The sequence below is a fragment of the Amia ocellicauda genome, chromosome 5 (assembly GCF_036373705.1).
Source record: "Amia ocellicauda isolate fAmiCal2 chromosome 5, fAmiCal2.hap1, whole genome shotgun sequence".
Classification (NCBI taxonomy): domain Eukaryota; kingdom Metazoa; phylum Chordata; class Actinopteri; order Amiiformes; family Amiidae; genus Amia; species Amia ocellicauda.
In genome coordinates this window covers 2295434-2412500 of record NC_089854.1, presented here as the reverse complement: position 1 = coordinate 2412500, position 117067 = coordinate 2295434, and the positions used below count along the sequence as shown (strand labels likewise).

Here is a 117067-nt window from a genome sequence, read left to right as displayed (position 1 = left end):
TTTAGGCCCCTTAGTGCCAGTTGGGCATCGTTTAAATGCCACGGCCTACCTGAGCATTGTTTCTGACCATGTCCATCCCTTTATGACCACCATGTACCCATCCTCTGATGGCTACTTCCAGCAGGATAATGCACCATGTCACAAAGGTCGAATCATTTCAAATTGGTTTCTTGAACATGACAATGAGTTCACTGTACTAAACTGGCCCCCACAGTCACCAGATCTCAACCCAATAGAGCATCTTTGGGATGTGGTGGAACGGGAGCTTCGTGCCCTGGATGTGCATCCCACAAATCTCCATCAACTGCAAGATGCTATCCTATCAATATGGGCCAACATTTCTAAAGAATGCTTTCAGCACCTTGTTGAATCAATGTCACGTAGAATTAAGGCAGTTCTGAAGGCGAAAGGGGGTCAAACACAGTATTAGTATGGTGTTCCTAATAATCCTTTAGGTGAGTGTATATATATATAAATTTTTATTTACAGATGAACTCCACTGTATAAATCATCTATTCTTCTTCTTTGTGAACACGACCCACCACTGATAAATATTTACTCCCCTTCCACACTATCAGACCGTATTTGGCCAAGTTTGCGTGCTCTGCCTCTGTCAGTCTCCCGTCTGTTTTCCTCTTGCTGTGTTTCTGATGGACCCACACCAGAGCAGAGGAATATTCCCAGTTGGCAGCAGGAGGGCAATCACACGACACACAAGCGCTGTCAGTCGGCCAGTTACTTGATTAAATCAATTCTGATTTCATGTTGTAACATAATTAAATATGGAAACGTCCAAGGGGGTGAATACTTTTGAGAGCCACCGTAACCCCTAGATTTCCATTGTATTCCTGATAATTCCCATATATTCCTGTTAATTCACATATATTCCTATTAATTCCCATGGAAAATTTCCACCTTTGAATATTCCCAAAATTGTACAACCCTATTTGTTAAATCTAAGAAAACTGAAGTAGGTCAACGGATACTCGATTAAGTCAAAAGTTATGTCTATCTTGGACAATAAATCAGCGCAGATGGAGATATTAGGAGAGAAATCAAAAGAAGAGTGAAACTGGGATGGAGTGCATTTAGAAGAAACTGAACGCTGTTTAAAGGAAATCTACCCACTTGCCTCAAGAGAAAACTATTTGATCAATGCAGGCGACCAGCGCTCACTTATGGATGTGAAACCTGGTCACTTAATGCAAACGTGTTATAGGAACTGCAGACCATGCAACGGAGCAAGATAAGATGCTGCTCTTGTTATTCTGCTCAGAATAACAAGACGAGAGAGAAAAATAAATGAACGGATCTGAGAACCAGAATATGTGACATCATTGAAAGAGTGAAAATGCTGAAATGGGCCGGACACACTGCGAGAAGAACAGATGACGACTGAACGCCTCTGCTGAGTCACTGGCCTGAGACACATACCTCAGCCACATAAGGAAGCGCGGAGACACGGAGGCAGAGGCAGGTTCACTCGGAGGTGGCTGTCTCTCTAAAGTGCCTTTAAATGCAAGAGCCCCGATCTCTGGTCCTCGTCTTTGCATCATGACACGTCCCAGCAAGAGGAAAGACAGGAGCTCAAGTGTAAACCTTGCATATTTTCACACAAACCAGAGATCCCCCTCTCTCTCTACACAGATGTGTGTGTGTCTGTGTGTTGCATTATATCGGCCCATTTGTGCTGGTGACTTGCATAACTTGCAGTTTACTGTGGTTCACGTTTTCTTGCCCTGTATATGAACGCCACTCTAGTTTTGGGCACTGCGTTACAGATTTTCTGCCCAGTGTTTTGGTAGTGCTATGTAAGATTAAGTACATTAACCTATGAGTCAATATTCAGGGGTATGAACTGAATACAGGAGTGCAGCGCAGTTTCTCTCTCTCTCTCTCTCTCTCGCTTAAGGACGAACGCTCCCTGATAAGAGCCTCCCTCCTGTATAGTTACCAGATGAACCTGGAGCTGCAGGATAAGGCCAGTTTAACTTCCTGAAGCCTGTGGTACCTCATATTTGTTCACCAATTAAAATACATACATCAACAGTTCAGTGTGTGTGTGTGTGTGTGTGTGTGTGTGTGTGTTGTACAATTTTTTCTTGAGCCCTTAGTCTATTCAAGCCCTGTCAGTCCCATTATGTTGCAGAAGAACATCTTGCTTTCATGACAGGATTTACAGTATGCAATACTTCTCTCTCTGTCTCTCTCGCTCTCTCTCTCTCTCTCTCTCTCTCTCTCTCTCTCTCTCTCCCTCTCTCCCCTTCATCTGTGGCCCCCGGTTTTGGCTGTGCGCAGCCGGCTCCCCAGCTACAGCATTCTGCGGCTGTGTTTGCCGCGCAGCCTTCCTCCTCCTCCTCAGAGGCGGATTGTGAATAGAATCCAAATCAGCTTTCAAAACGCACACTGTCCGCTTCTGTGCTCCGGTATTGATCACAAACACGCACACACGCCCACACACACATGTCCACCCACAGAATGCCTGCCAGCAGATTTCTCCTGCGCCGCGACTCTTTCAGCTGGCGATGGACGGGCGCATTGCACTCGGCTGCGCTCGTCTGCTGCAGGATCCAGGTGGAAGCATCCCGAATAAAGCACGATGAACTTCTTCCTCCTCTTTTAATCACTGTGGTAATCATTTATGTCACACCCTGTTTAATTCTCCCTTAAGAGCACGCCACTTGAACGCACTGCCTCGAAATACTGCACACCTGCAGTGATGCACATTTTACCATAAAATAAGAAGTCTGACTAGAATTCACAATCTCTGACAGAAGATAAGCTTCTCTTCTGTCCTCAAAAGAAAAACACAAAAACTATTTACCAGCCTAGCAATAAATGAGTTTAGAAGGAAGGGTGTAAGGTTAAATAATTTATAGGCAACCAGCCATATTTAATTTTCTTAATGCATTATGTCGTAAAAGAAGCAATACGTCAAGATAAGAGACCCAAATCAGGACACGTCCCCTCGCTGTCCTCTACCCAGAACCCCCCCGACACACAAATGCAATTAACATACGTCTCTCAATGCACTCCCGTTGGGATTTGATCAACAAATACCTCCTTTGATAAACTAATCACCTTAAATGTATCAGTATCTTAAAAACAAGCCAGATGAATCCATCACAGTTAGCAGCATTGCAGACGGGATGTTGACAGAGAGTCCGGGGTCTCGGGTGGTTTTTACAATGGTGAAACAGCCCTCGATTCGCCTCAGTCATTTAAAAGATATGTTTTAAAGGCAATCTTCAAGTGACAGGATCATTAGTGGTGAATTACAGCAGGTTCCCATCCCTCTCTCTGCTGCAGCACGTTGTGTGACACCTCCCAGAATGAAACCGCATAATGACAGGCACCAATGCCTCTGTCCTCACTGCTTTCTTTCTTAGGTACACACGCATATATATATATATATATATATATACACTCACCTAAAGGATTATTAGGAACACCTGTTCAATTTCTCATTAGAGAACCCTGCCACGTAGAATTAAGGCAGTTCTGAAGGCGAAAGTGGGTCAAACACAGTATTAGTATGGTGTTCCTAATAATCCTTTAGGTGAGTGTATATATATATATATATATATATATATATATATATATATATATATATATAATCTAGAACCCAAAAACTCATCCTAGTGGGGAGTGGTTTTGTTGATCTATGGGATTAAAAAACAAAAACTGTTGCTTGTCCTTCCTAAACGAATTAACAGCCTGTCTGTCTCTAGATGTAGTTGAAATACAGCTTTTTTAATTGTGATTTGTTTGTAGTTGTTTGAGGAGGGTTCTATTGAACCATATCATGGCTAATTTCACTCAGTAGCACTGCAGTGTGTGTGTGTCTGTGTGTGTGTGAGAGTGTCAGTGTGTGTGTGTGTGTGGGGGGGGTGTCAGTGTGTGTGTGAATGTGTGAGTGTGAGTGTGTGTGTGAGTGTCAGAGTGTGTGTGAGTGTGTGTGTGTCAGTGTGTGTGTGTGTGTATGTGTCAGTGTGAGTGTGAGTGAGTGTGTGTGAGTGTGTGTGAGTGTGTGTGTGAGTGTCAGAGTGTGTGTGAGTGTGTGTGTGTGTGTGTATGTGTCAGTGTGTGTCAGTGTGAGTGTGTGTGAGTGTGTGTGTATGTGAGTGTGTGTGTGTGTGTGAGTGTGTGTGTGTGTGTGTGTGTGAGAGTGTGTCAGTGTGTGTGTGTGAGTGTGTGTGTGTGTGTGTGTATGTGTCAGTGTGTGTCAGTGTGAGTGTGAGTGAGTGTGTGTGTGTGTGTGTGTGTGTGAGTGTGTGTGAGTGTGTGTGAGTGTGTGTGTGAGTGTCAGAGTGTGTGTGAGTGTGTGTGTGTGTGTGTGTATGTGTCAGTGTGTGTCAGTGTGAGTGTGTGTGTGTGTGAGTGTGTGTGTGTGTGTGTGTGTGTGTGTGTGAGAGTGTGTCAGTGTGTGTGTGTGTGAGTGTGTGTGTGTATGTGTCAGTGTGTGTGTCAGTGTGAGTGTGTGTGTGAGTGTGTATGTGAGTGTGTGTGTGAGTGTGTGTGTTTGTCAGTGTGTGTGTGTGTGAGTATCAGTGTGTGTGTGTGTGTGTGTGTGTGTATCAGTGTGAGTGTGTGTGTGTGAGTGTCAGTGTGTGTGTGTGAGTGTGTGTGTGTGTGTGTGTGTGAGTGTGTGTGAGTATCAGTGTGGGTGTGTGAGTGTGTGTGTGTGAGTGTGTGAGTGTCAGTGTGTGTGTGTGTGTGTGTGTGTGTGTGTGTGAGTGTGTGTGAGTATCAGTGTGGGTGTGTGAGTGTGTGTGTGTGAGTGTGTGAGTATCAGTGTGTGTGTGTGAGTGTGTGTGTGTGTGTTTGTGTGTGTGAGTATCAGTGTGTGTGTGTGAGTGTGTATGAGTATCAGTGTGTGTGTGTGTGTGTGAGTATCAGTGTGTGTGTGTTTGTGTGTGTGAGTATCAGTGTTTGTGTGTGTGTGTGAGTGTGTGTGTGTGTGAGTGTGTGTGAGTATCAGTGTGTGTGTGTGTGTGTGTGAGTATCAGTGTGTGTGTGTGTGTGTGTGTGTGAGTGTGTGTGTGAGTATCAGTGTGTGTGTGTGTGTGTGTGTGTGAGTGTGTGTGTGAGTATCAGTGTGTGTGTGAGTTTCAGTGTGTGTGTGTGTGAGTGTGTGTGTGTCGCTCAGTGTGCATGTCTCTCAGTGTAAGATGAAGGGGCGTCTGCAATGTAATTTCCAGCAGCAGCTCGGCTCGGTTGTTTGATGGCTCTGGGCTCTCGTTCGCTGACAGAAGATGGATGTAGTTTACTGTTCCTTTCAATGCCCCCCCCACCTTCCCCTCCTACTCCACCTCGCCTGGATTATTCTGCCCCCCCCACTCTGACCGCGAGGGGAGGGTAGCCCCCCGGAAAGTCCCAGAACCGGTCGATGGCCGCGCCGGCAGGGCTGTCTTCCAAGGTCACCTTCATGCCAACGAATGAGCTGCGAGACGGAGAGGCAGCTGAGACGCCCCGGCGCTGCGTTAGGTGATAGAGAGCCGCTTCCCCTCTCCTGCGCCGTGGCAGCCCGCGCTGCCCGCACCCCCCCACACACACTCTGTAATGGACTAATTAGCCGCAGTCATTCGTTTTCCAAGCACTCAAGACATGAGATCGCCACAGCAGACCTGCGGAGGGCATTTCTGTGGTGTTTCTCGAGCTTTTACCAGGCATTATGTTTGATATATACATTTTATTTCCTGCACTTTGGGTCACACTTTACCACACCTCTCCGTGTTTAACCCGTGCACCTAATTGCACATTTTACTGGGCTTTTACCGTGGTGCAGAAGGTACAGCGAATACTAAGTTCAGACCTTCGAGGTCATGGAGACATGATAAATGGGGGGGATTGCTTAATGCTTACAAGCAGGGATAGTGTGATGACTGGAGTGTCTTCAGTGATTCATTGAAAGGTTCTAAGGGCAACGTGTTTAAACGTTAATGATGAAACACCTGGGGACGAGGAGAAGGGATACATTGTCATATCTTTAGATAAATGTATCTATTTAAAAAGAGGTTGGAATGCTGTTACAAAACTACAACACTTGCACTGCTTTGAAACATTTCTTACATAAACCGTACATTATCCTGGATAAGGGCGTCTGCCAAGACATCAATAATGATTGTCAACACGATACCACATTCAATACATAGCTGCGCCGGGAGTGTGAACACGAAAAACACACACACGGGAAAAAGCAAGGCGCTCCCGGACCCTCTCCGTAATTCAGCTGAAGGAAAGTGCCAGAGACGGACATGCACAGTGCTTTATAACACCGGTAACGCTGTGACGGCAGAACTCGCGACACACTTCCACTTCCCACTCCCATGCTGACGGGGGCCATTTCCACAGTCGACGATAAAGGCGGCAACACCTGGAAGCGCAGGGTGACGGCGGCGTTTCTCCACACCGCCGGTGTCTGTCGAGCCTCTGAGGACGGGATTCAGGTTCCCGTTACTATTATCATCTAGAATCGAACTTCCTGGATTGTCAAGATCTTACTCAATCATTGTTTGCTTGTTTTGTATTGTTTTCTGACCGAGGTCATGGCGGCACAAAGAGGAGCTGGGGGGCGGGATGAGTGCCGGCTCTGACACCGGCACTGATCTGCTGGTCGTTATTGGTTTTTAACTGACAGTTAACCGGCCCTGCCATCCGTCACGCGGCGGCGATGCCGAGTGGACGGGGTCAGTGATTTACTCTGTCCTCTTGCTGACCCCTGCTGTGCGATCAGGCAGTCCACATGGTGTAACACCCATACCACTAATTAACGCAGCAGGACAGTTAACCCTTGCAGGGTCGGTCCCCCAGCCCACACCACACATACAGCTGCTGAGAATGAGTGCTGCTCAGTGTGCGACACCACACCTGGACAACACAATTTATGGGTGCCAAAAACAAAGGCTTACCAGTTAGGGAATTTGAAACTGCTCACACACGCACACGCACACGCACACACTCACACACAGACACACACGCACACACACACACAGACACACACAGACACACACACACACACACACACACCCATCAGCCTCGACTCCTTCGTTCTCCAGCGACACACTGTCCGCCTACCTACACTAATGCAGGAACCAAACAGCCCTTGCTGATTCGTCGAGTCACAGGATGCAGAGGCACAATCAGTCTCTAATACCACTGATTGTGACGGCAGCTTTGCGTTACAGGGAGGGAGGCCAGCACATAAACACAAAGATAAAGACGAGTACAGCTGGTTAAACCTTCCGTGGGTCGAACACTCGTGTCACAGGAGTCCACCCCTGGTTTATGCCTTTTGATTTTCAACTTCAATCAGTGACAGATTGCATCCGTTATTAATTAATTAATGAGTTTTGCATGATGTCAGCTGGAAGAGTCTCTCTCTTCCTGGGGAGATCGGTGGGGAAAGCTCGCCCTCGTGTGGCCACTGTATTTTTGCACTTTGTTTTGCACTTATGTTGTATGTCGCCCTGGATAAGGGCGTCTGCCAAGAAATAAAAATAATAATAATAATAAAAGTGCAGGTCGGCTCATAAGACCCCCGTGACTCAGCCGGTCAGTTTAATTCAGTTATTAAGATAATGTGTTTGTGTCAGGAAGCTCTCATTCACAGACAGGTGGCATTTCTCCCTCATAAAGAATAATATGAACAGCTTTTGCATATTCCTGACCTCACACCACTACCAGTATTAATACACCAACACTGCCAATACTAACTAATAATAAGAATGACAATTTCTATTTGAAAGACATTTAATTTGATTTTAAAAGCACAGAGAGAACCTTAATTAGGTCTAACGAATGATCCTGATCAGCTATTATATCAATCCAGTTGATATAATCCAATCCAATTGAGGGATACAAGCAAAATAAAAACTGGCTAAGAAATCGGGCCAGAATATAAAACAGCTGTGAACAAAATCCCCCTCTAATGCAGCACGGTGTCGATGTGTCACAGGTGCTGGGGATGTGTGCTGTTGTCTGTAAGGTGGATGATGGGAATCTGCCCCACCTGTTGCCCCGCTCAGCGCGTCCTGCCCGTGGGGAGCCGAGGCAGGCAGCCGTAGGCGCCGGGGAAGTGGCTGAGGTTGATGGGGTTCCCATCGAGGCGGATGTCCTCCAGGGCCCGGCGGATGTAGCTGGGGTCGTGTTGATTGCAGAAGGTGTTCTCGGACAGGCTCTGGATGTTGTTATTCTGCGTGAGGGGACAGACAGACAGACAGACAGACAGACAGACAGAGGGATCAAACCTTTCTCTCTCTTGCTCTCAGAAGTTTAGATTCAAAATCTCAGACAAAAGAATCAGTTGGCCGTTTTGCCAAAGCACTTAAAAACACAATTACGTGAGAGATAAAACACATTAGATGACTGGTAACAACAACAACAGCGCAGTGTCTCCTCTCTGCCTTAAATCATAGTCGTTAAATACCTTATGCAAATCCAATTATGCTTCTTCTCAGTGTGCTAAATTGGTGCGTAGGTTCGGCTACCAAATAAAAACCAAGTAATTCTCCAACGCTGTGTTACACTGAGGCATTAGAGCTCAACAGGAGCAAAAATACTGTCACCATCTCTTCTTCCTTCTCTACTCACTTCTACATAAGCAACCCTAGCTGTTGTTATAATAATAATAATAATAATAATAATAATAATAATAATAATAATAATAATAATCTTCCTTTCAACTTACATAAGACACAGTACTTTGAAGCCCCTGAATTTTAATTGAGAGGAAAGCTATATAGAAATTGTTAAATATTTATATATTTTATAAGTTAAATACTGGTTCAGTGCTCATGACTTATCAACCAGTTCCATTCATAGCTTCACACACACACACACACATGCACGTACTCTCTCACACACTCTCACATGCACACGCGCACACTCTCTCACACACAGACACACAAACGCATACACACACACACAGACACACAGATACACACACACACACACACGCATACACACAGACACACAGATACACACACACACACACACGCATACACACAGACACACAGACAGACACACACACAGTCACACAGACACACACACACACACACACACACACACACACAGATACACACACACACGCACACAGAGACACACACACACACACACAGACACACACACACACGCACACACACACACACACAGACAGACAGACACACACACACACACACACACACACACACACACACAGATACACACACACAGACACACACACACACACACACACAGACACACACACACACACGCACACACACAGACACACAGACACACACACACACACACACACACACAGATACACACACACAGACACACACACACACACAGATACACACACACACACACACACACAGATACACACACACACTCACACACACACAGACACACACACACTCACACACACACACTCACACACACACAGATACACACACACAGACACACACACACACACACACACACACACACACACACACACACATTCTCTCTCACAGTCTCACACATATTGACCCAGACACACACACACACATATTAGAGAAGTTAAACACATTAAACAGCTGTCTAGTCCCTCGTCCTATTTTTAACTAGCTGCGTGTCATCTGAGCGGCTGCTTAATAATGACTTTGGCTTCGCCTCCAGAAAGTAAAGGCAGAGTCATCTTCCCGGTAATGAGTTACTTATCGCTAATGAAGCCGTGGGGTGGGCGTCTGTGCCGCGTCTGAGCAGCTGAATCACCGGAGGCTTGGAGCAGCGGAGGTGAGGGATGCGCCGGGAGACAGGGGGCGGACAGACACTAAGATCATGTCTTACTAATTTATTAGAATTTTTTGAACACGCAACTGCAGCTGTAGATCACATGAAAACATATGATATGATATACTTAGATTCTCAAAAAGCTTCTGATAAGGTTCCACACCAAAGACTGATCCTCGAATTGGAAGCTGTAGGCATTCAGGGTAATGTAAGTAGATGGATTATGAACTGGTTGATGTCTAGGAAACAGAGGGAGTCGATTAGAGGAGTCGCTTCTAACTGGAGTGAGGTTGTTAGTGGAGATCCACAGGGATCAGTACTAGGGCCTTTGCTTTTTCTAATCTATATTAATGATCTGGACTCTGGGATAGTTAGCAAACTTGTCAAATTTACAGATGATACTAAAATAGGTGGCTCAGCAGATACAATCTCGGGAGCACAGGCTATTCAAAGGGACTTAGATAATATTCAGTTGTGGGCGACACCTGTGGACAAGTGCAAGGTAATACACGCAGGTAACAAAAATGTCCACTATAATTACACTATGGGAGGAACAGATCTAGATGAAGTAACGCATGAGAAAGACCTAGGAGTCTATGTGGACTCCTCACTTTCTCCATCCAAACAATGTGGGGAAGCAATAAAAAAGACAAACACAATGTTAGGGTATATTGTCAAAAGTGTAGAATTGAGAACAAGGGCAGTGATGTTCAGACTGTACAATGCACTAGTTAGAGCTCATCTGGATACTGTGGACAGTTCTGGGCTCCACACTTCAAGAAAGATATCGCTGCTCTAGAGGCAGTTCAGAGGAGAGCAACCAGACTTATTCCAGGTCTGAAGGGAATGTCCTACTGAGAGACTGAGGAACTGAACCTTTTCACCCTGGAACAGAGGAGACTACGTGGGGACTTGATTCAAGTCTTCAAAATCATGAAAGGCATCGACCACATCAAACCAGAGGAGCTTTTCCAGATCAGCAGGGACACACGCACCCGGGGACACAAATGGAAATTGGGCTTCAAGGCATTCAAGATGGAAAACAGGAGACACTTCTTCACATAGAGAGGCGTCACAATCTGAACAAACTCCCCAGCGATGTGGCTGAAGAGACAATTTGGGAACATTCAAAAACAGACTGGATAGGATCCTTGATCACTTAGTTATTAATGGACACCAAACGAACACGATGGGGTGAATGGGCTCCTCTCGATTGGACACTTACTTATGTTCTTATGTTATTATAATGTCTCCCAGATTTGGAGATCAGAACAGGAAGTGGGGATCGGAGACCAACGGCGGGTTTTCACAGATTTGGTGCTCGGGATCCATGTTCTAGCCGAGCTCATTACCTCATTTCCTTAATTAGGCTTTTCTTTTTTATTATTATTATTCTTGCCTCTCAAACCTCTGGGAATATCCTCATAACGTGTCATTTGAGACATGAGATTCATTTATCATTATCATAATTTCCTTTTTTATTGACAAAGAGTCAATTATTAGTTAAATGAATTAAAACTGCCAACAGCGGTGGCGAACAATAGAGTCTGTACCTGCAGGTTGAGGACGCGCAGGCTGTCGGGCAGGGGAGCAGGGACGAAGTCCAGGTAGTTGTGGGACAGGTACAGGAACTCCAGGCGGATCATATCCTGTGGAGCACAAGAAGGGTGAGACTGGGTCGGCCTCACAGCAGTCCTGCCAGGCCAGACCAGGAGAGCAGTCCAGCTCAGGCCTCGGGACAGCGAATCAGACAGGGCTAGGACATGAAGATTTGATTTGTATTTATTCTTCCCACCAACATTTAATTTCACCTGCTTATTTTATTTTTCTTTCAGTATTAACAACACTATCTGGACTTCGTGCCGGTCCTGCGTAGCCTGTTGTTTTAGGGATGGAGGCAGGACTGTGGGCCCCAGGATTTTAGCTGCGCTGCATTTCTAGACGAACACTATAAAATGGACGTACAGGGCCCCTCTCCCCCCTTACCTTAAAAGCCTCCGGGCGCATGCCGGTGCTGATGAGCCGGTTGTGCCGCACGTCGATGCGCCTCAGCGTGGGAGGCAGCTCGGGCAGGCGCCACAGCCGGTTCTCGGGCAGCAGCAGTTCCTCCAGGGTGGGCAGCGTCCGCAGGGCGTCCTCACCCATCTCCGCGATCTGGTTCCCCGTCAGGTCGATGTGTTTCAGCTTCTCTGCAGAAACGGTCGGTCAGAGAAAACAAAATATGACATTATGAATCTGCCTCTATTGTTTTTACATTCTTCTCTCAGTGTTATCTCCCTGCTAGACTGTCCCCCTCCCGCCCCCCCCCAGCTCGATGACACCCTCTGCGTCGTACTCAGGTGGGCGAAATCAGTGTCCCGGACGCCTGTGATCTTATTGAAGCGGCCGTAGAAGTAGGTGGTATCCTTGGGCAGCGGGGGCACGTCCTCGAGGTCCGCGTCGTCGCAGTACACAGAGGTGCCGATGCACACACAAAGCAGGCAGGTGGGCAGGCCTGTGGGCGAGAGAGAGAGAGAGTATCGCTCAGCTAGTGTAGTCGACTACGCCCTCACTGACATGGACCCCTCCTTCATTAGTGCATTCACGGTCATGTAGCAAACCTTCCTGTGAGACCACAACTAAATCACGGTGTTCCTGAAAAGAAGAAGTCAGGCCAGCAACACACAGACACAGCCCAGTAAGCTGTACAACCTTAATCAAACATGCAGATGGGCTCCAAACAGCACAGAGGAATTTAACAAAGCAATCAGTTCTACAGAAATAACCAACATCATCCACACTTTCCTCAGCTCACAGTGCCAGCCTGACGTGACAGGACTAAATCTGCCCATTAATGATATAAATTAAATATTTCAAATCGCAGCCACAAGTACTAGTACAAGTACTGTAATGTAAGTATTGTGTCGTATGTTCTGCAGCATCATCAACACCCAGATACTGGCCTTCCTCACCACACAGTGGCAGAGTCAGAGTCAGAGTCAGATTGGCTTCCTAACAAATCACCGCACTACAGATCATATTTACACCCTGCACACCCTCATAGACAAACACGTCCACCAAAAAAGTAAATGCAAAATCTTTGCCTGTTTCACTGATTTCACCTAAAAGGCATTCGATTCCATTTGGCACGAGGGACTTTATTACAGAATTCTTCAACGTGGTGTAGGGGGTAAAGTCTATGATATTATAAAATCAATGTACACAGAAAACAAATGTGCAGTAAAAATTGGCAACAAAAGAAATTAGTTCTTCACTCAGCGGTGTGGGGTGCGGCAGGGCTGCAGTCTGAGTCAACAGAGTCAACATCTACATCAACGAGTTGGCAACAGTGTTGGAGCGGTCTGATGTTCCTGGCCTCACCCTAAATGACACAGAAGTCAAGTTCCTGCTCTATGCAGATGACCTGGACCTGCTGTCACCCACAGAACAGGGACTTCAGCAAAACCTGGCCCTGCTAAAGCAGTACTGTCAGTCCTGGGCCTTGGCAGTAAACTTGAAGAAGACAAAGATCATGATCTTCCAAAAAAAGGCCAGACCTCAGGGAAACAGATACCACTTCACGCTAGGCAACACTACCCTAGAACACACCTCACACTACACTTACCTGGGCCTGACTATTTGTGTGTCAGGGGGCTTTAACCTGGCAGTGAAGGCACTCAAAGACAAAGCAAGAAGAGCTTTCTACGCCATCAGAAGAAGATTCTATAACAATAATATTCCTCAAACTAACTGACAGTGTGATCCAGCCCATTGCGCTGTACGGTAGTGAGGTATGGGGTCCACTCAGTCAACAGGACTACACTAGGTGGGACAAACACCCAATCGATACCCTGCATGCTGAACTCTATGAACACATATTGCAGGTGCACAGGAACACACCCTGAGTCAGCTGGCCCTGAAGCTCACAGCACTGACCCCCGCTAACACTGCGAAGAGAGACCAGCATCAGGTCAGCACTGCGTACCTGCCCCCAATCAGTCAACCAAATTATAAAGATAACCAAAAACCTCCTCTCTGGATCATTCGAACAATGAAACTAAACTCCAAAGTCAACTGGATTGCTATAGGGCCCTAAACAGAGAGTCCAGCCTGGCAGTCTCTTCACTGTCAGAGATGCGAAGCAGAGACGGATCCTGACCAAGAACAGGCTCAGTGACCACAGCCTGGTCAAAGAGACGGGTCAGAACAGGCAGAGCTGTGGTCACTGAGACAGGAGAGGTGGACACAGAGAGGAGCGGCGCTGTGGTCACTGAGAGACAGGAGAGGTGGACACAGAGATGCACTTCCTCCTCCATTGCAATAAATATGCCCAAATAAGGGACACATTCTTTAATAAAATAATAAATGCCCACCCAACCTTTGAAAAAATGTATAAAAAAGAAAAACTGTCGGTCCTCCTGGGGGAGGGACACACGCCCCTCTGGCTGCCCAATATGTCACCGGAAGTGTAAATACTCATTTGTAATGTATGTCCTTGTATTTCTCTGTTTGAAAAACAAAACAAAAATTAATCTGTAAATAGAAAATCTATTTTCTTTTTTTTTCTAGGTATAAAATATAATTTATATTTTATTTTTCTGTACTTTAATACATTTCCAATACAAGATACAAGGTATTGTGATTTATAATTATATATATTTTTTATTATTTTCCATACACGTATGTATGTTCAATTGCTTTGGCAACACAAATTTGTTTGTCATGCCAATAAAGCACCTTAAAGTGAAATTGAATTGAATTGAGAGAGAGACAGAGAGAGAGAGAGATGCACAGAGAGACTCAGCAGTGAGGCATGTGGGATTAACGTCACCGGTCCACTGAATCACGACTAGGGTTAGTTAGGGTTATTCCCAGCCCAGAGAAAGATGCCCAGAGAGAACAGTAACCCCTGCCAGAGCCCAGGATAAAAAAACAACCTGAAAACAACTGTGAAAAGCCTCCCGTATTGCACATTAAAACCACTGTCAGTAAGACAATGGTGACACTGTTTTGTAGGAGTTTCACTGTTGATGTTGGCGCTGGTGGCCTGACTTGGCAATCTTAACGTTAGTAAAAAGAACAGGCTGGGCAGGGTGGTGAAGGGGTGCAACAGGCACAGCTCTCAGAGATATTAATTGATGTTATTATTCTTGTACAGAATGTGTATGTTGTGTGTCCCTGTTTTAGTGGTGTTCTGTTGTATTGTTGATCCCTGCCTGTAGAACATTTCCCAGTTGGGACATTAAAGTGATTGATTGATTGATTGATTGGACCAGAGTTTTGTTTACTGTCTTCCTGGAGTTCTTGTGTACCCAGCTGACTACGGGCATTAAAACTATATTCCAGCTTCAAGGCTCCAGTCGCAACCGTTCTCCATCTTCTCAGAGAGCCTGCCGCTGGGGCGTTCACTCACCCATGCCAGTCTGGGGCCCAAACAGCCCCGGGCCGCCGAAGTCCAGTCTTGTGGGCACCTGGGTGGGACGTGGGCGGAGTGGAACTTCCTCCTCCAGAGCTGGGGGCGGGGTCTTGTGCGGCGTCGTTTTCCGATTGGCTAGCGGAGCGGTAGAAGGTGGGGCCACGGTTCCCACTTCGATCTGCATCCAAGAGCGAGTCAGAATGATCTCAGAGACAAAACCGTGCATCAACAACTAACCCTTTCTACTCCTCTCTCTAGACGTGGTTTAAAGAGCTAAAATGCAGAAACGGCCACTCGTTTGATCGTTCCCCACCCTCCCCCCGGCCCCCAGCAATCATTGTCCCGGTCCCCTCTCACCTTGGACTCAAGGTCATCGTATGTGTACAGGAGGTGAATGGTCTCCCAGTCCGTCTCCTCGGTCAGATCGTAGTTTTCCAGGTTTAGGCTGTCGAGCCCCACGTTGCCCGGGGGTGCACAGAGACAGCCCCCCAGCAGGGACAGGGTCAGGGGGAGGTATCGGAGGATTGACGTCATCCTGGAGGTGGATTGGGGACTGTTAGAGGGTTTTTATAGATGAATAACAATAGTTGTCAAATGATGATTCCGTTGTATTAGTATTTACACTCAAGGTTGTAATGCTGCGGAGTTGGCAGTGTCTCCCAGCTCAGGGGTATTTAACATCGTAGTCACTTGGTAGTTAGTGCGTATTGTTTTGTGTCTCTTTGGGATATTTCAAACTAAACTATTCTTCTGAAATATGACACATGGACACTGGTAGCAGACTCAGAATTAAAACACTACTCTTCTACTATTCTGGAAGGGGCTGAAATAGTCTGAATCGATTGATCCGCACCATGTGGGAAGACACGAGGGAAATGATGCACCAGGTGAGGGTCACTCGACCAGGTTTTTAGGAGGAATTAGTCTCCCTCACCAGGTGAATGTAAAATCAGGCACTTGGAGGAGTTTCAGAGTCGGGCAGAAGCGAGGAGAACGTAGGATGGTTTGTGTTTGCTTAACCTGCCCTGACATCTGCTTCCCTCACTGCTGGAAATGACTAAACAGAGCATGACTTTCGCTGGCAAACACAGATTCAGAGCGCTCTCTGTGGCTCAGTTGAATATGCAAATCAAAAAACAGAAAACAGGAAGAAAAAAAAATAAAAAACTCTGCATTGCATCCTTGCAGAGTCTCTGAACTCGGTCATTACTACCAGAATCTCTACACTACAATAATGTCTGTAAATCCACAGTGCTTTCTCTTTGTGATTGTTGTGTTAAGATTTTAGTTTTCATCATTACTCTCTTAACAAATGGTGTTCAGACCCTGCAGTATTAAAACAGGGTTGTAAAAACCTACACCAGGTCATATTTCTCAGCTTTGGCCGTCAGTATTTACAGGGTTCAGTCAGTTTCCAATGCTACCCGATTATCACAGCAATTTCATATCAAAGGATGTCTGAGCACGAATCGCACAGCATTAGAAGTGTATCGGTTTATGTGACGGCAGAGGCATCACAGCAGAAGAAAGCACAACAGCAGCAATCTGAACACTTGTCAAAGCAGCGGTTTCCTTTAAGGTAAATTGTATTCAAATTATTTGTGGTGCATAACAAACAGAGAAATGTTATTTTAAAATAGAACAAACGACTGTTTAGTTTTCTCTTTTCTCCTAAAAGGCATATGTACTCATCTCTTGGATAAAATGTCCTATAACACGCTGGATGAACTCACATTTGTTAAGTACAAAAGACACACACACATATGAAACATGTAAAGCCAAGCGGAGGCCAGCAAAGCAGTAAAGCTCCCTAAAGAATAGAAATAAAAGTTAAAGGAACGCAGAAAATCTAGCCAAAGGAATAATAATTAATAAGAAACCAGGACCAAAAGACAGAGACACACAAAAGAGCCGTGAATGAAGTCTTGAAAGAATTACAGTCATTTTCAATTCTCTGCAGGAAGACCGGGCCCACAAGTTTTAGACCGAGAACGAGTCCACCAGGGCCCGGCGCACTGTAATCCCGTTAAAAGAAGAAGTTGGGGAGACAAAAGCTTTGATTAAACATTAATGAGCAGCAATTTGACTCGTTACAAGAATAGCAAAGATACAGAAGCCTTTTGTGATGTACATATATATTATTCATCGAAGGCACAAGAGCATACCTCGGTCTTTCTGCGTCCGAGTCCGAGTCTCTCTCTCTCTTGTTCTGTCTGATCTGTAGTTCTGCAAGTCTCCGGGGAATGTGTGCAATGGACCCCCGTGGCAGTTTTAGCATGAATGACAAAGGTTGGGGGAAGGTGAGGCCACTTGAGGTTATTTACTCAGCTGTCAGTAATCTGTGCCTCCCCCTGGTTAACCCTGTACTGCCCCGTGTCAGTCACCTTTGGCCTCTGCAAGTCTGGCTCCTCAGATTGTCTAGTCAGAACTTTGTGTTGGGGTTGAAGTGGGATAATAAATAAATACACAAATTCATGCATACATATTATTCCAGTCTAATAAAGACTGCAGTCACCAATGGATTACCAGGCATCTGCACCTTTTTAAATATGAGGTAAAGTAAAACAAAGCTGCACACACATTTAATACACACATACAGAAACAAGTGAGTAAACAAACAGGTGAAGAAGTGCACCCTGGGAAACACCAAGTTACTGGAAAACAAACAAACAAGAGGACTGAGAGAAAGGAACCACTTTTCATGGCAGTATTACAGTATTGCAGTTTCCTCATTGCCTACACCAGCTGAACCACAGGAGAATAAGCTCAAATAAATAAATTAAATACACAATAACATAGATAAGAATAAATAAACAAAGTGAGTTTCAATGGCCCAGGTGAGGCCTCCGAGCCAGGCATGCCTGACCTTGATCCAGACAAGTCTCATTCCATTTCCACTTAATTTCAAGCAGAATAATCGCACAGATAAATGCATTTCGGTGGCCTCCCCGTTCACCGCACAGCCATCTGTTCGAAAGCCCCTTCAATCTTGGAGCAATTACTCAACGGGCATTCCAGTCTGGCCCGAGGCCTGGCTCTCGGCTCCACAAGTGTCTTTTCTCTTTCCTCCGGTCCTTTTCAGTGTGATTTCATATTGCGGTGGCAGGAGACATTCGCCTGCGATGATTCAGAACCACTAGCTACTTTTAAAAATTTCGATCTGCATGTATTTCATTAATACATGAATGAATATTAATCAGAGTCTGAGGCTAAAGGAGAAGAGTACATCTGGGAGACTTCTCGGGAACGGTCGCCACATTTTTAAGAGTCAAGGTGCCGAGCTCAGCTGGAAAAAGGCTCTTCAGGGGTGGTGGATTCATGGCGTCTTTCAAACGGGAGTGTGACGGGGAGAGGGGACAATGGGCCACGTGAGCGATACTGTGCAAAATTTACTTCTTCAAAAACGAGCACGCTCTCAAAATACACACGATTACAGAGCCGTCATCTTCCTGCGAGATGCAATTCCCTCTGTAATCAACGTGACATCCAGCTCCCAGCAGCAGTCTCGAATGGCACTCGACAGCTCGACAGACAAATGGAAAAGACTTCGTTCTGTACGTAAAGAACAGAAATTGACACGGGTACATTCGACAGGAGTGCATATACATTCACAGGAAATGCACCAGGGGTATGCTTTCCATACACACACTTGAATAGATGGGTCTGCATGCATTATACACTCACCTAAAGGATTATTAGGAACACCTGTTCAATTTCTCATTAATGCAATTATCTAACCAACCAATCACATGGCAGTTGCTTCAATGCATTTAGGGGTGTGGTCCTGGTCAAGACAATCTCCTGAACTCCAAACTGAATGTCTGAATGGGAAAGAAAGGTGATTTAAGCAATTTTGAGCGTGGCATGGTTGTTGGTGCCAGACGGGCCGGTCTGAGTATTTCACAATCTGCTCAGTTACTGGGATTTTCACGCACAACCATTTCTAGGGTTTACAAAGAATGGTGTGAAAAGGGAAAAACATCCAGTATGCGGCAGTCCTGTGGGCGAAAATGCCTTGTTGATGCTAGAGGTCAGAGGAGAATGCGCCGACTGATTCAAGCTGATAGAAGAGCAACTTTGACTGAAATAACCACTCGTTACAACCGAGGTATGCAGCAAAGCATTTGTGAAGCCACAACACGTACAACCTTGAGGCGGATGGGCTACAACAGCAGAAGACCCAACCGGGTACCACTCATCTCCACTACAAATAGTATAGTAATAGTAGTAATAGTATTAGTATGGTGTTCCTAATAATCCTTTAGGTGAGTGTATATTCTTCACAGCCTCTGACAATGTGTGACAGCTTTAGATGCATATCCAGGCAAACTGCACTGACAATCTTCCCGAGATCTGCACCGTTCAACACAAGGTCATCAGTTCAATAAAGTTTGCACAGCTGGTCATACTTAACATTTTTTTTTGGCAGGGTTTTAAATAATTTAGCAAACACTGATTGGCACCATCGACAGCTGTCACGGTCATCTCCCCGAGGCACAGAGCTGCCCCCCACCTCACGAACCTGCTTCAACAGTTCTTCAGCCGTGTTGTGCAGATTGTGCCATTTCAAATGGCACCTGGATAAAGCACCCCCGAGGGTATGACAGATGCCCCACTACGCACATGACACAGAAGCAATGCCTGCATCACAAATGCTCCCGCAGCCCAGTGATGGGCCGTAGTGCACCTTGTTCCCTCAGCACTTGGCAGCAGTGTGCGTTTCCCATGCCCGCTGGCACACAGCGAGGGCTGTGTGTCCGCAGGGTGTGCGCTGCTGCACCAGAGTGACGCAGTGGCCCCGCCAGGGGTGTCACCATGGGAGTCACGGCTGAGTCCTGCAGGGCCGAAATCTGTGGGAAACCAGCTCCTGGGGCACTGGCAAGGCCTGCAGGTCACCAGAGAGCCCACTGAGTGCCACTTGCTGCATGCCAAAAAAAAGCTCTTAAAACTGTCCCGCCAGCACTGAGGTTCCTGGAAAGGGTGGAGAGGAGCTGGAATGGGGAAGGAGTGCGGGCATCACTCACTGGAGGTTATGGACCGCCTTTTGCACCCCTTTTCTCATTAATGTTTCTGAGCACATATTTCTGTTCCCTAGTCAAATGTGAAGCAGCGTGGAACTTATTTGTTTTCTAAAAGACGTTTCTAAAATCAGGGCTTTGTCAGTTGCCTTCTGTGGTATAAAACAGGCACAACCTTAGGACGTCTGCTGAAACACGGTTCAGAACGATGACTTTCCTCTCAAAAGGATAGTAATCAGAACCCACTGAACCCACGCGGTGTTTGCGCTGTGTAGTTAAACAGACACATTCCTCTCAGTATGGGCTCCCAGCGTTGTCCTCTCCGCTGTGCCCAGATGAGTGCCGTTGGCCTTCTTAGCGCTACCAGGCAGTGGGAACAGCCTGAGAGCCAGCGCCCGACCCCTGTCCCCACTCCCCCCTCTGCCCCGACTCCCTCCTGACGTGATCGTTAGCATCTTTTCGTCGTCGGTGCGAGGCAGGGCTGAGTACACAACTACGACCTCCCGACTGACCCCTGAGGAAGCTGTGGGAACTGAATTTGACTCACAGGAGAGAGAGAGATGAGTGAGAGAGAGAGAGAGAGAGAGAGAGAGAGGAGGGCAGACAAATGAGATTGATTAGAGAGGTTTTCATCTCCACATAGCAGTGGAAGTTAGGAAATTAAGGAAATTAGGGAATTAAGCCATCTCTAATAAGAATGACCATGACTGAGAAACACTGGACAGCAGCTGAGCCCCAGAACTACACATAGTTGTATTGCCTGTGTCTGTCTGTCTGTCTGTGCTGGTGTCGTTGGATGCAATTCCTGGACCCGAACACAACAACGCGCATCTCAGGTGACCCCCTCCCTTGGCGATGAACCCAGGAGAGCTCTGCGTTGCTTGTGAAAAACCCACATGGAGCCCGGCTCTGCTGTGAGAACCAGATCGCAAGACCCCCAAGGTGCCCTATAATAAACGGAGCGAGGCCAAGTGGAAAGACCCCAGAGAGCCATCCGTCTCCAGAGGTCCTAGCTTGTCACGGCTGTTTGCCACTGCAAGTCACTGCTTGGGTAGAGCAACTCGGCTCTCCACTCGAACCCAGTCCAGACTCCCTCCCAAAGGCACTCATGGGTCCCTCTCATCGGTGTGCATCCCAAGACTATGTAAATACTACAGCAGCTTGCCACAGTACCTTGCTGAGAGGATGGTTTTACAATTAAAGTGTTCACTGCAAAGCACTTAGTTTGTTACGTTACACACAGTATCAACCCATAGAACCAGCTGTTTTGGTAGGTCTGTTGAAGCAGAAAAAACTGTTTACTGAACTGTTTACAGTATTCCTAACTATAGTTTTCATTCAAGATAAACTACAGGTGGTAAGAGCTCAGGTTTTACAAGTTTAATACATTTATTACAACTTTTCATGAAGGATAAAAATTAAACCGACCATTGGTACATTTGCTCTACAGTGTGTGGACTACAGTAATATACTGCAGTATTGTTGCAGAGAGTATAGTTTTAATTTCACATTCTCCATCTGGGGCAAATGAAAGCACCTTCTGAATAGATGCACTTACCGTTTCTGTGCTACCAGGACTAGAAGATGTTATGAGCCCAACTCATCAATTTATTTTAGATTTTCTCTCTCTGTATATCTTATTATCTCTCACGCAGTCTCGATATTAAACTACTTTTGAGAACAACACATCTGCATTTTCGGGGCAGATTTTGGATTGTTCGGTTTTGCCATCCCTTCGATTTCTCAATTTGGCGTGTGTAGATGTGGCATGCCCTGACAGATTAGCCTCCTTTTTTGCTGTGCAGAGAAACAATAAAAAAGAGATTTAAAATCTACACAGTAGAGAACAGAGTATCAAAGACTGTAGATAAAGGCTTTCGTACGGAAAACAAATTATTGCATTTTTTATCCTGTTTCCAACTGGCATGCGTTTATCGTTTTGGAACTTTAAAGCCGAGCATTCGGATTTCTAGACTAACCAGTGCCTGGAATCATTAAAATTCAAAAGCAGACGTGAAACAAACACCAAGTACAATAGAAAATATTGTATAACAGAAAGAGCTCTTAGATGAAGCAGTCCGAGGCAGAATTCCCTATAAATACATATTATATATTATATACATGTCATAGAGTGCCTCTATGAGTACCTGCAATTTAGCTTGTGCTCCCGATTCTTTGAAAGGTACTAGAGATAAGGTGTTTGTTTATAAAAGGACATATTTACTATGGGTGATATATGGGGTTCTTTGTTAGTTATTAACCATCATATCTATACATGTGGAGCCCAAGATTTTGGTGGCGTTTGTGAAGATGTCGAGGATGATGAAGTGCCAAGCTACAGCTCATGAAGACCTCCACCATGACCCTGGTCTTCGAGTTCTTGTTCGACTCGGCGGAGAAGAGAGGGAAAGAAAAGTCAATTTTATAGAAAGATGGGATGAATTAGTCCCTGTACTGTAGCTTTTTCAGTTTGTTTTCCAGAAAAATCCCCAATTCACAGTGTTCAGTGAGGACCAGCGCCCCAGTCTGAGAGAGCGCAGTCTGGAGAGCTCTCTCTCTCTCTCTCTCTCTGTCTGTGTGTCGCTGCTTTCTGTCTCTGCGCTTCCCCAGGGGTCGGAGGTCAACAGGCTCTGTGACCACTCCACATGGGGAGGGGCCGGGCACTGTAAAGGGGTTTGCCTGGCAAAACATTTCTACGAAAGACATTTAGGGAGAAAACAGCAAAGGCTTGTGGGTCAGGGCTGAGCCAGGCGGTATAAAAGGAGAAGCGGGCGCTCAGTGCATCAGAGGCACAGAACCGGGCTGACGGTGGCAGAGAGGCTGTAAAGGGAATCAGAGAGACTTCCTGTAGCACAACTGCCCCCCCGCCGCGGGCATCGCCGCTACTACAATGCGCTGCTGGGCCGCTCTCCTGCTGATGGTCGCTTGTAGCCAGGCCTTGAGAAGGTAACTCTCTGTGTTGTATTTCCTTCATGCATGTCTGGGTTGAGATGTTACATTGAGACGGACTGGGACAAAGCAGGGAGAAAAAGTCATGGAATGTTTTTCTGTTTTTCTCTATAATATGGAAACCACTGGCCAGATTCAACCAAACGTTGACCCACCTGCTAACAGGGAAACAAAATGAGTCAGTAGTAACTTCTTCTACTTATAAACAGCACTGTAAACAAATGCAGGTTTGTGGGTGGGTCCAGTTTGATTTATCACACTAGATTATTCTTTGATTGTACATGAAGTAATTAATCAATTAATTTATAACATTATGATCCAATTAAACTTGCAGTCCATCCTTTGGCTGTGTGTTGTCTGCCTGCGTACAACAGTCTATGATGTTGAGGGGGTCACAGTTATTACAAAGTTCATTTTATCAATTAATTCATTAATCAATTACTTCATGTACTTTTTTGCCATTTGGAAAGAAAACAAACATGAATTTTGCTACTTGGTGTCGCAGTGACAGACTAAATCAAAACTGACTCTCACACTACTGCTCTGCTCCGTCTCACCCCCTCCCGTCAGAATCGCCCTGCGGAAGATGCCCTCCGTCCGAGAGACCCTGCGCGAGATGGGCGTCACCCCAGCCCAGGTCCTCGCAGAGATGGCACAGACACAGGGGGGAGACCCGCAGCCGAGCAACGGCACGGCACCCACACCCCTCACCAACTACCTTGACGTAAGACACCGGGATCGCCCTTGACTGAGCACTCGGGATCGAAGCCCGGGGTTTTAGAGACCTGGTGGTTCAGTATCTCAGAGCAAGGACAGCAATGTAGAGGGAGTTACTGACCATTGTTTTGTACGTCTCCTGATGATGAACACAGAGATGAGTGGCTCATGTCTTGCCGGCCTCAGAGCACTGTTCTTCACATCCAGGACTCCGGGGCCACAAAGCAGCAGGTTCACAATTCCCATTACTTCCTTTAACTAGGAAAGGGGACACATGTATCGTTCCGTTCAGTGTATAATTAGTCCAATTAACCAAGTAAAAGTTGAGGTGGAATGAGTGGGAAAACAACAACACCACGTCAAAAAAGCTGTGATGCCTTTATTATTTTTCCTTAATCCTTAATCCTTATGATCGCATGTCTCTGCTTCGGTAAAAAACCGCTCCTCACCCATCTCTCCCTCCTCATCGCAGACTCAGTATTTCGGAGAGATCAGCATCGGCTCCCCCCCCCAGATGTTTAACGTCGTGTTTGACACTGGGTCGGCCAACCTGTGGGTGCCTTCGTACAGCTGCTCTCCGCTCTACACTGCCTGCTGTAAGTGCCAGAATCGCCGAAACACACACCGACTGAGGCCGAGACTCAGTCCAAAGGTTGCCCCCCCGAGAAAGGCAAATTACAACTCTGTGCCCGACTGCAGAGTAATAAACACTAAGGGTACTAAGGGTTCACAGGGGGATCAGATTTTTGATTTGGTCTAGGCTTACATGAGCTACACTGTACTGTTATGTGCAGTCAGTAAGAGAAAACACAGGCAGAAGGTCTTGTTTCTCCACCAGAGGGCAGCATCGTTTAACACGCACGCCTCATTGCAAGAGGGTTTTCCCCAGAACTGAACATCCAGATTTGCTAGGCATCAATCAGACCCCTAATTCAAACCTATCTTTATTAAGACTCACCCTGTAGTGAAATATATTCACGCCACTAATTTACTGCATCATATTGTAATCTAATGACGTTCGTTAAACCTCTCCACCACATAACTGTTGCACGATATTCATTTCTAGATTTTCTTGGACGTTTATTTTACAGTGGTTTCAGTCAAATCAACAGATCGATCCTGATAATAATAATAATAATAATAATAATAATAATAATAATAATAATAATAATAATAATAATAATAATACAAAGATCTGGCTAGAATCTTGAGTACTGAGTTGACTATGCTCCTCTGGTTTGATGTGGTCAATGCCTTTCATGATTTTGAAGACTTGAATCAAGTCCCCACGCAGTCTCCCCTTTTCACCCTGGAACAGAGGAGACTACATGGGGACTTGATCCAAGTCTTCAAAATCATGAAAGGCATCGACCACATCAAACCAAAGGAGCTTTTCCAGATCAGCAGGGACACACGCACCCGGGGACACAAATGGAAATTGGGCTTCAAGGCATTCAGGACAGAAAACAGGAGACACTTCTTCACACAGAGAGGCGTCACAATCTGAACAAACTCCCAGCGATGTGGCTGAAGAGACAATTTGGGAACATTCAAAAACAGACTGAATAGGATCCTTGGATCACTTAGTTATTAATGGACACTAAACAAGCACGATGGGGCGAATGGGCTCCTCTCGATTGGACACTTTCTTATGTTCTCATGTTCTTATCTGATAGTAATTGCAAAATCTTCCGTGTCCTGTCCCAAGTCTCCCACAACAGGTACGACTCATCCAAGTCTCGGACGCACATCGAGAACGGGACTGGCTTCTCCATCCAGTACGGCTCGGGGAACGTCCGGGGCTTCCTGAGCGAGGATGTGGTTGTGGTGAGCGCAGTCGGTTTGTGGTGCTTCATCCCCCACCAGTCCACATCCATCCATTCATTCACTCAACACACAAAAGCCTCTACTGTGCGACTTGCATCTTCAGCTTTGTGCTTCATCATCACTGCACACAATGTCCTGTGAATAATTCTAGTTTTCGCTAAAAATATTATATTTCCATGGTTTTCCTTCCATTGTATCTGGAAACGATTACAGTGGGACAACACTGGTGGTATGAAGGCCCTCGTGAGTCACATGATGCCTACAAAACAGGTTGTGAGCATGAAAAATAAGTGGTTTAATGACCCACATTATAGCGCCAGTTTTCCGGATCTCTGTGGAGGAGCAGTTCTGGATTTTGTCACATTGTGCCGTATTGATTGGGATGACAGTCTGATGTTCAAATGTTTACAAGAAATTGTTTGTTCCTCCCTTGACGCAGCCTGGGAGTAATCAGTGACTGGCCGCAGCAAGACCTGCACCGCCACGGTTTCCCACACACACTGACAAACTGCATTAAAGCTTTAAACAATCCAGACAAGACAGGAAATACAGTATTTCACTCTGTACTAGTGTATACATATATTTTTGTGTTAGGTGCCTGTATTGGGAACTGTGTCAATGTATGGAACAAAAACTAATTTGCTGCTAAAAGATCAAATGGTTGGTGTAAGTCCTGAACCACTGCAGAGATCTGTGACATCAGGGTCAAGAAACCAGCCTGTCACTCCAAAACTTGCAGATGACGCAGCAAAGGACGACAATCACAAGGCTCTTTAACTCACAGGTGGGTGGCATCCCGGTGGTCCAGGTGTTTGCGGAGGTGACCGCTCTCCCTGCCCTGCCCTTCATCTTCGCCAAATTCGACGGGGTGCTGGGGATGGGCTACCCCAACGTGGCCATCGATGGCATCACCCCGGTGTTCGACCGCATCATGTCTCAGCACATTCTCAAAGAGGAGGTCTTCTCGGTGTACTACAGCAGGTGGGATCAGCTCAGTAAATGTAACACTAATAGGCCCGAAAGGAAACCTTAGATTTTATTAGGATGTCAATTAAATTGCCATGAACTGGAGGACAACTGTTGTTTTTAATTCAAGGGAGACTTCAGGCCAGAGGAGTTTATGTGGAAGTAGGGGTCCACTTATTCGTTTGTTAGTTTGTTTTAATGTGGATGACTGGGTGTAACCTGTACGCATGTCTTGTAGGGACCCTCAGCACAAGCCTGGTGGAGAGATTGTTTTAGGAGGGACTGACCCGGAATATTACACGGGCAGCTTCAACTACCTGGGCACCAGGGAGACCGGGAAGTGGGAGGTGCAGATGAAGGGGTGAGCAATGCGACATTACTCTGTCCCTCTGTGGTGGACTGGCACCCGAATGTTTTCTCACACATCATCAGTCTTCACCTTCGTCTCCTAGAGATTTCAATCACTACCATACCTTCTTCTTTCCTCTTCTACTCTCTCTCAGGGTGTCAGTGGGGGCAGAGATGCTCTTCTGCAAAGATGGCTGCACAACAGTGATTGACACGGGCGCCTCCTACATCACAGGCCCTGCCTCCTCTGTGTCAATCTTAATGAAGGCCATCGGAGCTACACAGCTGGCCGAGGGCGAGGTAGGCCGAGTGGGTGCGGCTTCCTTGTTGCAAGTCATTTTATTTACGTCACCTGGCCTGAATTTAAGAACTTGCAATACTTACAACAGAACAAAAAAGTAACACCAGACCTATCTTTTAAAATAGTGTGTCTGTGTGCATCAGGGTGCTATGCTTAGTCATGAGGAAACTGACAACTGTCAAAAGCAAGGAAAAAACGAAAAGAAAAAAAGACAAAATACGTTAATAGTGGATCAGCCCTGAGGCACAGAAATACAAAGAACCTCCTTAATAAAACAAGTTCAGAAACTGCGCTAGTTGTTAATCTTCAATGATTGCCAGGGGACGCCTGCTTCATCTTGTCAGAGGCAGCGGTGCGCGTTAATTAAAATACATTTCTCTCTCTTACATCTCACACCCCAAACAGATCTCCCTTCATCACAACCATTAGAGCTGATCGCCAATTAAGCAGATAACATCTATAATAACAAGTCGTGGAACTTTTAAACGTCTGGGCTGAGTGTTACTTTTCACACCAGGAGTGGAAACAGCCATGTGAGGGATACATCCCTGCTCCAGGTGTGAGAACAGTGAGATGGTATAAAGTGTTGTGCTGTAATGTACTGCAACAGGGCGGATATTACTCCTCCTTACTGCAGTGAGAAATATGTTTCCAATATCTCCATCTACAAACCATGAACAATACAGGCTGTGACAAGCAGAGATTTGTTTTTAAAAGAAAGAGAAAAACAACTATTTCTTTTCTGTCTTCAAAAACAGAAAAGCAGATCAGAGATCCCTGCCAATTCCTGTTTTCTGGTGTTGTGACCTCCATGTTTTCATCCTGAAACATTACTTTCTCTTTGTTGCGTTAGCCAAAAGATACTAGCTAGTGTGGGTCACACAAGGATGAGCACTAAGCAGAAACATGTGTCAAGATAACGGCATAAAAAAAAAACACACATGGGCAGACATATACACAACACACACACTGTCAGTCAAGAACATATTCTGTACACTTCAGAAGCTACATTTGTGCTGATGCAACATACATCTGTATCAAACTCGATACAAGTTCTGTGTTGTGTATTTCTCTATGTTTGGTCACGGAGGTATTGGCCCCGTTCCCGTATTCATCAATCTCTACGCCGCCCAAGGAACTGGGGAACGGATGCCGCCGGTCTGCCATGAGACGCAGTTCGCCCTTCATGGCTTTCGCTTTAATCCAAGCTGTCGTTTCACTCGCCCGGCGTCATCTGCTCTGGGCCCATCTGGATTTGTTCAAATTTGTCATAACTTAATTAGAATCCTTTAAATAATTTTTAGCATAGACCGTTAAAAAACATTTTTGAAACATGTACAGGGTTATAATTGAGCAATGCTGTTACTCTTTATTGATGATATTCCCTAAAACCTCCCAGTAGCCCCAGAGCTGGAATCGGGCTAATTTTAGCCGCAGAATTAATTCACTTTAAGAGGTCATGGTGGAACAAAAACAAGGGAAATCTTATTGCTCACGTTTGCATCTTTCCTGAGGAAATTCATTAGTAAAGGGAAACAAAAGCTCCAAAATAAGAAAGCAGTGACAGATTATGATAGATTTGGAGAAAGGACATAAGGCTTTAAATGGCACACAAAAAAGCAGGCAATCTCTAGGCCTTAAAAACAGTGTTTCTGATGTCTAATCTGTTTTCCTCTGCTCTCCTGCAGTACACGGTCACTTGTAACCTGGTGAAATCTTTGCCCAGCATTTCCTTCCACTTGGGGGATCACGAGTACACAATGACTGGCGAAGATTACATTCACTGGGTATGTAGTTCAGATAGTTCTCCTGCTCATTCACAGACAATGCACCACTTCATGCATGCAATACAGTGTCATCCTCGTTGCGGTTGAAGTTCACCGTTTTAGAGACCAAAGAAAACACTCTGAAGACACAAATAAATAAACTGACAACAAATATGTTCCTTGGAACAGCCTGCTAGATCAGGGAGGTTCACGGGAAGGCTGCCAGCAGGAAAACTGCATATGCGTGTTTGTGTGTGATACGCTCTCCCTCTTTCCATCCACAGCAGTCGCAGTTTGGGGAGGACGTGTGCACGGTGACCTTTTTGGGGCTGGATGTGCCGCCGCCAACTGGACCCGTCTGGATCCTGGGGGCCAACTTCATTGCCCGCTACTACACAGAATTTGACCGGAGGAATAACCGGATAGGATTCGCACGGGCGGTCTGAGGCCAGCGAGGCTCGCTAACGTCCCTCCCAAAATGAGATGGCACTGCTAATTGAAATATGTATGTATGTATGTATGTGTGTGTGTGCGCGTGTGTGTGCGTGTGTGTGTGTGTGTGTGTGTGTGTGTGTATAATTGGATTCAGGTAGATTCATTGAGTTACCTGCCTTCTATTTAAAAACAGCTGTATGTGCAGGGGGTGTGTTTAAATGCAGTGCCGCTTGCTTCCATAATAGCGTCTTTACGCTGCACACAACCCCTTTAAAAATGAATTTCCTGGCTCTCCAGAGGTCATTGCCAATTTATCTTGGGAGGGCCGTAACTCCACCTCTTCCACTTCCCGATTCCCCCCCTTTATTCTCACTAGAACACTCGGCCAAATCGCCTGAGGTTTCTTCTGTATTCTCAGCCTATTTCTGGCATGTCATATCGAATCATAAAGAACAAAGTGGGTATTTAAATGTACAGAGGGTGTGCTGCAGAGTCCAAGTCATATTCATAGAAAATAAATAAATAAATAAAATAAACACAAACCCCAGATAGAAAGAACATTTTTCCTCTTTTTTTCCTCTCTCTTTTCAACTTGGCATGGCATTCCCTGTGGTTATACATACTGAAAGTTATTATTTAATACTTTACTATAAAAACCAGTCTAAATCCAAGCTGTAACGGTATTACGGCACATTAGTGCTGAAGCAGAGATCTTAATAGGGGGCTTCTGTTGGACGCAGGAACATTAACCTCGGATTCCTTAAGGAGCCCCAGCTCGTTATCTCTCTACTAAACTTTATTACACAGCGACTGCAGATATCGCTGTATCTGATCGGCACATTCACTCATTCCAGCTCTGGCTATTATTGAATCAGACAATTTATACCAGGACTCTTTTCTTGACATTCAATTCACAATTTATGCCTGTTTGTTTATTTGTGGATATGTTAAATTGTATAATTTCAACCAACACTGTTGTTGTTATTAGTAGTAGTAGTAGTTAAAAATTACATTGTTTCATTAATTTATTCCTATTGTACTGCTTTAGTGCTAAAATGACTATCATTTATTAAAAATAAATTGAAGATGATCTATTAAACCTGTTAAAGTATGGCTGATGGTCACATGGGTAAGCCAGTAGAAGTCTAGACAGTTCTAGATGCTGATTGGACGATTAATTACCCAGACACCTCCACTGCTGCTCACAGTGTACATTTGTGTGCTGGATCCCAGAGGGGGCTAATAAAACACTGAACAGATGTCCTGCTTGTGGTTCAGTCATCTTTATTCATCTTTGTCACCTCCCTCTCATCCTTAACTTTTTCGTTTGCTTTTCACCTCTCACTTTCCTTTAACTCTACTCTGCCGTCGATTACTTATTATTTTCCCAGCACACATCATTCTTGCAATATAGAGCCTGGTATTTTTAACTTCTAACTGCACGTGATAATCAGAAAGAACGAATAAAAACTGCATTCATTTAAAAAAATACATATTTGCCATCGAGTCAGCGCATTGTAGGGCATATTCAATATAGACATTCATGACTTAACATCTTAAGACGAATGTGTGGCTCGAATCATAGACAAAAGTCCCGTGGATTCAACAGACAAGATAATGGGAAAGATGTGGTGTAACCAAAGGGAGGTCGAGCTGACTGGTATGCATTCCTGAAAGGTACAGCTGGAGGCAGCGTGGAGGTGAATCTGTACTACATTAGTTGCTCTGAAGAGGGCTGTCACTTCCTGGCAAGATGCCCCAGTCGCCTGCAGGGGGCCAGAAAAGCCTATCATTTGCCCAAATTGCTCTTTGTTACTTTTCTCATAAACTCCAGAGATGATGAGTGATTTGCAGACACCTTCAGAGGCAAACAGTAGAGAGAGCAATCAGACACGAATGCTAAATCTCCCCCCAACAAGACAGGCCTGTCCTCTGTCTTTGATCACATTTAACAAGCCCCCTCTACCCCTCGAAAAACTGAGGTGTGATGTTTTGTTTAAGGTTTATTTTTCTCCCCATCCTTCACAACTACAGAAAAACAATTATGGAACAAATCAATTTTATCCCAAGCTTCAAATCTCAGATCTCTCTGAATCTATTTTAATGCATATTTCTTTTGCACAATCATTAGCACTGTAAACTGTGCCCCCCCCCCGTCATGCAAAGCTACTGTCCTGTGATGACTCTGTGGAGAGGTCTGTACTCTGCACCTCCATTTGCCGAACACTATTATATCACCTTCTACAACTGCTGAACTATATTTTCACAGCCTATTTTTTTTATGAGAGCCTATTGTTTATACAAGCAAAGGAAGGTTTTACAACAATGGCAATTACAGCTATGCTTTACTTTTTAACTGACCTTGGCATATTATATGAATGGTGCAATGTCAGGTGTTTGCCTCACATGGAAAAAAGGAATTCCAAGATTTGCACTGTGTCTCTTTCGTTTACACACACACACAAAGACACATACAGATGTCTCCACACCTCTCCTCGTTCAACCACTTTAATTTATTTATGACACCTTTTGATCTGTTTAAATGCGTTCTGCGCCCCATGGGCCAGCGGCATGGTAATCACTGCAGGAGCTGAGGATTGATTACAAAGGGAGGAGACGATTTACGACCTCGCATTCTGCATAACCTGCAATGAAGCTGTCATGCAGACTGGCAGGTCTGAAGTGGAACAATCCCATTTCACTGCCAAGAGCGCACCGCTCAGAAGCCGAGAGCCTGGCAGAGAGATTCACGCCGACTGTGGAGAATGTGCCGAGGGCTCAGTTTCTCTGTTCTCCCCTAGATGGCAATGCACTCTAGTCACTAACGTGGGGTGGCTGATGGCAGGAGATCAGGCGTACCTGATTGGGATTTTCCTGTGGCACTGTGTTCAAAAGCCTCTCTGTTTGAGACGCTGGCTCAATGACCTCCACTGAAGGTGTACTACTACTACAAGTGTTGATGAAAAGCAGGTCGGCAGTACCCACAGGTCACTTTCTTTTGCTTTCTCTTCCCCACCCTAGATCAATGTCAGACGATACGGAGAGAAAGCCTGCTGTTTTAAAGTGGCATCAGACTCATGAGACAAATCAGCCTTCTGAGTCTGGTAAAAGGCCAGATATTTGGGGCCTATATTTGAGATGCACTTTTTCCCCACCTTTGTCGTGCTGCTGGTAGTAAACGACCCCCCCCACCACCAGGCATTGAGCAGTGTACAGAATGAGCTCGAGGACTGTGTTAGTCGTGCCATAGCAGGTTTGCTTGTCATTTGTCTGGATTTCACGTATGTGACAGCGGTTTCATTCTGGCCTGTGCTGAATGAAGAAGTATTTTCTTTTTAGTTTCTCTAAAACATTCTAAAATACAATTTCTTCCCAGATGAGACTCAAGTGTCTGTGTCCTTCCTTCAATCAGAGCCGTGTGGCCACCAAACCAGTGTGTGTGAGCGGTCATGCATGTTAAGCCTGTCCATGCAAACACACACACACCGCTTTGACTCTGTAAGCGGTCAGCTGCATGTGTTCTGCTGGGAAACCCAAGAGGGAACACTTTCATAGGTGACTTTCCTGATCTGAAACACATGTAACTGAATGAGCCTTCAGGCAGAATAGATATTGAAAGCGTGATCAAATACACCTGCCTCTGTCAGTTTCCCTACTTTGTGGTTTAATTAAGAAATTAACAGACATGGAATAAATTCAATCTTACAGATGTCCTGACTGGCTAATATCATTCTGCTACGGATTATACTCTTGGTCTTCTGAACCAGTTTCATGAAACGTATTTCCCAATAGAGGTGTTTCTGTGCAGTGATGCGGAATTTGTAAGAACCCAAGCAGATGTGTATTTAATAGAATTCACATATATATTATTCACACAAGGAGGATTTATCTTGCAAATTATAATTAAAGAGTACAGAGCAATATACCTCTTGCATTTGGTGTTTTCAATCATGGGTAAGATGCTTTACAAACTTATGGCTTGTAAAAAGACTTACAAAAAGCTTATAGTTACCTATTGGAAAACATTTAAACATTACCTGTAATATGGAGTTAAACTTTGGAGCATTTACAATACATTAATGCAACTGTCTAGAGAACACCTTTATCCAAGGCAATTTAATTGGCTTAAGTACAATCAGTAAGCGACTGTTCTACTGATACACAATCTTACAATCACTATGAACACTAATCTACACATGGCCGTGAACACAATTAGGTTATAAGAGCAGACTGGGATGGCCTACACAGAGGAGGCCAGTTACAAAATTGAAAACGACAAAGCAAAGCAGACGCACACACAAAGATGCTTCAGACAAACTCGGAATTTAATGTTTGTCGATTTATCTCAAGAGGTCCACTAAAGGGAAGTTAACCTTTTTTTATATCTGCAACGAAGCAAGTGCCAGGGAGATTTGGTCGAGGTAATTGAAATCTTAAAGAGTCTCGACATAGATCCTTGTCTTTGACCTAATCAAAGGCCCAGACTGCTTTTCATGTCCTATAATGTGATGCACGGAATACATGCTGGTACATATGGTAGAGTGAAGCAAAACTTAATGTACAATGATAGCTATTCACAGTACACTGCAGCCCCAATGTAATTAACTAAAATCTACCCCAACCCCAATGACAGGTCCATCAGCCCTACTCAACACCAACATGTGGTGCTACACCCAATCTACCACTCCATCCAGCTTAGTTAATGCAAACCAAACACAAACAATACCGGAAAGGAGGTCAAAGTTTACTGGGAAATGTAACCAGAATCCTAGCTAGCCAAGCCCAAATAATAACCCTGCTTATAATCCTAAGTATAAGTATCCAAAGGTGCTTATGGAAACAATTTTATACACAATCTAAGAAACATCCTAAACTCATGTCAAGTTCACAGTAAGACTTGTTTATCTATCAATTTAATTTTGCCCTTGTTCGTTTTAGTTTCCACAAGCTATGAACATATAAAATAAACTATAAATGGAAATACACAACTTCACACAAGAATAGCCTACTTGCCATAAAAGTGATGAATGTTGGGTCTACAAAATACAGTGTTGTATGAAGATTACAGTTCATCTGTGGGTGCAGCAACATGTGGTGAAACACAAGATCCTCTGTACTCTGTGTCCCACCCCTTGCACTTGCTCTTGAAGAGACTACACCATATCCATAATTCATGCCCGGGGTGTTTTCAATTCTAGCGTTGCAAAGTGAACACTTGCTCGGAGAATCCAAATTAAACCGTTGATTAAAACAGTGTCAGGAGTATTTAGAGCCCAGACCTCTGAGGGGTTAAAAAGTCATGGCAGACACTGGAATCCTTTAGGTTCATAGGTACAGTAAGGCTTTATTAATCCAGCTCTCAATCTTCATTCTAGTAATTACATGAAGACCAGCTCCCACAATAAGCCCTCTGGCACTCACTTAGCTTATGGAGGTAAACCACAACCAGCTTTGATAAGGTCATGGGAATGTAGTTAAAATCATAGAGATGCCTCAAGCATGAGAAACACCATATTTACATGGCCATGGAAGCTTACATTTCATATCGTAAAGCAATTAAAATGATACCATCTGCTGTTCATAAACGTCGAATCGGTTAACAAAGCCTAGAAACGGATTTTAATTTAGTTCCGCACAGCAGCATCAACACTGCCAGGCTCAAGCGTGGTCAAAATAAAACATTGTAACATTACATATGTGTAGTGTGTGTGGGTCGAGGACTGGCACTGGTGCGCTTCCGAACATACCACACGGCTCCACCCAAGTAAGGCATTAATTGCGTCACCGTAACGAGGTCAGGGGCACAGTCCACTCCGTGACACTCCCCCCCTCTAAACTCCTCCTCCTTTTTTCGTAACATTCCCGGCAACTAACCGGCAGAGCGGGGGGTGGGGGGTTCTGACGGTGTTTTCTCCAGTAAGAGTGGGGGGGTTGTCCTGATGCTGTTTTCTCCGGTAAAAGGCCGGGGGGGGGGGGTGCTGTTTTCTCCGGTAAGAGGGCGAGGGGGGGCGGTGCAGACGCTGTTATCTCCGGTAAGAGTGGGGTGGGAGTCTGACGGTGTTTTCTCCAGTAAGAGCGGGGGGGTTGTCCTGGCACTGTTTTCTCCGGTAAGAGCTGGGGAGTGGGGGGTGCTGATGGTGTTTTCTCCGGTAAGAGCAGGGGGTGCTGACAGTGCAACAAAATGCACTATATAATTTTATGCGGGTCAATTTATCAATGCAACTAACCGGGACTTTTGTAATTTCTGCAGTGTAAAAGATCTAATTGGAATCGCATTTTTTGTTTTATTATCTTCCTTGAATGATTAAGTAACTAATCAAAATTCCTTTTTACTGTTTGGTGGGTGCTGAAGCCCTTGAGCCCCAGCGTAGTCGGTGCCAATGCACAACATAACACTGCTTCAACTGGAACTCTCAGCACTATTTTCAAACGCCGTTCTCCCTGGCTGCTCTTCAGTCATTCTGCTCTTCCGTTTTCATGCTGCTTTGTACTCTCTGGACTGTTTTGTGGCACTCACTCACAAGTTCTGGATGTGTGACCTTAAGTACCCTGCTAAGTTTTTGTTACAAAAATAGGGAATTTCACTTTAGAAAAGTAGATAAGTATTTACTAGTTGCCACAGAGAGAGACAGGAGAGTACAGGTGAGAGGTAGCCATCTTGTTGTTTGACTAGTGTCAGACAGTCTTAGCATTGCTCATTTTGTCAAGTTTGCCTTAATTGATGTTAGCATTGTCTGTAGTTTGCCTAAATTGAAGTCAATTCAGTTCAGCTGCTGAGTTGGTGAAAGTAAACAGGTTGTAGAAGGGAGATTTTGTCTAGGACTAGCAGGAATTCTGTTGCAGGAGGAGCCAGGTGTGGCCTGTTAGGTGTGAATTGGGGGTAGGTAGACAAAAGCTACTTAAAGCAGCTGTTGAGAAAGAGCTGTGCTGTTTCTCGCTGACAAAAGTTAGGACGTTGACTAGCAGCAGGAACCAAGAGACGTGTAAAAAAACAAAAAACAACAAAAAAACAAAAAAAACAAGTAACATTTAGAAGCATGTGACCACTACAGTGTCAGATTTGCAGAATGATTGCCTTCCTGGATGAACTCATCCAAGAAGGCTTCATTTGTGAACGTTGTCGGCACAAAGCCGAGGGTTAAGTTTCAATCAGTAAGAATTTTAAAATCTTGTCAGACCCTGTTTTACCTCACCAACAGGATGAAATCAGGGTCTGACATGATTTTAAAATTCTCACTGATTGAAACTTAACCCTCAGCCGGGAGAAATGAAAACATCGATCTGCTCGCTTAACATGCATTAAAAGCATGACTTAATGGTGGGTAGAATGAATCTGCAGTCAACTGCTTTGTGGGCGGGGGCAGCTTAGACTAAACCCAGACCAGAGGTACAGCTGCGGTTTCGGCTCCAGCAGCAATCCAAATTACTTGACTGGGCCAATTAGCTGTTTACAGTACACAATACACATGATCTTGGTTTAAGGACTCTGGACCGGTGAATTTAACAATCATCTTGGCTGATTGTAGTCAGCTTTTCATCTTCATTTACGAGTTTGTCAACAAGCATTTTCGTCATCGATTTCGTCAACAGAATTAACAATGACCTAGACCACTGACTTTGGATTTTGAAAGGCCATCCTGGTCAAAACTGAAATGAAATAAGCTTGTGATGTGCACCACTGCAAATGGTACGACTAATCTGCAATGAATCGTGCTTTACAGTAGTGCCTTGTTCTCAAGTACATAAGAAATGCACATTGCCCATTAAACACACGCTGTTCGAGTCTAGGTTTGATACAGAGCAGTGCTGCATTTTACATTTATTTGCTCCTAAATGGTAATGGATTTATTATCAGATTAAGCTTTGACCACATATCATGTTATGGCTGAATTAGTCTGGGTAACAGATGTTTCTTTTAATTTTTGTTATTTTGCCAAGATGCCTTTGAAAACACACAGGGTCACGTGTGCTGATTTAGTGCACTTTTCTGGACTTAGGCGTTGTGGATTTGGGACTTCATTTTTTCTTTTTTAAATCACAACACAGCGTTGTTTGTAGGCCCTAGCTGTTAGCCATGGGGTAGCTTTTGCTTAGACACAAAGAAAACGTCTCATTTCATGTTTAAAGATGTTTCTCTTCCTACTGCTGCCACTACTACAAATATGTATCAATGTTTTGGGTGAGAATAAGAATTTGCCCACAACCTCAAAAGAGAGGAAATGTTTTTTAATTCCCAACCGTCAATATTTAAGATTTCCAATATCACACACGTATATCACTTGGGTTTGTATGTAACAGTGCAATTTAACTGACTTCCACACAAAACCTTTAAGCCCTCACTTGACGCTGTCCTGCACAAACAACTGGAGGACTATTTTTCCTGGATGAGATTCCTCAGCACTAAATTCCACTGGCGTGTGGAAAAGTCCCCTGTTGACGCAGCACTTTTTCAGAGCATAAGACCGGTTATAAACTGAAGAGCCAATCTGTACCTCTAGCCAAATCCATCTAATTCAGTATAAGCCCAATATCCCTTCCTAATATTTAGTTAAATAATGGTTTAATTAGCTGATTTCTGAAGGCACAAAAGGGGCTCAGATGATCAGTGGCTTAGGATCAAATTTGTGCCTTACTAAACTAACTTGTTTTTTTTACCAATTACAAGTTTAATTGCGTGCAGGTCTTGAGCTTTATAGGTTTAATATATCATCTCAAATGTCTAAACTAATGATTTATGGATATTTGACCCATTAGTACATTATAAAATAAAATAAAACGCAATGCAGACCTACATGCCTACAGGGCAGGGATTTGAGATTTTTGTGATTTCTAGTCCTTATAATGCAGATCAGGATTTATAGCCATTTATGGACTGATATTATGTAAAATAATAATATAGACAAGAAAAGGAAGGTCTTTTTAGAAGATAAAGGAAAGCTACTAAAGCATGTTGCACATAAAAAAACACATACTGTACATGGGGTTAAATGTCAGATCATGAGAACAGATCAGTAATAAAAGCTTACTCCAGTGTGTTCATCTCAAGGCATTGTGGGGAAAAAGAAAAACTAAACATTTAAAACTAAACCAAAACATACAATATTCTTCTTTTCTAGGGAAAATAGTGGACAGGAAAATAAAAAGTGGCATTTAGCCGTCTCAGATTTGACTGGAACTTATTATAGAAAAATCTTGAGAAGTATTTTTCCATTATTTTGGTTCCTGTATAAATGAGTCACACATCATAACCCGGCAACTTCAAGGAAGTGGATATCCTTTACAAAATGAGCTCTGATTTTGGGTCTGCTCAGTTTAAACCGCTTGAATTGAAGCACTTTAAAGCAACAGTACAACAATTTATTTAAAAGATCTCGAATTGTATAGAACCTATTCCGACAAGGGACTCGAACAGGGATGGTGTGATTGGATTAATTTAAAGGCACGAGCGAACAGTCTCTCGACACTATAAACTCCAGTTTTTACTTGCAGTGGTCGAGAATGAATAAAAAAAATCTAAAACACCTGCAGAGGAATTCTACAAAGGACGTGTACCCACACTTTACAATCTGTTAGAGTTGCCAGATGTGCGACTGCCTGGGAAAATGAACAGCAGGGCCTGCACTTTCCTTTCGTTTCATTTGCCTCTTCTGGGGGAACCAGCAGGCATGTGCTCTCTAACTCTTTCGTTGGTGAGTGTGCAGCAATTGAAAATTGTCCGGGGCCAAGTGCCAATCGTGATGGTTTGCCTACAATTTTATGCACCAGTGTTTTGAAGCACTCTTAAGCTAAACCGTCATTACTCTAGTGCCATCTTCCTCGGTTCCCCTTTGTGCATCACAATTAAACTGCGGCAATTACAGTGCATACTTTAAACACAGAGAGAGAGAGAGAGAGAGAGAGAGAGAGAGAGAGAGGAGAAAGTGACCTGGAAAGCTGTGCGTTTGCATTGATAATGTAGCTGCTTACCCACATAATATACATTGAAGGATTTTTACCATGTTAATTTATTTATTAAACTTTCTTCATTTGTCTCCCGCCCCCCTCAATCATATCAGATATGTGGAACAAAATACATCTTTCCTCAGATGAACTAAGTCAAGAATATATGCATGCCAGAGCTTATAAAACCATGGGGGAAATCAGGTGACATTAAGGACAGACAGATGTCCTAGCAGACCACTCAAAATGAAATGGAAGTTCAGTGATTTCCACAATGTCAAAATTATACAGACACAGAGGAGAGTGAAGAAACGGGACCTACTTGGGTTTCCCGAGGAAAGAGCGGAGTAAATATACGAGAAGAAGAGTTCATGTGAGTCTCAGACCAATGAAAAACTATGCAAGACCCCTGTAAATGACAAACGTTAACAAAAAATAAATAAAAAAGGAAAAACAATGCAATCATGAGTCTGTACTCCCCTCTGGGGCAGCGGCCATTTACAAGTTTCTTCCATTTGGTTGAAACGGCTGCTTTCACAATTATTGTTTGAACTCCAAAGAAAAAAGAAAAGACCACCCCCTATAAAAGTCTTTATTGTTTAATTAAGTGGAAGGGGGAGGGGGTGGGCAACAATCTGAAGACACTTCAGATTTGATAAAGCAATAAAAAACAAATCAATAAATAATGATAATTGAAACAATGCCTCAGGTTCTGTTTCCCACTTGATGCGATCCTTGTTTTCTGTCGTTTCTTCCCCAAATGAGAAGCACATTTGTATTATGTTGGCAAACAGACTTAAACACAAAGGAAATTATAATTTAAAATGGAAATTGCATTTAACTTCTTTGTAGGGTGAAGTAGAATATCCCATGAGACTTACTTATAGTTACATTTTATATTAAATCACTTTTTAAATGTTGGAATGAATGTATAAGGTCCAAATTAAAGCCCAATTACAGGACTGTACATTAGAAGTGTGGTGTCAGGACCATATATTAATCACATCAACATTTTAAACCCCTAAGCGCACAAAACTATAAACAATGAGATTTTAGCTACAGGTTTATTGCCATCATTGAGATAAGGCCCTGTGAAGTCAAGGGAAAAGAATGGGGCCAAACCTGGAGCGGGACTCTTGGGAAGTCACAGAACCGATGTTGTGCTCCAAGAGAGAAAGATGTACAGACTGAGTAAGAGAAATAATGTCTTTCTTAGGCCTCCACTGAATGACACAACTCCTGCTGTAACGAAAGGCAAAAATACAAGCTACCAAAGACTAACGAGTCCATGCTGGTGTCTGCACTGTTGAACCTCGAACAGGAGTATTTTTATAGTCAAGGCTGCTGATTTTACTGTGGCAGGACCCTGGATTTATAACCTACGCTGTGGGTTACCCCGAACATGGGGGCAAAGGCACTTCAATTACAAATGCACCAGATTTTATAGGTTATTAAAATTGTTATTACATCTGAAAATGCAAAAGTGCATAAAAAGTTATAAAACAAATTAACAATCTTCCAAACCACAGATATAAATTGGCACAAACCGTGCTTAAGTTCTGTTATGCTTAATTTGGCTGTAGGCTGATATACAAGTACAGCAACATACACACCAATATGGGAGGCCAGGTAAAGACATGTTGATACATGCACATGGTTTTCATTGTTGCATTTCACAAACGTGACTTTCTTCAAAGAGCGAGAGTGAACTGCAAGTCTTGCCATCATGGATAGGGGCAACACACAGATGAATTCAATTTACAGAGGATTTAATCAAACCCACCATGCACTGCAATCACGTTTGAAGCTTTTTGTGATTTGAAACACAAACGCACACGCATTGTATTTCAAAACATGCAAATATCCCAATAGATTCAAGATTGCATTGGCATTTAAAGTCTGGACTACACAATCTCATATAGTCAGACAGTAGGCAGCATGGCTATATCACTGTACTGTAGATCTTAGTGCTTTAATGGAGAGGGGTGAGGACAGGGCAGGTGACTGCATCATTCTCACTCCATCGTTAAGATGAATAACGAGAGAGAGAAAGATCCCTGCTACCCCAGATTGTGCAGTATAATGATGGCAAACGTTTTCCATGTCACTTAGCATTATTTTTTTAATTTCTTGGCAGATGCCCTTATCCAGGATGAATGCAAATTAAATGAGTGTGTTTACAGATGGTATATTTATTCATTTAGCTTCCTACAAGTAATGGGATAGAAAGAACATTTAAGCTGCAGGGGTAATGGTGGATTAAGATTAATTTCACCCGAGCAGACGCAGGTAATCACACTGTACCTGTGCTTTGATTCTTTCACAAGCGGGATCTGAAACCAAACCACATCTGGACCCAATCAGAGTTATCTGCAAACCAGATTGGCTTACAAGTCTGCTTATTTAACCTCGTGATTAACCTCAGGTTACAATATCTTGGAACTGCCAAGCCATCGAAATGCACGGTAGCGCTGCATTCATTTTAAATGCAGACAAGCTTTTTATTTTGGTATCTTTTAAGTGACTTGGGCAGAAGACCAAGGCAAAAAAAATGTGTTTTACGCAATACAAATCACATATTTTATCAACATTTAAACGAGCCATGGAGTGGATAGCTATAGTTTTAACTATAGTTTAATGATGCAATTAAACTTTCCACATGAAGCTAGAAATCCAATCTACACTGAAAAAAAATAATTGTGGGTCAAGTAAATTATACATATTTAGTATTCTTAAATATTACTTAAAACATTGTTTCTGCTGCTCTTACTAAAACCACTTAAGTAAGGCAAACTTAAATTGTGACAGATCAGAATTACTTAAAATATTTAAGTATGAAAAGTAAGTAAAATTAATAATGATAATAAATAAGTAATTTGTAATTAATTTATTTTAGTTTGCCCAACCAAATTAAAGTACATGGGCATTCTTGGTTTGATACCCAGACTCCACAGCATTCATGAACGCTGGATCCACGAAGGTGTGTTGAAAGGCAAGATGTTTTTTGCACCCTTTTGTCCGTAATAAAACATCTATTGATAATTGTATTTGTGAGATACAGTGAGAATTGTGAGCGCAGAGGAATTCTTCAGATAACCATAATTTCAGGGTTTATCCTGGTGAATCAGTTGTTCCCTCATTTTGTCCCACTTCGCTGATCATTCAACACAAACTCTTGCAGCTGATCTTCAATATCTGGCGTCAGTTACTGCCTAATTAATACCTACTTAATAACTTAACAAAAACAGACTAATAAAAGTGATGCTTACTTAGGTGTAGTCAACTAGTACAGGCAACTTAAAATAACTGCAAGTTACAAATATTTTAAAAACAAATGCGTGTAACAACTTTTTAAAAGTATTTTCAGCTAGAATTGTTTTTCAGTGTTGGTGACTATGAGGACCATACGAGAGAAAACGTTCAGACGCGGATCCTCTCCCGCCTGAAGGCCACGAGGTTCACTCCTGCAGAGTGGGAGACGCGTGCCAGACGCCGTGCCTCACTCATGCAAGCATCGCATCGCTCGGGGACTGCTCACGTCAGCCCGCGAGCACAGGAAATTAAAACCACAGTTAATCCTGGATTGCATGAACATTACGATCGGTTCTCTCGGTTGAACTGCACGGAGCAACCTTTAAACAAGACAATCGGCACATGATCAAAGGAGCGAATCTGAATTGGACCACTTGAGTCTGGGCACATGTGCCATTTAAAAACAACTTCAGTAGTAATGTGTGTGTCTCTTCTATTTACGTTTGAAATGTCTTGCTGTCTCTCTGTTCTTTTGAAGAACCTCAAGTCTTTTGGTATGAGAATATTAATAGGAGTAGTAATAGTATTTGAAATAAAAAAAATATTCATGTTACGGTTAATATTCACTTTTGCATCCACTATATGAATGTCTTGGGGCTCTAATGCAGGGTGGCCTCCTAACTCTAAGGGGGTAAATTTGATGTTCAAGCAGATTCAGGAAATTTCTTGGGAAATATAATTACTTCCTCCAAAAAAGAGACAAGGGGATGATGGAATAATCTTGGTCCATATTACATAGAGGGCAAATGGTCTGACATGTACTTCACAGCCTCTAATCATGTGAAAATATGTCCCTTTGTTCAATTAGGAATCCAAGCATGACACAAAACCTATGGAGAGGCAGATGGCACTTGCTATCCAGAGGCAAATCTAATGAAAAGAGCCTATTTTGTTTTTCAATAGATACTTAAATTTGCATGTAACGGTTAACCTAAAGCAGCTTCAAGTATCACACAGAGAGTGAAGAAATGTTGCCAGAGAGTAAGAGTCGGGTTGGAACAAAAGACAGCTTCATGATCCAGAGCAAAATGTCCCAAATCCTTTAGATACAAACAAAAACAAAAATCAAACAAAGGACATTTTCTATGCGTAGAAAGGATTGCAATGACTCACGCAGTAAACGTCAGTAATTTAGCACGATTTCTTTGGGAACGGTGCTGGAATAGAACACCGATTCACAGGGAAATATACAAGAACTGATACACGATTCAGGCGCTGGGACGATGAGGTGTAAAGTGGTAACTAATGTTTCCATCACACTGCTGACGGTTACATTCATTTCATGAAAACAAATAAAGAAAAAAAAAACCTATTTAGCTGTCAACAAAGCAAAACAGCAGCAAGCTGTAGGGTGACACTACGTAACTATTTCTGTTTGCCCAAACACAAGTGAAGAATCATTCAAAGCTTCGCAACCTCCACGTCACTTTATTCTTTTGCACCCCACGTTGTCACAAAAATGCTACATTGTATGCATGTTTTACTGTATCGACTTATTGCACTGATGTGTAAATCAAACTAAATCGCAGTCAAAGTCAACGCCATGAGTTGAATCTCATATCAAGAAGCACATCAGAAGTAATTCTCCATCACCCACACACATTGGACCACTGATGTGTGACAGTACCCTCGATCCAGACAGTGTTGCATAGTTTTAATGATCAAAAACAAACTACAAATCTGAGCAAATCTCTGCATCATACTGCCAATAGTTGTTTTTTAATATATTGCACGCTATGTGCTGCAAAAGGACTGCATATCTTGTTATCTCCTGCCAAGGATTCCATTGAGGATTACTCTGTGCAAAAGTGCATCAAATTAAAAATAATTAATTTACAGGAGGCAGTACAGCTCAGAGGCATGTTGGAGTGCCTCCAGAAAGACTGGGATCTTGTTTACAACTGGCTCTAACAAGGTGCGACTACTTCCACTTAATGAGGTCAAAAACTCAAGTGTGTTTCCATTTCTGCTATAATGTATATTCCCTGATGCCTTTCTACATTGTTAGAGCCAGCTTACGATGATAAGTGCAGAAGAAAATATACAGTTAATACAAGTCCTACATCCTAGATTTACGAAGATTTGTCATTGTTAAGAGCTCAGGGGAAGGGACGTAGGGGCAATCGATGTAAACAACACGAGTACTGGCAAATCCATCCCTCAATCTCTCAATCCCTCCAATTCAAACCTCAAACACTCAATGATCTCGTACAGTTTCATTAAATGTCCAGCATTGCCTTTAACTGGGAATTTCATTAAGATTTCTCATGTAGAATTAATAACTAATGTAGTGATGATTTAATTGAGACGGTTGGATGCATTTCCATACTATTGCATTTGTTTAGCATCTTAACATTACTTAAATGAATGTGTCTGGTTGTTTGCTGTTAAAGCTGCCCATTGTTAATCTCTATCATCACTGTAATTCCATAGAGAGGACCTGAGGGCAAGACATGTGTGTTACAACTAACAAGAGACAGTTGTTGTCACTACATTAAACAAAATAAAGACCCCTTTTTATGACCACACTGCTTCAAAGATAGAAAATATAAATATTCGAGTTGGGGACCGTGAAGGGAGCGACTTGAGTTATTTTGAGATGACCTTGGGGATATTCAATCAAAAGACCAAAGCCAAGCAGTATAGTGATGTAACAATCCCTATCTGTTGAATAAGTACTCTCTCTCTCTCTCTCTCTCTCATTTCCCTTGTACTTCACCACTCGGAAAGAAAACGCAATACGAAATCTTTGAAGTCGTCTCATTTGTTGCAGTTCGGCAACATTAATATCTGTGCCAGATTTTTTCCCCTCTGTTGAAATTGTTCTAAATTTACTCATGAGGCAATTATAATTTACAATTTACAAAGTACAAGTCAAGTACAGTCAACACTGGGGTTCAGACAACGTTCAGCAATGGGTTAGGTGCAGGGTTGAGCTGAGGTTAGAGTAGGTGGTCAAAATTAAAGTCCACTTCCTTTAAGGTGGAGCTGGAGATCTGAATCAGTTTGCCAAGAGAGGGTGCGTTGGCTTCAGGTTATTGTCGGGTCATCGATGGATTGCGTGTCCGAGCCCCAAAATGACCCTTTCTTTCTTTAACTGGAACCTTAAATTAACTCTCAGCTCCAAGCCTAAAACATAACCCTTTACCAAGTCTATTTCCATCTCATCACTATACCTCACAATTACCTGAAACCCATTAAAAATGTAATCCACTTACTATGCATGTTCAGCCTGATTTCGAACTCTGACCATAAACCTGAACTCTATCTTTACCACTATATTTCAGTTGAAGGTTTTGATGAGGGTTCCGCTTTAAATCCTGAAGCCTAACTCTATCACGACATAAATGTAATGCTAAGACCAGCTGCATAATTAATTAAATCAATTAAAGCTCACTAAACACTAGTATCGCACAAGTGTAATATCTCACTCTAAAACAAGCAATTCCTTATCAGTTCCTAGCCAAGGACACGCTGACCTTTCTAAAGGGCTTCATAGTGTGATATATATGAGTAATATATATAATGAATACATTCAGTAAAGTCATGTGACAGGATACATACGGAGCTACATGGAAACCGAGGTCATAGCCTCCTTTAAACCAATCAAATCAATCTGTACCTTCACCAAATGATACATCACAAGGTCCACTATAAACATGCATAATCGACAGGTGAATGTTTTATTTATAAAAAGACTATCAAACACACATTTTAGTTATTTGGGGGGAAAAAAATAAGAAAATAAATGAAGTTACTGAAAGGCAGGAGGGTCATCCAAAAACTAATGAGTTTTCAGAGCCAGAGAAGGCACTTATTTTAATAAAAATCCCAGATGGAAATGTTTTAGGGTAAACATTTGTGTATGAGAAAAAAACAACGCTGTGTAGCCAACCACGTTTGAGTTTGGCAGTCACTGGCTCTTTAGTCTGTTGCAGATGAGGTTGATCTTTTACCTGCTTTGCAAACACATGTCTGACTGCATGCAAGTCCTGAAGTATCCAGCGCCCGTTTCCCACCTGATAGTGAATTGATTGATCCATTAAAAAAACACATTCCTAATTAGTATTAACGCCCTCATTATTCTGCCCAGGGTTTCTACTAGAGCTGGTGATTTTGTGTGAGGGGTTTGAGAGGCTGTACACATCACAGTTATGCTTCACTTATTCCTCTGAGGGGGGAGAATTATAAGCAAAGTTTCATTTAAATAAACAACTGTGTGGTTTCCGATAATTCACCAGGGAGGAACTGTTGGCTCACTGTGATTCTGTGCAGTGTTGCCTCATCATTAACCAAAACTAACTACAACTCTTTAATCAACAAAAATAGTATTGAATGGGGCCTCAGAGCATTTTTGATTGAGGGGTTTTACAAAAGCATCTGAAATATAGGACACTGCCTGATTTGGTGTTTAATGCAAGGAAAGTTTACACATGTATGTGTAGTTTGGACATCCCTTAAACAGATTATGCAGATGTTGGTCTGACCTGTGCATAATGTCTTGCAACTTCCCATCATCTTTTACACTTTCACAATACAATAGTCTGTATATGAGAGAGTTGATCTGATGTCTGCCAGTTAAACAGTTAAGCAGTATGGTGTCACTTACAAATTATCTTTTGCCCTTTTAAGACTTTGAACTGCCTATCCGAGTCCTGATGAAATTGACCCTGGTTTCCAAATATAAAAGAAACAACAACAACCTTGTTCTCATTTCCATTTTGTTCTTTTATCAACTGATAATGAATTGAGTGAAGGAAACCAGGCTCACATTGTAACTGACCTGCCTTCAGAGGGCTTGGCTATTAATACAGATTAATATACAGACGGGTGACAAATTAAAGGAAAAACCTGAATAAATGAGTGGAGGAACATAACGACTACAGATGCCACCAAACAGGTGTACTGCATGATACAATTAAGCAATTAACATCCTGTCATGCTCTGTGGCATGTGTAAAAATGCTGAGCAGGCTCAGTTGACCTTGACTTTGGATCAAGATGGCGAGAGGAAAGGAACTAAGTGACTTTGACAGAGCTGTCATTATTGTGACATGAATGGCAGGAGCTTCAGTCATAAAGACGCTCAACTGGCTTGTGTTCTGGACAGGTGGGCGAGTGCATGTGTGGGACACCAAGAGAACAGGACAGGCCTGACTGCTGGACCCTACAGTGAGGGGGTCTGGAGGGTCTGTTATGCTGTGGGGGGCATTTTCCTGGCATGGTTTGGGTCCACTTGTCCCCTTAGAGGGAAGGGTCACTGCAAATCATGACAAAGTTACTCTGAGTGATCAACTTTATCCTATGGTGACACATTTCTATCCTGATGGGAGTGGTCTCTACCAGGATGACAATGCCCCATCCACAGGCAAGGGAAGTCACTGAATGGTGTGATGAGTATGAAAATGATGTGACTAGAATCTGTGCCAAGAGCATTGAAGCTGTTCTTGGGCTCGTGGTACCCAACACCTTTTTCCTTTAATTTGTCACCCGTCTGTATATCTAATGAATACATTCAGAAAAGTCATGTTCCGGGATTCATTCTGTTCAATAACAGCATAGTTAACACGAGTTTGTGTCTTAGCTCACAGAGCCGGGGAACACAGCTGAACTCGGTAACGATCACAGTGGAGATGAGTTCGGGAACTGGACACTTTTCATTACAAGGAACGAAAATAGGAACGGACGAAAAGACTGTGGCTTGCTTTGGATTAAGGAAGAAAGAAAGCCAAAAATGAACCTGGCATTTATTTGCATCCTCATTCATCACTGCCATACTAATTGTTTTAAGAGTTTCTTGCACAAATAGTTTTCAGGCAGCTGTCAACACCAGCTAAAGTCTGTGTCGTGTCACCTGAGGGATGCCTCGCCTCAGAAAGGTAACTGTTTAGGATTCCTGCCCAGGCCGTTGCTCAGTCTGATCAGAGGCCCAGAGTAACAGTCCGCGATGAGAAACAGACGCACTAATCACACACAGGTTATGCACGGAAACAAAAGACAGCATCAGACCACAAGTTTCACTATCCAACCGCACATGAGCTTCCAATTTGTCAAGCACATTTACACCTGAGGTGAAACGCATAGTTAAGATCAGAGAGTCAGAGGGAAAAAGTTAAATATAAATTAATTAATTAAGTCAAATGAATGCATGTATAAATGTATACCAGAGCCTCCAAAGGTATTCAGACCCTGGAAGAAGTGTAATAAAAATCGTGATCTCGTGCTCTCTTTTGGTTGCAAGTTGATGTGCGCTTATATCTCAATGCTTCCCAGTGGGCATGATGTTCTTGACAAAGTTAGGTTCCTGTTTAGGGTAAACTAATATTAATAAAATGATCCATAGATGGATATCCATTCAGTTCATTCCTCGTTTTTTGTCTGGCCCGATAAACAAGATCCCTATTGAGTCAGCTACATTCTTTCTTTTTCATGAATTAAAGACTCTTCTGGTTTTGCCCCCAGACTAGCAAAATAACCGTGAAGCTCGATTTTACAAGCACTTTGAAGCATTGAGGGAGTTCGGCTCTGCCCTGCGCCTGCTTTCCATTCCCCCGAGAAGTTTTTTTTTCCTTTTTTTTTCATACATTTTTCTTTCCAGCTTCCAATGCTGGAATAAACTCAGGCAGATTCACAATGTGGGGATTTAAGGTTGATAGTTGAAACCCGATAGCAGAGGAATCAGCACATCATTCATTCTAGTTACTCATGTCCATGGGTGGAAACTAACAAATTACAACTACTCTCGTTCCTGTAATTTAGTAGCTTTTTCGTGTACTTGTACTTTTTTGAGTATTTTTCAAATCTGGTAATTGTACTTTTACTTAAGTATGTTTTGAGTGAAGTATTGTACTTCACTACTTTTAAAAAGGCATTCGTTACAGAGTACAAATTGTATAGGCTGTCATAGAAAAAAAAAATGTGGATGACAGACCAATAGACCAATAAATGAAGGAGTAATATATTACATGTCCAGCATCCCGCCCACAACACTCAACAGGCCAATCACATTGCGTGTCGTGATGTTACAGTTGGTCAGTCAATTTAAGATTTGAAATCAGTCATCCAGTCCAGCAGCATTAACGCAAGTTAACTAGCTGTCTAGCCACGAGTATTAATAAGTAGGGGTGTGAAATAAGACATTAGAAATTTTAAAAACGAGAGGAGGCCATTCGACCCATCGTTATTATTATTATTTATTATTTTTATTTCTTGGCAGACGCCCTTATCCAGGGCGGCATCGTGTTCATTTGGTGTCCATTAATGACTAAGTGATCAAGGATCCTATCCAGTCTGTTTTTGAATGTTCCCAAATTGTCTCTTCAGCCTCATCGCTGGGGAGTTTGTTCAGATTGTGACGCCTCTCTGTGTGAAGAAGTGTCTCCTGTTTTCTGTCTTGAATGCCTTGAAGCCCAATTTCCATTTGTGTCCCCGGGTGCGTGTGTCCCTGCTGATCTGGAAAAGCTCCTCTGGTTTGATGTGGTCGATGCCCTTCATGATTTTGAAGACTTGGATCAAGTCCCCACGTAGTCTCCTCTGTTCCAGGGTGAAAAGGTTCAGTTCCTCAGTCTCTCAGTAGGACATTCCCTTCAGACCTGGAATAAGTCTGGTTGCTCTCCTCTGAACTGCCTCTAGAGCAGCGATATCTTTCTTGAAGTGTGGAGCCCAGAACTGTCCACAGTATCCAGATGAGCTCTAACTAGTGCATTGTACAGTACTAGTGCATTGTGACAAGTTTGTTAACTATCCCAGAGTCCAGATCATTAATATAGATTAGAAAAAGCAAAGGCCCTAGTACTGATCCCTGTGGAACTCCACTAACAACCTCACTCCAGTTAGAAGCGACTCCTCTAATCGACACCCTCTGTTTCCTATACATTAATATTAAAATGGAATAAAAATAGGAATGACTTATTGAATGTAAATTACTGTGTAGAAATGGATTAACAATATGATTTTCTGAAGTATGCAAAGCAAATAATTAATAGTTAATTATCATAATACTGTCCATGTCTTTATTGCAGTTAATTGCTTATTAATATTTCTATACAGACACTTTATTAAGGGTAATTTACAATTGTTTCAAGATATCGCATTATTTTACATACAGTTGCCCATTTACACAGTTTATTTTTTCAGATAAGGTTGAACTTGCAGTGTACATAAATGTGGATGACAGAATATATATATATATATATATATATATATATATATATATATATATATATGCAGTCAAACCTATTTGTGCTGTTTTCAGTGTGTTTTCAATATTCCAGGTCTGTCATTCCATAGAAAACAGCTGTCATTCCATGTCATTCGACTTTTATATTTTATATGAGGTTATTTTAAGGAAAGCGTATTCAGGATTTTAGGATTACAGTGTGGGATCTGGAGATATAGACCATCCTTCTGTTTTGCCCATTGTAGTCTATGGGCATTCCGTTTTGTCATTCATTTTAAATCGGTCCCAAATACGACCTCCAGTCCTGACCAGTGATGTTCCCCACAATAAACTAACAATAAACATTTCTTTGTGTTCTGGGCAAGTTGGTATTGTGATTTTATTTGTATTTTTTTTTTTTAATATCAGCTACAGCCATTTAGAAAGAATAATAAAAATAATGACAAACTTTTAAATCAATAGAACCGTTACTCTGTTGTTACACATCTCTGCACTCTGGCCATGAGTGAGTAAAAAAGAAATAAATACATACATACACTCACCTAAAGGATTATTAGGAACACCTGTTCAATTTCTCATTAATGCAATTATCTAACCAACCAATCACATGGCAGTTGCTTCAATGCATTTAGGGGTGTGGTCCTGGTCAAGACAATCTCCTGAACTCCAAACTGAATGTCTGAATGGGAAAGAAAGGTGATTGAAGCAATTTTGAGCGTGGCATGGTTGTTGGTGCCAGACGGGCCGGTCTGAGTATTTCACAATGTGCTCAGTTACTGGGATTTTCACGCACAACCATTTCTAGGGTTTACAAAGAATGGTGTGAAAAGGGAAAAACATCCAGTATGCGGCAGTCCTGTGGGCGAAAATGCCTTGTTGATGCTAGAGGTCAGAGGAGAATGGGCCGACTGATTCACGCTGATAGAAGAGCAACTTTGACTGAAATAACCACTCGTTACAACCGAGGTATGCAGCAAAGCATTTGTGAAGCCACAACACGTACAACCTTGAGGCGGATGGGCTACAACAGCAGAAGACCCCACCGGGTACCACTCATCTCCACTACAAATAGGAAAAAGAGGCTACAATTTGCACAAGCTCACCAAAATTGGACAGTTGAAGACTGGAAAAATGTTGCCTGGTCTGATGAGTCTCGATTTCTGTTGAGTCATTCACATGGTAGAGTCAGAATTTGGCGTAAACAGAATGAGAACATGGATCCATCATGCCTTGTTACCTCTGTGCAGGCTGGTGGTGGTGGTGTAATGGTGTGGGGGATGTTTTCTTGGCACACTTTAGGCCCCTTAGTGCCAATTGGGCATCGTTTAAATGCCACGGCCTACCTGAGCATTGTTTCTGACCATGTCCATCCCTTTATGACCACCATGTACCCATCCTCTGATGGCTACTTCCAGCAGGATAATGCACCATGTCACAAAGGTCGAATCATTTCAAATTGGTTTCTTGAACGTGACAATGAGTTCACTGTACTAAACTGGCCCCCACAGTCACCAGATCTCAACCCAATAGAGCATCTTTGGGATGTGGTGGAATGGGAGCTTCGTGCCCTGGATGTGCATCCCACAAATCTCCATCAACTGCAAGATGCTATCCTATCAATATGGTCCAACATTTCTAAAGAATGCTTTCAGCACCTTGTTGAATCAATGGCACGTAGAATTACGGCAGTTCTGAAGGTGAAAGGGGGTCAAACACAGTATTAGTATGGTGTTCCTAATAATCCTTTAGGTGAGTGTATATATAGTGTTAGTGTTTGCTTGGAGATCATGTGACAATGTTTTGTTCAAAGTTACTATCTAATTTGTACTTTTTACTAGTTTTTATAGCAGTACTTTTATTTCTACTTGAGTAAAATTTCATCAAAGTAACAGTACTTCTACTTGAGTAGGATTGTTCAGTACTCTTTCCACCCCTGCTAATGTCACAGTGTGACCCAGGAACAGGCCTGGCTGGGAGGAAACCACAAATGTATGAATGAGATTCTTTCTAGAAAACCAAAAATGAAGGATTACAAAAACTGTAATCTTCGGTCCACATAATGTGCTGTTTTACAGTGGTGATCTTATTATAGGAACTGGATCTTGCCAATTCCTTGATTACAACAGGGAACAAAATGTGATATTACATGAGCAATTAACCAGTAATCTACCATCCTTCTCTCTTCATTTGGTTTCTTTCACGTCACATTTAGGAAACTACGATGTGTAGCGTTTTTTCCTCTTTTTTTTCAGCTGTCCTGGCGATGTAACTGTTGCCACGATATGATACATGATAACTGCAAAAATTGCTTTTCAGCTTTCCACAGCACTACTTTGCCCATACTCCACCTTTTTTCGAAATCTATCCCTGTCTCCTTTGTACTTCCAGGAACACAAATATTAAATTTGCTTGACCAGTAACCTTACAGGAAGAAGAGACAATGCAGGAGGACCGGATAAATGGGAAACCACAGATAAAACGCTTGTAAATCTTGCTTTCCCATGTATTCCTTTTGTTTATTTACTCGTTTACAGGCTTCTCTGATCATGAGATCCATTTGCAAGCTCTAAATGATCTCGCCTAACCTAACTGACACAACTAGATTACCAGGCATTCTCTGAATGATTGTTTCTTACGTGAAAGCAATTAAAAAAATACATTATTACATCAATTACAGAGCTGAGAGCTCCAGTGCAATTAAAATACCAGCGGCAGTGTGAAAGTCTCCCGTTTTAACATTTGTACATTAGCCTCCTTATAGTCCTTGTCAGTCTAGTTGCACTTAATTGATTGTCTGATTGAACGGTCTGCTTAAACTTCAAAACACACGCGTGATGGAGAGAATTACTATTAATTACCGTGCCAGACTACGACTGAATAGCCACTAATAACCAATCACGTAAGGCCGACAGAGTGGCCCTTTCTGGCGTGTAACCTTTCTTAATGCACGCTGATGACTGAAAGAAGAGGAGAGCACATGCGATATTGTCTCCATAGCTGGGAGGCAGTGAGACTATAAGGTAGGAGCAGTGAGGTAGGCACTGCCTAGCACGGGACAGAGTTTCTCTTTCAGTTTTCTCAATATAACTATACAACCCTGCTCTTTGTGACGGCTCCAAGCTGGATGCCTGGATGAAACAACCTCCTCACCAACCAAAGGACAAAGGCTTGAGTTGATCAGTCACACAATCAACCCAGTGCAATCCCTCGCCCCTCTGATCAAAGCTTCACAGTGTTTGTCTGTAAAACACTAAACTATTTTCAAAACATAAAAAACAAACAAAAATAGGTGCATTTGGAACTACAACCATACATAAAAAGAAGCCACAGGCAATAGCATTAAAGTCAATTAAAAATATATATGAACAATGCACCTAATGTTTCCTACATTCCAACGGCCTTATCCAACCAAATATAATGTTCATATCTTAGATAATTGAGGAACCAGATGTTTACGACCTGGTTTTCTCAAAACAACCAAAATGGACTCCGATCATTGTGCCCCTGGACACTAATAGTTATACACAGATGTACTGGTAAATGAATATGAGATTAATTTTTCCATTAGAGCATCAACTACACCTTCTTCAGATGATTAAGTGCCCCTAGAAGAGGAATTTACAGTGAAGTTTGGAAACAATTATCCCTCTTAATAATAAATGCCTTGTAATTTTTTATCCCCCACGTATACAGTGGGGGAAAAAAGTATTTGATCCCCTGCTGATTTTGTACGTTTTCCCACTGACAAAGAAATGATCAGTCTATAATTTTAATAGTAGGTGTATTTTAACAGTGAGAGACAGAATAACAACAAAAAAATCCAGAAAAACGCATTTCAAAAAAGTTATAAATTGATTTGCTAATGATGTTAATGAGTGAAATAAGTATTTGACCCCTTCGACTTAGTACTTGGTGGCAAAACCCTTGTTGGCGATCACAGAGGTCAGACGTTTCTTGTAGTTGGCCACCAGGTTTGCACACATCTCAGGAGGGATTTTGTCCCACTCCTCTTTGCAGATCCTCTCCAAGTCATTAAGGTTTCGAGGCTGACGTTTGGCAACTCGAACCTTCAGCTCCCTCCACAGATTTTCTATGGGATTAAGGTCTGGAGACTGGCTAGGCCACTCCAGGACCTTAATGTGCTTCTTCTTTAGCCACTCCTTTGTTGCCTTGGCTGTGTGTTTTGGGTCATTGTCATGCTGGAATACCCATCCACGACCCATTTTCAATGCCCTGGCTGAGGGAAGGAGGTTCTCACCCAAGATTTGACGGTACATGGCCCCGTCCATCATCCCTTTGATGCGGTGCAGTTGTCCTGTCCCCTTAGCAGAAGAACACCCCCAAAGCATAATGTTTCCACCTGCATGTTTGACGGTGGGGATGGTGTTCTTGGGGTCATTCCTCCTCCTCCAAACACGGCGAGTTGAGTTGATGCCAAAGAGCTCGATTTTGGTCTCATCTGACCACAACACTTTCACCCAGTTCTCCTCTGAATCATTCAGATGCTCACTGGCAAACTTCAGACGTGCCTGTACATGTGCTTTCTTGAGCAGGGGGACCTTGCGGGCGCTGCAGGATTTCAGTCCTTCACGGCGTAGTGTGTTACCAATTGTTTTCTTGGTGACTATGGTCCCAGCTGCCTTGAGATCATTAACAAGATCCTCCCGTGTAGTTCTGGGCTGATAGGGGATCAAATACTTATTTCCCTCATTAACATGCAAATAAATTTATAACTTTTTTGAAATGCGTTTTTCTGGATTTTTTTGTTGTTATTCTGTCTCTCACTGTTAAAATACACCTACCATTAAAATTATAGACTGATCATTTCTTTGTCAGTGGGAAAACGTACAAAATCAGCAGGGGATCAAATACTTTTTTCCCTCACTGTATGTGGGAAAATATTACATTTTCTGACTCGGATATTGTATAGGAGCCCTTGCAGATTCTAGAAGGCCTATACCTGCCATGCAAGCAGCCGGTGTCAGTCCAAGCAAACCACATGGCCAGGACCCGAAGGAGGGGGATTTTGCAGATGATGCATCAGACTTTGGTTCCTAGTTGGTTAAGAGGTCGTACTGCTCTGTCATGTTCCTGGGAGGCTGTCAAAGGGATGAAGAATGCATGGTTACCCATAAAATGCAGAGACTGACGCACATTCGGTGACCAGTCGCGCAGGGAAGCCGTCCCCTGTCGCCGCAACACTGGCCAGCCGCTGATTTCAGCAGGTTTATTTACTCTGGGGCAATTCTGTCCAGACCGCAGATCTGTTGATTCCCCTAATCAAGGTCCCATTAAGCCAGTTGGGACGAGGCAGTAATCGTGGTTAGCTGGTTAACCCAGCTTGTAATTGCCCCCATTCCTCTGCGGCTTCCCTCTCCGGGACCGCATACTTTCTGTAACTGTTTGTTTCTCCAAATCATTACATGACGCTTTAAATCACCTGTCATTTCTGGGTTCACTGGAATTTATTTTATGTATTTTTGCCCCCAGTAATATTTATTTAAATAGTCAAATATAAAACCACTATCAAACACCAACACTGTTATTTTGTTTAAGGTCTTCATCGTCAAGGTTGTTTTTTTAGAAGCAAAGAAACTGCCCTAATCACTTTAGTGCATTGTTCTGTTGAAGCCAACTTTGACATGTTAACTGTGTTAAAGTTTAGCTTGACCTGGGCTGGGAGAAACATCTGTACATCACAATAACTTTCACTCAATTCATTTTTATTGTCTGCATTTGATACTGTTCATTCCTAATCTGCAATGGCCTCAGGTTATTGTTAAATCAATATATGTAATTTGCAATTATTTTAAAACTCAGAACAATCTGAAATCTCTGATTATTTGTATTTAACATACCTACATAGCCACGTTCCAATTCAATTCAAAGGTTCCTTGTTCAGTTTATCAAAGATTCATCTTTTTTTTCCATCCCTCTATGGATTATAACATCTATTGCAAACACATTAGGACTTAGGACAACTGATCTGTCTCCGAGCAAGAAAGCACACACCACTGAAGGGCTTAATTAGTCATAACACAACCACAAGATTAAAGAAACAAAGAAAGTGTCGGGAGCAAAAGCAGATCCTGAACTGACGGCCGCTTCTCTCTCCTCGCTATTTCAGATACTTACACGGGACTGAAGTGTCCCTACAGGAGGTAGAAGTGATCACATGGCAGGCTGAGTCCGACTCTGCATTTATTAGGGCAATTGGAGGAGGAATTTGTCCTTTAAAAAGCAGAAAGAGGAAAAGGACATGGTAATTATGTCTCTCTCACTCTCTCTCTTCCCCCCCGTCTCTCCCATTTAACAATGAGAGCAACCACTTCTCTCTTAAGTAAACAGCTTACAGTTTGCTTAAATACGAAAATAAAAATGCTTGTGGGAGTCCTGGAGTCTTAAAAGAGCAAACTAAAGCATTTTCCATCCATTTAATTTCTGACATGATGGGAAAACATGTGTGCCACATAATAAACAATAAATTAAGTCAACCCTCAATGATGTTAGCCAGGCAGGGTCTCTGGTCTTATTGTCTTACTGCGATAAATGAGTCAAACGCTGGCGCTGGGCTGCTCAGGTCAGGAGCACAGAGAGCAGCTCTGGCTTGAGGTGAACTTTGACACCCTTCAGAAGGAGGAGAAGAAAGCGTGCCCTAACTGGACCTCAGTAAGGCTCCGGGTCACCATCTGCCCCAGCCTCTTATCCCAGTTAAGAGGAGTGAGGACGACAGATCCAGAGGACCTCAGATTTCACAGCCTGCAGTCCTGACATATCTGTAGCACACAAGGGCTGCATTCAAGTTTATCCATGAACATTCGCCAACCAGCTGTATTATATGTATACATTTGATACACTGTTTCCCTCTTTCTTTCATTCGTTCTTTCTTTAGGCAAAGAAAATGTGTGTAAAACAATAATAATTATTATAATGAATCATTATTACTAAAATAAATAAAATAAACTCACGTAAACCTAAAGTATTAACAACTCTTCGCGAATCAAGGCTGTATGTATGGATGTAAATGAACACATACAGTTAATGACATGTTACAGAAACTACACGCACACACACACAAATACAAATTGTGTTTCAGCTGTTAAACTCTAAATACTTTTCCAACCACCAGACCCGCAGTTTATGTGATAGCTACTGAATATAATAAATATAGCCGACAATATGGGCTTTGTAATCAAATTAGTAATTGTGAAAGATTTATAATCATGTTGATTGGTTAAACACGTGATTTTCTACAAATCATATATTTATTATTATCATTATTTATTATATTAGATTTGCACCTGATTTGCTCTCGTCTGATCGGGTCAGCAAGTTTCTAACTTTCCTGTGGAATTCAATCCTGATCTCATTGCAAACCCAGGTCTCTGGATCAATGCCTTGATCAGTCACCTGTTTGATCATGATGCTAATTATTCATTCCGTCCACAGAAAGCAAACTACATTTTTACCTTTCGTCCAAAATTGCCAAGCACAAAATACGTGGGCATTTTGTGGGATAAAATGTGAATTATGCTCATGAAATGTGAATTATATTAACGAAATGTGCAGTTCAAGGGACAAAATACTCATTATGTGGACAAATGCGTTTCGTGGATGAGGAGATGCATTTTAAAAACTTTCGTATGTCACCACATCGTTTCTCTGCACTGCTACAGCGCCTACAGCCAGACATCGCATACCAGTTGCCCCTGAGCGCTTGGCCATGACTCTTAAAATCTCCTGCTCAGCCAATCAGCGCTGCTTGACACGCAGGATGCAGAAATGCAGAGACGCGCTGTTGAGATTTTGAAGGAGTGCGCGTCGGCTCCTCTGCGAGCCTCTGCGGGCTACGCTTACCCAGAAACCCCTGTTCTGTGTCGCTACGGAGAGACGCATACGCGTACCTATGCAGAAGTATAAATCGGCCTTTACCCACACAATTACAGAAAACACGACTGGCCAGCACAAGCATTTCATGTTTACCACACCCAACTGGAAAGTGACGGCTTGGCAGCCTACTGTTTATGAGTCTCAAGGAATGAGGGTTTTTGGATCGTAAAGACAGGAGGCGGCTACTGTGATCAAGAGAAAAGACAGGCGGATCTCTGCAAAATTTTAAAGCTGTCACTCCGGATGCAAACGGACACATAGCGTGGGGAAGTTATGTTTAATCGGTTGTGTAGGGCCTGATAGTTTGACTTCCTTTATCTCGTAGATTCAAATATGTATGGGGCGTAGATATGCTGGGGTCAAACATTGTCTGGCATCTGTGCTGCCAATCTGTGAGCAGGAGCAGCTGCCTGAAGACAGCCACTCGACTTCCCGACATCGAAACGCAAAGCCGTCTCCACAAACCGGATGGCTGTTATTGGTTCTGACTGCACAGCCTGACTATGTGGTCCCACAGAAAGTATTCAACCACATCAGGCCAGTCATAGGCTTAAACAATTCCACATGGGACCAATAATGCAACGCCCAGCCAGACGGCTCTCAGGAGGGAGGGGATGATGCAGAGACTAAAATGCTGGGGATGAGCTGTAGTTTTAGCTCGAGCACCAGCTCTAGCTATTGGCCCCCCTCACCCCTCATCTCCTCACAAAAGCTACAACTTGTGAAGTCATTGCCCTTGGTGGAGAGGTTTCTCACACCAAACAGAAACTGGTTCGGGTCTTAAAGAGTCTAGGAGACAACTGTATGAGTTATGGTCATCGGCACTGGTACGGTCCTTTTAAATTTAATTTAATACCCAACAAAAGAGTGTTAACAGTTTCAGGCACTGAAAAACGGGTGTTTGCGTTGTTTGTGGATTGTCTTGTAAATCGTCTAGTAAATTCCAATGACCAACCATTCCTCACGAGAAGCACGATGCACGATGGTTGTTAATAAACTTGGTTTTCAAGTCAAGTCAAGTCAAGACCCAGGAACGCGATGAAGTGGGAACAAGTTTGACTCATTCTGCGCTGGCAAAGAAAAGTGTCTCTCTGTGGTTTGTCAATCTCTCAGAGCGAGCGATATAGATTTGACTTCAGAATCATACACTTGGGATCAATATAGTGGGTGATTAATGACTGTTTGCTATTTATTTATTTATTTATTTGGGGGGCCAGGCTAAACTTAATTATGCAGGAATGCTCAAATTACTTCAGCGGGTTATCTTGATTGCACTTTCATCTCATTATTACTCAGGGGTTAATGTACAAGCAGTATACAGTTAGTACACGAATAACAGCTTCTGCCTAAAATATAAAAGGTATCTAATCTATATTAATTATCTGGACTCTGGGATAGTTAGCAAACCTGTCAAATTTGCCGATGATACTAAAATAGGCGGCTCAACAGATACAATCTCGGCAGCACAGGCTATTCAGAGGGACTTAGATGATATTCAGTTGTGGGCGACACCTGGCAGATGAAATTCAATGTGGACAAGCGCAAGGTATTACATGCAGGTAACAAAAATGTCCACTATAATTACACTATGGGAGGAACAGATCTAGATGAAGTAACGCATGAGAAAGACCTAGGAGTCTATGTGGACTCCTCACTTTCTCCATCCAAACAATGTGGGGAAGCAATAAAAAATGCAAACAAGGGCAGTGATGTTCAGACTGTACAATGCACTAGTTAGAGCTCATCTGGATACTGTGGACAGTTCTGGGCTCCACACTTCAAGAAAGATATCGAAAAGGATTGTAACCTTTTGCTTGTCAAACACTTTGTTTTTTAGTTACCCAACCACATAGGAAGACAGATGATGTGGTTTCATTTTCATGGTTTGGAAAGCCCCTCTATGACAACATAAGGTAAGGTGGTAAAAGTACCCTGGTGTTTTGAGAGACTTTCGATGAAGGGAGCACGGTCTGGGGGCACACCACACTGTTATGACAAGGAGACTTTTAGAGATCCACATCCACGTCATCATAATTGGATTTGGTTTTGGCGGTTCGTATAAAACAGGAACATCAGCAAGCTTTTAATCATAGCCACAGGTCATTAGGGTTATGCCAAAGGGGGTCTGTCTGGTTCTCCTGAAATCCCCTTCTGACTGCGATTTTTTCTTTCTTTACTTGCTCAATCAAACCAAGCCAGAGAAGCACGTTGACGTGCCAGAAAAACATGCGACAGGTTGTTTACAATGAGATGCAATCATCTTTTCAAAAGCATCTTTCTCTGCTGTTGTTTCATCCCATGTAGATGTGTGTGTCTGTCTACGCCTGGAATAATTATTCCTGGAAACTACAGAAAGGGGCGCTGTATAATTTACAAGGAAAAGATCACGTGTGTCATCTGCTCATCGAATTCTCTCAGACCCGTCTGTCACACTTAAATTGAAATAATCTGCGCACACGCACACACCCGTAAATGACTGAATAACTAATGATGTGATGTGAAATTGTGCACTAATAAGGTCAATTGAAAGTAAATGGGGGTTTTCTATTTGCTGCTGTGTTTCCAGTTTAATAATTATAATGATACAGTGTTCAAAAACATTTGCATGATGCCACAATGGCAACATACCAGATCATCCTGCCAGAGCAGCTTCAGACATCGAACTTATCTTGGATGTATAAAGATGATGTCCTGATATTTACTGACACCCTCAAGTAGTCACAAGTGTCCATACGGGAATCTTTATAGTTCAGCCAAATGCCATGGTGGTCGTGTTCGAGGCGGTGCAGTATGTGCACAGGCCAGTCCAGTCCAGCAGGGTCTCAGCCCTGGTCCTGCAGAGACACAATCCATGTCTTAGCCCATGTCAGCACATTATATCAGTACATGCAAGATGAGCTGCACGGTTCCTATCAGACAGCACCGATGCACTGACACATCGGGTCACACTGTGTTAATATATGATTAGTGCACAATCAGAGAAGTGAGGTAGAGTTTAATTGTAAAAAATGTTATGTAGTCTTAAATTTTAAGTCAAAGAAAATGTTTAATATCAAAACCAAATGAAGTAGTCCCTCCCACAGTGACAATGTTTCACCAGAGGCAGAGGTCCCTGTATCCTTTACTGGTCAATCAATGGCTCGACACCAAAACCCAGAGTAATAGTCTGGCCTGGCCTGGCTCTCCCTCTAAGTAGTGCCGCTTTAATGATTAAACAGTTGTATCTCCTTTCCATTTCTGCTTGTTTTCTCAGCATGAACTCAGGAATCAAGACAATGCATTCACGATTAATTCCCGACATTGATTCTGGTCAAATGGTGTGACAGTGCAAAAAACCAGGGAGATTAATCACAAATCTGGGGGCACCACATTAACAACAGGAAGTCCTAGCGTCCAGTAGACCTCTCCGAGACCTTGGCAGACAGAGGTCAGAAGAATATGCCACTGAGAGTTTTTTAATCTTTCTGGAAGCGTCTAAGGTTTGATGAAAATGAACCAAGTGACAGGAAAATTTTAAAAGCAACAGCAATTATTACAGTTCCCTTTTGGACTTTTAAAAAAGGGGAGGGGGGAGAAACAAGCTTTGGCAATAACCGCTGAATATTGTTTTCAGCTGTTTCTCGTCAGTTTCATAACCCGGCTAGCTCTCATTCAATGATTAGGTTGTAAGAGCTCCACAGAGTCATAAAAGAAGAAAGAGAGTTCCCCTCCTCCCCTCATAAGAAAGCTCTAGGGCTTAATTAATATTTAAAACCTGTTAAATGTATCCAGTGCTTTTCAGCTTTGTTTTAGGTTCTTGGACAACTGAGTGTCAGTAATGCATTAGTATTCAAATACAGGTTAGGCAAGAGCTCTAGTATTCCCTTTTCTCCAATTAGCTGTCCGATTACCCTCCGGAGTCTTTCCCGAGGTCGCTGCGTTGTTCTCAGCAGGGTGACGATGGGATCGAGCTCAGAACAGACACGGATGTATTCTCTCGCCTCATTCAAGCCTCAGGAGCTGTTTCAGTCTTCTCAGCACCGGCGCTAAATCACCATTGCCTTCTGCTACAGGTAACACGCTTATCTGGGGACACGTCTTGAAGCTCACGTGATGCCGTCCAGATGAAAATACATTTGAGAAAGGAAAACACACAGAAAAATGTAGTTTTATGGGTTCAGGTACAGAAATAACCCTGATGCTAGAGTAGAGCAAACTGACCAAGGTAGGTTTCTGTCCACACTTCAAAAAGTAACGCAGCTATTTGGATGTGGTTCCCAAAAACAATCAACAAAAAGATGAAAGGCAAAGAAAGGGGTAGGGGGAGAACATTAGGAAGGTATTCATCACACTGAGAGCCGAAGAACAGAAAAGAAAAGAAACAATACGAAGGTTCCATCTGCCTTCCAGAACATGCACCGCAACTCTTCAAGTTGTAGAAAACAAACAATGTCATAGTTCAAAGAGTCATGGCAACATTTTGTCGCCTTCAGTGAATTTGTCTTCCTATTGTAGCCCTAACTAATTGCTGCCAGTATAAACTGTGCAGTTCAGTCCCAAGGACTCTCTAAAAACATGACACAGGGAGCTGACAGAGCTTCATAAATGCAAGCCTTGTCCTCATGAACTACAAATACAGTTGGCTGACAGAAACCAATGAAGGCCCTATCTGTGCTAGAAATACTGACACACTTGAAAGCAGCGAGAGTTCATTGATACGTCACCCTGCTAAATAAAGCCTTCACACCCCGGCTACCACAATAAGCTTGCACGCTCATAGGGATCAGAATAGATGTCTATACATATAAATGAAATAAAAATAAAACGGAAGTTGTCTCACCCCCTAATGGAAATAATTACAACAAGATACCAGAGCTTTGGCCTGTCAAAAATAATTCACTGTCATTATTAAAAACAAATATGTCACCACAATTTGAAACAGACTTTCCCAGAACACGGGGATTTTTTTTTTGCTGTTTGAAATCAGAACACAAAGAAGATCCAAAAGACCATCAATTTTATCTGAATATTAGGGGGGGGAGACAAACAAACAGACACAAATCAACAACATTTAAACTCAAGAGTTTCCCATTGCAGGGCGTATCTGTGGCATTTTGAATTCAGTGACTTGACAACATAGCTACAATAAAAACATTTGAATGACCTAATTATGAAACATTTAATTCACAGTTAGTCACGTCTCATCACATAAGGCATGGGATTGAATGCACGTGTGTTTAGACAGTATATTTGTTTAAGTTTAGTACTGGAAAACAAGGCATAGATTAGCAGATACAGTTGGTGCACAGTTCACTTGTCAGTGGGTATATGGGGTTTATGAACTTACTGCTATGGTATATGAAGGCAGCACTGTGGAGTAGTGGTTAGGGCTCTGGACTCATGACTGGAAGCGTCAGCTAAATTACAAAAATAATAATAATAATGAAAATAAATGTGCCAGAACCGGTATCTGATTAACATCGGTCACAGGATCACAGGTTTTCAAAGGAAAGAAACATAATATCAGTGTTTATACTTCACTCTCAAAATAGTAAAAGCTGAAAGGCTGTCTCTGAAGGAAAACGATTCTTTCACAGCTGGTTGTTTTTGAAGAGAACCGTATCTGCGTGTTCATCTCGTTATGTTTTAGAAGAGAGGATCGCCAGAATTTATTGGGACCGTACATCTAACATAATTTTAATGTGCCGTGTCACAAACCGGTGAAACATGGAAAATAGGGAAAATAGCTCTGGAAAATATGTCTCTTGTTTAGGATGAAGGCAGTAAAAATCCCCAAACAACAGGAGACAGAAAGACAAATATTTTGAAAATGACTTGCACAAAACTTGACTCAAAGGCCGTGACCCGTGGCCGTGATGAGTTGTAGTCAGTAGAGCAATAAGTCCTGATAGCTGTGGTACAAAAAAAGGAAACGCACGCCTGCTTTATTTTTACATTAAAACCATTATTTAAAAAAAATAACAAACAGGAAACAAAACCGTTTCCCACATTGGGGGTTTCAAGTGTTTTGGACCTATTCAGCAAATAATGCGACCTGTTTTATGCATCATTACCAATGTGAAAATTAAACCTTTCCCTAAAACAAAGCCCGTGCGGTAGTGTGGTTTAATGACAATGCGTGAGGAAAAGGTCCTGACAGCTAACATGAGTCACAACTGAGGAAGTATATGAGTAAAAAGAGTTTATTAAAAAAGTGGCCAGAAAGCTGCACAATGATGCCAAGCAAGAAATGTCTGCAGCTGTCTAAACGTTGCTAAACAGTCAATTAAAGCCGTACTGAATCTGCCGAATACTAGACCCTTTGTTTGCCTTCATTTTTGTTACTATTTTATTTGTTTCCTGGCAGTGTGTCGTCTACATGGAGTACAATTATTGCCAATACAAGGAAGAGAGAGATGTGGAAAGGCACGGGAAGGCCCAGCGTGGTCATCTACATATGACGAATCTGGTAGAAAGTTTCATGATTCAGAGGAAGGACAGTGAACAAATGCATTTAAACGCCCAGGAAGGGCCGGACTCCAGAGCCAAGGAGTAGGCCTCGATGACCCACAGTGCGTGATCTTATAAGGCCGTCCACGAGTTTTCTCGTAGGCAAGACCGGATGACAGATGTTCTCCAGGATGAGATCAGTGGTTCCAGCTCAGGCCTAAATATGTCTCTAGCTTGGCTGTCATCTATTGAAGTCCCTCTGTGGGTCCTGTGACACATGACTGGTGACCAAATTGTTGGCACACATCACTCTCTGCCTGCACAAAATCTGAGCACCATATATCAGTTTGTAATGATCGTTTGATGATGCTGAATTATGAATATGAACCATTGTGGAGGGTTGCACACACAGCAGCAGCTTGAGAGTGTGGTAGTGTAGCGAGAGACCGGTTTTCTGTCATAGTGGATTTGTCAGCTGCCAGCGGGACTGTGAGGGGTGTAGCGCTCAGAGGGTACGGTTCGAGTCTGACCTGCACACGCTACATATGCACTCACATCGGCACGGTATTCAGGAATAAGGGATCACAGTATTCCTCTTACAAACATCAGGAACTCCGGCTGGTGGAGTTGATTTGCACACCAGTGATGTGACCAGAACTTGAATCAACTTGTTTTTACAGTTAGTCTGCCAACACATATGTCTGCTAATGTATATTGTTAGAAACATACATTAATCTGAAGGAAACTCCTAAAAAGAACCTCACTACCGTTTCACTGCTCACACCCCGGTGCCAAATGCGATCTCAGAAAACGAGCCACTGAAAGACCACCACGACTATAACAATGACAATCCTATGTACAGGGCTCCCCCCCAGACAAGCTTCTCTACTCGTCTGTCCTTCGATTCGGGGGAAGTTACCTCCTTCCAATTGTTAACAGTAATTATTATTGGCCTTTTTTTTATGACAAGGGTTATTTTTTTTTCCTGTGGTTTTCAATTAATCACATTAGTTTAAAGACCTGCCATCAGCCAGATGAATTATCGCAAGATGGGGTTCATGTTGCTGGGTTAGCGTGAAACAGGCACACTTTGTACACTTTCTTCTTTCACTTTACTGCACTACAGAGGGAATAGCATTGCTCAAACCCATATTTCTGCTTGCACCCTGAGCGAGGTAACGCAGACTTGTCAAGGACAACATGGGCAGAACGGCCAGGCTTTACACATCATAAAAATGTCAGTTTCAATGGAAATTAGTCTTCTCAAAGGGCTCTGTGCAATCTCAGCCTGTCGAACAGAAGGTCTACAATTTGTTTGGATTCCTGGCATCACATCCGTTCAATTTCAGCAGCCCTCCCTTACACATATAAATGTATACGAGAGGCACTCAACTGTTGCTTTAATTGCTAAATAAATCTGACAATCTAAATGATAAAAGGGGAGGATTGCAGGTCCGTGCCAATCCTCATATTTCAAATTTCTGCGATTCTCAAAAATGTTAAAGAGGTGTTTCAGTTCCACGCTTTACAAAAACTTGTGTAACTTGAATACAACTCTCATTTGGGAATTAATGTTGATGTTTCTATATATTAAGCCCATCAGATTAAATTGCAAACCCTCTTGCCCTTGGAAACAGGATGCATCTCAGGACACATTTATCAGAGTTTTTTTTTCCTCTGACATTTAGAAGTCAGCATTTTGTCTGTTCAGGGGCATAAGAATAGAAAAAAGCTAGATATTTCAAGGAAATTATCTTCTAGTAAATGAGACTAAAAATAAAAATAAACAAATTATATGCAAAGCGATGTTATCTGAAGATTAAGACAGATTATAATAATGCTATTGTAAAAGAATTAGCTGTTCCTTTCAGCAGTCAGAGATCAAACACTGAGCGGGGTCTGAGCTAGAGCTATCAGTTCAAGCTGTTTAAAAAATGGATTACTGCCCATTTTCTTTCATTACAATATGTAACCTTTGCACAACATGTTATTCTTGTTCCACCTCGCTGAACTGGGATGAACACAATTGTAATTGAAGATGGAAAGGGCTTTGGGATTGTTGGTTTCAAATGGATGTTGCTCCATAAATGTAAACTGTTTTAATTTCCTACTGACACTGTCCCTTGCGCAACTGACACATTATCTAAACACAAGTCATTGCTCAATCCCGAACAGGACAAAATCTAATTTGCAAAACACATAAATAAACAAAGATTCCTCTTCTGCAAATGGTTGGCTTTGTGCTCTTCTCTGCATCCCAAATCGCCACAAGAAGGGCTGTGTGTGCTGCTTTCTGTCACCGATAACATCAAGAGACATGAGAGATGGACTGTTTGTGTACAGCTGCAAACACAGCTGTCTGTAAGATGTCCAGGTCCAGGGAAACCGCATGGCTCCGGAGGAATTGCAGACCACATAACAGTGTAATCGAACAGAACAATAAACTTGTGAAATCACTAAAAATTACAAATAAACAAATTAAGATCAAAATACTGGTCAAAATACTGCTCTAATAACATTCTAATATGACTAAACCATCATTCCTATCTTTCTACTTAATACATGAACCCATTCTTCAACCTGAAGCCTAAACCATGTTTGGCAAGCCACGCAATCTACATATAGCCGGTCCAAATTCTTGCCAGGTCACCGATATGCACAGATATCCACTTTTGTGATGCTAAATGGTCCCAAATTGTAATCCAATTGTGTTCCCCCAAGTCTAGCACCATATCCACTCTGGATCACAACATGTAACACAGTCTGTCGGTCAAATCCCCAGCACCACGTCGGCTGTGGCACAAAGATGTGATGTGAGAGAAAAAGGAAATGACTGTCCAATGTAGGAACCAACAATGCCCTGAATGAAAGTAAACCGCAGGGCTTATCTTCACCAGGAATTATAAACAAACCTTCGAGTTTATCATGAACTCAACCTGCCTGTTCTCACACTCTCCCCCTCGGGGAAGGCCAGGGAAGAGGAATGCACTCCACTTCAGAACCAAATGTTTGACACTACCAGGTTACAAAAATCCCCACCTTTTTTCCTTCCACTACCTTTTTCTTATTGAGTTTTATTCTTTAAGAAAGGGGACATGCATTTGCTTGTTTTTTATCCTGCAGTTGTTCTGAAGCACTGAACAAGATGCCTATTCAGTTTTGTGTGCCAGACAGAACAAGTATTCTCTTCAGAAACAAAAGCTCTCTGTTCAGTCCCCATCCATCATGCTTCAACCATCTCACCACGTTTGCCTCCCTCTCCAGGCAACCTCATAAGGCTAACAACCTGATTGTTCTTCTATATAATATATACGTCTGTTTTGTTGTGAGACTGCATACATTCAAGTACAGTTTGTGTGCATGTGTTAATAATGAAACAGAAATCGTGATACAGAACTCATCACAGGACGTGAAACAGATAAGAATTGGGAACCAGAGCACAAACATCCTGTAATCTATTGTTCTCAATCTTTCTGACAAAATATGCACAGCAGCCGACATCCAAAGTGCAAGTGTGTTTTCTCACACTGGACGTGAAACAAAAATGCATAAACAGTAACAGCTGTCGTGCTGTTTGCTTTGGAATTCAGTGCCGATCTGAAGTCTCCGTCTCACGGGGAAAATTAGCCTGATTTCAAATTAGATCAGATCAATGCTTTAATGCGAGTGCCCAGCATCAATTTGTACTTTTTATTTTATTCCCCTTGCCCTTATTGCCTCAAATTGATCTGTTGGCAGTAACTTTCACTGTTTCAGGAACCTGTTTGAACTTAAATATCACTACATTTCAAAACAACAAACAACATTATTAATACTTATAATGATCATATTGATTTTGGAACTGATGCAAGGGTTCACAGAGACACCATACATCTCAGATGAGGTGCTTTATGACATAATCAGAGGCCAGCCACATATCCAAGTCATTCCCTTTCTCTTTCATTGCTAAGTTGACATGCCATGCTAAGCAGCCTGGACAGTTTCCAGGCTGTGCAACATAAAGAGCATTGAGTTTCACAAAAGTGTGTTCTGCATTTTCCCACTGACTGTTCCTTGTTTTTATTTGGTGATCAAAGACAGGAGGGAAATCTAACTTAAATCCAAGGACTATTGTGATGCCTAGACCAGACACAGCTGGGCACCATTAATCCGACACTTACATGCCTTATGGTGGAAAGGGGTTATAGCCGGTGCATTAAAACTTTATTAAAGGCGTAGTTCTGAATAAAATGGGAAATGCCAACTGGTGAATTTTAAATTTAAAGAATTTGCCAGAAGATGCATCATTCACAGCACGCAACTGTGAGGTGAAAATCACAGATAACGATCACAGTACAGAGATTGCAACCTCTGTACTGCCACTAACATGGCCCTGCACCACCACAAGAAAAAAATATATAATTACACTCCCCCCTGCCTCCAGGAGCCAGCTTTCGAAAAGGTCAAACTAAGGCAGAGGACCCACATTTAACTACTCCGGATCCTTTAAGTGTATCAGGAGAGTTTCATGTTTTCCCATGATTATTATGACATCTCTTGAAAGATGGCCTAATACTCCCACCAATGATATTTGTTTAGTTTTCTTTACTTATTGATACAGAAAACTAAACAGATTGCATGGTTCTGCCATCTTTTTTTTATATATTGCATTCAAAAAAGCATGAAAAACAACTTCTAACTTGCAGCTGGGATGTAAAGGAGAAAATGTATTATGTACACTGACATTTACAGTGAGGGAAACAAGTATTTGATCCCCTGCTGATTTTGTCCACTGACAAAGAAATGATCAGTCTATAATTTTAATGGTAGGTGTATTTTAACAGTGAGAGACAGAATAACAACAAAAAAATACAGAAAAACGCATTTCAAAAAAGTTATACATTGATTTGCATGTTAATGAGGGAAGTTTAAAATAAAATAAAATTATAGATACAAATCAGTGTGATATTGACACAGGTGTTGAAAAAGGTCATCTACAACCACGCGATATAATGCATTGCCTGCCTGCGATATCTGCTATACCATGAGAAAACCTCACGCCCACACCCCTGCTCCTCCCTCTGTTTCCAGTGTAAGCCTGGCGGTGAGCCGGGTCACATGACAGCAGGTGCTGGGAAAGTATGGGAATTCGTCAAACCTGATTCAACCCAGACAATCACGAAAGCTCTCCATTTACAAAGAGACGACGCACTGTCCAGTGCTCCATCTGTAGTGTGATGTTTCGCTTCCTTTCGTGTCCTCATTCCTTCATCGCATTTAGTGACTTGTGTTTGTGTGATAAGCACCGGCAAAACTCTGGCGTTGTTCTGTAACCTTTCCTTAACATCAACCTTTTGCCATTGGCATTGTGTGTCAGCTGGGAGTGCTTGATGACTGGCTTGGCTCTAGTTGGGTGATCGGTGCTGAATGAGGGGAAGAGGAGAACTTCAGCATTCAGGAGAAAGCAGCATCCAGTTTCCAAACTTCAGTCCATGCAGAGCAGAGAGGTCCTTTTAGGCTGTATTTTACATTACAAATCATAATGCAGGATGTTTTTAATATATATATATTAATCAAAGTGAACTTTGAGGTTCGATTCACAAAAGAAAAAAACTGATAAAACATCACGTCTAATCCAAACTGACAGAAGGCTCCAATTAAAGGAGCGAGCAAACTTTTTAACAACCCCTCCCCAAAAAAACAACACACGTGTCCAGCCCTGTCCATCTAAACTCGATACGAGCAACACTTTATTTTGGAGCATTCGGACACATCAAAAAAATACATCCTAATAGAAATCATGTGCAAGTTATAATATCAAACGCGGTGTCATAGATGCTGCACCCATCGAGTCCTGGTTCATGACAGGCCAGTCCGCGCACAGATGCACTGCAGGGACTTCAAATAAACACGCGGTTGCAGAAAATCCCCACGAGACAATTCCAGTGGATCCCGGGATAAGCGCCCTTATCAGTAGATCTCTTTCATTCGCGTTGTTGTTGGAAGCAGACCGAGGAAATAAAGACAGAGCAGCACATGGAAAGCTTTAGTTAAATAACTCTTCACATATAGTAATAACCTTGTAAAATCTCTTTTATCTCCCCCCCACACAAATAAAAAATGCATTTCATCATGGTTCAGGGACTAGCTAGCTTGATTTTAACTATTATAAAACTACTCTAGATCAGTCCGTTAAAATGGTTTCAGATTAAAGTCTGACATTTCTACTGTTTTTTAAGAAAATGTCCTAATTATTCTGTATTCTCTGATAAACCTTGACAGACAGACAGCGTTCCTTGGATATTCAGCTGTATAAAGAGTAAAAGCGGTGAAGAAACCTTGACAGCCACTTCTGAAGCTGTTCTGATAGGACAATGTGGCGCTAAGCTCCTCTCTCCGAGACAGCGTCACCGTTACCGAGTCATGGAGTTAAACACGGCAGTTAAAAGAAAAAAGAAAAACGATAATTGATTACATTTTGACAGACAGCTCTTATTTTAATTTTAATTAACGCTCCGAGGGACAGCAGCAGGTTTTGGCAACGTCCCGCTGAAGGGTGATCATTTCTAAAGGGATTGTAATGTGACTGTGGAAGCTAAATACAACTACACCAGCAGTCGGTGGCAGAGTTTCCCTAAGCTCAGTTGTTAGAACCACCTGTATGTCCCATTATTTGTTTGCAAATGGGCTTTTAGCTACTTGGTGCCATAAATTAAATTCTTAATGAGGTTTCCCGTTTCCTGCACTCAGCCCTGAGTTTTGCACCTTTCCTGCTATTGGTGTTTGGTTCCCATGCGGTGTAGCAGACAGCACTCAGACTGCCTGTCCTCGGGTTGATTAATAATCGGTCAATTCCTTACCTTCCAGCCGTCTGAGACACTGTAAATCGGTTACTCATTTATGATTTGCAGCCCAGGCATTTATCTGTCTTGCACTGCTGCCACAAAGCAGAAGAAAATGTGCATTAGAGGAGGAGCTGGAGGGATTCTGCAAGGAGGAACTTTTTGATACAAGCCTCCTGAGAAGTTCACAAACCTGTCAAACCTGTCTACAGGAAGCACATCCTCTTATGATCAGAGATAAAGGAGATTTCACATAAGCACTTTATTTAAGAATGTGATTGAACCAGTATTGGTGAACACAGTTGAAAGAGATTTGTTTGGCAGACCTTTGATCTCGTGATGGTCTTAGTGTAGCCTGTGAAGTTGTTTCAGATTTTACAAGGGCAAGCTGGCATGCCTCGATTTCTCTCTCTGCCAGTCTGAGGTCAGAAACAATTGACCCCCAGCTGTGATGATGACCATCATAAGTTAGAACTTGGAAATAGAGAATGACAAAAAAGTGTATGATCGTCATGATGCCAGTTTATGTTACACTGCCTGGAGGGGATGCAACCATTATACCTGGGCCTCCTGAGATTTATTTTGTCCTACAACAGCAGTCATCCTGTAGGAGGTTTTGTTTCTCTCTCCTACGTTTTGAATGGTTTACTTTTACTAGGTGCTATACCAACTAAAACTCAACTGATCGAATGAAAATAGATACAGGGAATTACGACAACCCCTAAAATCTGATCGTCATACACAGACTGTCTCCAGTCATCCCAATGTCTTATCTAACCCAGAATGTCAGAATCTTCCCTGTCCCTGTGTCTGGCTCTTTATTATCATCCCCCCGTAGCGATAAATATATTTTCCTCTGTATGGGTACACAAACAACAACCCTCTCAGATCCAGTGACAAGCAGATTAAACTGAGGGAACAATGCAGGGTCCACTGGTCGTCCTTTTTCCGTCTGGTAGTGACCTCCCTGACACAAGCCCTGCATGAGGCACATATCCTTTCTGTACGTGTTACCACAGGGCTGCAATGCAAGGACAGCATTACAGTGGGATGCACGGAAGACTTCTAGACAATGAAAGAGCACACAAACAACAATGATCTTATTACTCAGGTTGGGTTTGCTAGAAGCAGAAGATCATTCATCTGTCTTTAAGCGTTGTGGCCGCCAGGTAATGCCAATTATGCAATGAAGTGTAAATTGATAGTTGTGAGAATGTGTGAGGAATTTTCTTCCCTTCTGCAAGGCCTGTATAATGTATTGGTCTCTATCCAATCACCACCCAAGTTCCAGAAAAAACGATTCATGTGACCACATAAATAAATGATTAGCTCGAGTTAAGCCATTATGAACTCTGGGTCCAATTATAATTTTCATCATTGCTGTGCTCGGGGACCCAAAACACCTTTGGAGTCAGTCTATGCGCACATCTGAAACAACACTTGGATCAGACGGGCAAACACAGTGGTAAATCGGTTCGCAATCACGCATAGAAAGCTGTGAGCGAGTCACAGAGTTCACTGCCGTTCTTAAAAAAGAAAAAGAAAAAAGATGCACTGAGCAGAAAGTAGTGATAGGATAAGATAATCCAAAACACATTCCTCCGACATAAACATTACCAAAGAGAGTTGAGCAACTCATTATGATGCTGAGTCACGCAGAGCACAGAAAGAAAAAAAAATCCGATCGTATTACCAGGGACGAGCGCCAATGCAGGCAGGTAGAAAGACAACTACAATTAACAGGACAGAAGGAAAAGCCCCCTGAGAGGGAAATCAACTCCGCAAACAACAGAAAGCCACATCCCTGGCCTGGTCAAGAGGAGGAAAAAATACAGAGGTTGTGGTCACAGGAATAACGCGTTAAGCAACATGTGGAGCTTGCGGTGATAGGCTTGTCACAAAGCAGAGCTGTTCAGTGGAATCTAATTAGTCATGTTCAGCTTGAGTAATAAGTCTTTAATTTGAAATGACTCAAATATGAAAGTATTCTCCAACTCCACACTTTCCTGTCCAATCATAGAGCTCTTTATTACCTGATACTACAACAGACAGCGAAATTGGAAGATACAACATATATAATCGAAATCAAAGTCTTAATTGTTCTGTGAACCTTTTGATACATGTGATTGGCAACAGTGCTGAGGTTGTACAATGAAGGGTGGAGAGAACTCGTCAGGCTGTTCTGTCAAAAGGCGTAATCTCACACAGTACACAATGGGAAAGACAACAAAGGCCTAGTTTAACATATTCTGATGCTTGGACAGATTTATTTTTAAATGCCTGCCAACCAGAATAAATTCACATTTTAAAATAATCAAAGAAAGGAAAAAATAGTCAGTGACACAAGATTCTCATTAATGCTTCTGAGAAAGTAATAATTGCTTTCAAAAATACTCTGCTCTGATGCCATTGAGGAAAATGTTCTCCAAGACAAACAGCCGCCGGAGGACATTTAAAGCTGCAGGAAGCGACTCGAGAAAAAAATATATATCACAAGGGACAAAAGAGAAAGAAGAGACGTTTATTGAATGATCTCGGACCGATTAAATTAATTAAACCAACAGTAGTGCATTCTCCCAGAACAACGCAGGATAGCTGAGATTCGGCAGATGAATGTGGTCTCAGGTGACACTATAAACAAAACAAATGCATCCTTAATCCCTAAATTAACACACTAAAATAAAACCAAAAAAATGACCCAAGCAGGATTGCAAGAAATATGTATATGGAGGAGCAGAAATCCATCTTTTCATCCTATATAAGTACTCAATGTACTAACTGGCCTCTTCCTCCCCCCGAGCTGTCAAGATACTAGATAAGACTATTTAAGGATATAAAAGGAAAGACACAAATGTTACAAAAGTCAGATGGCTACAGATCATTTGACTGCATTTATTTTTGGAACTTACATTTCATTCTCTCATGTTTATGACAAAGTGGGGGGAAAGGCATCTTCATAAGATAGTCTTCTTTTCTGATTTCTCCTTTTTAAACAATTGCATCTCTGTGCCCATAGCACATGTCGCCAGCTTCTCTGGTACTTTAGGCAGCCCTTCCTTATTGTCGAATATATCAGAGACACCATTCATACTGACAAACCTGCAGCGAGAATGCTTATGGTTGGACGGAAACAATACATTCATCCATTCAAATCGTTCCCTCTTCTATGGGTGTCATTCTGTTACAGGTTTTGTGATTTACATTTCTTTATACTCTGTTTATGTTTGTGAAAGGTTGGCAATAATTACGGTTCAGCAGATCGGACATAAATAACTAGCAAGAAAACTGCCAAGAAAATATACAGCTCTGGAAAAAATTAAGAGACCACTTAACATTGACTTCTGAACTTGAAGTGGTCTCTTAATTTCTTCCAGAGGTGTATATATATTAAGAAAAAAGACTTGGCCAGTATAAAGTAAACTAACCATGCTAGATATTACAATCCATAGTGAAGTATGTCTAGGAACAGGCCTTTCTGATGAACAACATAAATCCACCTGATATAGGTTACATGACAATTCAGCACCTTTGGATTTAGAATGGATGTGTTGGCCAAAATAGCTATGGGAAATACAAGGTCATAGTTATAGAACTTTATTCGCTACTAGCAGCCTTTTCCAGCACTGAAATAGTATTCATTTAGGTCATTTAAGTATGCTGCACAACTGCTTACAGAGAGGGGTATTTAAAATGACCATCTGGCAAGGAAATTGAGGTTATCATCGATAGACATCTTGAGAACGGAGCCACAAGAGCTGATGATACCACGAAAGCAAGAAGAACAGCTACTAATGTACAAAACGTGTCGGCACCACAGACATGGCACTTCTTCAAAAACTCCCCCCCGCCCCCAGATTGGCCATCTCAGCACCCGCCCGAGCGATCAGAATTGGTGGAAGTGCTTTATGAAAATCTGTCCCTTGGGCAAGAGAACCTAGCGAGAATGAACCTGTGAACTTTCCTTGCAAAGAGAAGAGTAGCACAGATACAATGAAAAGGTTTCTGCTTTAGTGATAGGTCAGGGGCCCTTCTAAACTAGATTAATAACAGTTTATATTTTGTGTTAATTCTGTAAACACATCTGAGGAAAACAAGATGCTTTGGCACGGGGCGGAGCTCCCACTTCAACTAATTACAGGCTCATGGTGTTGCTGTAACAGTGAGACCTGCAAACCCGGTTGCATTGCAGCCTGCCAGGGCCAGAGTCATGCACCTCCACAGCTTGTTTAGATGCACATTTATATCACACGATAAAAACAGAGCAGTATTTTCTGAGAGATGCTTTATTATAATTATAGAAACGGTGGAAATCCCCACAAGCAGCTCACAAGGTGACAGAGTGAATGCAAAAGAGATGGCAAGCGATAGTTCATGGACTATTTGTGGTAGACGCGCCGGGCAGTGGTTAGCAAAACAACGAGATGGTGAGAAAACCAAACAACGTTTGTTCGGAAAGTCCTTTGGGTTGCTAAGTGCTAAGAGACAGGCTTGCAGATGGGCTGCGTTTGCATAACCTGTTAAAGTGTGAGACCTTTGTTACAAATGAACACACCGAGACATATATACTGCAGACAAACTTCTGCACAGAAGTATCTGCTCAATTAAAGCCACAACCTTACATACAAGTTGAATGGAGTCAGAAATGTCAGAAACGGCTAGATTTTATCATTTAGCTCAAGTCTGAGCTTGGCTAGGGTGCTATAAAGAAGTTTCACTGGAATGAATTGACTGTGACGTAACACAAAGCATGGCTTAAATTTTCAGCTGCAGCTGCGTCTCAGTAATGAGAAACTGGAGCACGACTGCCAGGGTGTAAGAAGAGTCCTGCCAACAGAACCAGAACGGATGAAATGAAACACCTAAAAGCTCAGTTCAGAACACACAGCTGTCCAAAGTTGCACATAGTCAGTGGAGACACTGTAATAAAAGCTGAACAACAGTGTTGGACTGACGCGTCCTGGGGCACTTGCTGCATTCTTCCTAATTGTCAGTCGGGGGCTAAAAGTGAGGATTATGCTTCATTAGCAGGTTTTATTTTCAACTGTGACACAGATAGTACCAAACTGACAGACATGACAGCTACACCATGATACTACATCAGCAGAAGATTTCTTTATTCATTACTCTGAGCCTAATCTTAGCCTGGGTCAAAATCCTTCCCTCAATTAATCACTAATCTTAATTTTAGTGGACGATTAAACAAAATATCTACAAATAGTAACTTCAAACCAACTCGAATAGATGTTTTAACATTCCTCTGTAGGCCTGGAGTAAAACAATACATAGTGCTTTTTTTCCCATCTCTCTCTCAACAATTTTTTTTTTTAATCCACTTTGCCAACTAGATGAAGTACTTAAGCATCCCAGCTCGAATCTGTGTTCAGAGCCTGGTGCTAGAGGAGCCAGAGTGACAGGCTGAAACAGAGATTGCTGCCTGACTGGAGACAGGTTCATCCGTTGTAGATTGGGTTCGGTGAGACAAAGTGAAGACGGGCATTGTGGCAGGCTGATTTAGGTTTCTATTCTGCTGAAAACCTGATCAGTTATTTGGAAATCGCAGCTCAAATCGCAAAGTCAGCCGGGGAGACAGGATGTGTGAAAAAGATGAGATGATTAAAGGTGTGACAAACATTTGCTCTGCTGCGATCAGGGGTAAGCGGGGGGTGTCATGCCTCACTGCTTTTTTACGCTGGTGTACACAGGGCACAACATGTAACTGCTTTGTCAAACTCCTAAAACACATCATTAAGCGGTTACAGGAACCCTTCTGTGAATCAGGACTTGTTTTGCAAATGGTGGTCACATTGAAAATTCCTTCTCCCAGATTGTTTAGACCATTCCTCTTGGCCGGTATACTGTGCTCTATCATTATGGTTCTTGTGTTGTTTCTGGCTGAAGCGTGGTGTTTGAGTTAGGAGATAACCGTGCCAGTAAAACAGATTGCACTGCAGACAAAATCTGATTGTGAACAAGTGTTGGGAAAGCATGGTGGGGTGGCAGACGTAAGCCCAGCCGGGTATGAGATACAGTATCTCCCCATTATTAAAAATTCCTGCTTCGTTTCTTTATTTTATGTATTTATTTCTTAATAAATACATCATCCGGGGATGCCAAACCACAGATCTGTACAATAAGATGCATTCAGAAGCTATACAACAGAGTTATAGATAGATATATACTCCCTCAGGCAGTTTGTATTGAGTCCACTTCAAAGTGCTGTGCAGAGCACTGATATGATGTGAACACACGAGATCTGTCACAACAATAATAGAGTTAATAACAAGCAGGTTTTGCAGAAATGCACTTTCCAAGCTGCTTTCACACTAGACAGTTGAACCCGGGGCGACCCCAGGGCCTTGTCACCTTCACCCCAAAGCGAGACTCTGAAGCCGGGTGAACTCGCCCAGTACAGGAGAGGTTGAGATTTCCAGGGTTGAAATCAGCCAACAGCAGATACCCATTTCACATCGTAAACAGGATCCACTGAGGTCAGTGACAGTAATTTGAGTAATTCAATCAAAAAGCTATAGCTATTGCATTTGTTAGGTCATACCCCCCTCCCAAAACCCCTCAGTGCAAATTCCTCTGATTATTATTAGCTCACTTATGTACATCATCGTACAGAATTAGTGCTCAATAATTTCCCAATTACTCCATCCGGTGTAAAATACCCACTACTACTAAGCAGAGACGCCAGCGTGGCTATGGTAAACTGACCAGGCCAATTACGGTGAAGATCCTTGAGAGTTTAATGCAGAATCAAATTTATTTTGGAGACGGTAACAGAGGGAGGTTTTGTGCTTCACTCGGACCATCTTTCACTGTTACTCTCCAATCTTATCTTATACCTGGTTTGGAAAAGTTGAGACTGCTGCAATATATCAATTTGCAGGTGCCTCCCACAATTCATTAACACAGTTCAAACTGAGATACAAGAAAAACTATGTAGATTAGAGAAGGGGTTTAACTCCACATATGTATTATCACTGTCAAATATGTACTTTTCTAACTGGTATGCACTAGTATAATGCTTGTGATTCATTCTGCAGGGTAAATGCAGATAAAATAAACAATTTTCATGGAATGGTGTAGAAATCATTAATATATTCACATATTGCAATTCCCTCAGTCCTCTTAGAAACTTCCTTAAAAGAGAGACCACCTGGATAAAAAGACTCTCAAATGTATTGCAACATCTGAAATGAGTTTTCATTCACAAATGTGTTATTCTAACAGATTAAGACTGTGTATATATACACAATACCTAGAGGAATACAGTAGCCACATGTTCAACAATATATAAAATTGCGATTGAAAATTCAAGTTGGATATTTCTCAAATTCGTTAATATTCTTTAAAAGTCACTCACTAATTAACGAGCATGCTCAAGTGCTCATGTGTGTTGTTAATGAATATACCACATTGCAGTAGACATCCAGATATAAAATGTATGTATTGGTAACTTTTTATCCTATTATTACAATCTCTCAGCTATATTTAGCTCTGGGTGTCTGTGCGCTATTTAAAAAAGTTTCTTGTAAAGGCTGTTGCAGTCGATCAGCTGATTAATAAGAAATGCACAGCTGGAATGTTCCCCCGGCTGTAGATAAACATCTCCGTTGGGGGTGAGAGTTAGGCCACAAATGGATCACTGTCCCAGACTGCGTTTCTTCATCGTAAACCTCAAGGCCTGGCCCAGGGCCATCGTTCTGTTCCCCAGGCTTCTGAAGGAACCAAAAAGGTTGAAATTTCCATCACCCCACTTGGTGTGTGTGTGGAGCTCGACATGAGACATCCCCCTGCAGTCGAACAGGCTCAATGGACAACAGCCGAACCGGTTTAACTTTATTATCAAACTCAGGGCTCATTGTCCACTGACTTGCTGCTGTGTTGAAATGAGTGACGCCAGACAAGACAATAAATCGAGTGATCCCTATCTGCCCTCTGAGAAAGCTGTAGTCAAACTACAGATAGGAAATGGATTAGAGGCCTGTTTTACTCAGTTTCCCCACAGGGAGACCATTCATATCCTGTTTACATGCCCCTAAATTCGGTTTTGTACTGGTTGACTGGTGATGTCCTGAGTGGCATGCTATTCCCAGCATCCCTGTTGTGTAGAATGAAGATTCTTCCTCTATCTGGAAATCAAATCTTAACCAAATACACAAAGACAAATCGAATAATGCAACATGAAGAGAACATGTCTATGAAATCAAGCAAATTGTGTGTGTATGCAAATGTTTGCCATGGATTAATTAAGCAAAATCAGTTCTCAGGGTTAAGGGCAATTCCCTTTTTAACGTCATCAACATGGAATCTTAATCTTTTAGCTTCATTGAGCGACAATCTTTTAAATGTCAGCAATCCCGTGCCTACCTTTCAAATGGATGCTGAGCCGTCACTGGTACAGAGTCAATAAACTTAGGTTTGTTTCTCATTGCAAATAGACATACACATGACTGTACTACACAGTTACACAACCCAGTTTATTAAATCACGTGATTGGTTGATATCACCCTGTTAATATTGAATATAGCCCATCCATCAAAGACAGACAAGCCAAGCAAACGTGCATAGGCTTTACTCACAGCATTTGACACACACTGCAGTTTATGGTACTGCAGTAATTTCTTCAAATCTAGAATAGTAACTTTATAACTCTGGAGCTGCCTATCCAATCAAGTTATCGTTTGACATATTGACATTTCACAATTAATAAGCAGCACCATTAATACGGTCATTCAAATCCAAAGATCACAGGAAACATCCCTAAACCCTAAACCATGTTTTACATAAAGGAGCTTATGATGGCACTAATTAGAAAATGTCCTAATTAGGAGGCTGAGATGTATTGAATTACTGAAAGATGTATGACGTCCATTAACCTTATGGCAAACCTCATGTTCAGCACAGGACAACGAATCACTGCAAGCTTTTTATCTATGTAAACTATTTTCAGACAAGCGGACATCCAGTGATCTTTAACCCCTGCATTGATTGAAACCCCTCAGTTCAGTGCATGTCTTGTTTCATGGCGAGGGGAGGACATTTAAGTAAGAGGGCTTTTATGAAGCAAACGCATTTTGCATTTAGAAAGATGACTAAAGACCCTTGTGAAAGCCGGACACAAACGTCCACAAAACGGGGTGCTCCAGGCAATCAGGGGTTGTAGAAGCAGTCCTCCTTCTCTACAGTGAGCTGCCTCCATCATGGAAGTAGAGAGATTAAATAGAGAAGGCACAGCTGCCGCTGACCTCACAATCGCCTCGGTGCTCATTGCCGCAGCCTTGAGTCCGCAGCCTGTTTGCGAGGGAGCGACAACACAGCTGCGACACATGAGCACCTCATCATCGGGCGTCAGCTGCAGCCGTGCCGTGACAGACAGCGGCCTGTCACAACCCTTTCAAACTTAAATGCGATGTTTTGTATTGGAAAAGATTAAAATATGTTCAACTTATATTTGTAAGATCTCCCTAGTTCTACTATTGTTGACTGTCCTTGAAATATCTGCATTGCTATTTTGCAACCCTATAAAACAAGATAAACTAAGAAGAAGAAAAAATATCTATATTAGGATACATCATCCTTTAAACGTATTATATTATATATTTAAATGTATTGTATTAGAGCAGTAAAAACAAAAGAAGGGGTAAGTTAAAGTCCCTTTCAAACTACAAGTATGGACATTGAGTGACAAGTTACACCAAGATGCTGCTTTTTGATAGTCGTCTCTGCTCGATACACTTTAACACGTAGGAGAGAAATGTAATTATGTTTTGTATAGGACTGATGTTGTACACTGCGGTTCTCTTTAAAATATATTCTAATCATACAAGTCATCTTCAGGGTTAAGTAAATCACATCCTGCCATCTCCCCTATAAAGACTGGATTCTCAAGTCCCGCCATATGAGAAAACACTAACTATACTGTTCTCTTACTGTCCTCTTTTGTTTTAACATTAAGGACTCCAATGGAAGATAAACTACAGAGGCAAATTAAACTCATGAGACTCTCTCCTTCAACCTCTCCCTTCCTTCTACTCTCATCAATAAGTGGTCTATTTGTAGGAAGGAAATAATGTTAGACTATTCTTTCATTTGTAATGTCAGAAGAAATACCCACTTAAAGATGACGGACAACATATGACAGATTCCGTTCGCAAGAGGAACTTCGTGCAGATGCATTTCAAAACATATTGCCCCATCTCTCTCATAGCGTGCAAGAAAACACCACAAATGACAACAACCATGAGAACCAGACTATTCTCACACTTTTACAAACCGCACAAGTCTATCATTTGCTCATCTTATCTAAAGGAACAAATTGTGTCACATCAATCTAATCTATCTACAGGATAGTTCTGTATTCTTGCTCCTATCAGAGCCCATACAAAAGATTTTGGACCGCCATATCTAAAATAACACTGAGGGGGGCAGGACCAGAGTCTATGAAACCATCCCTTTGGGTCACCACTGAATACAAAATAATAAAAGGTTCATAATGTAATGTAGGCCCGGTACAAAAGCTCATAATATATAATTTGGTCATCCATAGAGGGACTGATTGAACCTTATACCACAGTCAAAACAAATCTGGACCACTCACTGTACCGGGATCCTTATTTTCCATTATCCGTTCCATTCAGACCACTGAACAAAACTTTAAAGTCCCACATCATGAACAATATGGTTGTGGGTTTCAAACCTGAGGGGCACAGTGTATTCAAAGTGGTTAAATTATGTACAAGAAGATATTTATTGGGGTTCTGATCTGTTTATTAAATAACTGAAGCTTTTACATGCTTTATAAGACAGCAGATCGATATCTGTTTTGTTGTTGTTGTTACTGTTGTTGTGCCTCTCGCCATCAACTCGTGAATGGCTGGATTTCCATGATGTCTTCACTTATCTTGAAAAGTCATTCTTCTCTGCTCGTCAAAACGCTTCATGATACGAGACTATTTTCTCTTGGCTCCACACAATCTTGTCAAAAGGGATTACCCTGCAGCTACAAATAGCCCACAACAGACAACTTATACTCTGACATCAAAGATTTATTTATTTTGAAAGTCCTCTTTCAAAAACTTTTTCTTCTGTTGAACTACTTTCCTCTCGCTTTTCCTTATAAATCCACTCACAGTTACCTGTTCTCTTTTTAAGATCTGCTCATGATGGCATTAATCTTTGAAAAACTATTATCATGATTAATACAATGCTTTAAGGCCATACATAATGTATATAGAGCCACTACTATCTTTAAGTGCTTTTTGACCATGGGATCAGATAGCGTGTGATTTTCTTGTAAGTGAAGTTTAATTTCCTTAGTTTGTTATGAATTTTACCAAATCTGTCAGTGCAATTCAAGATGCCCAATTTCGCATTTCTCAGCTCTGTGCCAAGTGTTGGTGAACTCACACCTTTCATCCGAGCCTGTTTAGATACGCAGCAATGCAACATCAATTACACAAAAGACAAAGGGGTTACTGTGCTCCGCATTAGCCCTATAAAAAGGCCCATCAGAGATTGAGAGGCAGGAACAGTCTAGCGTAAAAATATTTTGTACTTGTAAAGAAACAAAACACTTGGAACAAATCGTCAGGTACCAATAATGAAAAGAGACTATGGATGCCAAGTCGTATACCGCAGCGCTGATGAAATGGCTGCTCTGAGTTTGACACTATTGTCGCGCTGCTTGGCCATAGAATAACGCAGAAGTATTGAGAATCAGTGGGAGAAGGAAAAGAAAAGAAATGACTGGAAATTCACATTCTGAAATGGGAAAAACTTAAAATGCGCCTAACTTTTAAAGTTTTATCCTGGTGATCTTCAAAGGCACGGGCAAGGACATACAAGTCCATTGGGAGAGATTGATTATATATTCTAATTATATTATTAATCATGTGTATAATAATTCTTCCACTATCCTGTGTAAGGTTAGAAACAGAACCGCTAATTTAACCGCTGCGGTATCCGTCCCGGTAAATTCTGTCCTGGTCTCTACCGCCTCTATAAGGAAGTGACCCTACACCATATAATTTCCAGAAGCTACATAACTAAAGTATTCTCAACGAAAGGACTGCATCAGACCTACAGTAACTGGCAATGGCCTCTTGGCCTTGGGCTTCACAGGGAAGATGGGTTTCACGGACACCTACAAGCAGCAACTCTTGCCAGAGATTTTTAGCCAGGAGCTTCACCACCACGCCGTCTACCAGTCATTGATCCAGTCAGAGCCCCTCTGTTCCTTCGCCCTTGAACATTGCGGCTTGTTTTTCACAGTGGCGATTCTAGAGTCTGTTGGGGCCCTAGGCAAAAATTCCCTGGGGGCCCCTCCAACCAGCATTCATCACCATAAATAACCTCGGGGGCCCCCTAATGGTCTGGGGCCCCATGCAGTTGCCTGCCTTGCCTGTTCACAAGCTGGGCTGGTTTTTCAGAAAAAAAAGATTGTCTTCGCCTTGACAACCCAGGAACTCAGATCTCTCTCAAGAGAAAAAAGGCGCACACAGGGTCAGAGGTCCAAGAAGATTGTAGAGGTCATGGTTATATTGCAGAAACGGAACAAAACCCCTAGAACAGTCATGTGACCTTGTCTATCCACCCATTTAAATTAAATCAATACAAATATTAAATTAAGCAGATTACAGAATTACCAGATTACTGTGCTACTAGACAAGTGACTCCTGATGGCTTTATTATTATTATTATTATTATTATTATTATTATTATTATTATTATTATTATTATTATTATTATTATTTCTTGGCAGACGCCCTTATCCAGGACAAAATATAAGCGCAATACAAAGTGCAAGAATACAGTTAAGTACAAGACATTAAACATTATAAATTCAAATTTACATTATACAAAGCATAATACATTTAACAACTTCCAATTTACACAAGTGAATACAATAAGTGAGGTCATACATCCTGGAAAACAGTAATGCTCATTTTCAGCGCTCAGCTAGCGAAGAGCATCAGGAGCAGTTCTGATAGTGTAAAAAGAATGAACTTGTACCTGCTTAACATCAAGTCATCATGACACCCATCTCTTCCCACAGATCCAATACACATCATGTGTAAATCTATTTCTCATCTTATGAATATATATATATTTGGATCAAAATCAAAGCCATGGATCACCAGGGGTGAAATGACCAAAATTCAGTAAATATGGGTGTTTGGTCCAAGTCATAATCACGTTCCTTGCATCTCTCCTTTGACCTCGTGCCTGAGATGACAACAGAGTGATGTCATCCTCTGTCTTGCCAGCATCCAAACTCCCCCGTCGTTCCGCAACATCTGAGGATTCTCTGAGGCATTATGACATCAGATGCTTGAGACACCTTTTAAGGAACTTTTGTATCTATTTATACACACCATTATTTCATTAATTCAGTATGACTGTATGAGAATGACCCATAAAAATGATGCAGCTCATAAAAGGTATTAGTTATCCAGAGGGTGAAAGACAACAAACAATGAGCCTCACAAGTTACAGGTGTAATATTCCACAGTCATTGTCCTTGTATGTGTTTGTTTATTTTGTTAAAGTAACAGGAGTTTAGTATCGCTTTTAAATTATTATAATCCCCTGCCATACCTGAGTGATCCCTTCCTTCCAACTGGAATGAAACCACTTTCCCACAGCAGAAACAAACACCATAAATAAATAATACAGGAACCACTTTACAGTAATCTCGTCTTACCATTTTGGCACTAAGCTAAAGACTGCGTTTTCAATTACTCAGTGTCTACATGCTGTAAGCTGTTAAGAAAACGGTGTTAGTGAAATCCGAGACAATGGATATTGGTTGCAAAATACACCTGAATACACAGGAGTTTACACCTGGGACAGTGGTTAGGGATGTACCCAATTTATCTAGGATCTATTCTATAGGTTTCTTCTTATAGACAAACCCCCTCAGCTGGTAATAAATAGCCTTGGGACCCAAGGGAAAGGGATGGAATTTAACAGTAAATAATTTGCACACACAGCACTTAAACGAGCATCTCGTCAGGATAGCGCAGCACAGATAAGCATCATCTTTCTGAAAAAGGCCCACGATTATTTGAAAAAACACTTTTTTTGGTTGGAACAGGAAGCAAAGAAAATAATTCGGGACAATCCATGTCAGCTCACATGATGTTGATGTAATTTGAATACATATTCAATTACAGCCTGATATTATCGGAGTATTGTCCACGGGCTGCCTTTTGGGCGTATGACTGTCGTTTGACCTGACTTGGGCTGAAGTGATTTTGATTGTTTTCGGTGTGGGCAGCAGGTTTCCAGATGTGTTTACCCTCACAGGCTGAAGCAAAGACAATAAATTACACTTTAATAATAATAATAATATTACTAAGTTATCACTACATTTTGTAATGACCGATAGCTAGATACAATGTTCTGCTTAGACTATACAGACGGACAATGAGAAACATGCTCTACAAACTAGTAAATAGACACTTGTCCTCATCGAAGCCAGTAAACTCCTCTGAATATTGAAGAGGGTTTTTTTCATTATTAAGACGACAGTAGTTTATGTCCACCTTGATCAAAAGGTCCTTCAACTATAACTACATAATTTTGGAAATGCACAAGAAAAACAAAGAAACAAAGCTAACACCAAACAGAAATCAGACCCCCTTCATATTATGGATACGGTGCAGTTTTTTCATGCTGTTCCCAAATGTGCATTTTGTGCATGTGGTTTGTGGTTGCACTTCACTTCACTTTGGGGACTCTTTCATTCTTCCAGAAGAAAAGCCATTTATAAGTAAAATAAACCATACTTTTGAAGTAGGACCTACAGGGCAGCTTTATGGGGATATATAACTAATAATGATGTTCACCTTAATATGACATGCTGGAAGACATCCAGGCCATAGAACCACATGGATTCATTACCCAATGAAAGCTACTATAGGGAACATCAAACCCACCTAGTTTTCTGAATGTTATAATCTGACTGTAATAACAATAATAATAATAATACTAATACTACTACTACTACTACTACTAATAATAATAATAATAATAATAATAATAATAATAATAATAATAATAATAATAATAATATGCACATTCTAGTTCCCTGCTAACACACAATGTTGCCACAACGTTGTAGCAGCATCATTTATGTTGGCACAATGTTGTAGAACATTGTGGCAACGTTGTGTATTAGCTGGATCGTTTGTGCAACCACGCTTTATGATTACTAATAATAATACAGTCAAAATCTGAATGAGGTTCTCACATGATTATTAACCACGTTTGCACATATTTTTGTTCCAATATTCATGCTTAGATACCTTTGAATATGTAGCTTTATTTTACCCGTATGAGAAACACCTTGTGGAGTGGAAATATAGAGTAGAGAGATGTAACTGGGATGTTGCTTTGCGTCTTTTTCAACAAGGGAAATAATTTGAATGATTGATTTTGAATTAATGTGTATTGTTAGGTTTACTCTGCCATAACTGTATTGCCAATCGCTTTTTCTTAAATTGTTAAACTGTTAAATTTAAGAAACAGCGCACATACACAATGTATATGGTTTTGGGATCACATCACATAAGAACATAAGAACATAAGAAAGTGTCCAATCGAGAGGAGGCCATTCGCCACATCGTGTTCGTTTGGTGTCCATAACTAAGTGATCAAGGATCCTATCCAGTCTGTTTTTGAATGTTCCCAAATTGTCTCTTCAGACACATCGCTGGGGAGTTTGTTCAGATTGTGACGCCTCTCTGTGTGAATAAGTGTCTCCTGTTTTCTGTCTTGAATGCCTTGAAGCCCAATTTCCATTTGTGTCCCGGGTGCGTGTGTCCCTGCTGATCTGGAAAAGCTCCTCTGGTTTGATGTGGTCGATGCCTTTCATGATTTTGAAGACTTGGATCAAGTCCCCACGTAGTCTCCTCTGTTCCAGGGTGAAAAGGTTCAGTTCCTCAGTCTCTCAGTAGGACATTCCCTTCAGACCTGGAATAAGTCTGGTTGCTCTCCTCTGAACTGCCTCTAGAGCAGCGATATCTTTCTTGAAGTGTGGAGCCCAGAACTGTCCACAGTATCCAGATGAGCTCTAACTAGTGCATTGTACAGTCTGAACATCACTGCCCTTGTTCTCAATTCTACACTTTTGACAATATACCCCAGCATTGTGTTTGCCTTTTTTATTGCTTCCCCACATTGTTTGGATGGAGAAAGTGAGGAGCCCACATAGACTCCTAGGTCTTTCTCATGCGTTACTTCATCTAGATCTGTTCCTCCCATAGTGTAATTATAGTGGACATTTTTGTTACCTGCGTGTATTACCTTGCACTTGTCCACATTGAATTTCATTTGCCAGGTGTCGCCCACAACTGAATATTATCTAAGTCCCTTTGAATAGCCTGTGCTGCCAAGATTGTATCTGCTGAGCCACTTATTTTAGTATCATCTGCAAATTTCACAAGTCTGCTAACTATCCCAGAGTCCAGATCATTAATATAGATTAGAAAAATAAGGCAGTGTATAAATCTTTCAGCATCCCTCCTCTATATTATGTGAGAATCCCACTGAAGACAGACTGCTTATGAAGTGCAGAATGGACCCACTTGCCAAAGTGTGTCTCCAACAATAAAAAAAAAAGTACTTTAATGGCATGTGGAGGTCAAAGGGTGAAGAATCGTGTCCTGCAGCCTTCGAGCTCCTATATTCATAGACATTGCAAACTCTGGACAGGACCTCTTCTAAGAGCATTGATCACTTCCCTTGAGTGAGGTATTGGTTTTGTATGATTAAAATACATCAACTGATTGATTTAAAAAGGACAAGTGAAAGTGAAAAGCCATGTGCTAAGAACACCTTTGATCCCGAGTCTTCAATCTAAATCGCTGCTCAAGTGCTGAAGTCGGAAATCACTCTCGACTCTCAAGTGTCCTTCCTTCAAGTCATGCCAGGTCAGCACTAGGGTGACTAATTAAACAGGAGAGCTTTTGATCAGTTTCAGTGAAGCAATGAAGGAAGCGCTTTAACACATCACGACGACCCGAACCCTGGGGATCAAACAGTCCTGGTTTCGTCTGTAAACTTGGAGCTTGCGCTGAGAACAATATATGGATATACGCATTGCCTTACAGACAGTTTCGTTTTTCAGAGAGAAAAGAGCAACAAAATCCCACAGCCTGTTAATATCAGTTGTGAGGGTCTAAAGAGCAAAACCACCATGTTTGTGTACAAGATGTGGTAGCAGAGTTACAGGAGTATAAAGGATGTTGAATTAGCCAGCACTGGGTGTTATATTTCTCTAGAGAAACAGGCAAGTTACAGCAAGGGGAACGAGGTAAAAGTTCAAAAAGGAGCTCAGGGGAAACACACTGTTCCTTCCTCCTCTTAACACACTAACCCACACCCAACTGTTTGTTTATTTGTTTATTTATACAAAACAGATGTCAATAACTACATACAGAAGACTTTTTGTAATTAACTAAATACATAATTCTCGAATCGTTTACAGAAGAGAAGTTAAATCAGCGGAACACTAAGAGAGAACAAATATTTGGAAAGCAAACCCTTCTAGACTCTCCCAGGTAGTGCATTATAAGTAATGATTATGGAAGGTATTGTATTTACTTCAGACGTGAGAGGATTTGATAACAAGATGGTTGTTCTGACCTTCAAAAGAAGAGTCCCAGTCAAACAAACTAAATAAACAGCCTAAATAAAACAAAAAATAAAAGCAAATAAAAAATATGAAGGCGCCATCAATCGCCGAATAAGATACAGGTACGCCTCGAATGTTAATAATTGGAGAAGAGGCGTTTCAGTTCCACCACCACATAATTCAGCTCCAAGTCATAATTTTTCAGTTCTGTAAATCGCAAGCATGAAGTTGTTGATGATTATTCAAAAGGGAAACAAACAGAAATGGAGAAATATAGTCAAATAACCAGCTCAGTCAGAATCTGCTCAAAGTCCTATGGTTCACAGTTACTCCTACACACACCCTATTTTAATTCTAGTGGATTTAGGTGGTATTTAAAAGTGCATTTAAATTAATCACACCCTCCAGCACCTCTGATATTAGTTTCCACTCTAAAAATATACCAAAAAGTTTTTAGTTGTAATGTCAATCTCCCCCCCACCCTCATCTAATTTAGATCTCAATCAAATCTAAACCTTTTTGGGGAAACAGCCACACCGAGCTCCGGCACCTGTTCAATATTGTGTCTGAAAATGACAACTGACAACTACTCTGGGGGCCCTGAATTACTAAGAGTTAGTTTTAGAAAATAAACTTTAACATAAAAATGATAAATCCAATCCCACACTAGAATCCCAACACAGGGAACCCATTCGGTATGAATAACCCCCCCAGCATCCCAAAGCCTCTCTCCCTCTTTGGGGGAAAATGACATTCTTGGCAGCAGCTATAGCTGTCTATACCACCGCACAACAAAGGAGACTGTGTCAATACAGTGCGGATTACTCACTTGGTCTCCAGTAAGCAGATTTATAATGACTTGACTTAAACTCCGGTCGCGGCAGCCCTGGTCGGACGGGAGCTGAAGCGCTGCCAAAGATGTGAGCAGTTATTTCCTGTAAACCACATGAGAGAAAGAGGAGGTCTTATAAGCTACAGCAAACTGCAGCATGCTCCAGAGCAGAGAGAGAGCACAGCAGTGCCGACTGAGCCTGAGGAGACAGCGCTAGACTGTGCACCGCACACACAGACCCCCCCTCCGCTCTTCCCCATCCACTTCAAAAATTGGGACTCCAGCGCTCGCTGCAAAGCCAGAACTTTTACAAAAGACTGAGCACAAGAGAGAGGCACAGAAGAAACAAAACTGCTCCAATGCATCAAACCGTGGACTTTGCTCTTTTCAATTTGCATAGGTGAGCCAGATGAACACATACGAACCAGCCCACACTCTGTGCAAAGCCAAGGTAGGCACACATGGTCATTTTCTCTTTCCCAACATGTTGTTTAATTCTGCTGCTTGTCTTCCATGCTGAGATCATTATGCTGGTCAGTTTGTTAGTTTGTTTACTGCTGTTGTTCACAGGAAGTGAAGGAGGCGAATTATTCAGTTCAATTACTAGACTTCAATTCTTCGATTTCAACCACACTGCTGCGACGGTCCTGGCAACCTAAATGACAGTTAACCTTTTCTCTCTTTCTTTATTAATCCCAATCTAATGACATACTTATGTACAGGTTGTTCTTCAAAGGACAAGGAATTTAAGGACAGGAGCTTAGCAGGTATTTAAAAGCTGCAGGATTGCTCTTAAAAGGGTTTTCCTGCAGGCAAAATAGTTCAAATTACAATAGGCATCCTCATTATGTGTTCAAACTAATACCAAATACTTCTAATTGATGCATGTACAAAAATGTATGAAGTTCTTTTTCGGAGGGCTTGGTGGGTTGTCTGAAAGCAATTTCTGAAAATGGGGAAAATCATTTTGTATGTGACAGACACTTAGAAGTGGACTTATTTGTTAGGGAAATTAGTTACTATTAAGGTGATTTTGAAATGTAGTGCATAAATATATATATACATTTTCTTTAAAATCACACCTACTATATACTCACCTCCACAAAGTGAATGCATCACACAGTACGTACTGTGGTTTGAGAAAAAGTTGCAGCGTCAAGTTGCCCAATTTTAAAAGTGTTTTGTTTTGTAACAGGTTCCTTATGAAACATGTTTTTATGTTTGATTATTGGAATAGAGGGCAGGGAAATCAGCAGGTATGAGCGACACAAATGAGATGCAGCACCTTGATATCGGTGGGAACACGCTCAGGCCAAGGAGACAGGCGTGGCTGACAGGTTCCTACAAATCCCCTCAAGACCCAATCCAAAAATCCCATATCCTACACATCAGCCTGAGTCTGACTTAGCTTGGATCAGGATTGAAATGGTCTGCCATTCAAACCGCAGGAAACTCTGATCCTGGTAACATCAGTCACAGAAAGCAAAGGATGTTGGATGCATTTAGGCTGCAAACCCAAAATCATTCGATACAGATTTAAGATGTTTTTAGTTTAGAAATCCTCCAAGCTTTTGTTCAGATTTCCTTCCTAATCGAAAGCCATATGTTCTTTTAGCAATACAAATTTTTAAAAATTATATTTTACTTCAATACTAAAATGTGTCCTAAAAGTCCCTCTCAGGGTTTATAAGTCTGGACTTATTATCTTGTTGTTGAGTACTGGAATATGAACCCCTCCATGTGTGCACACGCACACACACACATACACACACACACGCACACGCACACGCACACACATACATACACGCACACGCACACACACGCACACACATACACACACACGCACACGCACACATACACGCACACGCACACACATACACACACGCACACGCACACACGCACACGCACACACACACACACACACACACAAAGAAACCGCTACTTAGAGAGTTAAACACTTATCTTCTGATCATAGGGTTGTGTAACAACTGTAGGTGTGAATTTATTGTTGTTGCCAAATTGAGCCCTGAGGTGAAATCACCTTTCACAAATGATTTCAGAAAATTGCAGGTGACAACTCTGGAAGGCTAGGAATACAAAAAAAAAGCCAAGAGACGAGCTACACAATCCAGAGATAGAGAAAGTATCGCACACTTAAAGTGAAAGATACAGTATTACTCAGGTGCGCATCTTCAAAGTGAAATTTGTGTGGCAGCACGAATGTAAACATCACATTTGATATGGGCTTGACTGTAATGTTCATTCACAAGGATGCATCTGACATTGCAACGGTGAGGGTCATGCTTTGAACAAGAGGTGGCCCAGCCCAGCATGGTCTTCTAGTTTTTGGGTTTTCGGGGTTTTTCCCGAGGCACTTTGTAAGATAACATACCTATTTAAAGTGCTGTGGGATGAACTCCAGGGATGAGCCCAACCCCTGATTTAACATTGTTTATTGAGACTAGATGGTTACTGGCAGATCAGTGTACTGGGGCAAAGTCTCACATGGAAATATAATTTGTGAGACTTAATCTTGAGCAAAAGTGTGCACTAGCTCATAGCTGTAAACAATTTGTAACTGGAAAATTGCAATTTGCCAGCCTTTTGTCAATGTGGAAATCTGTGCGAAGACCATTTCACATCCTTTAATGTTTACTTTATCGTTGTTGTGACTCACGCCTGCACACTGTCCTCAAATAACTGTTGTAGTATTGTGTACAAATGATTCACGATTGCCTTAGTCAATAAGAATACTTCCTTTATCATAAAATGGTTCCACTGAGAAAAGATAAGATTGCCTGACCGGGGAGCTGTATTTTCAATATGTTACTGGATTACAAGAGAGGAATCAACATCATTAAGCATCACTACAGTACATGAAATAAATATTTTTTGAGGCTATAGAAAGAGTTTGATACAGTGAGGGAAAAAAGTATTTGATCCCCTGCTGATTTTGTACATTTGCCCACTGACAAAGAAATGTAATATAATTTTAATGGTAGGTGTATTTTAACAGTGAGAGACAGAAAAACAACAAAAAAATCCAGAAAAACGCATTTCAAAAAAGTTATACATTGATTTGCATGTTATTGAGGGAAATAAGTATTTGACCCCTTCGACTTAGTACTTGGTGGCAAACCCCTTGTTGGCGATCACAGAGGTCAGATGTTTCTTGTACTTGGCCACCAGGTTTGCACACATCTCAGGAGGGATTTTGTCCCACTCCTCTTTGCAGATCCTCTCCAAGTCATTAAGGTTTAGAGGCTGACGTTTGGCAACTCGAACCTTCAGCTCCCTCCACAGATTTTCTATGGGATTAAGGTCTGGAGACTGGCTAGGCCACTCCAGGACCTTAATGTGCTTCTTCTTGAGCCACTCCTTTGTTGCCTTGGCTGTGTGTTTTGGGTCATTGTCATGCTGGAATACCCATCCACGACCCATTTTCAATGCCCTGGCTGAGGGAAGGAGGTTCTCACCCAAGATTTGACGGTACATAGCCCCGTCCATCGTCCCTTTGATGTGGTGCAGTTGTCCTGTCCCCTTAGCAGAAAAACACCCCCAAAGCATAATGTTTCCACCTCCATGTTTGACGGTGGGAATGGTGTTCTTGTGGTCATTTCACCTAGTTCTCCTCTGAATCATTCAGATGTTCATTGGCAAACTTCAGACGGGCCTGTACATGTGCTTTCTTGAGCAGGGGGACCTTGCGGGCGCTGCAGGATTTCAGTCCTTCACGGCGTAGTGTGATACCAATTGTTTTCTTGGTGACTATGGTCCCAGCTGCCTTGAGATCATTAACAAGATCCTCCCGTGTAGTTCTGGGCTGATTCCTCACCGTTCTCATGATCATTGAAACTCCACGAGGTGAGATCTTGCATGGAGCCCCAGACCGAGGGAGACTGACAGTTATTTTGTGTTTCTTCCATTAGTGCGAATAATCGCACTAACTGTTGTCACCTTCTCACCAAGCTGCTTGGCGATGGTCTTGTAGCCCATTCCAGCCTTGTGTAGGTCTACAATCTTGTCCCTGACATCCTTGGACAGCTCTTTGGTCTTGGCCATGGTGGAGAGTTTGGAATCTGATTGATTGATTGCTTCTGTGGACAGGTGTCTTTTATACAGGTAACGAGCTGAGATTAGGAGCACTCCCTTTAAGAGAGTCTCAGCTCGTTACCTGTATAAAAGACACCTGGGAGCCAGAAATCTTGCTGATTGATAGGGGATCAAATACTTATTTCCCTCATTAACATGCAAATCAATTTATAACTTTTTTGAAATGCGTTTTTCTGGATTTTTTTGTTGTTATTCTATCTCTCACTGTTAAAATACACCTACCATTAAAATTATAGACTGATCATTTCTTTGTCAGTGGGCAAACGTACAAAGTCAGCAGGGAATCAAATACTTTTTTCCCTCACTGTAGATTGTTCAACTATGAATTGGATGTCTTGAAGTTTTAAAAACAATCTTAACCTTAATTTATGTAAATAAAAAGGAGAAGCAAACAAACACTGTGCAAGAATCGGTGACCCCACAGATAGTAATAAGTATTTTACAAATATTTGATCCATATAATAGGCCTCAGGACTTTCAACCCCCACCCATACCACACCAAAATTAATTGTATTCCCAAAGAAAAACTAAAAAGATAATTCAGTGACCACATTCCCCACAGCGGCTTCAAAACCACCTAAAGTATTCCCGTGGCGAGTCTAGTGCATCCTACAGGGACAGCACGGGGATGCTGGTTTCCACTTCCATTTAAAAAACAAAAAAGCAATTCTCTCCAAACTTGTGGATCCTGCCTCTCACATGCAGCTGTGACAGAAGTGGAAAGTGCTCAAAGTTAGTAACACTTTCCACATTTGTGAGCAATATAAATTGGTGGCGTATAGAATGCTTGTTTTCATCTGAAGTATTTTCTCACCTTATGCTGATCCGATCCCAGACGCCCTGGATCGGCTTTCTCTCTGATCTCGAATTACCGAATTAGCCTTGTAAAAGTGACATGTTAATAGGAGAATCAATTAGGGTTGTTCGGCCATGCTGGGCCCGTAAACGAACACACGCGTAGAGAGGCAGAGTTTGAGGCCAACGTCATGCTGCAGATCAGCTATCCTACAGGACTTCTTTCGCAGGATTTCTCAAGACGTGCGGGATACCTGTGGAATATAATTGTGCAGACTTATCATCTTCCAGGAATGGTTGTTTTTTCATGTGGGTGCTGTCCATAAGCAAGGTCTTTTTATAAATATTTAAAGCATTGCAGTGCTGGTGGATCATACTCCCCAGACCGACCTCATCCTCAGAAGATATTTTTTGTAATTCAAAGGCAACCGCAGACAACCATGACATCCACGCTCCCAATAACAGACAGGCTACTGGTAAGAAAGGAAACGCGAAATACAGAACATTTGCGCGATTCCTCCATTACGGGGGTGTGTTTCTAAGGACTGTAACATCTGCGTTTTCTCACAGCGCTCTGGCCAGCACGCTCGCTCAGGGTGGCAGAAGTGGAGGCACTTGCTGCCAATTACTTTCTTTTAGCTTTTCTTCTCATCTCACAATTAACGTCTCCCTCGTTGGGCTGGGAATAGAGAGGTTGATTTGTCCGACAACGCAAAGCAAATGGGATTTGAATGTTAACCAGCTTTGCAGGGAAGGAACAGGTTTGGTTGATGTTGTCAGCTCAGATATAGAATTAGATACATTTAAAACTCCTCTGTGTTATTGAAGCCAATTAGATTACTCTAAAAGTTTGATGTTAATTGAATTGCTCCAAGAATGTGGGATGTGAAACAAACATTTGGACAGACAAGAACATCTTGGTAGCACATAGGGATCAAATTCACTTTTTGTTTTTTAAATGCAGCTCTTACTGCAAGAAAAAATAAACCAGTAGTCGGCTACGATTACTATTCTTTGTTCTTTTTGCAATTCATGCATTCATGCCTCTCATTTATCCACAAATACACAGCTACACACTGCACTACATCTAATAAGGGGTGGGTGAGAGTGATAATGAAGTGATAAGTGGTTTAAGTACTCAATCCTTACTCGTACTAGAGGTGATCAGATTGCATTCATGTGGAACCGGTTTAAGCAGCCCAGGCCAACATATCTATTGCAGGGCCGCTTTAAAACGCTACTACTTACAGATGTTTTCTGGCTGACGGTTCTGGAGCATCAGACCGCTGTAGATGAAAGCTGTTGTTCAGCATGAATGGTATGTAAATTACAATGGACTGAGTAAATCCGTCTTCCCCGCGGAATTTCATTGTTAGATGGCTCAGCGTGGATTAGCAATCTGCTTCTCATTCCCGTCTTCAGGAATAAACATGTTTCTCTCTGTGTAGTACAAAAGCGTCCCTGAACTTCAGGCTGCAGAGGGGCTTTGTGGCAGCTGACATCACAGGCTTCATTACAGCCCTCAATCTATGGATTATGCTTAAGGGAAAGATTTACATCTGACCCAGGTTTCTCAAAGTTTCGGGCACAGGAACCCCACCGATCTCCTCTGCTTTGCGATTGCATGGTGGGTGAGTGTTCTTTCAGTGCAAATACTGAACTGAACAAACACTGAAAACATTACTCCATGGCAGCCAGCCACATCCCCCCCCCTCTCCATATGATTTGCCTCCTAGTCACATCGCATTTTTCTCTATTACTATTTTAATTTAATTTGATTCACTGAAGAAATTCAGTGTGTTCTCCTCACGGCCTTTCTGACAAGGGTCTTGCACTGCGTTTTGCATGGGTGCAATACTCTCTTCTGCGTTGTTTACCAGACCTCTCAGCAGGTCTCTCTACAAGGAAGTCCAGCCAGGCGATGTGTCTGCATGAAACAGCACATTTAGAGGTGCTTCTATTGCCCTTTCTTGGCACTAGTCCAGCCCATGATCGCCTAAGAATAATTTACTGGGCAGACATTTCACTAGATTCCATTAAAAAGGGGGAGTAGTTCTGAGACAGGTTTCAAAGAGAGTCAGAGCAGTAGTTATTAATCTGAAGGGAAATTCTTGAAAGGGGTAAACAAACTAAAAGAAAAATTAATGGCCCACATGCCAACGAACAGGAATAGGTTGTTTAAAAATTCTAAAGGGATTAGAATTCCTCAGTTTGTAAAATGATGAGCTTTCCACAGTTTTAAAATGTGTTAATTATACAATGGCAAAAGCTACACTGCCTAGAAGCAATATTGATTAATATTTCAGCTTATTTTTGTAGTTTATTTATTGAGCAGGTCAAGCCAAATGCTTTTCTTTTGGGTGGGGAAACTATGCAACTGGGTAGCTTTTTTGGTTTGTTTTTAGCAATGCTTGCAATTGTCCTGAAAGTTCAATTCCTTGAGGAGCTGTGTTTCAACTCTGCTCCCCCTGTGACAGATAGGACGCATCGTTAACTCCTACATATCTACATAGCTTGGTTACATCTGGTGAAAAATGAATGTGTGTCTGTATAATATATACAGATGTAGAGTGAAAGTACTTAATATCTGTCTATGGATCTGAGAACCAAATCACATATTTAAAATCCTGGTTGCATCATCACAGCCTTGCCAGCTTCCACAGTAAAATGTCAATAACAACACAAAATATCATCATCATGCAAGATGACAGAAAACGGTCCAATCCTAGATCCTTAACTTCCCCCTCATTATATTAGTCCAGAAGGATTTGAGCAACAGGGGAAATTCTGTGATATAAGAGTGCTGGGATGTTTCACATGGGTTTTTATAAGAATTCATGAGCTCCTCATATGAAGATGATTTAGCTGTGTTATCTTCCCTGACGTCTGCTTGTTCTCTACTTGTCTAGTCAAAATAAAATATGACTTTTAACCTTTAGTTAAATTATGGTTTCTGCACCACGGTGCCAAGAACTGCACAGTGTTGTACATGTGGTCTATCTTGGAGAAAGTATATCTGTACCATAAGCCCTCTGGACTAGCAATTGAAGCTCTTCTGTGCACAACACACATCCTGTTTGCTTCTTAATTGCTACTTTAAATTTTTTTTTTAACACCAGATTTAAAAAACAAATAAATGGAAAGCTATTCATGAACATCATGAACTTGTCTTCTGTGGTAAGCCATGTTTTGGCAAACTGCAGTAAAACAATTTCACATGAGTTTTTGTTTTAAGGTTGAAACATGTTTTTTTTAATTATCCAAAGTACAGTGCTCAACATCCATTGAAAAAGTATATACCTTTTAAACCGAGTAACACACTTTCGAGATGTGTTACAACCACTGCAGTCAAAACCCGTCAGCAGCTGACAGTGACATCAAAGAAACATCAAAGGAGATGGCGCTAGACCTCTCACATGGTCAGGTTGCAGAAAAATTAAGAAGAAACTGAAAACAGGCACAGCAGAACATGAGGCTGTCACAAGTTATATTTTGTGGAAACCCACTTTGCTCAACTCTGTATAGCAAATAAAACAACTTCTATTTGCTTGAACACATCTGTCCTTCAGCTTCAGAGACAATGCTGCTTTAGCATCAATAGCACATCTTTATTACATGCTTGGGTTGCACTGCAAGGATGTTGTCAATCAGGTTAAAGCCCCGGACCCACTCTTGTTAGAGAATCTGAATCTGAATTGAATCCAATATGTAAAGTATCTGACCCAAGAATCGACCTGAGGACTTGAAAGACCCGACCTCCTTTTAAACTAGCATTACCTTGTCAATTTCCAACAGAAATCTCTTCTTCCAAGTCACTGATTTAATCAATCGTAAAGCTAGAACGTACAGCATCTCAGCTTCCAGCTAGGAAATTGTAGATCTTAGATACATAGAATACATAATCGACTAAGCCTGTTCCATAACACTGCTTTTTACAAAACACGATAAACAAGATCAAATAAAGAAATATAATACGAATGTTGTAAAATCCACTCAAACTGAAACTAAAGCGATGGTGGATAATTAAGTCCACACAAGGTTAAAGATTAACAGAGGTCTAGCACAAAACCCTGCCTTCTGAACAACACACCTCAGATGCTCTACCAACCAAAATCTATGCCAACTGATAAGAGTACGGAAAAAAAAACACACACACAATGTGGAATTGTTTGCATTTAATTGTGTTAGGAGAAACAGTTTCCTGGCTGAGACACACGTGTTCAGACCCCTACCCTGCCCTTATGCTGCCCTAAAGTTGACTCGGTAGTTATTATTATACTTAATTTTCTTTCTGACTGTGTGTGTTTCAGTAGTTAACTTCTAAGGTCACAGGCTAAACATAGTGTGGTATGTGGGGAACACAGCCAACTAGATTTCCCGCTTAATCATGAGCGTGTAATGTAGCTCTCGACTTTCACTCCCTGACTGCCATTGTGTACTCAAGCACACTTGGGATGCACAGGCCATGTGTTAGAGGGGGAAGAAAAATAAGTTGTTCATAATGTATTTGGAAGGGTGTTGGCTAGTCGTGGACCTGAACGTCTGTTGAAATCCTTCCGATACGTGGATGAGGAAATACTGGCCCATTTATTTCACAGAGTAGCAGATACGTCTCTTAGCCGCCTGAATCATCCCAGAGGTGGCCCAGGGAATTGAGGACAAACATATGTTCCATTCTTTAATTCTTGCATCATGATGTTTCAAAATGTTGAATTAATGTGTTGTTTGGCACCACAGTGTAAAGTAAACTCCAATGTATACAAGCCATCACACAGCCTTTGACACAGAAACATCTGTACACAGTTCCTCTGGTACAATCTATTACTTATTTGGTGGATGGGCACCAATTCCTTAAGTAATGTATCTGAAATTACAGATTGTGCTTATGAAATGGCTTCATTAAAAGCCCATGACCCTTGCAAATGTTTGTTGCATTTATTTAAACATGACAGACTCCTTATCAGTTTCAACAAACCATTTTAACGTCATAAAAATACCATATGCAAATGGAAATTAATAGTTTCCACATGTGTAAATGCACTTGAAAGTCATCGAAAGAAACGGGTCTATGCCACAAGTATGACTCTCATTGACAGTGTACCTCTTGTTGTCATTTGTCTGCAGGCTACGCATCTGTGCTTTTTGGTCCTCCTGTGTTTCCATTTGGCACTTGGGGATGTCCCAGGTCCATGCAAACACTCCGTGACGAGGGATCACCTGAAGAAAGTCAACAGTCTGGTAAGCTGGTCAACCACAGAAAACTCCAGCAGGCCCAAGAGGTCAGCTTAGATTGTTACACTGCACACCACAGTGCGCTGGTTGTGTTATGGTCAATTTAAAACATGGAATTGTTTGTGTACAAATGCCAGTTGTTAGTCAATGCTGCACCTTGCTACTACCCTCCTACTGTGACTAGACCAGTGTAGACAACATGCCAAAATGAGCTTTGAAAAACAAGACCACAACACAAATAGTAGAGCCAAGACACTATAGGGAGGACTCGGGTCACTGTTGTGCAGGAAGGAAAAAGACACAGGATACTGATCTGAGCTGGGGACTTCCAGATTCATCTGGTCTGTTTGAGTGGATTTAATAATTCGGTCCGAGTTGCTAAGGAGCTCGGCTTGAAGATTTACATAGGCCCTTAAACCCACCCACATTAAACTGTAGCTGAACTATACTGTAACACGTGCAGACCCAAACACTCTGACACCATATCTAAGCACGGATGTGTCATTTCACCTGCTGACTTCAGCTGCACGACTCAGAATGAATCGCAGTCCGATAAGTCAGCTGCCGTGTCAGAGAACGATTTGTTTATTCATCGTGGCAAAAGTTATAGTCCTACCCTGGTAACAGATTTGTCCCTAAAGGTATCGGAGGCACACAGAACAAAGTGGGCCAAGAGACATTTGCTAGGCCTAGAAGAACAAAAATAGAATTTCAATAGGGATGGGAAATTCTTTCAGGAAACAGTTTACAAACAGTCAAAGGTTTAAGAGCCTTTTTGAATGAAAGTATCCATAGCACACAGTGACACTATTGAGTAGGCACTTATAAGACCACTTATTTCTAAAATTAAAGTTTTCCATTTGCAAATAAAGCAGACTTCCTGTATGTCGCCGCTACATGGCACAGAGGACGACTACTGCTGGGGTGCCTTCAAACTAGTAACACTAGTGTCCAAATTAAACCAAATCAAAGAATAAAAAATACAGTAATAGAGAGCGGGGAAACAAAAAATGCTGAGCCCAGTCTGTCACACTGCACTTTAATTTGAAGATTTGATGCAATATTCAATCTGAGAGTTGTTGTAATTACTGTGGTACAATGACATCTGGTACAAAATATAATTTAAAAAGAAAACAGAGACACGACAGCATGCACAGTGTGTCCAATTCCCTGTTTCAGGAAACGTAGCCCAATAAATCTGTCTGTGCTAAACAACTCCATCAGACCTGACCTAATTATGGTACCCCAGTGAATGTTGTACGCTCGACTAAATCATTGCGCAGCGCAGTGCAAGGATATTGTGACGCTAGTTATTTCAGAGGAAGTTTAGCTATAAATTAGCTGCCACTGTTCTCAGATCAGGGTTTAAAGAGATGTGTTGTTTGAAAACCTTGTTATTACAAGCCAAAATTCAACAAGAAACAGCAAAGCCACAAAAACCTACTTCAGCTACTGAATGCAGATCTGCACATTTAGATTTTGCTTCTCCCTTGTAGTGGAAGATATGGTATGGTATGATGTCAAGCTTCTTAAATCCACATAATGCACCAATAACTGTGGGTGTTATTACCAATACAATTGACAAAATGAGAGCAATGGAAATGGAAATGTTCTCTTCCGGGGTCTGACAACTCCCAAAAGGGAACTGTTCAAGATTATAGGTTACGTGTATTACTTTTCACCCCTAAACCCCTCTTTACATTACACAGAATTTACTCAGCCATAGGTTTATGCAATCACAGTACAAACATTTACAGTGAGAAAAGAGAAGGGACCTATCTCAAGTCACTACCAGCCACAACGTGCAGAAAATGCATACGTAACAAAATCTGGCTTTTCACATGTTACCATTCCAGTCACAACAGGAGACGCAAGGGCAATAGGGGTAATTATAATGCATAGATCACGTCAAGCAGGCTGTATCCTAAAGAGACTACATGCTCCATTTCATTGCAGATTGGCTCCCTTCGGAGGCATAAAGGTTACAGGAATTATCTCTCTTGCATTTCTTCATTCTGCACCACATCAGCGGACCTGAGATTCTTGTGTGGCATTGACTAGTTACAGTTCATCATAATAAATTATTAAAAACGAAAGCATGCGTCCCCAGGAGCCTATGCGCAAGACCCAGGCGTTACAGCTGGGTCCGTGACTACTAAAATGAACAGGTTCTGCACATGCTTTACACACATCAGGTGTCTGGGAAAAACCCCAGCGAAACAGAAAGAATCCAGGGAATGCATTGAGTAGGCAGGCAATGTGCATGCTTTATCACTTGAGGTTTAATAAGCTTATATGTGGGAAAAGGAAAACAGCCTCGACATATTACATCTCTGTTAAATAATGAACTAGTTGCAATTAATTGTATGTCAAAAGCTGGTTTCTGGGACTCGGTTATGTGAGTAACATATGAGTGCTTTAGCTGAACTTGTTAGTTGAACTGAAGTTATTAATGGATTTGCAGATGTAGCCTAATGGGCAAACAGGCCTTGACATGTTTCCCTCACTTTTACCACCTCGATTATTTATACTTCAAAGTGCCAAGAACGATACGATGAAAAGGACAGTACTGCTTTGACCGAAAAAATACAAGTTTGACACTCCTCTGCACAGATTAGCTTCTCAGCAGTCTTTTATATTTTAGAAGACAAACTCGGGATCATAATGACAACTGTCTATCTTATACTGTCTATCTAACTGTCTAACATACTTTTTGTTTATCTTACAGATTGCAAACCAATTACAAAATGGCTGTTCAATAACCTACACATTCACAGAGCAACAACATTTGGTAAGCCTGTGCTATTTACTGTCTGTGTCTGCTTTGTCTAAATGCTGATACACGCATGCACTGTATAAAAGAAATAGCGTAGTGCGCTGTTCAAGTTTTAACGGTACCAGATGACACATTGATATTCTAGCCTAAGATGTCCAAGAGTCACATAGCAACTACACAAATATTAAAAACACTCAAATTTACTTGAGTTCCAGTGAGGGAGAGGTTGAGTCTGGCTTGTTGGTGTTGGCACTCGAATGAGTTTTGAGAGCCAGAACCCCAACCTCGGCCAACAGTATAGTTTACCATACACTTGGTAAACCCTGTAGAAATGGGTCACCGATTTCAAATTGCATGTAGAAAACTAACTGTAATCCAAGCTCAACCCAGACACAGAGCTGGAATACTCTAGTTCCACTGTTATGATTTTTTTTCTTAGCAGAGACCCTGTTTAAGTGCAGCACACGTCTGGTACTAAATCCAAGGCCATTCCGACCCTAGCTGACTGTTGCCTAGCCTTTGCATGGTAAACAGGCTTGATTACATAGATGATATAATTTGCAATATCCTGTGGTTTCATTACTTAGTTGTTGCATTTTCCTGTTTAATATATGCTGCAGTGTGCTGTGCTAGTTTTTTTTTTCTCTGCTTATTTTATTACCGCCTGACTAAAAACGAAAAAGACTCCTTTGAGGATAATGGTTAGTCAGCCTCCTGGGGTAAAGTGTTGCTCATGTTGGACCTGGTGGAAAGCTAGTGGCACGTAGGCCAGCAAAACGGCGATGGTCTCCAACACCCTGACCACCAGAGACGGGACACTTCAGGATTTGGAGCAGATTATAAATTAAGCAACAGGAAAGCAAACCAGTACAACATCTTAAAATTAGAGGCACATACATTGAAGTTATTACCATCTTTGCACAATAGGTGTCCAAAGAGTGAAGTGGAATCTGTGCCATGGGTCTTGTTGGGCTGCTTAATCCGGATAGATCATAGATGGATCATACAGTTGAGAAGTGGACCCTCATTTGTTGTCCCTCTTTTGTCCCTGTCTCTCTCACCCTGCAGAGCAACACTTGCTACGTTAAAGCAGCCTTTCCCAAAATCCTGGAGCTTCTGACCACGCACTTCAAATATGGCCAGAGCTCAGAAAACTTTAATTATGTGCAGGATATGAAAGCCTTGGTGAAGCACATTTACATACAAAGATGTATTCCTGAGATCAACCTGCAGCTGGAGGTGAGTGCGCTGGTCTTTACAATGCGACTCTTGAGAAGCGCAAATCATTTTTTGTTGTTGCTGAGGTTTCAAAATTGAATGACCAAGCTTTCATTTTACATTCAGGAAGAAGGAGAAAGAAAAAAAAACTACTTCTGAGAAATGTTCTTGCAAAACACTCTTTTAATCATCAGGTTATGACTTCAAAAAAGAAGAAAAATAAAATAATTTTCTGTGATCCAAAACATCAACATCTGAAAACATTTCGCAGGCGATGAGTCCTGTATACACAGAGGGTTATACTGTTGCTTTGCTTGCTCAATGCAAACTTGTACTTACAGGTTTACATTTTTGGCATGGACAGTGCAGCTAATAGGTCAATTGAAACGCAGCTATGCCTGGACTCAATATAAAGCTTTTTATGGTATGCTTGAATTGATTTAATATTCAGCACTGAGAACTATTTTCACCACGTTGAAATGCCTTTAAAAAGACTGGTGATGTAGAAATCTAGCAGCATCTTTCTTGTTGCATGATTAATGGGCCACTGAAGTCCTTAATCCAATCTGTATAATAGAACTGACCTAGTTGGAATGTGAACCAAAAGTGTTTATTATATTCTCACAAGTTAATTTTTAGTTTTTTTAAATCAAGATAAGAAATAAAGAATAATAAACCCTTTTACGTCATAAGCGATAATTAAATGATGAATGGACAACAAATTATTGAATTAAACTAATTCCTTTTCTGAGGTAAGCATAAGGGAAAAATTTATTTTTATTTTATAAAATGTGGAGAGTAAAACAAAACTCTCTGTGTGAGGGACTAAATAAGATTATTCAATTAATAAATAAGAGGAATATTATATATTGAAGCAATAGGAGATCCCACAATGCATTGGCTATAGGAGTACCCACAATGCACTAGCAAAATGAGTATCCAATATGCAATAGCAATAGGAGAACCCACAATGCACTAGCAATAGGAATACCCACAAAACACAAGCAATATGAGTACCCAATATGCACTGGCAATACTAGAACCCACAATGCATTAGCAATATAAGCCTGGAGTCTGATTTCTAAAATTAAACTCTCTACTTGCCTGTGTAACGTTGCTGGTTGTCAGGCTTGCACAGTGAGCTCTGGTAAGTGCTACTGTCCTGTGTGACATGTGCCCCAGGAACTCAGTGACCAGCTGAAGATGTCTCAACCTGGAAACAAATTCCCTGAATTCTCATATGATTATCCAGCCAGTGGAAATTTAATCACCGCTAAAGTCATTCCATCTGTACTTTCTTTCACTTTGCGTGTCTGTCTGCTGTGGAAAATATTTCTAAAATAAACAGTGATTGAATAATCTGAAGAACCACCCTTCTTCCTACTCCTACTCAAAAAACACTTTCATATCTCATCTTGCTACTGTCAAGGCGTGTCCTCAGAAAAAATTAAATGTTTCGGATGGCATTTCAACCCCTCTCCCCCCTGGTTTTCAATGTCATCAAAAAAATATAAAATATGAATCCATATTAAATTAACAAACAGCCTTCACAACCTGAAGCATGAATGGTGTCATTAACCTGGTGGTGAAAAGGGTCCACTGAGGATAAAATCAGTCCCTTATTAACCGCATAGTTTCTCCTTAAATAAAAACATAATGTTAATCTCTGATTGAAAGGGCTACATGCAAACCCTTAAGTGTTCCTCTTTGCACTTTTGTGATTTCAGGAAGATCCTGCAAAGTTTGTTCAAACTTACACCAGTTCTCCTAGAGAAGCCCTGGAACGAGTAAGGAAAGTGCTCTCTCTTTATATGGACCTGATGACCAACAGCAATGGGCCAGTGAACTGGAACTGTGAGGAGCAATACTCAGTGGAAGTCCCAGAATCTACCACCATCCTTAGCCAGTCCACAGGTAAAAGCATGCTACCCAATCATCGGACACTGCACAAATAGTCATTATGGTTAACGTATGAAATAAATTAATCAGAAGCTAAATATTTGAATTTGAATATTACATTCGGCCAAAAGGAAAGTGTTTGGATAACTTACAAAAATTTGTTACAAAAATGGTTCTCACAGCCTGAATTGTAAAAATGTGGGCAGTGAATCCTATTGATCTGTTTTGTTAAGTCTTTCAATCTGGAAAAACAACAACAACAACATTTTATAGCATACCCAGACCTCAAGCCCCAAAATCTGGCAGGTCTTCACAGACGGTATTAGACTTTAAAAGTTTTTTCAGGATGCGTTTGTTTTATGGTGTTCACAGCGTTTCATAAACCGACCCAAACGGTTTTCCTTTTCACTAATGATTAATCTATTTAATTCGGCATCGCAGCACAATGTTCCATTTTAATGTAATTCGGTCTGATGGGAATACGAACATTGGGTTCTACTGGTTTCCACGAGAGCGTCCTGAATCAGGATCCTATGTCGGCTACATCAAGGAAATATATTAATTTGAGACCGAGATCAATCACAAAAGTATAGTAGATTCAGTATATAGTATGAGGGACAGCTTGCTAAATCGGCTGCTGCTTAGCACATTGGCAAAAGGAACAAACCACTTGGCCGAAGGAAGAACAGACTTGTTGTAACATGGTTATCAAGATTAAGCAGATTAATTTACGGAGGACTGGTCAAGCTACTGCATTGCTGGTTATTTCAGTATTATCCTCAGCAGGGGCGGGAGAGTGAACAAGGCAGGGGGGAGACAAGAAACGCAGTCAGTCAACGACTGGAAGAGCTCAGCGAGTATTGAGTCATTGTGGGAGTGATACTCCTTCAGAAAGCAAGACTACATTCCACACTGATTCATCACTCACATTAAAACTTGGACATCTTAAAAGGTTGACTAATGTTAAATACAGGAAAGAGTTATGTTTGAGCGGTCTGTACAAGTGAACAGTAAGAATCAACTGACAAGAAGGCACCCTCTGTCCAGCACCAACAACCTAAAAAATAAAAAGCGCAGAGGAAATGTATTTAACCTAGGTTCAAGGGTTGTGCATGTCAAGAACAAATATGAAGACATAGATATGGTCACAAGGGATACATACACCCATCATCTCAACTGGCTTCATCTGTCAATGGCCCTCTGCAGGATAATTAATTTGGGAACTAGAATTATTTTTGTGATCATAGGACTGTCATGTCAATTTATTTTTTTGTATTAAAGATTGTGTAGTAAATGTGTGAAAACTAAAATCGCCCTGGGTATCTGGCTCCAGGTTTTGGTATCACTAAGGAGACATTATGAAATAAAATACATAAAAGCAAAAGCCCATCTGGCATTTTTGGACAGTGCTCTAGATACGGGAGAGCCAGCTATGGTAATGGCTGCAGCTTATACCTATTATTAAGGGAACACAATTCATATTAATAGTTTTCATAATGCCAATGTCAGTGGCTTTTGGGAATTCAAAGGGATCTTTCTTTTCACGAGAAAATACTTTTGTGGTCTGCAAATATTTATCTCCTCTTTCTTTCCTACTTGAAAAGCTATACTGTATAGCTTTTTAAGTCAGTATGTGAGCATAAGCTCCTATAAGTACTGCACGTATTCCTACCTACACTATGCTTTACAGCTCATGGAAACTAAAGGAACTATGAATGTAGAAACAGGTAATTAAATTATAAAATATAATCAATTTACTATGAAATACAATGTGTGTGTGTGTAGATTGCTGGAACCAATGGCAGTGTTGTTGTGGATGTCTAAAATGAATGGTTTAGTTGGAGGGGCGAACATCCACACACATCCCTGTGTCCAAACATTTGATTCAGTTTGATTTTTGACAAATTGTTTTAATGGGTCCTTACTATAACCCATTTGCTTTAACTTTGGCTGTACGATGTATACAAACATATGCCCAGAACATTACGATGCTAATGGTCAGATTTACTGTGCACCAGTGATTACCATTGGAATCATCCCAACCAAACCAGTGCCAATTCCCAAGCCTGCCCTCACACCTTCTGCTTCGCTCTTTCTGCAACCTGTCCTTCTTGCCAGCTTGCCATGTGTTTCCCTTACCCCCCATTATTTAAAATCAAAAATGCCTCTCCAATGCATCTTCGGTCAGCAACTGTGGCAGGTTACAACATTTCTTTTTCCAATTTCCTATAGGTACTGCCGTATGCCAATGCTCTTGCCCAACTGCAGGTTATGGGGCTCCTGAACAAGCTTCTTTGGCGGCCACCAGCCTCTGGAAAGGTCTCCCAAAGCCCACTGATTCACAGACACCCATTGCCCAACCCTCCTGGCTATCAAAGCCTCCTTTCAGCATCCCACACACTGAAGCAAGTCCGTTAGCAATCCCTGGCTCCATTGTGCCTGACAGACAACAGAAAAATAGGCATACTAAATTCAGGGCATCTACTGGAAATGAGGGGATGCCCTGGGACTACACTTCCCTTACCGAGTTCACACCTCCTCTAGTGAAGAGTTCTTCTCTCTCCCCTGGATATAACATGGACTCTTCCATAAAAGAAGGTGACGGTACCCAGAAATCAAGAGCTCCATACTTAGTTGTTCACTCTGAAAGCCCACCGATAATTCCCATCGTCTCTGCTGCATCACTGGATAGCATTCAACCGACATCAACTGCAGACAGCATTGTTGCAGAGGACCACAGCTCTTCTGAGACACCCTTAGAGTCCTACCTTTTTACAGAGGGTCGCTCACCTGGTCTGGATGAAATATCTAGCTTGACCACTGACAAAACCACAGAACATATTCATCCCAAGAAGGACAATATGATTATCTCCTCACCCTTCCCTGATGGATCTGTGGATCACCCAACTACTTCCGCCCCACACCAAGACAACCTATTTGAAATCACACCCAGTGACTCAGACGAAAGTACCGAAGTTGCCATTTTGGCCAAGAGATCAGTAGATCCCAGAATGGAGGAATTGTATTATCATCCAGATTCCCATATGAAGCTTCATCAGACCAGGGTCTCTGCTTCTGTATCTAGTGCTTCCGAAGAAGACCTTGAAAGATTTCTGGATGGACTTGGGAGTATTTCTCCAGTTCCACAATCTGACGAGCAAGAGATGAGCTCTCATACTGGGAGTCCCCGAAACACAAATTCAAAGAAGACTCAAAGAAAAATCATGCTGGGAGAAGTCGTTTCATCTTGGCAGAAAACCGAGGATGCTTCAGCTCCTGCTAAAACGCAACAAATCATGGAATCGTTATCCACCATCTCTCCTTCACTTGTCCAACAAAGTCAACCAATGTATAGTGGGATCAGAGATGAGACAAATGTTAACCAAGGTAGCGTATGATTACACAATTCATTCTAACTCTTGCATTTTCCTGTTGCTTGTTTTTCCACAATAAATATTTCTCAGCATCCGTCCGCATGTCCACGGTGGAGATGGTTTTAAAGAAGCTGTCACGGCTATGTAAGAGGAAGCACTTTCCCAACCCAAATAACAACCACCCCTCCAGACCCCAACATATTTTGTAACATCCTGGAACACGGGTTGCCTTCCATTTCTAATCACTCACTGACTTGCGGTCCTCAATGCTAACCATCACGGTCACCATGTCTCTCCCTTACGTGTGCTAATCACTAACGGTCAATGTTGTCACGGTGCCAATGTGATCTTCACTCACTTTGGACAATAATCTCCCGTCCGGGAATTGCATTCAACTGTACGGGATTTTCTGTTCCAGGTACTTTTGCCTGACCCAAACCTCTTCTCACATCCCTTCTATTCTATTTTCAGCTGACAGGTTAGGTAGCCAGGAGCCTCACATGAACTCCATCTTGACTACAGAGGAACCAGCCGGACACTCAGGGAAAGGGGCCCAGAATGGCGCTTCAGAGGTCACGAATGCCACCTACAAGATCTCCTTCATTACGGTGGCTGTGTGCGGAGGACTACTGCTTACCATTGCCCTATACTGCTACTGGCAAAAAAAGGTAAAGCATCAACTAAAAAGACAAACAAACCGCACTGAAAACATAGACCACCTTCAGCAATACAGAATCTTGCCCTGTACTTTCCACAGGCTTAACATAATGCTTTGGGCCTCCTTATTGTACTCCAAACAATAACAAATAAAGGGAAACATATTCTGGATTGGTTTGCAATATTCCCTCATTGTCTTAAAATGTAAGTTCTTGGTTATTTGTGCTGAAGAGGAAATGGGCTGTTATTGAAATAAAGTCCCCAGTTATTCACTTCTGGTCTCCATCCAATAATGACTACTGCAGTAATCCTTATGGACGAAAAAAACGTCTCTCTCGTTTTGGAGATATTCGTGCCATACTGGATTTCCAAAAAACTGCCCTCAAATCATTTCCATATGGCACTAAAAATTACATGTGGCACAGTGACTTGTTATATGACGTGGTAAACCCTTTATTATGATTAGGGATTTAGTTGTGTGCATTTCCACCCAAACATTAAGTATCTTTGAATGATTGCATTAATCCACCTTTCCTTTTAATCATTTTTGCTATAAAATACAACCAATATTTGAATGGAGGCATCCCACATAAATTATACCATATACAATTATAATGCACTATAATGGCATAGTGAAATGATTTTTTATAAACCAGTCAATGCATAACATTACGGTTTGTTCACCCTGGTGAAGATTTTTCATGTGTATTTTTCGTAAAGTATTCTGAAAATAAATACTGTAGTCAATGCAACCGACTTATTATTTTAATAATGTTATGAAACTGATGCCATGCAACTATGAAGTGATTGAATCGGGGTGGGATTTGAATACCATAGACAAACTCAACATGTGGGACTCCACAACAAAGCCTTAACAAATGCAGTGTTTCCATATCGTATTGAATTGTCTTTTTCGAGTTTGAACATTAAAGCGGTCACTTAAATCGGTCTCCTGTGCATGATAGGATATGCGGTGGTGTCCACATTACAGTCTTCCCAACTTGAAACCCATTCTAGTCTGAAAAAAATATTGTATTATTATTCCACAGAAACCGGAGGTTCAACTACACAGATCAGAAATGGAGAGGTAAGCTTGCTTTTTATATACACATTTTTTATATAACATTACGGTTATCAACTTAAAGACATTGTGGATAATCCACACAAAATAAAACTTGACTGGCTTTCCTGCTTCTATCATTTGCCCTCTTAAACAATTCTGCTCTTCTGTCCCTCATGTAATAATTTAAAGACAGCTGCTGATAAAAAAATAAAGGCTATTTTCTGTGGGTGGATAACACCAGTAGAGAGAGCAGATTTTGATGTGTCACTATTCAAGTGTTTTCTTTCCATTAACAGGTTGGATGAAGATCAGAGAGATATTGAAATAACAGCATGCTAGCCTGTGGATGTCTATGGTAAGGTAATACATAATAATAACAGGTTACTGTTTGTTGATCATTGCAGAGGCTTAGCATTAACACAGGCAAAACAAATTAGCTTTGTATCTCATAAGAATGAGAGGAGTGAAATGGTGGTTTTCGTTCATGCTTTGCTTTTGTCCTAGATTTTAGGCTTCATTTTAATGTATGTATGTATTTTATATAATTTACAAAATGCTCTTCTATAACAGCCTCCTGTGGTTTCATTTCCCAGGTTTGATGTTCTAATCCAGTGGACCAGCCGTAAAACTGGGCTGTCCTGCTCCCTCCATGCGGTCCGGGATATTCCACAGATAGCATCGGTGACCAACTCATCCGCGGACAAGAGACTTGGGAAAAACATGCATGAGAAATAAGTGGATTTACCAGTAGAGACTTTCACATCTTAGCCTGGATGCTCTAAAAAGAAGAAATATTATATATAAATAAATATATATATATATATATATATATATATATATAAATAAATATATCAAATATTAATAAAGGTTATTTTTATACACAAGGAACACATTTTTTGTTAAATAGACAACACGAATGAAGAAACAAGGGCAGGCAATGTAAAGGATTAATATAAATATCTGTCTGGTACATTTCTTTGAAATCTGACGGCCCAGAGAGAAGAAAACTAGCAGTAAAGCACAGCTGGGTTTGTCGGGCAACTCCAGAGGAGGCTATCATTGTCTCTGAAGTGCCAACCACTGCCAGGAGCCTGATTCGACTAGCTCTCCTGCAATCTGACCGCCTGGATTAAAACAAGTCTCCCATTGCACTCGACAGAAGAGAAGAACAGAGCAAGAGCAATCCCCCCAGGGGCATGTACACAACTGGACTGTCATGCAAGAGTTCCTTATATTTAGAGAAAAGCAAAGTGCAGAATCATCCAGCCGTCTTCAACGTGACTTTGAAATCCACCCAAAATCTGACCTGCTGCGTTAGGAGCTGCTGCTGGCGATCAGACAAGCAGCTGTTCAGCTCTTCAACAGTCTTTGCAAAGACTGAAAGGACTATATATGTATACATATACAAACACTCACACACACACACCCATACAAACACACACAGACAAAAGGCTTGGAACTGGAATAAAATGAAACTGTCACAAGCAACACAAGAAACAAAGTCACTGCCTTTCAGGATACAATATTCAAATCCCGTCACTCTGCACTTTCCTGTTCTTACAGTTTGTTATTTTTCTTTTCTCAGAAAGATACTTGAAAGAAACAAGTTACTAAAAAAGACCCAAACCATCAGAATTCAGGGCCCATAATGGATTTATATAAGCCACTGTAAATCATCCATCTCTAACGGTGAGTCTGACTGGTGTTAGAATTAAGTTAGACATAATGGGACTTTAAAAACATGAAAAAGAGTGATGTGGTTGTATTTGTGACTGTTAAGTGGCTTTGGAGACAGATGTCAGTCAAATAATAGTAGAAAAGGCAGTAGCACAAGAACAGCCAATGGAAAGCGCTAATACAGACTCTGCTGAGAAATATTAATAATGCTACCGATTGCATTTGTTTAACATTCTCTTGAAAACTGCCAGTGTGTTCTCCGATACATTCATGAGCATTTTGATATGTTCATGCACTTAATCAAACCGTTGTGGACAAGTTTACATACCCATGATAGATAAATGGTTCATTTGTGTCCTGTAAATCGATAGTTGTTGAATATGCAATACTACGTCTGTTCTTATTGTTTTTCGTGTCTTCTAAAAATCAGGATTTTATATTTTTGCAGAAGGGTATTTAAACTAGTCCACATCTGTACATAAACACAATTATTCTAAAACAATTATTATTTGTTAATATAAATTTAATGGCACCGTAAGTGTTACTATCAGCTGTTCCATTTGCTGTCTGTTCTGTATCTATTGCACATGTTAGATGTTTTCAAAAAGCAGATGTGCCTATTACTGGATTACTGGATGATGCCATTTGGTCCCTTAATCCTATTCAATATTCAAAGCATGTAAATAATTACTTCTACCAAGTCCGTTCCCATTTCATAATCCTGTTTCAGAGATAAGAGTCACTGCAGTAATGTAAGCAGTGTAGGAAAGCAACTTTGCTCAAAAGAAATCACACACAATTCTTGGAAATCATTAACTTTTCGCGCAGAGATTCAACATCTGCAACTATGGAATCCAGCTGTCACCCCCCTGCTGTTAAACATCTGTTTAACACGTGAAACTGATAAATTAAAATTGGATTTAGCAATATGTACTTTAGAAAGGGGGATTGACTGAACTGAATGCATTTAATGACCCATTTTTAATTAATTTATGAATATCTCTTTACATGTGTGTGTGGAGGGGGAGGGGGGAGGGTTGTTGTTTAGTTTTTAAGTGAAAACAATGTGTGAGTGAAAGTGGGAATGCGGTCTGAATTAAGATTGTGTGTGTTGTTTGTAATTGCATTCCCGAACAAACAAAATAATACATACTCAGTTAAAAAAATAAAAAATATATAATAATTATAATAATAATAATAATACAGGCAAAGGATGAGTGAGACCCAGTGCCCAGTGGGACAATTAATTAGTTTCAGGGTAGTTTTGCACATTTATTCTCTCAAAAGGAAGGAAAATTAAGTAGAAAACTGATTTTATTCTACATGGATTCTCAGCACTGATGAGATATCATGAAAGTAACACGTTTCCTCAGCCTTTGCACTACGTCCTATTGCGTTGTTGTTGTTGCAGTGATGTGTAAGACCTGCGAAGCTTATAACATCTTCTTCCCCAACTTTAAAGCAAAGTTGCTACTTCAGCGTCGATAAGTGGTAGGGAAGGATGTAGTTTACCCTGTGAATGCAAAACAGAGCAATACTACTGCACAACATGTTATTTCTCCAAAAGGATACGAATGGAAATGCATGTTTAATATAAGAATCCAGGGAACACATCCAAACCGACTCCTAGACGCGACTTCCCATCAAATGTTTTATTTCAACCACTAAACCGCGTTCATTAAGAAACTTCAAGTGTCAAGGAAAATAAACAGCACATTTGTACATTAAGCACATGATTTTGCAAACTATATATTGTATTATTATTAACTTATGTAAAATATATGTAAATAGCTATGAAAGTAACTTTTGCAACATGTTTCGATTATGGAATTTTGATGGTCTTTTTATTTTTGCCTTTAGCCTGATTTACACTATATGCATAGCTAAGTAAAACTTAAGTAAGTCGTATTGCAAATGTTAGACAATATATGCAAAGATCAGGACAAATTATTCTTATAATATATTTCAATATATGATCAACTTGTATACTGTGTATACCATCGATACAAATATCTTGCGTCCCATACCTTTCTCTGCTGAAGCCGAGGGGCGCAAAGTGAGGCCACACATAAAACCGGCGAGCGAAAAGCAGCGCTGCGTCTGCGCAACGTCTACCGGAAGTCAAATGTTGTGCCGGAAATCACGTACGCAATTCCAGGTTCATTATAGGACAGGAAGTTCATTAGCGTTGTGCTGCAAAGCGGTACTGCCTCAACGTGGTGATTTATCGCCAATACTGGCTTTTTAGAAATATAAAGCTGTGATAAAAATCTGCAGCTGCCATACAAACTAAAACAATTTGTAACTGACACGTTTGTAATACAAAATGTAACAGTCATTACACACCGTTCTTTAAACCAAATAATTTGCACATCACTTTAAAATGTTTATTATATTTGGTTTGTAGCCTATGTATTTGCATTCAAATCTGTCACCAGTACAGCCCTGGAAAAAGGTGTTGTATAGATAGTTATTTTGACATTGTAGACGCTTTACCCGAATAATGACACTTACTGACAGGTCGATTCAACTTCTCAAAATAGCATGGATTTGATTGACACCCAACACACCTCTTGTCTGCGTCATTTCTGGCACAAGATTTGCCTGCCGGCAGTTCTCTCAGCGATGCAGCGATGCTTTTATTATTTGTAATGTTTCCACCCCTTTTACTTCCATGGATGCAGCTCCTTTGCACCCCTCGGCTTCTGTATTTTACAGACTCAAGTGAGCAGCGGCTGCACATTTCGTATTTCGGATTCAGCCTCCAAAACAAACAGCACCAGAAAGAGTTGTCAGGTGTAATTTAATCCGATTATTTTGTACAGTAGGTGCACGGAAAAAGCAGTCAAAACGATATATTATCCATGGTTTAAGAAATTCTGCTGGGCAGTCATAAAAAAAAGGAATAAAAAAGCTTGCACTGGTTTTCCATCCTCTGTCAGTAAAAGGACTCACACGCTTGCTTTAGGTCTCTGGAGGAAATCCACTTTTGTAATTAGTTAACATTAGCATCACAGGAATAGCACAGGGCCTTACAACTGATGCAAGAGAAAATGTTTTACACATGTTTTATATTATTTTAATATGGCATTCTGTGTACGCTTTCGGCTTGTAATAAAAACTAGGCTACAGAATGTATAAATATATAAGTGCTAATTTTTTCACACACATATGTGGAAACACCTTGAGGAGGCAGTGGATCGATATAGGCTGCTGATGACCATATCCATTACTGTGGGGGGTGACAAGGGTCATTTTGGGAATCAATGGACCCTTCATAGTTTCAGTATTATAATCTGCAGACATTACTGACAGTCACTCTTTGCTGTGCCTTGCTGTTGCGCTGACTTCTACTACATGTTTTTCTATGTTCCCATTTAAGTGCAATGTGCTTATTCAATAAATGCATTAATGAACTAAATGCATGGTTGTTTGAAACTTCTTTGATCCCTTTTCTCTGATTATTCACAATCAATCACATTGATATTTAAAGTCTACTGTTCCTAAGCAAAAAGGTATTGCATCTACACATAAACACAGGGAGCGTGTGCATGTAGGGTGAAAAAGCATTGAATGTTATTATTTATTAATATTATTACATTATTTTACAAGTGAGCATGTGATTAATGATGGGAGTATCTGAACTGAATTGGTTTACCAACAGAATTAATTGGGAGAACTGGAGTAAAATGTTTTAAGTCATTTAATTTTGTCCTGCATTTATTTTTAAAGACTGC

General features: G+C 41.7%; 3 protein-coding genes across 6 annotated transcripts; 2 read left to right on the top strand and 1 right to left on the bottom strand.

The window, feature by feature from the left end:
- Positions 1 to 7734: 7734 nt before the first annotated feature.
- optc (opticin) lies at positions 7735 to 90682 on the bottom strand. Of its 2 annotated transcripts, none has more exons than XM_066703201.1 (7): positions 90524 to 90682; positions 15509 to 15686; positions 15149 to 15329; positions 12092 to 12250; positions 11743 to 11945; positions 11310 to 11405; positions 7735 to 8194 (listed from the first exon to the last, which is right to left on the bottom strand). In XM_066703201.1, exons 2-7 carry the CDS (start codon positions 15683 to 15685, stop codon positions 8024 to 8026), a joined length of 987 nt encoding a protein of 328 aa, XP_066559298.1. In that variant the 5' UTR covers position 15686; positions 90524 to 90682; the 3' UTR covers positions 7735 to 8023. The 2 variants fall into 2 exon arrangements, with proteins under 2 accessions (XP_066559298.1, XP_066559297.1); XM_066703200.1 differs by lacking the exon at positions 90524 to 90682 and adding an exon at positions 17317 to 17444.
- On the top strand, positions 22908 to 30804 carry ren (renin). The gene is made up of 9 exons (XM_066703196.1): positions 22908 to 23115; positions 23689 to 23842; positions 24308 to 24431; positions 25544 to 25662; positions 26447 to 26643; positions 26867 to 26989; positions 27132 to 27276; positions 28966 to 29064; positions 29328 to 30804. Exons 1-9 carry the CDS (start codon positions 23060 to 23062, stop codon positions 29487 to 29489), a joined length of 1179 nt encoding a protein of 392 aa, XP_066559293.1. The 5' UTR covers positions 22908 to 23059; the 3' UTR covers positions 29490 to 30804.
- Positions 90683 to 90700: 18 nt separating the features above from the next.
- csf1a (colony stimulating factor 1a (macrophage)) lies at positions 90701 to 116751 on the top strand. 3 transcript variants are annotated; one of them, XM_066703198.1, is made up of 10 exons: positions 90701 to 90977; positions 100559 to 100672; positions 103395 to 103457; positions 104511 to 104681; positions 106388 to 106574; positions 108792 to 109946; positions 110405 to 110601; positions 111640 to 111677; positions 111950 to 112008; positions 112247 to 116751. In XM_066703198.1, exons 1-9 carry the CDS (start codon positions 90936 to 90938, stop codon positions 111990 to 111992), a joined length of 2010 nt encoding a protein of 669 aa, XP_066559295.1. In that variant the 5' UTR covers positions 90701 to 90935; the 3' UTR covers positions 111993 to 112008; positions 112247 to 116751. The 3 variants fall into 3 exon arrangements, with proteins under 3 accessions (XP_066559295.1, XP_066559294.1, XP_066559296.1); XM_066703197.1 differs by lacking the exon at positions 90701 to 90977 and having other exon boundaries at positions 100513 to 100672; XM_066703199.1 differs by lacking the exons at positions 90701 to 90977; positions 108792 to 109946 and having other exon boundaries at positions 100513 to 100672.
- Positions 116752 to 117067: the final 316 nt, after the last annotated feature.

Coding starts and splice junctions, on each gene's coding strand:
- csf1a (XM_066703197.1), top strand. CDS start 100,514: ATGACTCTCATTGACAGTGTACCTCTTGTTGTCATTTGTCTGCAGGCT. Junction 103,458..104,510: donor TCACAGAGCAACAACATTTG/GTAAGCCTGTGC, acceptor CTCACCCTGCAG/AGCAACACTTGCTACGTTAA. Junction 106,575..108,791: donor CATCCTTAGCCAGTCCACAG/GTAAAAGCATGC, acceptor AATTTCCTATAG/GTACTGCCGTATGCCAATGC.
- ren (XM_066703196.1), top strand. CDS start 23,060: ATGCGCTGCTGGGCCGCTCTCCTGCTGATGGTCGCTTGTAGCCAGGCC. Junction 24,432..25,543: donor TCCGCTCTACACTGCCTGCT/GTAAGTGCCAGA, acceptor TCCTGTCCCAAG/TCTCCCACAACAGGTACGAC. Junction 25,663..26,446: donor TGAGCGAGGATGTGGTTGTG/GTGAGCGCAGTC, acceptor TTTAACTCACAG/GTGGGTGGCATCCCGGTGGT.
- optc (XM_066703200.1), bottom strand. CDS start 17,429: ATGCTAAAACTGCCACGGGGGTCCATTGCACACATTCCCCGGAGACTT. Junction 15,687..17,316: donor TCGGACGCAGAAAGACCGAG/GTATGCTCTTGT, acceptor ATCCACCTCCAG/GATGACGTCAATCCTCCGAT. Junction 8,195..11,309: donor TGCGCGTCCTCAACCTGCAG/GTACAGACTCTA, acceptor CCCCTCACGCAG/AATAACAACATCCAGAGCCT.